The sequence below is a fragment of the Nicotiana tabacum genome, chromosome 19 (assembly GCF_000715075.1).
Source record: "Nicotiana tabacum cultivar K326 chromosome 19, ASM71507v2, whole genome shotgun sequence".
Taxonomy (NCBI): domain Eukaryota; kingdom Viridiplantae; phylum Streptophyta; class Magnoliopsida; order Solanales; family Solanaceae; genus Nicotiana; species Nicotiana tabacum.
Window position 1 is genome coordinate 30,281,502 of NC_134098.1, and position 144,179 is coordinate 30,425,680.

The window sequence follows — 144,179 nt, forward strand, 5'->3', positions numbered from 1 at the left end:
CAACAGAAAGGTGAAACCTCGGCAGTTCACACCGGGGCAGCTGGTTTTGAAAAAGATATTCCCTCATCAAGAAGAGGACAAAAGAAAATTCGTGCCAAACTGGACAGGTCTTTATGTGGTTTATCGAGTATTGTCAGGAGGAGAATTGACCCTAGCAGGAATGGATGGCAAAGTCAGCACGAAGCCCATCAAGATGCAGTCAAGAGATATTACATCTAAAGATAATAGAATTAGTTTTGTTGTAACAGAACTACGCCTCACCTGACTTCCCGCAGTGGGATACGTAGGCAACCCACATAGGGTTCGGTCTCCCTCCCCCTTTTGTAATAGAAAATCCAAATGTCATTTTGTATGTATTTATAACTATGCCACAACTTGATTTCCTTTGGCGGGAATACGTAGGGAATCCATATTGGACTCAGTCATCTATTGTAATTGAACTACATTTTGGCCTAATTCCATTTGGATACATAGGCAGTCTGAGTCAGACTCGGCCACTTCATTTCATTTTCTTACCATTTTGCATCTAGTGTAATCGAACTACATTTTAACTTGATTCTATTTGGATACGTAGGCTGCCTGAGTCAGGCTCGGTCATTCCATCATAATTCATTTATCATTTTATCATCCTCGAACTACGTTCAGACCTAATTCTGTTCAAATACGTAGGCAACCTAAAAAGGTTTGGTCATAACCTTAGGAAATCATTTATAATACATTTGTTTAGATCAGGACGTGATCGCGATGGCAAGAAGCTATGTCATCAGGGGCATCTCCAAAAATTGTCATCAACGGGACAAAATCATCCAAAAATGATACTCGCGTCGGAAGGAATTTCTAAACATGTCATAATCCGAAACAATGGCATTCGCCATTAAAGATAAACGATTTTCAAAATGTTTTCAAAAAATTCTACCTTTCCTCCTACCGAACTTCGTGGCATAACCCACCAGATCTGGGGCAAGTCCAAGTCTATGATCAACACAAATCAACACCCCCTATAAATAATTTTCTTTGAGCGCAAGATTGACAGGATACCAGAGCGCACTAGGAACAATGACAGACCCACTACCATCTCATGAACACATATCTCTCCCTTAATAGTCAATTCATTTTCTCATATAGTTAAGGACTAACTTCATATTCTTTGCAGGTATTTCGGAACCAAGTCTTAGATGCATTCAAAGTACCTTGCATATATCAATATGTTTGCTCAACCAATCGGAGCGCCTTGTACATATCGCACCTCCGGCTTCGCCAATCGGAGCCCAGTATATAGCAAACTATTCGCTTCGCCAATTGGAGCCCTATATATAGCAAATTGTTCGCTTCGCCAACTAGGGCATTTCGCACAGATCACACTGTCACTATGCCATATTAGAGATTCCAAGTAGATAGTCGCAAACTTCATCGTCGACCCCACCAATCGAAGGATGGACCGTCCAAATCCACCATATTTTCTGCCAATCGACGACCACAAATTAGTTCTGCAGTCGAGAGTATCTCTTGGGCATGCTCATTTATTTCTCTGCTTTATCTTGAATATTTTGACGTTTTATTTATGCAGCTTACATGCAATTTTACACTCAAAGTCATCTACTCCCATCGCGTGGAGATACTCCCATCGTGAGGAGATTTTACATTTAAATTCAACTGCTCCCATCGCGTGAAGGTACTCTCATCGCGTGGAGATTTAAATGGTCCAACAACTGCGGAATGGTACACAGCCTGACTAACAATCACATCAAATTCAAAGGCCTATCCTCGGCATCCCAAATAATGATCTAGAGCTGGGAGACTTCAGATTTAAACATCCCGTCGCCCTGAGATCACAAATAACGGTTTGCCGGCAGCCATGAATCATCATTCCTGCATTATTTACATCATATATTACCATTTATATTTTGATATATGGGTATGTGTGTATCTTCTTTTGCAGGTTGAAACACTGCGACGTGGAACTTCTTCTAAGCAACAAACCAAGTTACACCGCTATGAGAAACTCATAAGCGAGCCAAGGATCCAAACTCCAACTTAGTATGATCAGTAGAACTCCAAAATCGTCAAGTCCTTCAAGTCTCATAATCAAGCTACGATCTGTGGAGTCACTCTTGGTTCTAAGATCTTCCCGTCTTATAGTATAGTTATAACACGATACTGGGGCAACTCATGCAAGCACCCCCTCTCCAAATCGTCATTCCATAACTACATGAGGTCTGGTCTTCGTTAATCTCGAGCTATGTAGGCGATTCAAAACTAGAATTCGGCCTCTAATCTCACAACTATCTTTTCCAAATCCATATACCATTCATGCAATACATGCCTAGAGTAGGGACAAAATTGGTCTTGAATCAATTTCTTTGCCCGCAAACTCTTTCATCGTCTCCGGTCAAAGAGGGACAGCTATTGATGACCAATATTTACCCTCCCTTTTAAAATTAAATTATTTATGCTTAACAATTTGCAGTAAATGTGGTAAAATATTTTTAACCAATAATACCTATTTTTGTTAAAATATAATAGGAAATAATAATATTTTTATTAAAATATAATAGGAAATAATAATTAACAATTATTGAATTAATAATTTGTATTAAATATTTATGTATTATATTACTCATACTATTTTGGAATTATTAAAATGACCTTTCTATTTTAATAATCGAGTTTTACAATTAAATTAATAAATTAACCTTTGATTTTTAACTATATCGCTTTATTATTTTAATTAATCCGAAATTAGTTTCAGAATTTAATAAATGAAGTGTTTAAATAATTAGTCATGGTAATTTATAATATATTTGATGATTATATTTTATTATATTTAATTAGAATTAATTAAGTTTAATTAAGTTAATCTTTAAATGGGTTAAAAGATCAAAAGGCTAAAATTATAATTAATTAACTAAACTCGATGTGGCTATGAATTAAATTTTGTTTCAGTTGATTAAGCCTAAAATACAAGCCCAATCAAAAGGTACCACGTCACCCGTCTTCCTCACTCACGGAGAAAACACAAATAGATCTGGACCGTTGATTTAACTCATCAACGCTCCATGTTTAATCTCCATTTTCCTCCTTTATTTAATTTTGCTGAAACCTCATCTCCGCCATTGGATTATAGGGATCCAACGACCGTCTCTTTTTATAATAAAAATGTTTCATTAAATCCTTATGCCTTGAATTATCGGGGCCGTTGATCAAATGATCCAACAGCCCATATCCCGTCTCCCATTTATAACCGATATACGACCCCCTAAACCGTAATCACTTTCCCCCTATGGCCGCCCTCATTTCCCAATTCTCTCTCTTTTCTTTCATCCTCGCCAGCCATATTATTCTTAAAACAATGCATAAATTTGTGCAAGGTCACAAATCCGACCTCAAATAATCTTTTCTATCCTTGCTTAACCGCGAATCCCACCTGAACTTTCCCCCTTCGTTACCCTAATTTGAATCTCCAACCCAGAAGCCCTAAACTTATAGGTGAAACCTAAGATTTCATATGTCCTTCCTCTGTTCCGTTGAATCGAAGCATGCATGGCCATAATCTTCAACTTCATCATCATTATTTGATGTCCAGAGGTCAAACGCAATGACCTCTGGATATTAGGTTTTGACCGCTGGTCCAAAGGCTTCAACGGTTGACCTCCTCGAGCTCAGGTAAATTCTCCATTGATTTTCCCCTATGTAGTTCTCTAATTTAACTTGCTTACTATCGTCATCTACCATATCTTCACTCTTCACTATCTGTTCGAACTCAATCGAAATCCTAAGTGGCTTGAATGCCACTATAAATAGGACATTCAATGTCTCTACCTAACAGACATCAATACATTTAACATCACCGGCAAATATATTTAAAGAATTAAAAAGTTCAAGTTTTTCTAATAAGTATTATGTTCCAGTAGTTTCTCACTAATTTCTCTTTTCCTCTTTTCATTTCTGCTCGAGTTCAATCTCTGTGAGTGGATCGTTTTTGGTTTGGACTCCTAAATGACTAACAATCGACTCTTATTTGGTTTGCTGCTCTGTAGAAGGTCAGTGTATACTGACCCTGTCTCTATCTTTTAATTATGCAATTTTGTGATATTTTTCTTGTTAATCACCTTTCGCCTATGATATATATCAGTTGTACATGACTATATTTGTTATATTCTGTTTGTTGTATGCCATTTTTTCTGTTGAGTTGATAATTCCTGATAAATTGTGTTGTTATCTGATCTATGTTTCATTTCCCATAACTTAGCTAGATAAAATATTTTCATGATGTTGATACTCTTCTGAACAAATCCTGTTGAACCTTTTATGATTAGTTGAACTAAGCCTTAAGTTAATTCTATGTATGCTCTATCTCTACCGGTTAAATGATAGCTACACTACTATATTTAGTTGACTTAATTGAGCTATACTCTTAAACTTCTCCTAATGTCCTGTTAAGATTTCACATCCGATGCACTGTGTTATACTGATCCTCACACTTGTGATGTTATACCACATTGTTTTGGTTCAATAAAAATGATTCTCATCAAAGATCATGCCTTACATTTGACCTGTTTGCTTTGATGATCTTAACTGAATAGTTTGTTGTTAGAACCATGCTTGTTATATACATATAAGGATTCATGCAAGTCTATCATTGTAGTTTGAACTCATGTGAAGGACCTATCAATATAGCTATCACACAACCTGCTCACTTGTTGTGTCCAAAACTGTCATGTCTCTTTTGTTTTATGATGATGAACTCTGTAGTAGTGGCCATCTAGAACCTTATTGTATGTTGGTTGATTGACTCCTAATGACCTTTATGCATGTGCTTATATTCATCATACTTCTGTTAGTCCAGTAATGCCCATGAACCTTTACATGCTCTTTAGTTGAGAAAGTTTCATGTTTAAATTACTATGTTCTTTGCTGGAAACTTTTCTTGACAGATTGAATCTTGTTTGCCTTAATAACTTAGCAACTTGAGTGAATAATGTTGAACATAAGATCTAGAAATGGGAAGTTTACTCGTGTAACCTAGTTAGTAAGATCACTCACATTTTAAGTAAACTCACTAAGACATGTTTGCCATGTTCTCACCCACTAAGAATGAACATCCCTACCTACTGTCTCATATCTGGTTGATATTCTTGTCTATAAAACACTTAATTATAAATCTAGAGTTGTTTGGAAACTTGATAGACTACAACTAGATATCATGCTATTAAGTTTGAACTAGACTAAAACTAACCTTTCTACTTATATTGATATATCTACTGGTTGTTGTTATCTTTGGGAAGCCTGAACAAGGCTGTTAGTACATGTGTTTAGTGAAGTAAGGTCTCAGCCATGTATATGTTTGCCTTGGATTGTTCTGAAGATTAATAAAATGACTGTGGAAGTACTATGAATCTAGTTAAGAATCCTAAAATGTTGAACCCTCGGTAGAATTAATGAAACTAATGCATATGTCTTTCTTTGTTACATACTAATACTTAGATCATTTAATCAGGCACCTCCGAATATGAATTAGTTAAAGACAACACTTACCTACTGATAATATGCCACTAGTCCTCTTAGTTTATAACTGTATCTTAGTAATGATCATACATGTGTTCTAATGCATGCTAAGATCAACCTTAAGGTCTTTGATGTTATTGGAACCCTATAAATCTATCTACAGTGATTCATCTTTGTGCTCAGTGTTCTTATAAGGGGGTCCTAAGGTCTATATTGTGATTGATTCTGAAATGATCATGTCATGTACTCTAATAATAGTGAAATATCCTCTGTATTTGTTTGATTCAAGTTGTTAAATTGCTATGTGCTTGAGCCTCTGAAAAGCTTATAAATAGCCTCCTGTATTTACTGTCTGCATACTGGTTACTAAGTTGACACTTTATTTATGTATGAACCTTTGAGGAAGAGTGAAAGTGATTGAGTTAGGGTATTTGGGTGTAAAACTTGGTTTGTGGTTGAGGTACCCCTCTTTGACATTCAACCGCTACAAGGATCGTGAATTAAGGGAAGGGAAGAATGAGACCATAATTTGGAAGTCACCCCCGACCGATACCTAGATGGCAACCTAACCGAGTACGTCATAATTGAGAAAGGGAAGACCTACCCCCCCAGAGCCAGAACACAAGCGCCGACCTCTCCGCCACCAGCACAAGTGAATTGTTGGTTTAGTAAGCTAAGCATTTCCATCCTTTATGATTATGAAAAAGGAATGGGGCCAAATAACATAAAGAAAGGAGACTTATTTTAACCACAAGGGCCCGCCCCGCCAAGCCAAAGTGGGCTCAGCGGTCAGTCTCCATTCTAATTATGTTAGGGGGTCTTTCGCTTGTTATCTTTGGGCGTTTTACTCTCTTTCAAAGAGATGACTATTCAAACCTCAGAGTATTCGGATGCACGTGCTTTGTGTCGTTCTGGATTTTCTTTCAGTATGCTGGGGAAAGTACCTCACCCTCACTATTACTTTCCTTCATTCAGGTATGGGGGCATTCGAATGGTTGAATTAATGACTTCGCTTTGTTAGCTGTGATATACTCTATTAACAAAACTCATCTCTCCATTTTTTGTGAAAAGGGGGACAGGGAGCTGAGCCAGGGAGGAGAGGCGAAAGAGAGATTTTCGAGCCTGCAAGCAGTAAGTAAGACGAAGGTGGTAAGCAAAGCGAGGACGATAATTCTGGGATTTTTCGAATGGTAATGAAGCTTGCCATTCTGTTTATTTGGCCGAATCCGACTCTGGGCCTACCCTTTTGCTACTTTTTCATTATGCTGGTTCAACTATTGCTTATGCTTGAAATATCTAAACACCTAAAATCCACTCTCAATAGATGCTGCCCCTTAAATGAACGACCTTATCTTGTATCGAAATTTTTTTTGTGCTCTTCTACAGCTTATTCTGCATAGGCTTTGTAACTTCTGGAATTCAAAAAGGAAGTTTTTCCAAGCCTGAAGCTTGCATGAATATGGGTTGTGCTCGAGAGGCTATAAATCGATTGGACCTGCCAATCGAATGATCCAGAATGGCTGGTAATACCACTTAAGGGCGGATAGAGATGCTTTATTTATTTATGGATTCTATGCGAGATTCGGTTAGTGTGAAGTGCGATCCTGGCTCAGAAGGAAAAGCTATATACTTAACACATAGAGCAACTTCGCCGAGCCAACTAGCATCCCTTTGCACTGTGCATTTTTTCGAACAAAGAAGGCCCTACTTAGTTGACTGACAATGCTATCGATCGAACTATCTCGAAAGCACTAGGATCCGGATCTGTCCCAAGGGTTTGGTTGTTCGTTGATTCAAGTGGTATGTGAGTTGGGTTTAGAACGTCGTGAGATAAATTTTAGGAAAAGGATCTTTTTTTAGCTCTTTTCCCCCTTACTCTTTAATATCATCGTATTTTTTTTTGCTATCACTCTAAGCAAGTTCTAGTGGTGGGTTGTCTTCCTGGACCTTCCTCAAATAGATGGATCTGGGATTGATTGTGGAATCGAGCATAGTAGAAGTTCATACTCAGCGTGAAGGAAAGTGCTTCTACTCTCTCTGAGGGGGGACGATTGGGGCGTGGACATAGACACAATCAATAATTCGCTTCATTTTCAATTATGCCTTGCTCTAGCTTCTTTAGGGGTTATTACTTTTTTGGTAGCTCAACACATGTACTCTTTACCTGCTTATCTGCTCTGAGAGCTTGTTGATAATTTAGGGCATGTAGATACTAGTACAACGTCTCCTATTCATAGATCTGCGCCCGCCTTTATACAGTTGGATACAAAATTATCTATTTTTGAAACAAGAATTAAAGTAGTAGATCTTTTAGCCCATTATCGTCATGGAGGAAAAATCGGACTATTCGGGGGAGCTGGAGTGGGTAAAACAATACTTATTGATTCAGATAAAAAATTATATTACCTCATTTTGATTTCTGGTCTACTGGAAATTTAGTTGATAGTATAGCTTCAAAGTGGAATTGATGTGCACCCAATTCCACGGACATCATTAGCAAACCAAAAAGATAATTTTAAAAAATGTTATAGATATGATCTTTTAGCATATAAATCGATTAATTATGAAAATAAAAATGATTCTTTTATTTCTAGATTACCCTTTCAAGTAAATAAAAACCTCAAAATTTCTTCTAATTCCGGCGGGTTTTACCGGGTAGGTATAATTCAACCGACATCTGATTGGGTTACTTTAAATCAATCTTTATAGCACAGCTCTAATAGTACAGTTCAAGGTGTTGTCTTATGACACGGCATGGTAATTGATCGAGTGCGTTCCGGAGTTGCCGTAGTTCTGTTACCGCCTTGCCCTAAACTAAAGGAGCAGGTAATTTTGTTTAGCTTGAGGGATAAATTACATGGCTGACCTGCCAGTCCATCAAATATCGGTAGTGGGTATGCTTCCTACACTGAGACGGGGCCTTGGGCAACACACGTGCTACAATGGCCGGGACAAAGGGTCGCGATCCCGTGCCCCTTAAACAGTGTGAAAGTGTGGTAGGCATGCTCTACTATTTATCCCTCTATTTGTCTATCGCTTTCAGTTCCATGGTACACTTTAATTTTACTTGCCATTATTGTTGGATAATGTGAGGTCACGTCTACACCAACTTGAGCTTCCCTTTAAACGATCAAAAGAATCACAAAAATACTTTAAAACATCTTGAGCATTTCAAAAAGTTACAGTTATTTTGAAGAGGTTTTTACATGATAAATCTTTTTTAAAGAGTTATTAATATAAATGGTATTAATTTTACTTTATTCCAAAAATAGCAAAATCATTTACAATTGTGGTATATTTTAAAATCTCATACCTTTTATTGCCTACGTATTTTAAAAGATTCATTAATTAAAGAATCACTAATTAAGGGATGGATCATTAACTTATTCTCCTTTATCCCCCTCAAAACCTAATCTCGTTTTCTCTTCCCCTTCATACAGACGACTTCATTCACTCTCTTACTTCTCCTCTTCCATATACGTTTTTCAACTTGACCATAATGGCTCATTCATTATTTTATAAATATATTATGAATAATATGCTTTGTATTTTTATATATTCCATAAATATACCATAACATGCTCTAGCTAAAATAAATATGCGCAAACATATATAGATTATATCATTGTTGTATTATTTATATAATTAAATATTCTAATTAGATATGCTATATACCAGAAATTATTTCATAAATATATAATGAATATATTATATACTATATATATTTCTAGTATAATTAATAATATTTTTTAGATCTCGTTTGTTGTATAAATTATAGTTATAGCTCATATATATATATTTTTTAGATCTTGTTTGTTGTATAAATCATAATTATAGCTCATATATATACCACGTATTTTTTGTGAATTATAGGATTTGGTATTTTTAATTTATATTTATCTTGGTTCACACTTAAATACACATACCATAATCATACAGTGTATAACCATCAGAATATCGCTTTTGCTTGTGATAGTATAAGATTATTATAAAAAAAAATTGTAACACTAAGCAAGAGGCATATTTTTGGAAGGAAAAAAAAAACTGAAAGAAAAAATGGAGCTATTCACATGTGAAAGGGGAACTGAACAAATTTGAATAGCATTTGCTTATGTTTAGTAGCATAGTATCCCTAAAAATGTGCAAAATGAATGGAAAATGGTGATGATTAATGGGTAATTAATTAATATTAATGTGCGTGGATCCGTTTTTTGCTATAGAATCTGCTATCCATATAATTATGGATTTGCTGCTATAAATTTATAATCATTTCTTAAATCTTGTCTAGTAATAAAAGTTGCCCTATTTTGAAACCCACAATTGATGAATTTTGGAGAAGCTTGAATGTGGAAAGATAAATTTTTTGGGTGTTTATGGTTTCTGTTGGTTGATAGTTCGTAAATTCGATTTATTATTGTATTTGAAGCTCAAATCGTGATTAAGTTACATGTTTTGTAAGATTTATATGGTGAAAATTAGATTAGGAAAGTAACCTACCATTGTTGAACAAACATAAAGAAGTGAGTTTAAATTTCAAATCTGATTTTTATGAGAACTTTAGAGTCGGTGTTGTTTAATTTGTTGAAATAGTTAAAGGAGGTTGTCTACTAAATTTAAAACTATTTGGTGGAGATTTGGACTGGTTTTGAACAAGTATTGTAACTGAAAATCGTAAAAAGCGTTCGTAAGTATGGCTAGCGACGTTTATATACTTTTATACATTGTTATACACTTTTATATTAGGTTTACATACATTGTATATTACTATATATACATTTATACAAGGTAGAAGATTGGTTATATATGTATATAAGTACTATATAATACTGTATACATACAACTTCAAAAAATAAAATAAAAATAATGTTGGCTATGTGGTTTGTAAACGAAAAATGTGACTGTAGGTGTAAATTGTAATATGTTGTGTGCTGTAATTTGTGCAAAATTCCCAAAAATAAAACCCTTACCCGCCGCTTTTCTAACAAAAACAGAAAACGGATAAAGTTTCTCTCATCTCTGTCTCTCTAGCACTCAAAGTTTGTGCTGAAGTAGAAATGCTTGCCAACCCTAGCTTCCATGGACGACCTCTGCAATATGTACCAACAGTTCGTAACGAACTGTGCAGGCCCTACGCTTGCCCTCTACAGCTTCACAGCAGAAGCTATCAGTTCCTTGCTTCCTCATTGGGAGACAAGAGGAAGAGAATAAGAAGAAGAAGCATTAGCCGAATTTTTAAAACTCAATTCTCCGTAAGAGCTTCAGCGGAGCCTCAGGACTTGTCGGTTTTGGCTGTGGGTAGTGCTGGAGTTCAAGCCTCCCCATTCTCTGTTCGAATACCCGTTGGGGATAGACATGTAATGCTCGTCTTCTCTAAATGCGTCACTATTGTTTTCCATGTGCATTATTTTACTTGTTTTTTTTAACGAAGTCTATGTAATATTCCTCCGTCCAAATTCGTTTGGCTCTGGAGGAAGATAGTTAAATTTTACTTCCTAGTTTGGTTCTCCTGTAGCTAAATATGACAATAATAAGTAATGTTTCTTCTGTTCCATTTGTAGGTTGACTTGGTGGGCAATTGACCAAGTGTTAAAATAAATGGATAGTCTCTATTGAACCTAGCATTACTAAATATTGTAAGGAGGGGTTTAATCTTACTAGAGTAGGATAAATATACTATTGCATGACGTGTTTGGCATGCAGGAAAATTATTTTTCGTGAAAAGTGCTTCACCTAGAGAAATTAATTTTTGATGATTTTCTAGTGTTTGGTTGAGTATAAAAATAAGTGACATGTGATAATTGTATAAGATGGAGGATATGGTTTCATGATACTATTTTGGTGATATCTTTTGAATATTAAATACTCAAAACAATGTCCAAGTGTTGGTTGAAGCAAGTGGCAGGAGTAAGATTTCGGATAGTTGTGAAGGAAAATGACAAGTGACAGATATCATTTTTCCATTTTAGTTTCCACAATCTAAGTTAACGAAATGCTGGAATGGGGAAACATATACAATAATTTCTATAGTTAACTTGAGCTATTATGCTGTCTATGTTCTTAAATCTTAATTCATCCATTTTCCAAATTAATCTATTGAGTTATCTATTTTCTTGATCCATCCAACTTGAAACTAATACAATAAGCTTCCTGAGCTATCTATCTTCTGAATCAGTTTATTGCATATTTACAGATAACGGTTGAGACAGGTCTTATAGGGAGGCAGGCTAGTGGGGCAGTTACAGTTACAGATGGAGAAACTGTAAGTTGTTTTCTTCTATTCACAACCTTGTGTCTGATGGAGGATTGTTGCATCCAGCTTCCTATCCAATTGATGGTGTAATTTTTTTGTGAACACATTTGTGTTTTTGGTAAGTAGACAACTTTTTTGCAGATCCACCTCTCAAAATGTAATTGGAGAAGATTCTTGTATTTCTCTCTCTTAAATTTACCCAAATGAGCAGAACACCTCAAAATTCTCTGTCACTGCAATACCATGAAACTTAATGAAAGGCACTTTGTAAACACATCTTACTTCATTATAAACAACAAAAACAACTATGCCTCAATCACAAGCTAGTTGGCTCGGTTATATGAATCTTCACTATCCATTTTCCTGACATGTATTGTTAGATGAATTTTGGATGAAGACACAAGATATTGAAAATAAGTAAAAAAGAAGCAGAGATGGAAAGGCGCCAGGCTTTTCTTAATACATTATACATGCAATTGTTTGTACGTAACCTAGAACTGTTTAAGCTACATTTCTTCCAAGTATTAGAAACATATTAGGAAAAGAATATTCAATCGAATTCTATGGATTTTGAACATTACAATATAGGGCGAGTTTCATTTTATGGCACTATTTTGTGCTAATGGCACAAATATCCCTTGGCCATTGAAAATTTACGCAAACCTTCTAAAGGTTTTAGACTAAAGCGCAGTGGTGACCCTATATGCAAATCTTCTCAAGGGTATAGGCTAGAGTCAGTGGTTAGTTTTTCCTTCCAACTAACAGAGCTTGCTGTCATGTATTTATTTTGATTCTCCTCTTTCACTTTCCATTTTTACCTTCCTTTCAATTCTTCTCTTCTTGTTCTTCCCAGCCAATAATAACTTATATTTCTTTCAATATTTACCGTTTTCAACCTTATTTTGTCTTGGTCATATTCTAAATGAAAGAGGATTATTTTGGTTCAAGTGTGTGGTGTTTTTGGAGGGTAAACGGGCTTAGAACCAGACCAACGCTCAACTTAACTGAGAGTCATGTTTGGAAGGAAAAACTAAAGGTTTTGCTTTAGTCTATGACCTTGAGGACGTATTATTGTGGAATCGCGAAAATTGACTGCTATCATAAACCTCTGAATCAGCTAAGTTTACGACTTGAAGATTAGCGGACTTGATTAACAGATATATGCTGCAGGGTAAACCATGCCTCGGATCGTTGCTCTAGTCAATTTGATTTTGCAGTTTAGATTAGGACCCTTAGAAGAAGCCAGTAGCAAGAGATATGTAGTCAAGTCAGATTCATCAAAACAAGAGCCATACTCGAGTTGGTAATGTGATAGACTTATCTTGTTTAGTGCAAATCCAACTAAGAGACATAGGTTAACTTTGATCCCAACAACAAGAACAACAAACCAGTGTAATCCCACAAGTGGGGTTTGGGTAAGGTAATGTGTACGCAGACCTTACTCCTACCCTGAGCAGGCAGAGTGACTCTTTTCGATAGACCCTCGGCTCAAGGTGAGATGAAAAAAGAAGCAGTAGCAACAGGGAGTAATAATAGCAAAATAGCAAGAAAGCCGAAGCGAAAGACACAAGTAGTAATAGAAATCTAAAAATAAGAAAATACAAGACTAACACTAATACTACTGGCATGGACAAGGAAAACTCATGGCTACCGATTAACCTCCTACCCTAATTCTCGACCTCGACACCCTCCTATCAAGGGTCATGCCCTTGGTAAGATGAAGCAGCGCCATATCCTGCCTAATCACCTTTCCTTAATACTTCTTTGGCCGACCTCTACCTTTTCTCACACCCACCAAGGCCAATCTCTTACATCTCCTTACTGGGGCATCAATGTCTCTCCTCTTCACATGCCTGAACCATCTAAGCCTCGCTTCCTACATCTTGTCCTTCACTGAGGTCACACCTACCTTGTCCCGAGTATCTTCATTCCTAATCTTATCTATCCTGGTATGCCCGCACATCCATCTCAACATCCTTATTTCTGCCACCTTCATCTTCTATACATGAGAATTCTTGACTGGCCAACACTCTGCCCCATACAACATAGTTGGTCTAACCATCTCTCTGTAGAACTTATTCTTAAGTTTGGTGGCACATTCTTATCACATAAAACACTGGATGCGAGCCTCCATTTCATCCATCTCACTCCAATACGATGTGCAACATCTTCGTCGATCTTTCCATTTCCTTGGATTACCGGCCCAAGAGACTTGAAACTTCCTCTCTTGGGGATAACCTGTATATCAAGCCTCACGTCCACATCCGCTTCACGAGTCACGTCACTGAACTTGCACTCCAAGTATTCTGTTTTGGTCTTGCTCAACTTGAAACCTTTAGACTCCACGGTCTGTCTCCAAGCCTCTAACCTTGTGTTAACACCGCCTCGCGTCTCGTCAATCAGTACAACATCATCCGCAAATAACATGCACCATGACACCTCTACTTGAATGTGACGCGACAATGCATCCATTGCCAAGGCAAGTAAAAATGGACTAAGGGCTGATCCCTGATGCAACCCCATCACGACCCTCCCACTGTCCTCACCCTGGTCTTAGCTCCATCATACATGTCCTTAATCGCTCTAATGTAAGCCACAAGCACACCTCTAGCCTCCAAACATTTCCACAGGACCTCCATTGGGACTTTGCCGTATGCTTTTTTCTAGGTCAACGGACACCATATGCAAGTTCCTCTTTCTCTCCCTATACTGCTCCACCATTCTCCTAACAGGGTGAATGGCTTCCGTAGTTAGAACGCCACGGCATGAATCAGAACTCGGAAATAGACACACTCCTCCTCACGTTCACTTCCACCACCCTCCCAAACTTTCATAATATGGCTTAACAGTTTGATGCCCCCTATAGTTATTGCAATTTTGGATATCCCCCTTGTTCTTGTACAATGGGATCATCATACCCCACCTCCATTCCCTGCGTTCTTCCAAAATTCCACCGGAATTTCATCTGGCTTGGTTGCTCTACCCTTGTTTATCTTACGAATAATTCCCTCGACATCCGCAACTTTAATACGCCTACAATACCCAAAATCACAACGTCTCTCGGAGTGTTCCAAATCGCCAAATATAATGTTCCTGTCCCCTCTTCGTTCAAAAGTTTATGGAAGTATGTTTGCCATCTACGTCTAATATGTGCCTCTTCCATCAAAACTCTGTCATTCTCGTCTTTGATGCACTTCACTTGGTCCATATCACATGCCTTCCTTTCTCTTACCTTGGCTAGCCTGAACAACCTCTTGTCCCCAAGTTCTTCATACAGACGTCTGAGTGCTGCAGGCTTAGCTACCGTTACCGCTAACTTCGCCTCCTTCTTAGACTTCTTATACCACTCCCTATTAGTCCTTTTCTCCTCCTCGTCTATGCTCTCCACTGGCTTCAGATACGCCACTTTTTTAGCTTCCACTTTTCCTTGGACCTTTCCATTCCACTATCAGTCCCCTTTGTGACCACTAGGGTAAACCCTTCGAGACCCCTAATATCCTTCTAGCAGCTTTCCTAATGTAATTCGCTGTCGTGGTCCACATACCGCTCGTGTCCCCACTACTCCTCAAAGTCCCCATAGCCAACAACTTCTCCCCCAGCTCTTGAGCTTTGTCCGTAATGAAAGTTCCCCACTTGATCGTAGGTTGACCATATACCGCCCTCTTTTTCCTCTTCCTCATGATCTCTAAATCCATTACCAAGAGCCTTTGATCCCAAATTATTGATTTAAAAGTATCGGAAGAGGTGAATCTGCCCTTGATTTGAAAATCCAATTCTTTGTTTACTTTCTTGTCTAAGGTTAAAACTCAATTTGAATATACAACTTAATTAATTACATAAGTCCCTTCTCAGATGACGACATATTTTCCTTTTCTTTCTAAAAGAAAAACCCATTTTTTGTCTTTCTAAAATCATCAACGGTGAAATCAAAACTACTTATCAGTTTGCTTTTTGATGATAACTTTTAAAACAAAAAATGGGTTTTTCTTTTAGAAAGAAAAGGAAAATATGTCGTCATACTTTTAAAACATTTATTTGAAGATAAAAATAGCTGTGGTCTTGCTTTCAATATTTTGGAAGACCCTTGTTGCTTTGACTATTTCAAGATTCAATAACTTATGAGCATACGTATCAAGGTTTTGAAAATGTAGGAACTCTTTCTAAGTAACATTTGGCCCTTCAACTCTTGGTGATGGTAAAAGTTATTCTTAATTCGTTTCAATTATATACGTACTAAAGGTTACGGTGAAATATCATGTCTGTTAAATATCAAGCTTCTAACTTTTTCTCCACTTCGGCGACTGGTCTATGATCCGTAGTTTCATATGCTTCTAGCTGAGAATTGAGTACGTGCTCCATTGAACTTGTCATGAACTAAATATGATACTTATCTAATTTAATATTCTTCTTGCCAGAAAGAACACTAGTTTTCTTTTAATTATTTGGAACAGATTTAGGAATACAATATCCTTGATGGTGTTGGTGGATTCACGCTTATGTCATCAAGTTTTTTATTATTGAACCAAGAACTAAATACACTAGTCTAATTAATGAAAAGCGATCAAACCAACCGAATGCACACTTCCATTTGCACCAGTGTCTAATAACAAGTCCGGTTATAGACGCCATCTTCAAATTCTTGGTCTGCCTCTGAGCATAGATGGGACTTTAATAGTAATGACAATTTGTGCTGATTAAGACAAAATCTTTTCCTTTTAGTATGTCTAATAAAGAAAAGAACATTATTTTTGTAATAAATCTTATATAATTTTTTTTCTTACTTGTTATAAATATTATATGAAATCTTTGCTAAAAAAGTATTATATACAAAGCTTCCTGTTATTGTGTTCATGTCTAATGGAGGAACTAGTAAGCAGCAACAACAACAACAACAACAACAACCCAGTATAATCCCACTAGTGGGTCTGGGGAGGGTAGTGTGTACGCAGACCTTACCCCTACCTTGGGGTAGAGAGGCTGTTTCCGATAGACCCTCGGCTCCCTCCTTCCAAGAACTCCCCACCTTACTCTTGGAGTGACTCGAACTCAAAACCTCTTGGTTGGAAGTGGAGGGTGCTTACCACTAGAGCAACCCACTCTTGTCGGAGGAACTAGTAAGCATGGTGTCAAAACTTTAGACGAGAAAGTAAACACTAAACAGGACCTACATGAAGGACGTTTGGTTTTACCAATTCTATAGTGCATGCACCATGATTCCGAGAAGCTTTAACTATCAAATAATTGGGTCTTTGTGGTAATACGTATGGGATTTGGGTTGTTGCGCTAGTATATTTGGTTAGACTGCAGTGGTACAATTTCAGTTTATTTCAAAATACCATTATATGGGATAACACTATTTTCTTGTCTATTTGGTGGAAGGCTATAGACCTCTTTCTGGTGTTCATTTGACTGATTTTCCATGAAAATGGTGAGCTATTTAGGTGCTGTTTTGATAGGTATTCTGAAATACTTATTTAAGACTTATAAAATATAATTTTGTGTTTGGATGACTATTTATTCATAGCAATTTTAGGGCTAAAGTTTTGCTAATGGAGCGGTCATAAGTGTGAGAACAGTAGGAAGGAAATATATAGGAGTTTTTCATAATCGTGGCTGTACACCATGGATTTATCTTTAACCCATACTTGTTTACCCTCCCTAGGTATTACACATATGGGGCTCTACAAATTGATACTATTACAGATGATATTGTGCTAATTGTTGAAACGAATAATGGAGTCAACCAACAACTGGATCTATTGAGAAGAATGTAGGTAAATTGAAATTAGACGAGATTGTGGTGCCTATATGCGGACAACTAAGATATCTAGACGCAGTCATGATAAAGTAGATGAAAATGTAACTGAGAGAACTAGAACATAATGGTTGAAGAGGAGGAGTGCGACATGTGTACTATGTGATAGAAAGATAACTAACAAGGTGAAAGATAATTTTTATAAAATGGTAGTGAGAGAAACAAAAGTTATATAGGAGCAAAAGTGGGCCTTTGAGTTCTTGTATCCACAAGATGGATGGGTGTACCTTTATGTAAGATTGGACAAGATTAGAAGGATTATATTTGACAAAAGGGTGCAAGTAACACACTTAAAGGATAAATGAGAGAGGGTTTCTTTATATAGTTTGGCCGTGTATTACGTAGATCTCCACGTGCACTCTTCTAGTTGTGACATTATGATGATCAAATATGCTAATTGGGATGAGGTATATGTAAAAATCCTATGGAAGATAATTGTCTCAAAAGACTTACAATTCTCAAAATTATTATGAGTTCAGGTAACAATAGAAAACAACGTAAGTTAAAGATCCATAGATGTGATAACAATGGAATTAAGCTTACTTGTTGTTTTTACACTAAGATTAGGTCCGGCATTTGCCAAGTCTTTTTACTATGATTAGAGACTTGTCGGTGTAGGGATAAGTGTGATATTTAGAGAACCCCTAATCTTAAGTCAAATTGTCTATTACTCCCTCCGTCCCACTTTATGAGGCAATGGTTGACTCGGCACGGAGTATAAGAAAGAAAAGAAGACTTTTGAAACTTGTTGTCTAAAAGAAACCATAGATATTTGTGTGGCTGTAAATCAATTCATTAAGGGTAAAGTATAAATACTAAAGATAAATTATTTCTAAATAAGGAAAGGTGACATTCTTTTTGGGACTAACTAAAAAGGAAAGAGGGCCACATAAATTGGAATGGAGGGAGTAGCAAAGTAGTGGTGGAATGAGACAGCCGTATAAAGCATAATAGCTACAGAGGAACCCAACTTGCATCCAAATGAGGTGTAGTTGATTGATTAAACTCTCGGTTTTCTCTGCACATTGTTCACCCGTTCTTTCTCTGCTTTTATGCAATTGCACCATGAACTATGTTGATGGGCCATAGAGTTTCTTAACTTCTTATATGCTTCACTTGAAGAATGGAAGTTTTTATAGTTCTCCACCTGTTGAGGATCCATTCAAACATTGACGTGATCATGTTTCATCCCTTAACAGCTTATTTAATGGGTGGTAATTTTGTTTCAATCAGCATCAAGTTGTCCTTTCAGTATTACCTATCAAAAAAAAAAAGGTTGTCCTTTTAGTATTTAACTTAGATGGTGGAAATGTTGCTTGTAAGATCTATCCTTGGCAATATCCTGGATCAGTATGCTTATATTGAGATGTTTTTTTGTTTTTGTTTTGTAGATTATCTATACAACTGTTTGTTTAGCTGATGTCCCAAGCGAGCCTTCTGATTTTTTCCCTCTTTCTGTTCATTATCAAGAACGTTTTTCAGCAGCTGGTCGGACGAGGTGGGTCTAGTAAAACTTGCTTCTATTCATTCACTTCCGCTTAGCACCACTCCTTTGCCTTTTCCTTTTTAGTCTATACCATGTACTTGTTCTTACTAATTTTGCATTTTCCAGTGGGGGATTTTTTAAACGAGAAGGGAGGACAAAAGATCATGAGGTACTATGTGATTCTGGTCTTGAAATTTTGTATTTGCTCGTAAGCTTCTGCCTAGATTCCAGATAGAAGTACAATTTTTAATTGATAAAAGATGTGCTTTTGCACATATACTGCTGCTTGGGATTAACTTCTAGAGTAATTGCACTTGAATTCACAGTTGCATATACGTTTTTGAAACAGGTGGATATGAATCTCTAGGAAGTTGTGTTACCAATTGTTAGTTTACAGATATGTATAGTGTAGTCTTGTCCCACATTGGAAGAGGAGTAATATCTCCTTGTAGTGTATAGCTATAAATAGGGATCTCTTGTATTGTATTTATCATCCAATATCAATAACATATTTTCTCCCGTGCCTTCTCACATGGTATCAGAGCATTAGTGAGAAAAGATAGCTGTGCGTCATTCCAGCGTTAACCGGGAAGAAAGAACTTAGTCATCGTGCAATTTTTCCGGTGACCTAAGGCTTGTCTAAGTGAAAGTCACTTTCTGTCGGTGTTGTGCTAAAACCAACACCACCACGAGGTAGATCACCCTCCGACGACCAACCCCTGAAATTTTATCCGGCAGAAAAGCCGCCACGCGCCGGCAACAACTTTTCCGGCGAGGGTTCTGGCCACTTTCCGGCCATTTTTTCGCGAAGCTTCTTCAGGACAGTGTGCTCTCCTCAAAATTCCGAGCCTACCCGTCTAATTCAAATCAAATTCCGACTACTTTTATATTTTTCCGGCGTGAACAGTGACCTTTCCGGCCATTTTTTGAAAACATTTCTTCTAGACAGCTTGCTCGCAAAGGAATTCCGTGTCTATCCATCCTGGTTACGACAAATTCCGGCAACTTTGAAATTTTCCGGCGAGCTACAGTGTTTCCGGCACAAAACAGTATTCTGTTTTCCTGATGTAAATAGTGTTTTTCAAGCTATTTCTTCAGTTTTCTCACAGGAGTTACTTATTTTCACTATTTAAAGTTAACCCTACTACTACAAATTGTAGCAACATGGGAACCAATGCTTTGAATAGTCGGATGGTTTCTTTAGCAGAGTATATTGAGTTCCTTCAGTATAAAGCATGTAAGCAGACATCTTCTGAGATAACTTCTGTTGTTCAAACAGGTAATAGCGTGACTTGTTTCTCCCAATCTTCATCCTCGGAGTCTTGGGTCATTGATTCAGGTGCATCAGATCATATTTCTGGTAACAAATCTCTTTTCACTACTATTTCGTATTCTCAATCTCTTCCAAAAGTCACAATGGCCAATGGGTCTCAAACCATGGCAACTGCAATAGGTCAAGCAAGCCCACTTCCTTCCTTACCTTTAGATTCGGTCCTTTATGTTCCCAATAGTCCTTTTAATCTCATAGCTGTTAGTCGCTTAGCCAAATCACTTAAATGCGTTGTTTTATTTCTTGATGACCATGTTTTTATACAGGAACGCAATACGGGGCAGATCATTGGTACCAGGCGTGAATCAAACAGACTTTTTTACCTTATCCTTGCTAAATCACATGGACTTACATCTTGTCTTCCTTCTACAACTTGTCATGTTACTGATTCACCAGATTTATTACATAAACGGTTGGGACATCCCAGTTTGTCAAAACTTCAGAAAATGGTATCTGGTTTATCTCACTTGTCAGCTCTAGAGTGTGAGTCATGTCAGCTCGGTAAGCATACCCGCTCCCATTTCCCTCGACGTCTTGATAATCGAGCAGAGTCACCTTTTAATTTAATCCATTCAGATGTTTGGGGTCCTAGTCGGGTCAGTTTTACCTTGGGATTCCGCTACTTTGTCAGTTTCATTGATGATTATTCCAGGTGCACTTGGATATTTTTGATAAAAAATCGATCTGCGCTGTTTACTATTTTCCAGACCTTCTACGCTGAAATTCAAAATCAATTTGGGGTTTCTATTCACACATTTCGTAGTGATAATGCCCGAGAGTATTTGTCTTCCCCATTTCAGCAATTTATGAAATTTCATGGGATTATTCATCAAACGTCTTGTCCGTACACATCTCAACAAAATGGGGTAGCTGAAAGAAAGAATAGACATCTTATTGAAACTGCTCGTACCCTATTCATACAATCTCATGCTCCGTTGCGCTTTTGGGGGGATGCAGTTCTTACATCTTGCTATCTTATTAATCGTATGCCATCTTTAGCTATCCAGAACCAAGTTCCATTCTCTGTCATGTTTCCCCACTTACCTTTGTTCTCTCTTCCACCCCGTATCTTTGGAAGCACTTGTTTTGTCCATAACTTTACTCCAGGAACAGATAAGTTAGCTCTTCGTGCTCTTAAGTGCGTATTTCTGGGTTTCTCGAGAACACAAAAGGGGTATCGATGCTACTCTCCTGACCTCCAGCGTTACCTTATGTCCGCTGATGTTACATTCTTTAAAACCCAATCATACTTCACAGGTTCAGGTCATCACTTAGATATTTCTGAGGTACTACCAGTTTCATCTTTTGGAGATTTAGTCACTCCAGCTCCACCACCTACAGCTCCAGTTGTAGCTCCACCACCTATAGCTCCAGTTGTAGCTCCACCACCTATAGCTCCGGTTGTACCACCTACATCTCCGGTTGTAGCTCCAGTTCCTCCACATAATCCAGTTCAACCTTCTGCAGCTTCACCACTCTTGACTTATCATCGTCGTCCACATCCAGCATCAGGCCCAGGTAATTCACGCCCCGCATCAGATTCTGCACCTACTGCAGACTTGTCTCCTCTTAGTCAACCAATTGCACTCCGCAAAGGTGTACGATCCACACTTAATCCTAATCCCCACTATGTCGGTTTAAGTTATCATCGTCTGTCGTCACCTCATTATGCCTTTATATCTTCTTTGTCCACTGTTTCTATCCCTAAGTCTACAGGTGAGGCACTATCTCATCCAGGATGGCGACATGCTATGTTTGACGAGATGTCTGCTTTACATGCGAGTGACACTTGGGAGCTTGTTCCTCTTCCTGCAGGTAAGTCTACTGTTGGTTGTCGTTGGGTTTATGCAGTCAAAGTCGGCCCAGATGGCCAGGTTGATCGGCTTAAGGCTCGTCTTGTTGCAAAAGGATATACTCAGATTTTTGGGCTTGATTATAGTGATACTTTCTCTCCCGTGGCTAAAGTAGCATCTGTTCGTCTCTTTTTGTCCATGGCTGCTGTACGTCATTGGCCTCTTTATCAGTTAGACATTAAGAATGCTTTTCTCCACGGTGATCTTGAGGAAGAAGTTTATATGGAGCAACCACCTGGTTTTATTGCTCAGGGGGAGTTTAATGGTTGTGTGTGCAGATTGCGCATGTCACTATATGGTTTGAAACAGTCCCCTCGAGCTTGGTTTGGTAAGTTCAGCACAATTATTCAGGAGTTCGGCATGACTCGTAGTGAGGCTGATCACTCTGTGTTTTATCGGCATTCTGCTCCTAATCTGTGTATTTATCTAATGGTTTATGTTGATGATATTGTTATTACTGGTAATGATCAGGATGGTATTACTAATCTGAAGCAACATCTCTTTCAGCACTTCCAGACTAAGGATCTGGGAAGATTGAAGCATTTTCTAGGTATTGAGGTCGTTCAGTCTAGCTCAGGTATTGTTATTTCACAGCGGAAGTATGCCTTAGACATTCTTGAGGAGACTGGAATGATGGGTTGCAGACCTATTGACTCTCCTATGGATCCGAATGCTAAGCTTCTGCCTGGACAGGGGAGCCTCTTAGAGACCCAACGAGATATAGGAGGTTGGTTGGCAAATTGAATTACCTCACAGTGACTAGACCTGACATTTCTTTTCCGGTGAGTGTTGTAAGTCAGTTTATGGATTCTCCCTGTGATAGTCACTGGGATGCAGTTCGCATTCTTCGGCATATAAAGTCAGCTCAAGGCAAATGATTACTATTCGAGGATCGAGGCCACGATCAGATTGTTGGGTACACAGATGCTTGGGCAGGATCACCTTTTGATAGACGTTCTACGTCTGGATATTGTGTTCTAGTAGGAGGTAATTTGGTCTCGTGGAAGAGCAAGAAACAAAATGTAGTTGCTCGATCTAGCGCCGAAGCCGAATATCGGGCCATGGCTATGGCGACGTGTGAGTTAGTTTGGGTCAAGCAGTTGCTCAATGAGTTAAAGTTCGGAGAATTCAGCAAGATGGAGCTAGTGTGTGATAGTCAAGCTGCTCTTCATATTGCGTCAAATCTGGTGTTCCATGAGAGGACTAAACACATTGAGATCGACTCTCACTTTGTCAGAGAAAAAATACTTTCAGGAGATATTGTTACAAAGTTTGTAAAGTCGAATGATCAACTAGCAAATATTTTCACTAAGTCTCTTACTGGTTCTCGTATTAGTTACATGTGTAACAAGCTCGGTACATATGATGTGTATGCACCGGCTTGAGGGGGAGTGTTAGTTTAATATAGTGTAGTCTTGTCCCACATTGGAAGAGGAGTAATATCTCCTTGTAGTGTATAGCTATAAATAGGGACCTCTTGTATTGTATTTATCATCCAATATCAATAACATATTTTCTCCCGTGGCTTCTCACACCAATGATCTATACAAAATTATCCAACCATGCCATGTATGTAAAAGGAAATGAAGAATCTCGAATAGATGCTCTCTGGTAGTTGGCTGTTTTGTTATGGCAAAAATGCTTTATTAGTGTTAATTTCCACCAAGAGAGAGTTACTTTTCTCGTCAAAGTACATGAGATGTTGTTTGTGAATAATATGATTATGGGCTAAAATAAGTCTGGAATATGCAAAGACTAGCACCTGGTTTCTGATATTCAATTTAATAGATATTGCATACCTTTTGGTTACCAAAATAGATATTGTGTAAGTTTAACTGAGTAATGATTACCTTAATTACATATAATTAAGTTGGCTTTGATGCTGAATTCACTTTCAGGGATCAAAGAAATATACACAGTTTCTTGTCCTCCAGGTCCAAACTCTCATATGTTTCAGATTTTTGGATATTTATGAGAACATCTTTTCGAATGCAGAAATTTTATCATTGTTTTGCATGAATACCAATGATTGAATGTCGTTTAGAACAAGTTGATCTTATGTTTGAGGGCTCCTTTAGAAAATGTGATAATATCACTTGTTAAAATTGCAACAAAAGGCAAATGCAAGGGAACATCAAATCTCATATTTTTGGATACTGGGAGACTGCCAAATTTACATAATTTGCAGCTGTCAGCTCCTTTATAAAAACCTATAATGAGGTCCCAACCTCGATAACTGTGGGACCTCATTAAACTTAGATTAGCCTTTATAAATGGTCACTTCCATTGAAACAACCACAGCTGCGTCATGCAGCTTAGAATGAAGACATTTGATACTTTAATTCTAGTTCGTCTGATAAACAGGCCATCCTGCAAACGTCCCGTCTTTCCAATCACACGCTTACGTAGTCAACAAATAAGGATAGTAAGTTTTTTGAGGTTGCTAAATGGCAAGTCTTGTGAGATTCTTAGGTTTACTTCGCAAATCTTTTAATAGAGTAAATCACATGCTTCTTCTCTCAGGGATTTGGGTTTAGCAAATAAACTGGTTACAGTTTAAAAGGGTCTCCTGTGAATCTGGTACTTTAGGTCATCTAAATTTCCACTTTTAGCCTGTTCTGAAATGGACAGATGTGAGTATCCTGTGTAGATGTTCATTCTTTGTCTTACAGACATTTCTCTTGTTTCTGCTGCATTTGGTCCTTCCAAATGATTATACATGTGGATTGACTAGTTATTTATAACCAAGTAAGCTACAATTCATTTTCTTTTATCTTAGCCTGTTCTGAAATGGACAGATGTGAGTATCCTGTGTAGATGTTCATTCTTTGTCTTCAGACATTTCTCTTGTTTCTGCTGCATTTGGTCCTTCCAAATGATTATACATGTGGATTGACTAGTTATTTATAACCAAGTAAGCTACAATTCATTTTCTTTTATCTCGTCCTTGTGCTATGATATCATGATGGTCTGTCAGACATTTTGTGTGTTAAGAATCTTGGTTCTTGATACTCTATAGCATTTTGAGATAAAGCAATAGGCTTAACTACACTATGACGGTCCAGATTGTTCTGAAATGGTCAGTAGTGCAGATAGAGTGAGTGTTATTCTAGGCATTTTCAAGACCAAGGTATATGTTCTGTGGGATGGGTTAGTTCTCTTAGTTTTCTTTTGCGCAAAGCTATATTGCTTGTTGCACAACTTTCTGTTGTAGTTACCTTGTGTCTTATGAATTTCGGATGATTCTAAGCTTTGATTGGCATATCGGTCTGAGATGAGCTGAAATGGAGCAACATGATCAGTGAGGACTCATATAGCCATTCCTAACTTGCTTGGAATTTAGGCATAGTAGTAGTTCCCTATCGATCACATCTCAGTTACATTACAGTTCAAAACCTTTTCTTTCAACTTAGTTGGGTCTTGAAATAATCACTGAGTAATTTAAGCTTAGCATGCGGCGATGAGAAAGGTAATTGAATAAAAAACTTAGCTGCATTTCACTGATTCCCTTTTGACTATGGGTGGGAAATTTTATTCATAGTCAGAAAGAAAACTTTCGATGTAAACAAAGATGGGCCATCAAATTGATAGAGATGGATTGGAGGCAGAAAAACTTCATGACAATCATCCATATTAGTCAAAATATTCTGATGTGCATATGCCAGGTGATGAGATATGCTTTAGAAGGTGTAGGAGAGATTTGCAGGAAATGGTAGTACACCAGGCGTATGAATACTCAAGTGATAGAATTTGAACAGCAAAGGATGGTATATAAAGACAGCCGCTGTCAAGGAAAAAGAAAGAGTGACACATCAGATGGCAATAAGTACTACTTTGGTCGGGATTTTCCAAAACAACCACCCAATCAATAGCCTGAGATGCTACGACAAACGAGTCTCTTGTTGACGATGAGATCACCATGTGATAAGGTGGTGTAGCAGGAGGTGCAACAAGTCATGGTAAGCGAGGGAACAAGTCATCCACTGTTGGTATAATAAATTTAGCCAAGACTTAGTCATGCATGGAGTCAAAATCCAATTGAAGCTCAACAAGTGTAAGGACTAAAAACATCTTCTATCATTACTCCACTTGTCTGTGGAGATGGGCATCAACTCATTAAATTGCTCCATCATTGTTCAATACCATATAAAGAGACCACAATCATTCATCTACTACTGTGGGGTGCTTCACATAACCTTGGATCTAACTCAACCTGAAAGCTAGTTCATGATGTGAGGATTGCTCAGGAACATATAAGGAGACAAACAACCCATCCTCTACCAATGTGGGATCCTAAACACCCCCTTACGCCCAGGCTTGCCAACTGGAGCATGGACAATATAATATGGGGGCCCAACATAGAGAAAAAACAATAACAAGGATGAGCCTCACTCTGGTACCATGTTAAAAAATGGACCTTAGCTGCCTAAGTCAACTCAAAAGCTAGCTCATGGGGTGATAATTTCTCAAGACGATACCGAGTGCTTAGAGTGATTTTAGTTGGGGGAAAGGCGGGAAGAAAAAGTCCGAGGTTAAGAACGCATCCATCCACCAATATGGGTTTCTCAAAAACAAACACCTTGTCGTTTATACCATAACTGAACAGAAGAAAACTATGATAATTAGTTTGTGCTACCTATCAAGTTTCTGTGGTAATCATAAGACTCGAATTACTAGGTCCCCATTTTGGAACCGAAAACATCAACTACGAGTGACATTAGATGAGCTTGAGAGATGTCTTTAGTAAAGAGGCATAATAAGCTGGTTAGAGTATGTTAACCATTAGGAGCTATAAAAAAAAGTCGCTAGAAAGTTGACGTACTGAAAGCACTCAAAATCTTGTTGGAAATCAGAAGGATAGAGATACAGCCTTGTAAGCCTGCACTCTCTGCAGTCAGGATTCGGGTGCTTCTCTCGTTAGCCAGCTCGGCTATATGTTGACGATGTGAGCTACTAGGCTACTTCAGGTGCTTCCCGACAACAATGGGGTTTTCTCCAAATTCATCTCCATTGTACTTATGCAACTCATTAACACCCAAAATCAGTGTGAAACCAATAATTAAGCTAAGTTGGGCATATTCGACAGGAAATATAACCAAAGAGCTGTAACAATGCAAGTAAATTACTATCAAACATACATAAATATGCCCAACATCAGTGATGTAACCTATTCTTAAGTAGGAAAGAATATCAAGGTCACATAATTATACAAACAATAATCTCCCAAATTAATTTCTAGTGATGCTTTTTTTTATTTATTAAGTATTAATTCCTACTGATTCCAATTGATATATAACATATTTTCTAATAATATCACAATATTCTTACCAATAACAATATAATATTTAAAAGTTGGGCTGCAAAAATTTTTAGATGTCTTTTGACTGGTTTCTCCTCTGGCCTCTTCCAATTTATTAGTAAAAGATACCCTTATATCTATAAAGTATTGGATCTTACTGAGAAGGTCAGAGTATCTGAAAGGTCCGTGACAAAATCATATATCATGTCTTACAAACTAGACCGTGATTTACAACACATCTGATTTCAGTTGCAATGCTGACTGCTATAGGATGGATTTTGAGAAAACTTTGTCATTTTGTGAAAAAGGAGGAGAGATGGTGGAGGGTATGTACTATGTCCTTGCTGAAGAGAATATTAATGTGTGTGCAAGAGCCTTTGGAGTTGGTAATCCTGTCAATCTTTCTAAGATTGTGATAACCTGAAAGACGACATTTCTATCCATAGGAACTGAATGCTTTTTTCTTGGATGCCATTGCTAAACCACAGCTAATATTTTATGTTATACGAGGTCTCAATACTGTTGTCTGTATTGAAATGTCTTGCTTCTTGCAGGTTCTCATTTGTAGATTGATTGATAGGCCTTTACGTCCAACCATGCTTAAGGGATTCTACCATGAAACCCAAGTACTTTCTTGGGTAAGCTCATATGCTTTCTTGCAACCATCCTCTTAATATTTGTTGATGTTCCTTTGATAGTGTATCTGCTCGAATGTCTTGATGTGGCCTTTTAAGTTGCACTATCATTGTAACTTTGAAGGTATTAAGTTATGACGGTTTGCATCCACCAGATGCCTTGGCAGTTACGGCTGCTGGAATTGCTATGTAAGAAAATTCCCTTGATGCTCTTCCATTCCTACGCTAGTAAAGGCTGGTTTACTGATGGTAATTTGAGGCAATTTCTTTCAAGTTGTGCAACAGGGCTTTGTCAGAAGTACCAAGTTCAGAAGTTATAGCAGGAGTTCGAATTGGTCTTATTGGTGATAAGTTCATTGTGAATCCAACCATTCAGGAAATGGAAAACTCGAAGTTGGATTTGCTACTAGCAGGCACAAACAATGCAATATTGATGATTGAGGTAGATTTTCTATCTAGTAAAAGCTTCATGATAAATGAGAGAGCATAAAAATTGAATATTCTTCTACCCAAGGAGCGTAGAGTGGTACCAGTTACGATCCATTCTATCTAAGTGTTCAGTATGATGCGAGCCTAGACAGTGGTACAGGAGATGAGCAACCTGCTTTCCGTAGGTCATAAATGCACTTTCAAAATGTAATGCATAAAATCCAAAAATATTTGAATGGTTAACAAATAGCATACTATGAAATTGTCAGGCAGTTGCTGTGTGCATGAAATATTCTACTAACACTATGATCAGTTGTTTTTCTTTTTATGATATAGATGCCACTTGCCCATAGTAGTTAGTGTCATCAAATTCAGTACTAATTAATCTTGTTGTTACAGGGGTATTGTGATTTTCTTCCGGAGGACAAGTTGCTTGAAGCTGTAGAAGTTGGGCAGGTTTTTATCTTAAATTTATGTTACTCTTCTAAGTCCAATTTATAGTTATCCTAGTTTGGTCCAATCAAAGTTATTTTTAATCTACTCAGTTTCTAGTAAGAGGCGCTCAAGTAGTAGTTGCTTGGAATAAAATGTTTATTCGTGTCTATGCTCTTAATTATTTGTCACGCCTTACAGCATGCTGTAATTTCACATTACTGTGAGGGTCCTCTTTTCCTTTTTTGCTCCTGAAATCATTTTCAATCATCCCTGTTTGGACTAATGGAAGCATGGCTATGATTCGGGCCTATGATCTTTTAGTATGTTATTGTAGTTATAATCATCCTTGTAATCTGAAAAATCTTTAGCCGATGCTCTATCGGAAATAACCTCTTTGCCCTCCCAGGATGAAGGTAAGGTCTGCGTACACACTATCCTCCTCAGATTCCAGAATTGCTGCTGCTAAATCTGCTTGAAATCTGAAAAATCTTTAGCCGATGCTCTATCGGAAATAACCTCTTTGCCCTCAGGATGAGGGTAAGGTCTGCGTACACACTATACTCTTCAGATTCCAGAATTGCTGCTGCTAAATCTGCTTGAAAACACTTATTATTTTGGCAGTATTTGAGAAGTATTATTCATCCTGCCAGTTCTACATGTTACAAGACCCATTGTCTCTGATGCCATATGTACAAGATTTATTGATTCAGGATGTTTTAACACTTAGTGCAACTACTAAGTAAACAGAGAATAAATTGTAGTTGTTTCTTGCTTGTATGGGAGAAAATTAAACAGTTTGAACAGAGAATAAAATAGACTTCTATCTATTTTTACTCATTTACTGAAATGATGGGTGTTTTATGGCTGTTCACTGGCTTGACAGAATGTGGGAAAATGTAGAAACAGCAAGGAATGATCAGAGATTAAGAGAACTAACTAGGGAACAAGAATGGAAGGAGAGGAAATAAGGGGGCCGAGGGATCACTTGAACATACGTTTTATAAATTCAGCTTGGTCCCAAGTATAAAGATTAGTGCCTATATAGGGAAAAGTTGAAACAAAACCATATCTAAATTGGTAATCTTAGGAGCTCTTTGTCGATTTGTGAGTAATTTCAAGATTACATTTATTTTGACATTATCTTGATGCAGTAATGAACAAACTTGAATGCAAGATTTTCAGGTGACCATCCCTGCTGCTTGAAATAAAGAAACAATCCAAATAATGGACAACTGTTAGGACAACTCTAAAAACTCACAAACTACCCATATTACTTGAGCAACATGGTTTTTAACTCCATTTTAGGCTTTCCAAGGCCACATTTCTTTTCTGGCCAGCATATTCCCAGTGATACAGATATGTTATCATTGCCAAACTTTGTAATTCAGGAGGTGTAGTGGGTGGCACTTAACCTTGGCTGAAATATTCACTTGGAAACGGCTTTCTGAAACTCAATCATCCCAAGCCTTTTCATGCCTCATAGTGACTAGTCATTGCCTAGCCTACACTAAATCCTTCAGTAACATCTTTTGCTTTTAGTCTCCTAATTGCCTGTTATCAGCCCTTTAAGATGCTATGCAGTAATATCACTGGTCTACAACGAGAGAGGAAGGCTAATCTGTTTTTCAAGTGATGTTCTGAAAATCATGCCATGGACCCATTTTCATCGGTTCATTTGTAAATTATCCTTTTACTTCTCTCTCTTACAGTTGAAATTTTGCTTTGCTTCTAGTATAGATGATTTAGCAGTAAACAGTGATTTTTTTACATTTATATGATAAATACCAGTTAACAAAATGTAACTGAAGAAGTTGCAGCAAGTAAGCCATTTTCTTTTCAACTTTGTCTTATCAGGATGCTGTGCGGGGTATCTGCAAGGAGGTGGAAGCTTTAGTGCAAAAATGTGGAAAGCCAAAAATGCTTGATGCAATCAAATTACCTCCTAAAGAGCTGTATAAGCTAGTCGAAGTATGTATGATCTCTTTAATAATGAAACATACCACCTACTAAGTGTTGTTTATTTCTGTCCTACAACATCTAAAGTATATAAATAGGACAGTTATGCATCTCATCAACATTCTTGTCCAAACTGATGGGTTGGGGTCCTCTGCATTAAGCACACTCGAGAGAGTGCCTAACGTGTCTTCTCCATTATCTTTGTCAATTCTTCTGCCAGAAATAGGAGAAGGAATAAATATATTAGTCGTATGATGATAATGGAATACAAGGCACTCCTATTTGAAGGCATGAGATACAATGAGGGACTTACTTCATACTGGCATGATGACTTACTTCATACTAAGACTTAACACTATTCTAACCGATGAGGACTTATTTCAAACCAAAACTTACCACTATTCTGACATTAATTCTTTGCATTCTAACGTGCCCTGTCAAACCCAAAGTGAGGAAACCTGCTTAAGGTTGAAAATTTGGCTGAATAAACCCTGGTCATCAGAATCTTGTCAGAAAAGTTTGCTATTGGAAAATGGTGGGAAAGAGCCGTGTCGCTGCCCGAACAGTCACCAAAAATAGGCGTGGTGTGACTGGAACAGTGATGTGAAAAAGGTGCTGATCCATTGGAATGGATCGCAAAGAGACACGATACTGTCCAAAAGGTCGTTGAAGAGAGGCATTGGGTGAAGTGCGATGTCACTGAAGAAAGGAAGGTGCCAATCGCCTGAAAGACAAGAGGGGCATCTTTCGCCAAAAGAGCAGAGAAAATAAAGAAAAATATTACACGGGCAAACGACATAAGGCATGCCCTCCAGCATGCCAAAGCTACTTAATTCTCTACCTCTACTAAGATCATACAAGCTCTGATATCATGCTGAATTGTGTGATTTTCTCACCTAAAAGTTTAAACTATTAGAATCATTTATTTATTTATTAGGTCTACAGGTCTTCTCACGAGTGGGCCTGATTTTTTTCGCTGGCTAAGCACGTGAAAATATTTGTTGGTGATGGATGGCAATCGAACTCAAACTGAGGACAGTTGCGTGCTTTCATACTGTGTGAGATAAGAGAAGCAAAGAGATATTGATTACTTGATGATAATGGAATACGAGACACCTACTTAAAGATGTGAGATGCTATCCCTGTTTAATATCTAACCAGTGTCTGACTAACTTCGTACTAAACTAGTCTTATATTTAACCCAATGAGAGACTAACTTCATACTAACATTCTGGCAGCTTCACTACACTGTCCAACAAAATGGAACAGGATTCATGGATTATGACGACTATTCCTTATTTGTCTTCTTCAGAGATCTTACTGTGTACAACAAGTCTGACAGCTTTTCATAAGAATTGCAAAATTGTCAGTATACAGTATGAGTAGCTTGTTGACACTTGATAGTTTCTCTACCCACCTTTAGATAGCAATCAGTGAGTTATCCTACAAAACATCAATGTGATGCCTCGATAAAAAAAGCGGTGGTCGGAGGTCCATAACCTTGATGTCTCTTGTTTATAAAAGTACCATAATTATTCACACAGAAAATTTGAAAACACACACCAAGTAAACTCTTGTCCAAATGCTCTCTCTGCCTTGATGTGAAAATCCAGGTTCCACTCTCCATGGACGGATCATTTGCTTTTTGAAAGGTCTCCAAAGAAAAGGAAATTATCCACACAACTGTTAGAGAAAGAGGCTTACTGTGAGCTTTTCTAAGGACGTTCCTTATTTCAAGAGAAGTGCCTCCGGTGATAGTGGAGATGATGTAGGGGCATATTGCAGAGCCGGGCCAAGTTCCCAGTGTTCGCACTCGGCTTGGTTATTGTACTTTAAGCTTGAATATCATTGGAGCCATACTGGAAGCACTAGTTCGCGTTCACATTAATTTTTCTAAAGCTCGACTCGATTCTTTTAATAAACTAGTCAATCTTAAGCTTGACAAATGCCCGGTTGTGAGCTTTTTTATAAGTTCATCTTTTTTGTTCTCCTAATTTAATTTGTAAAAAGTGAGTCACTTTATGCCAGTGTTGTAAAAAGCGAGCGCTTCCTCGCTTAAAGCGAGAAGCGAAGCGAGGCGAGGCATCTGGCGCTTCTCTTAACTGAAGCGTAGCAGATTTACAAAAGCGTTCGCTTCTCCTAGAGAAGCGATGAAGCGATGCGAAGCGAGCGCTTCTCTTTATAATTAGGCTGCCAACGTATTTAATTAAAGAGGCTGTCTTTTTTTAAAAGGCCATCGAGCCAAGATCATCAAGTTTGGTCCCAGGTATGTGATTTTTTCTTGCTCCTTTTTCTTTTTCTTTCACTGTTTCAGTGTCCAAATAGCAGCAAAATGCTGGCGAAATTTCCCCTTCAGTTCTTCTTTCTCATTCTTCTCCTCTTCTTCTTCATTTTCTTGCACTGTTTCAGTGATAAAAATGCTGAAATGCTGCCCATTTCTTCGTTTCAGTTATACTGCTCTTTTTCGTAGTTGATGAAGAAGAAGTTGAAGAAGATGACGAGCAATATAATAATGATAGTGGAATACAAGAATTTGACAATCTTGTAGAAGAATAGGATGCTCATTTTGTGCTTTAATTGATGCTACTCTTTAGTTTTTACGTTGAAGTATTGAACATTTGCTTACAGTTACATGTGTTGTCCATGCAGTATTTATTTTAATATTTTTTTTAAAATTCCGCTTCACTTCAAAAAAGCGAGCGTTTTGTTTCTCGTTTCTCGCTTTAAGCGAAAAGGGGCTCGTCGCTTTTCCTCGCTTCACACTCTTCACAACACTGCTTTATGCATTTTTTGCATAGGAGATTTAATCCATTACGCTCACAATTCCATTTCATCTAATGTCATGTCTCAGTTTTGATAACCGTGAATATCTGCATTGGCAAAATATTTGTTCACTAATCTATTTGGATGTAGTTCTCGCAGTATGTCTGACTTGCTCTTTCCATTCTTCAGATTAGCTACGCTTGCTAATATATTTCCACTAGTTTATTTATTTATAAACGATTTGTTATTCGGTTATTTGAACACTCAAGTCATTGTGATTACAGTTATATATGTGTGCTAAATTCATTTCCAGGAAATTTCTGGCAATGAGTTGGTGGAAGTGCTACAAATTAAAAACAAGATTCCAAGAAGAAAGGCATTATCATCATTGGAAGAAAATGTTATAAGCATATTGTCTGAGAAGGGTTATATCAGTACAATGGAAGCTTTTGGGTCTACTGAAACATTACCAGATTTGCTAGAGGAGGACGAGGATGAAGAAGTGGTTGTTGATGGTGAAGTTGATGAGGGTGATGTTCACATAAAGCCAGTTGCAAGGAAGACTGTCCCATTGGTATTGTCTCGACTTAATCTTTATTAATTTCTGACCTTCATCCTTTTCAAAAACACTTTTTTTGTTGATGAGTCACTCCATCCAGTCATATCAGCCACCACAACTTTTGATTGGATGGATGTGTATCACTGCTCTAAAGTAGTTTTATGCATATGCAAAGATGTACCGTCACATATACATTGGGTGACTTGATAGCTCATAGACCTCCATAACAGTTTTAACACTGATACTGAAGTTTAAATTGAAGCGCTCTATGTTTCCTTCAATACAACAACAACAACAAACCCAGTAGTTTCCCACAAGTGGGGTCTGGGGAGGGTAAGGTGTACGCAGCCTTACCCCTACCCCTACCCCTGGAAGGGCAGAGAGGCTGTTTCCAATAGACGAGAACGACTGAAAAAGAACAAGTAATTGCAACAAGTAGGAATAACAACAAGATGAAATAAGATCGAATCCAAGAATGCAGTCAAACTCTAGGTAGTAATAGCCATCTATGAATAAAAGATATCATACTAACACTAATGCTAGCGAATTGAGTAAGACAAAGAGAAACGCTCGACTACCTACGAACCTTCTACCCTAATCTTTGACCTCCACACCCTCCTGTCTAGGGCCATGTCCCCAGTCAGCTCCAACCGCGCCATATTCCGCCTAATAACTTCTCCCCAAGACTTCTTAGGCCTACCTCTACCCCTCCTGCTGCCCACCGAGGCTAACCGCTCGCACCTTCTAACTGGGGCTTCTATACTTCTCTTCTTAACATGCCCGAACCATCTCAGCCTCGCCTCCCGCATCTTATCCTCCACAGGGGCCACTCTCACCTTTTCCTGAATAACTTCATTCCTAATCTTATCCAACTGGGTTTGCCCACACATCCACCTCAACATCCTCATCTCAGCTACTTTTAGCTTCTGGGTATGAGAGTTCTTGACCGGCCAACACTCTGCTCCATACAACAAAGTCGGTCTAACTACAACCTTGTAGAACTTGCCTTTAAGTCTCAGCGGCACATTCTTATCACACAAGACACAGGAAGCGAACCTCCACTTCATCCATCCTGCTCCAATACGATGCGTGACATCTTCATCAATCTCCCCGTTACCTTGTATTATAGATTCAAGATACTTGAAATTAGCTCTCTTGGGGACGACTTGCGTATCAAGCCTCACCTCAATATCCCCTTCCTGGGTACCGTTGCTGAACTTGCACTCCACGTATTCTGTCTTGGTCCTGCTCAACTTAAAACCCTTAGACTCTAGGGTGTGCCTCCAAACTTCCAGCCTCTCGTTAACACCACCCTGTGTCTCGTCAATTAAAACTATGTCATCCGCAAATAACCTACACCATGGCACCTTACCTCAGTGTTGTCAAAGGCGCGCTTAAAGCGCGCTTAAGCCCTGAAGTGAGGCTCAAAACACGTTTAGCGCTTCTCCTCACTTTGTGTGCGCTTTAGTGTCGCATCAAAGCTCTAAGGCACACTTTTCCTTGCCAATGAGTGTAATCATGAAAAGGCGACCTTAAACAATTGATATTTCACTTTATCGTGATTTTTATTTTCAATTTCTTTGTCCATATATTTGTTATTCATGCTTATAATGATTAGTCTTGGACTACATGCATATTTTTACTTTTTCTCCCGTTGCACCTTTCTTCATTAAAGCCCACGCTTTATATACGCTTTGCGCTTAAAGCCCCAACGGACCTTAGAGCTTTTTTGCGCTTTTCGCCTTTGATAACACTGCCTCACCTTGAATGTGTCTCGTCAAAGCGTCCATCGCCAAGGAAAATAGGAATGGACTAAGAGCTGATCCCTGGTGCAACCCCATCATAACCGGAAAGTGTTCCGAGTCTCTTATGTTTCTTCTAATAAAGTAACATAATCACACATGACTGAGTTGGGGGTTTGGAGCTGCTCTTTTTTTGATGCTTCATGGTTTTCAGTGTAAGGAGGACAAGAACAATGTATCAACGTAGGCAAAGGTTTAATAGTGGCTTGTAGGACAAAAAAGAAAAGGCGGAAAGGAGCTGCAGCCTGGATGGAATTTTGTGGTTGTGTGAAAAATTATTATTTTGGCTTTTGGGAAGGAAGAAACAAAAACGGAAATACTGTTTTCTTTATGCCCTGAGCAGCTCATTAGTCTAAGTCTCATCTCCACTCGCGCCTAAAAAAACCACCAGCTTCCTTCACAATAGAGTCAATAAAGGAACATTAAGTTAACTCTATTGGATTTATGGCGGACATACTATAAATCAGGAGGATTTAAGTAGTACCCCTAATTCCAAATATTCCAGAAAATTGTAAATCTGGAAAGAGAAATAGACGATATTGATCGGATTATGACTTAAAGGTGTAAAACAATTGAATTTCCTGGCTACAAATAAAGGAACCACATCTAAATTTGAACTTCCTTTGGATTTGCCTTCATTTTGCTTCATGGAGGCATGAATCCTTATAGGATGTTTGCCCTATTAATGAACTTTGGTAATTCTACTCAACTGTCAGTTAGATGGTGGAATCTACTTCTTTCGACCCTTTTTTTTATTAAGTTAGTAATAAATATTTGGACAGACCATTTTAACAGTAAATAAGATATCATATAAGTTAAAATGTTGAGAAGTTGACAAACTTTTTACAGATTCACTCTTTTGACAAGACTAGTAGAAAGCCCGGGCCCAACTTAAACAACCTATATGTAAAAATAGCACGGGCTAGCCAGTTTTCGGGCTGATAATTGAAAAATAGTCAGCGTTTGCAAAGTCATTGAAAAATAGCTATTATTTTGCTGCAACACGGACCGGTCCAGCATAATATACTGGAGATTGGTGCACCTGTGTATGAACTTCCAGCATATTATGCTGGAACTCCAACACGCGGAAAGTTGCAGCATAATATACTGGAGATTGGAGCACCTGTGTATGAACTTCCAGCATATTATGCTGGACCGGTATATTATACTGGAACTCCAGTATATTATGCTGGAGTTCCTGTATATTATACTGAAACTCCAGTATATTATGCTAGAATATTTTTCGGATTTTGAACAGTGTTTTCGTTCAGATTTATCTTTACATGAAAAGTGGGTAAATTTCGATTACTTTTGAAATTGTGGCTATTTTTCAATTATCACTTGTAAATCTGGCTATTTTTGAATTTCTCCCAACCTATATTGTTTCCTTATACATTCTGTTACTTCTGATTCTCACCGTAACATTTTGACTTTCTCTTGTGAGAGGTCTCACTAATTTTTCAAATTCTTTGTCATGATTTTTTGTAAGTACCAAATAGAAATATAAAAAATACTACTATTATAAACAAATGTACAGTGACAATATCTGCAAGGACCCAAAAGCAAATCGCACAAAGTGTTTTATCCTTTGACTTTTAAATTTCAGTTTTCAATATCATATAAGTTCGTCAAAAAGTAGATCGAGCTGAGCGTGTTGTGAACTAAATCATCAGAAAGGAAAGACCCTGTGTCCAGAAAGTGCGAGCCTAGTTGATCCGCACGGAGTTAAAAGGAGTATCCATGAAAATATTTATGATCATTTTTATTTCAAAAATGGGTTGATAACAGTATTGCTGAAGCAGAATCAAGTGAAACTTTATTAAAATATTAGTAGATGAATAGCATAACTTATGTAAATACAAGTATTGATAATGAGCGAAGGAGCATACCAATTTACATTTGATAACTTTAGTGAATTTGGTAAAACTATATCTCAAGAAGGCTGCCCAAGATTAAGTACATGCCACCTCTATTAATATTTGCAGATGTAAGCCATTTCTTCTCAGAAAAAGTATGTAATTGTATCTCGCAAAGAACTCGTCGTATAGAGAACACATACTAACAGGAAAACTCTATCAATATGAGAAGACTATCCATAAGTACGTTAGTCAACATATTCAAAGACACTTTTTTTTTTTCCTAAATCAAGTTACAATCAGAGGACTCTTAGTTTACTGGAAAATTATACTTTTAACTCCTTTGTTTCACCTTTCACCATTCCTTCTTATTTGTACAAGACCTTTTAGTTGGCGAGTTTGTATCTTTGTGTCAAAGGAATAAGCTTTACTAACTGAACTTTTTCAATGCAGTCAAATTCGTCCATAACTTGCACTAATCAAGTGACTTATCAAAAACTCTTCTTATGTGTCAAAACAACAGCAACAACTAGTTTGAGTGTGAACTCCTTGACGGTTTTATATGAGTGTGAACTTCAGCTAACAAATGGAGCAACTATAAAGTATCCTACATAACTGATATGTCTTACGCAGAAAATTTACTTGCCAAATGAAAACATCAAGGCCATTTAACAATTGTCGTCTAATGTTTTTTTACAATACAAATGGAAAGAATGCTGGTAAGAAATAACATCTTCTGTATCTTATGCCACCGCAACAGTATCTGAAAATAAAAACACCAACTAACTTTAGTTATGGCCACTAAGAACCACTAAGCTTGGAAAGTAGGTAAGGAACCCAAATTCGATGTTTCAAAATTTCGCTCTGCAATAATAGCTGCCACGATACTTTTTGCAGTCCTGCAAATAACCTATTTATACAAAATAGTTTACACAAGCTAGTTACCTAAGATACTATGAGAAGGAAATTCAAAACATTGTTAAGAAATGGAGAGTATGTTGTCCAGATAAGGCCACATGTGCTCAAGAAATTTATCGAGTCAGTCCAGCTTCAGCAACATCTAAAGATAATAATTATGTATACATAACTAAGCAACTCTAAAGATGCAGGTTAAACATGTAACTGAATACATACACGGTCATTATCCGGACAGTAAACCCAACCAGTAATTTCAGGAAGTAATTGCTGCAAGCTTTGAGAATCTTGCTCGACCAATGGATGAATAGCAGGTCCTGATAGAGTAAATGAAAACTATTAATTGTTTTCAAAGGTGTTGATTGTGTAAAATAGAAAATATTATCTCTTCCAATGATAAAAGTGCAGAAGTGAGACATGAAATATATCAATGAGCAAGAAGGAGACATAAGTTAAATATGAGCAAAGTTCTACCGTTTCAACAACATGGCTACTAACTGACATATATTAAAGTACTCAACCTTTCATACCTTTAAGATAGTAATTAGAAATAGTAGTTTGGTCCTGAGTGTTTATTTTAATTTGATCAATTCATAGACACTCTTGTTTATACCCAACCAGAAGGGCTAACTAAACAACTCAGATTATCCAAATCTTTACTTTTGGACAAATAATGAAAAAAAATCAAAGCTCTATAATTTACAGGTTATACATTAAAGACTACAGTCTAATTATCAGTTTATTGAAGTTCAGTGAAGTCAAACTTATAAACCTTCAAACAATAGAGCCGTAGTAAAAGATCCAACACGATAGATCAACAAACTAACTTTTTTAACTATGCGCTTACCTTGAAAGAGCAAAACGGAGCAGTGAAGAACATCATCAAAGTCGTGAAGATGAACAGACAGTTTTGATCTTTATGCTCTGTGTTTCATAGAAACCCAGCTTATAGAATCACAACAAAATACGTAAAAAGAACTTTTGAAACCAATGAGCTTGAGTTTTATACCATGCAAAGGATTATACGTTATTGGCACCTACTAAACCCAAACCAATAACAAGAAGAATAAGTTTTAGTCAAGATAAAAATGAACCATTAAATAGAGTGCTTATTTCATGACCAACTGGTTCTGGAATATATGAAAAAAACAATAAATTTAGCTAAATAAGAACTACAAGATTTATTCATATTAGGTTCCTATAACCATAAGTATGTATAGCTGCAATTAAACAAATTACAAGATGACATTGAAGCGGGTAAGCAGACATGTCCAATTGGTCCACTCTACTCTCAGTTGCTATCGTTCGTCAAGTAAGAAAAATTTAAGTTTATGTTCTTGTCTCCATTATAGGATGTGGAAAGGCATTCAAGAAGGAAACCTGCAGAGGGCTACCAAGATACAAAGTTCTATACTACATGGATTAATACATCCTTAGACACATGCAGCCAGCTTTAACCCAAACTTCAATCATATTCCAAGACGAAACTTTGTCAGGTTCTCAGTTTCGAGAAGTAACAAATCCAAAGAGTATTGGCATGTGCAAATTAATATTGTGTGTAAATTTATAATTAGTATCTCTAAAGCTAACACAATGAATATTACCTTTTTCAACTAAGAACACTTTCTGAATGATCTAGGACATGCCTTTGACACTTTTAAATAATGTTGCTTCATTACAATTTTGTATTGGCATCTCTAAAGCATTGAAAGAAGTACAAAATCACACTTAATCGCAATCTGAATGCCAAAATAATGAAAGTATAATTTCTTAAACTATTATTCTTGCCTAATATTCTCTCGGCGCAGCATATTTTTTCGATTGTGCTGTAATATCTTACCATTTTGTAAGCCTGAGCTAATATCAAAGTAACAGACACAACATAGCTGGGGAAAAACTTTTTAAACCCATGTAATTACCTTGACAGAGCAAAAGTGCAGCTGACGGATGATGGCGTTACCAGTGTTGCAAGGAGATGACCAAATCGCTCAGTTTTTCAAAGAAATCCAGTAACAGATGTAACATTCGATTAATCTTTTTTGATAATCTCAGTAGAAGTCAAAATTTAAATTTTGGCGAAAAAATGTGCGAAAATCAAAAAGAAGAAAGTAGCAAAACCCAAAGAAAAACATAGAGGAAACAAAGCAAATCAAAAGGATTTACTTTGGTAGAAGAAGCTTGAGCGGCGAAGAACTATGCGTCAAAAATTGAGGAGAGAGAAAATTGTTCTTCAAACTCGGTAACGGTGATTGCCACGGCCTAGGTAGAAAATGACCAACTGAGTCTACTTCTGATCTGAATAGTTAACAACAAATAAGGACATAATAGACAATTTAAAACAAATAGCACATCAAATGACCAGAATGTCCTCGTCATAAGCAGGCGTGTTGACGGAGAGCTCTCTGCTATTCCCTCTTATTATAAGTAGTAATACTCTTAGTTTAGCTATCTCTTTAATTTCTATCTTAAATGTTGAGAAGTGACAAACTCTTACGGATTCTCTCTTAAATGTTTGGCACACAAAAAGGTGTCATGAATATTTTGTTCTCTTTGGAGTCCCCCTAGTTTTAAAACGAGGTTTTGGAAATTCCCCCCCCCCCCCCCGGAATGCCTGGGTACATGAGAGATCTCTTAACGATTATTGTGAATGTATTTGCATAATAATTGGTAAGAGACAAATTTATCATTGTATGAAGGCCTCCGTGTTTCCTCAGTAGCTCATTCTATATCACTTTAAAGAGGAAGGCTAGGAGTTAAAAGCATCCATGAAAAAAGATTTCGTGGAAGCCTAATGAGTTTGGGGTATTAATCATATTTTAAAATTTAGCATCATGCTTTTTCTTAAAAAATATAATTATATTGTTCTCTTTATATTGGTGTTATTGTCTTATTGTGGAATATTATACCTTCGTTATCCCCACCCAGAAAAGTATGTAAAAATTACCTTTGTTATGATTAATAATTTCATATAATCGGGATTTGTTTTTTTTTAATCTTAAACAAAATATAATACGACTTGGTGCTAAAAAATGAAGTTCTTGACCAAGGATCTTGGTATTGGACATTGGTATGGAATTGCATTTTGATAAATATTACTCCCTCTCTCCCATTTTATGTGGCGCCTCTTTCTTTTTTAGTCTATCTCAAAAAGGATGACATCTATCTATATTTAGAAATAATTAACTTTAAACTTCCCATTTTACCCTTGATGAGATGATTTATAGCCACAAAAATGTCTATGGCTTGTTTTAGACCGAACTTTTTTTCTTTCTTAAACTCGTGCCAAGTCAAACACTATCACATAAAATGAGATAGAGGATGTACTAATCAGTCTATGTACTATTTAAAATGAAGATAGTAATATTAATTCATGGAGGCACAGTAAAGAGAAAAACAAAGAAAAGGAAAAGTAGTGAATAACATTATTTATATGGTTAAGCTTCTTATATGTTTTGGGGTTCATAGTATTTTTTTCTTTTTTTTTCTTCTTTTTAAGCAAACTAAAAAGTCCTCTCTTTGTTTCAGCTTTTACTTGTGCCAAGTTAATTCTAAGAAATTTGGAAATTCGAGACTTTAATAGCAATCATATGTATATAGTAAGAAATAGAATCACTACAGTTAAAGCCCATTTCTAATTTCAATTCTATTGGGATGTTCAGTTTTTATTATTAAGATCTCAACTAATATCATTCCTCAAATTTTCCCAAAAAAGGGGGAAAAAGGAGAGAAAAATTCTAAAAGTAATTTTGCCTCTAAGTATCAGTTTAGGTCTTGCATTTTATACAAGATATATCGTGATGAGTAATTGTGTCCAAAATGTTCCTATCCGAGAAATTCATCCCAATGTTCATCCTTGATAGGTGAAGCTACAACTTTCCAATCTGCTAGTGATTTTCTCTCCTCTTCCTACTTTTCCAAATGATTTTTTTTGTTTTGATGGATTGATTTTTGTTGTAATGGATACTGTGATGATAAATAAGAACAAAAAGTAAGGAGTTTAGATGATATGTATTTAGCTGGCACAAACTTTCCTCCTTTTGATGAATACAAGTCTTTTCAGAGTGACATTCTGATCATTATTCCTCAGTTGATGGCCTAATCCTAGAAAGTTATAAATTCTGATGTGTCTCCATTGGCACTGAGACCTGAGGGGTAGTGGAACTGCATACTTTCTTCGTAAATGTGGGACAGTGTAATTTGGTATTAACTTTTGCTGTTAATCTTAAAATCATGCTTTCTGCTTCTGTTTCAGCTGTTCTCTGAGGTAGATGTGAAGCTGGTATTCAAGGAAGTTACTTCCAAACTTTTGCGGAAACGAATTGTGGAGGTAAGAATTCTTTGAGACAATGTTATACAAGATCTTCTATAGATAGACTTTATACTGCTCTGTATGGCATTATTTGATTCAATTTTCATGTTACTAATCTTGGGGCGGGATAATTTCTTTGTTGCTCTATTTTCTATCTAGAATGGACCTGGACAGGTGATATAAGCTGTAAGATACATTATGATGAGGACTAAGAATACACTTGTGCTCCTTACAAAATGGTAGTTGTATTTTTGCCTTTTGAGTCGAACAACATCATAGTTGAGAAATTGTGAAATATTATCCTTTATATCATTCAATGCAATATTTGTAACTTGTAGTATTGCAGATTTGCGAAGAAGAAAGGCTTCTTTCATATATTAGTATGTTTCTACATCCCTAAGCAAAGGTACTTATACACAAGGTCCTATGACTATTTTAGGAAGGAAATAAATAACAATCAATTTACAATCAATTACAATCAATCAGAATAAAATCAAATCTTTCAGAATAATCAAGCCAGTAAATACTTCCCCTCAAGTTGGTGCAAAGATGTCGCACATGCCCAACTTGCAAACTAGTGTATAAGAAGTGTTTGTTGAGACTTTTGGTAAACACATCAACTGGCTGCTTTCTGATGACACATGAAACAAACTCAAGATACCACTCGTAACTTTTTCTTTGATGATGGATTGGATTATGTGCTATACTGATGACATGACAGCCTTGTTGTCACAGAATAAGAAAAGTTTTCCCTTTTTAGACAGTTTCAATTTCTCTAGTAACTTTAGTAACCAAAGAAGTTCATAGATACCCTGGTGCCATAACACTATATTCTGCTTCTATACTTGATCTAGCAACTACTCATTGCTTCGTATTCTCCAATTAACCAAGTTCCCTCCTACATGTGTATAATAACCGTGTATAATAACCGGATGTAGATCTTCTATCATTTAAAGATTCAGCCCAATCCGCGTCTCTATAGGCTTCTACCCGAAGGTGACCATGTTTGGAGAAAAGCAGACCTTTCTCCGGAGCAAATTTCAGATACCGCAAAATGTGAAAGAGAACTTGCATATGAGGATCACGGGGATCATGCATAAACTAACTCACCAAGTTGACTGGATAGGCTATGTCTAGTCTGGTATGAGAGAGATAAATAAGTCTTCCTACCTCTATTAACTCTCCTTATCAACTGGCTTTCCAACTCCTGTATGTAATTTGTGATCTCTTTCAATGGATGATTTTGTTGGTTTGCAACCTGTCATACCAGTTTCTTTCAAGAGATCCAGAATATACTTTTTTGAAAAATAAAGATTCCTCTTTTTGATCTAGCAACCTCAATTCCCAGGAAGTATTGCAATTTTTCTAGGTTCTTGATCTCAAATTCCTGTGCCAATAGCTTCTTCAATCGGGTCATCTTCTTTATGTCGTCTCCTGTCATTACTATGTCATCAACATAAACTATGAGAAGAGTAGTTTACCCTTTTGATGTCTTATGAAGAGGGTATGATCAGCATTGCTTTGTTAGTAGCCAAAGGAGATCATTGCTTTGCAGAATCTGTCAAATCATCTTGATTTTCTGATTTGAACTGCTATTTTCATCAAAACATCTAGAGTTCGTTTCTTTCCAAATTTTCCACCAAATACATGATAGAAGTATTACGTATTGAATTGTTAAACAATAAAACTATTAAGTATTGAATATGAGCATAGTGTTGGTCCCATGATGTTCTGTTAATTATGAGGTATTACTGAACTATATTTATAAATAAAACAGTTATATAAATATAGTAGTGTTAGCCCCTAGACGGGTCAGAACATGGGCACTTATTAAGCAGCATATTTAGGCCATAACCTATTAAATGGGTTGGGAGTGGCGGTTAGTGTTGTCATCTGCCCCATTGACAGGCCTAGGATGGGATTACTACCCGCATTTCCACAACCCCCCCCCCCCCCCCCGGGTAAGAAGGAAAAACAGGAAAGAAAAATCTGGAGCAAACACCTGTCTATGAACTCCGATACCATGCTCAGAGTTGAGTGTTTTTCATCAAACGCATTTTTCATATTCCTTTGAATTAGTTGATGTTATGCTTTGTCATTGTTTCTAACCAGAGGGACGGAGCAAAGCTGTCAAAAAAATTTCAGGAGTTAGAAATGTGTCTAGGATTTATAGGACCTGGTCTTTGCACCTGAGTATTAGTTTTTTCCATCTGAATATCTACTTGGTGTTAGGTTAGTTTATAGTTATGCTTCTCATTTTTTTCCCCTGTATTCAGAGAGGTAAGAGAAGTGATGGCAGGACCCCTCAGGAGATACGGGTAATTGACGCACGCTGTGGACTGCTTCCCAGGGCACATGGGAGTGCTCTCTTCACTCGAGGCGAAACACAGGTTTGTTCCCTCTATATTCTGTAAAATGCACAACTGAATTAGCCTATTTGCAAGCATCAGATTTGTCTTTCCTCTGAAAGTTTCTTCAGAATTTGCTCATATGATGAAAGAAAGTTCATTGACCTGATTTTTTTATGACTGATGTTCTTTTAAGCTTTAAAGTTTTTAATTTGTTTTTTGTCGGATTTACTTTTTCCTCTACTTGTTCTACTTAATTTTAGCTAAATAGTATGGTTGAGGAATTCAAACTAAAATCAGAAATATAAAGAGTTGAGATCCCAGATTTTGCAGAGGGGGAACCATTTTTTCCTTTCCCTTGTGGATCTTGTTTCTGAAAGTGTGAAGATGTAGTATCAAGCTGGTTTGAATTCTGATTTGTTAATTGTAGCTTACGCTTGATAGAAATATATTCTATTCAATAGCAGTTCTGTTGTGTACTTGATTGCTTCTTGGATTTTTGGTTTTGCAGTCATTGGCGGTGGTAACACTCGGTGATAAGCAAATGGCACAGAAGATAGACAACCTTGTGGATGATGATGAATACAAGAGATTTTATCTTCAGGTATGAGTACCTGTGATAAGTATGTCCAAGTCATTAGACAGTTTCCTATGCTGCCATAACTTACCCGCTTTGAAAACCTCATTTTCTACGGATTCTATCACAAGAGCATTTCCCATGGTTAGAGAATACACCTTTCCCACATCCATTCTGCAAGGGTGTTCAAAGGAGTTTATAGTGGAGCTAGACTACTTAAAATTTTGGGTTTAGATTCTCAAATTTTCAGAGCAGAACTTTGGTAACTGGTTCTCAAAACAGTTTTTTCTCTACCTATCTTATAGATCTAGGTTTGTCTTGCTCAATTGGTCAATCGAGCCGATTTGGGCCTCTCTCTTTTATTTCAAACCATTGAGCTACTGATTCTGCTCCAAACTAGCTCTTTAGCCTGTTGGACCAACTTATCTCTACTCCATGCCCACTCTTTAGCCTGTTGAGCCTACTTTCTCAGTATGTCAACTCTTTAGCTTGTAATGGCACTTCAATTTCTAAAACAAAAACTTAAGCAGTAAAAAAAAGGCCAGAAAACAAGCAAAGAAGAAAAAAAGAATCTTCATTCCAGATATACCCCTAAAATTGGGTTATGCATGTCGAAAGGTGTTAGAGAATATGTGTCTTGTGTCAGATCTATGAGGGTTTCCTTAGAAACTTGTAATGGTCCATAACAACTCCACCCATTACCTTAAAGTTTTTGAATCAATGCTCAGATTCTTTTAGACAAGCTTTTTCAACAAAATGCTTTATTTTTATTTTTATGTAGTAGTTCCATTACTGGCATCAAGTAGCAAAAGTTACAAGGATATGAATACATAGTTAAGATTATAGAAAACTGATTGTGTCGGTTGTAGAGACAAAATACTAGGCTATTACAAAGGAGCTGACAAAATCCAAAAAATGGTCAATGCTAGATACAGGGGTTAGCTTGAGCCAGGAAAAAAGATTACATTAAACATCTTTCCTGCCGGGAATGACTCGAAGTTGAGATTCCATCAAAACACCTCTGATTTCTTTTTATCCAGATGCACCAAAAGATACTTCCAGGCACCATTAGCCAGATATTCTTGATGGCTTTATTAATTTGTATGAGCTCCAGCTCATATATGCTTCCTTGATATTGTGTGGCATGGCCCAACTTACACCAAAATTAGATATTAACATATTCCATAACTCTGAAGCTACTGTACAATGTAAGAGTAGGTGGCTGACACTTTCTGCATTGGACTTGCACATATAGCATCTATTAGCCAATTGAATGCTCCTTTTTTCTGAGATTATCCTGGGTCAAACATGCATCATATAGAGCTGTCCAACTAAAGCATATGACTTTAGCAGGCAGCCTTGTTCTCCAAATTAACTTCCATGACCAAGAAGCAATCGTCATATTTTGTCATTTTTTTGTTTTCTCCTGCTTTATCGAAAATGTTGCCTACACCCAAAGGAGCTAGTCTATTAGTTTTAGGACGAAGAGATGGCTCGTCTTGTGCCATTTTTGTTTTCTCCTTTGCATATTCAACTTCAAGAGCAGCTTCTAAAACATAATGTTCTTCTCTTCTTTTAACCGAATGGACATGCATAGGATCTTTTTCTTCATGGGACTGGAGAAGATGCTTAATATGTTTAAGGTGGATCATTTTTAGCACTCATATTCTTTCGGAAACGTGGACATAATAGTAGTGATGATCGTCTTCTGTTAGGAAAGTGAAAAATTCTTTGGCTCTGCCATGCATGGAAACTATAATATGGTTTGAAATATGACATGTTTTTTGTTTAGCCACGGTAATATAAAGTGCATAAGAAATATTCATCTTCAAATTTTCATCTCTTTCTGAAACTAATTATTTTAACTTGCTTCATTCCTTTTATTGAAGAGAATTATGTGAATCGGGCTTGTTGTTTTTGGTATACAACGTCAGGCAGTTTCCCTTTCCCCTACTGAAATTGGTGCCTAGAAGTTGACTTTACTTTTCCGATTAATGGTTTGTCGTCTCTTATTTGGTGTTATAATTGAAACCTATACCTTCACCTTCTTAAACTATGTCGGGAATTGATTCCTACATTTAACTACAATAGACAGCTAAACAGATAAGGAAAGTCCTTTGTACTGGTTTGCTCTGCATGTAACTGATGGAATGGGCTACCTTCTCCCTTGTATTCTTCAACATGTCACTGTAAGATAATACGTTCATCCCAAAAGAATGAAATAAGATCAAGTGCTTTGCTGTAGTGCTTGAATTTAATGTCCAGTGTACTGGGGAATTGCTTATTACATCCTAAGTTAGTAAGGCCTCATTTTGTTTTTAAAGAGTAAGACATCTGAAGCTGAATACCATATCTGAATATCAAGATGCGTATTAAGATTAAGACATATGAATCTGAATACACATGTGAATTTTAAGATGTGTATTAAGATCTGAATATTTTCTTATGGTATCTGTTGGTGGTACTGATATTGTCTCTTTTCTTTTCTTTTCTTTTCGTGTTCTTGAGCCGAGGGTCTTTCGGAAACAACCCCTCTACTTCTCGGGGTAGGGGTAAGATCTGCGTACACACTACCCTCCCCAGACCCCACTAGTGGGATTTTACTGGGTCGTCGTCGTTGTCGTTGTTGTATTAAGATATGAATACTAAATGATTAAGACTGTTTTTTTAACATCTGAATATATAAAATTTGTCTTTATTTAAAAATTAATAAGCATAAAATTCAAATAAAATACTAATTAATCTAATATTCTATCAATAACATATATATTTTTTAAAACATGGTAGTTGGTGGTGGTGACGGCTAACAGAGGTGCTTGTGAATGCCGACTAGAGGCGGTGGTTGTGGTGGTTTTGGATGATGGTGGTGGTTCTGGGTAGCAACTAGTGGTGATTGGTAGCGATGGCGGTTATGGTGGTGGGTGGTGATAGTCAATAATGGTGGGTGGTGGTTGTGGTTGTGATGGAGGAAGGGGATGGTAGTAGTTTCTAATGGTGTGCGGTGCCGGCTATGGTTGTTGATGGTAATGGGGTTGTGGTAGTTGAGGTGGGTAACTGTGTGGTTGTGGTTTAAGATGATGGTGGTGGGGTGGTGGTAATGGTGGCGGCTATGGTTGAGGATGGTGGTGGTTGAATATGGTGGCAGTGGTAGCTGATCAATGGAGCTCCTGAAGGTTTTTTTCCTTTGGAAAGGGCTTGAGACAGGGCGATCCCTTATCCCCTTTCTTATTCATACTTGCCATGGAAGGGTTAAACAATATGTTAAGAACAACACGGGGTAATGGATGGATTAAGGGCTTCAATGTGGCAAGGAACCAAACTGACAGGTTGGAGGTTACTCATCTTCAATATGCAGATGATACCCCCATTTTCTGTGATGCTGATGAGATCCAAGTAAAGTATTTAAGAGTGATTCTTATAATTTTCGAAGCCATCTTTGGGCTTCATATCAACCGGAGGAAAAGTCAGATTTTTCCAGTTAATGAGGTATCTTGGATTCTGGGAGGTGAAATTGGTTCTATCCCAACCACTTATTTGGGGATGCCTTTGGGAGCTAAGAGCAAATCCAAGGACATCTGGAATGGAGTCCTAGAAAAATGTGAGAAACAGCTAGCAAGATGGAAATCAAACTACATTTCATTGGGTGGTAGATTGGTCCTCATTAACTCTGTGCTAGATGCTCTCCCTACATATATGTTGTCCCTATTTCCTATACCTACCAATGTAGAGAAAAGACTGGACACCTTGAGAAGAAACTTCCTCTGGCATGGAAACAGAGAAGAAGGGCTTTCATCTAGTCAAATGGAAAACTTTGACCCTCAGCAAAAAGATGGGAGGTCTGGGGTCTGGAACTTGAGAATGCAGAATAAAAGTCTTTTGATGAAGTGGCTTTGGAGGTTACCAGGGAGGAACAAGCTTTGTGGAACAAGGTTATAAAGGCTAAATATGGAAAGGAAGGATTCTAGATGACTAAGCAGGTAAACAATGCTTATGGTACCAGCTTGTGGAGAACTATAAGGAACCTGTGGCCAAATTTTGCTGACAAACTTCAATTCAAAGTAAGGAATGGTAGGAAAACTCTTTTTTGAGAAGATAACTGGTTAGGAATTGATTGTCTTATGAATCTTTTTCCAGACATTTATGCCCTGAATCAACAACATAGAGCTACAGTATATGAACTTTGGGGGCACGGGCATGGAATCTCACTTTCAGAAGACCTTTACATGATTGGGAGCTGCCCAGAATAACAGACTTCTTTAACACTCTGGAGCTATGTAACGGACTGCAGGAGGGAGAAGATACACTTACCTGGAGCCAAAACAGCAGTGGGATGTACAAAGTCAGTTCAACCTACAAGTATCTAAACCAAGATGGTGGACAAGTCAATCTATAGCCTTGGAAACACATCTGGAGGGTCAAGACACCATACAAAGTGGCATATTTTTCTTGGCTGGTAGTTAGAGAAGCTGTTTTAACACATGACAACTTGAGAAGAAGGGGAATACCATTCTGCTCGAGGTGTTACTTATGTGGCCAAGAGGTAGAGACAATCAACCATCTGTTTCTACATTGTAGAGTGACTAGTCAGTTGTGGGATTTATTCATCAACCTCAGGGGTATTAGATGGCCAATGCCAGGAAGAACATCTAAACTCTTGTCAAGCTGGAATGTAGGGGGGAAGTGCACTGCTTCAAACAAAGACAGATTGTCCCTGCAACTATTTGGTGGACAATATGGAAGGAGAGTAACTCAAGATGCTTTGAGGATACAATTAGCTCTATTCAGAAAATTAAGATGAATTGTATTCTTCGTTTTTGTTTTTGGTGTAAAGCAGAATATAGTGACGACTTAGAGTCAATTCTACAAGTCCTAGATTCCTTGTAAGAAGCGCAAGGATTGTAATAGGGAGCTTTGTAGGCTTTTGTAAACTCTTTCTTTTGGCTTCCAGCACAAAGCTGAAGATTGTTTAATATAAATATACATGTTACATTGTCAAAAAAAAATAATGGTAGGCGGTGACGGCAATTAGTAATGAATGTGGATGATAGCATCTTAATGAAATTAAGTCTTTGTTATAGATATTAATCATTGATTAAGATCTGAATGAGATACATACTTAAAAACAAACACACTTAATGTCTGAGATCTGAATAATTAAGATTCAGACCTCCATTAAGTGCAAACAAATGAGGCCTAAGTAACTATTGATGTGTTTATTCTAGATGTCTCTTGTTTTTCTTTTCCTTCTTTTGGTTTCTTCTAATCTCTAGAAATCACTGGAGATCATTAAGCTGATAATGTTTGTTTGTTTTCTGATTTCCCCTGAATGAAGTATGTTTATCTCCAAACCTCTGTTGGCTTTGTGTTACTTCACAGATTTATTTGTGAATTCTTGATTTTCCACTTGGTATCTCAAGGAAATACTTGATATTTTCTTTACCTGCTCGCTTGCTTATGCAGTATTCGTTTCCACCCTCATGCGTTGGTGAAGCTGGGCGTGTAGGGGCACCATCAAGAAGAGAAATTGGTCATGGAATGCTTGCAGAGAGAGCTCTTGGACCAATACTGCCTCCTGAAGATGACTTCCCTTACACTGTTCGTGTTGAGAGTACCATCACTGAAAGCAATGGCTCATCGAGGTAGAGCGCTTAAAATATGTTTAGAATGTGTCATGTATGTATCTGTAGCTTTTTTTGTTGCCCATCTTAACTATGTTCAAAGGGTTTTATTTCAATAACCTGAAAAAAGTTTGAGGGGATAGTCCCTTTCTCGTCTTTCCAGAGTTGGTCGCCATTTTCCTTTCTGTGACATCTATCTTCTCTATGTGGCAGTATGGCATCTGTATGTGGTGGGTGCTTAGCATTGCAAGATGCTGGTGTTCCTGTTAAGTGTTCTATCGCTGGTATTGCAATGGGTATGGTTCTGGACACAAAGGAATTTGGTGGAGATGGAACTCCACTCATCCTTTCAGACATATTGGGTTCTGAAGATGCATCAGGAGATATGGATTTCAAGGTACTACTTTTTAAATTGTTTCTATCATCTTCCTATCACGTGTTTCTTGAAAAAAGGTATCTTTACATATTTATGCCAATTCATCCGTGTTTGAAGGTCCTTGTAATTTATGATTTGTGATTGAATAAAATGATTTTAGAACTTTTGCAGTTCAATGATTATAGCTAAACTAGTACAGTGAGCAAATCAGATGAAGTATTGGAGCGGGTTTCATGTGCCTGCAACTCTGCCTTTACTGTAAAGGCTGTTTGGTTAGTTAGAGGATCTTTGGATATCTGGGAAAAGATAAACATTGAAAAAGTAACCACGTAAAGCAAACTGAGGAAAACTTTTATCTTATGCAGTCAATAGACTTAACTAATGTGGGATTCTAACACCTCTCTGCACGCCTAGGGCTGTACATATGGATGATCAATAATATAACATGGGTGCCAACCATCGGGTAACACAATAATAGCTATGTGTCTGGCTCATGTTATAAAAATATCTTGGATTTAACTCAACCCCAAAACCTAACTCATGAGATAAGGATTGTCGGAGACCGTATAAAGTGACTACAACTCATTGCTTCAACCAATCTAGGAACACTCTAGCAACCGGGGCTTTACTAATAGTCTTGGTAGCGCCCCTCTTAACTCTTTTGTGTTCTTCAAAGACATCTCAGTTTTCGACTTTTGTTAACTTCATTAAACACTCCTTTTTACTTTTGTAGCTATTTGCACCTTCTCATTCCACCACCTAAGTCTCGTGGTTGAGGTCCTAGGTCTTTGGACACACCTAAAACTTCCTGCTTTCGTAATGCAAGTTGCCATTTCATTGCACTACATCTGCTTCCAAGTCACAGTAGTCCTTCTTCAAAAGCTTGTCCTTAAATACTATTTGGTTTGTGTTGTCTGGTGCTCACCACCAAATTCTTGGTTGCATGCAACTGTTCTCCTTTCTTGTTCCACTCTTTCGCTTCGCATTCAGTTTCACCCGGCCATGTTGCGTGATCAGAGCTTCTCCTAGCATAACCGTCTGGTCTTTCCATATGGTCCTATACTTCTTCCGGTAAGAATGAAGTCTATTTGGCTGCAATTAGATATGTGTTAGCTAAAGATAAATAAAAAATTAAGGGAATCTCTAAGCAGTGTTTTGGAGAGCGCGAAGCGGAAAAAAGCGAGGAGGCCTCGCTTCACCGAAGCGAGAAGCGCGAAGCGAAGCGCGCGCTTTTTTCATGTGAAGCGCAATTTAACACATAAATAAAAAAAATTAAATAGGCATAGATAAATGACCAAGAACTCAATAAAAATAACATATTAAGCAAATGTTTCAATTCTTAAATCAAGAAGTAAATAATAGATACTAAAACTAGATAGTCAATAATCCTCAAAAGTCATAACATATTAAGCAGATGCAAAACAAAATCACAAAAGGAGCAACATCCTATTCTTTAACAAGATCTCCAAACTCTTGAAGTATCATCATGTTCGAGTTATTATATTGGTCATCTTCTTCTTCTTCTTGTTCATCGGGGGCTTCATCAATTAGGCTTCACAAAATGACTATTTTTTCATTTTTTGCTGTTCATTTATCCATCATAATGGAACAACCATAAGTTCTCCATTGCACCTTATGCTCCTCGACAATCTTGTTTGTCTTCTCCACCTCCTTTTTTAGACAAGGAACTCTTACTTCGTGATAGGTAAGGGGCTTCATTCCTAGGCCATATTGGCCTACAGCCTCAATGAATTCACCAAAACTATCAGTGTAATTTACACAATTAAAAGGGAGCCCCGCATCATACATCCACATGGCAAAAACATCTACAGCGCGCTCTCTTAAAGCGTAGAAGCAAGGCGAGGCGAGGGACCTGCGCCTTTCTGCCCTAAAGCGCGGCTCTGGTAAATAAGCGCACGCTTTACCCTAAAAAGCGAGAAGCGAGGCGATGAAAAAAGCGCTGAAAAGCTCGCTTAAGCGAGGTCCAACGGCAGCCTAGGGTTTTTAAAAAAAAAAATTGCAAATACACTTACGCACACTACTTCCAAAGATATGAATACCTTGATCCAAGAGATTCCAAATTACCAACAAAACTTTATTGGGATAGATTTGAATCGACATATGGGTAGATATAGTGTTGTTCCTACTTAACATATGAGGATATAGTGATGGTAAAAGAAATACAGAGTGAAAGGCTATTCTCATAACAACAAAATGGTTTTGTTGCGATGACTACTGCTGCAATAGCTACTGCATCGTCAAGCCGCACATCGCCGCACCGGCGATGGAACCGGCAGAAAAGCTCGAAATGTTTTCCGTCGTGGGCTTTAAGCGCTGACAACAAAAAATGTTCTTCTATCTGGCCACGCTCAATTTGCAGCGCTTTGTTAGTGAGGACATTTCGGTCTTGGTAGAAGGAACTCCTGACAATGAGAGATTTGTGGTCACAGAGGCATGGAAGCATTTTGACTTGTGCAAAAATTATATCTTGAGTTGTTTGGAAGATGGCCGGTACAATGTTTATAGTGTCATGAAAACTTTGAAAGAGTTCTGGAACGCTCTTGAAAAGAAGTACAAGATTGAAGATGCTGCACTTAAAAAGTTTGTTGCCGCGAAATTCTTGGACTTTAAAATGGTTGACAACAAGTATGTTATAACTCAAGTCCAAGAATTGCAAGTCATCGTTCATGACCTCCTTGCTGATGGTATAATTAGAATCAATAATTGTATTAAAGATATTGATTATGCTACTAATTATAAATTTATGATTGAAGGTATGGTCATAAATGAAGCGTTTTGAGTTGCAACCAGTGTTTTTAAGAGCGAGAAGCGCAAAAAAGCGACAAGGGCTCGCCTCGCTTCAAAAGCGAAGCGCAAAGCGAAGCGCACGCTTTATTAAAGTGAAGCGCAATTCTTAAAAAACATAATGTAAACCTTGCAAAGACACAATATAAAATTATAAATAATCAAAAAGTTCAAATTGTCAAAATCAAAGCTACTAAATTACTAGAATCAACCTCTTATTCTTCTACTCTTCTTGTTCTTCTTCAAGATTGTCAAAATCTTGAATTCCTCTATTATCTTCATATTGCTCGTCATCTTCCTCCTCCCCCTCCTCTTCCTCTTCATGATCACTTTCATCTTCATCAATTAGGGATAGGGATCGACTTGTGGTAGCCACACTTTTTCCCTTCCTAATCGAGCTTGAACTTGAAGTATTCCCCCTTAAACCATAAGGATTCTCCCCAACTCCACTAGCAACCGCAACATCACCCCAAGTGAAATTAGAATCGCCTTCAAATACTTCTTCATCTTCACAATTTTCGGGGACTCCGGTTAGCCACTCATTAGCCTCATCAATATTGTCCAAAAGAATTGGATCAATTAGATTGCGGTGGTTGTAGCGACGCCTCAATGCTCTATTGTATTTTATGAACACTAGATTATGGAGGCGCTTCAAGGTTAGTCGATTCCTCTTCTTTGTATGAATCTGCAAACAAGATGTGTCAACTAATTAGTAGGAGTTGGGACAATTGAGATATAATTTACTTTATCTCAAAACACGAAATAATTCTTTTTATTTCTCACGTGTTCAAAAACGCTCCAGTTCCTTTCACATCCGGATGAGCTACAAGTTAAACTTAGAACTCTGATGGCGAAAGTCTGTAAATTCGGAGTCTCTACACCATATTGGTCCCACCACTCAACTATAAGAAGTGAAAAAAAAATTCAAGAGTTAATAAGTATAAAAAATACATTAAAGTTAGAGCTATAAAATATAGAAGCACTTGGTCACCTGGCGATTTCGTCTTTCTTTGTTTAATAGCAAGTCGGAGCTTAAAAAGTCCCTCAGCTGCCTTGTAAATAGCAAGCTGATCTACTATCTTTTCTTGCATGTCTTCATCTGGGGTCAACTTGATAACAACCTCATGGAATCCTGTCCACACTTCTCTAGCCAATGAATTATTCTCATGCTGATCATAAAAGAGTGACGGGTTCAGAATAAGTCCAGCTGCATGCAAAGGTCTATGAAGTTGCTCACTCCATCTTGCATCAATGATCTGAAAGACCTTTGCATATTTCTGCTCATCAGTGAATGATGCTTGAATAGCCTCCTTGGCCCTATCCATAGCTTCATAGAGGTAGCCCATTGGTGGTTTTTGCTCCCCATCCACCAAACGGAGTACTTTAACCAAAGGGCCACCAATTTTAAGAGCATGAAGGACATTATTCCAAAAAGAATAAGAAAGAATAATGCGTGCAACATCTTTCCCTGCACTTTCCTTTGCAAATTTACTCTTGCTCCATTCCTCTGAAGTGAACAACTTTCTCAAATTGGATTTTTGCAAGTGGATACTATGTAAAGTCAAGAAAGCAGTGGCGAACCTTGTCTTGCCCGGTTTCACCAAATTTTTTTGTCCGGTGAATCTTTTCATCATATTCAATAACAAGGGCCGCTGAGAAATATAAGAATGTACCCTAACGCCCTGGCCAAAAACTGTAGAGAAGGGTTTTTCCTTGAAAATGTCCCCGAAGATTAAGTTGATACAATGAGCCGCACATGGAGTCCAATAGACATTCTTGTACGCTCCTTCCACCATGCCACCCGCTTTCACATTTTCACTCGCATTATCAGTGACCACTTGAACAACTTTGCTTGGGCCAATCTTTTCAATGGTGTTCTGAAACAAGGTGAACATTTTGATGTGGTCAGTGGATGAGTCGCTAGCATCAATGGACTCAAGAAACAAACTTCCCTTGGGAGAATTCACCAACACGTTAATAATCATTTTCCCAGTTCTTGCCGTCCACTTATCCATCATAATGGAGCAGCCATACTTGTTCCACGCAACTTTATGTTCCTCCACAATTTTATTAGTCTCCTCCACTTCCTTATTTAGATAAGGACCTCTGATTTCATGATAAGTGGGAGGCTTCATTCCAGGTCCGTATTGACCAACGGCCTCAATAAAGTCTCCAAAAGTGTCAGTATAGTTGACACAATTGAAGGGGAGCCCAGCATCATAGACCCATCGTGCAAAAGCTCTAACTGCACGATCCCTCAAAATGTCCTTAGCAATTTTTTGTACATCTTTTCCACCGCTCTTTCCTTCCGGCTTCTTTGGGAAATAGCAATCTATAGGACCTTTAGTCCTACTCGTACCCGTCGATCCATGGCTTGAAGAGATTGCATCTCTTCCCCGTTTTGTTGGAAGTGACAATTCTTCAATATCATCATCACCATCATCATCAAGATTGGTCACCAATGGTTGATGACTCATTTGATTTTTTTGCTCCTTCTTCTTCTCAACAAAATTCTTTATTTCATCCCTCACCTCCGGTGGACATTTCGGACAACTTGTGACGTTTCTATCGCCACCAATAAGATGGAATTTAAAGCGATAAATTCCACCCGTTGTAATCTTGTTACAAAACTTGCATACAATATTTGTATTCTTCTCATTAACTCTATCGCCATATCGCCAAGCCGGGTCTTTATCTTTCGATCTTTGAGACATTTTGAAATCCCTATTAAGATATAAGAAAATACATAATCAAATAAACTGAAAATACGTATAATATATATAATAATTAATTTTATAAACCGAAATACACATTAAAAAAATCAAATAAACTAAAATATAACATACATAATTTTCTAAAATGAAATACATATAAAATTAATCAAATAAACTGAAAACATAACATATATATAATAATTAATTTTATATACTGAAAAATACATTAAGAAAATCAAATAAACTGAAAAATATAACATATATAAATAATAATTAATTTTATATACTGAAATATACATTAAAAAAATCAAATAAACTAAAATATAACATATATATATATATAATAATTAATAATTAATTTTCTAAAGTGAAATACATATAAAATTAATCAAATAAACTGAAAAATATAACATATATAAATAATAATTAACTTTATATACTGAAATATACATTAAAAAATCAAATAAACTAAAATATAACATATATATAATAATTAATTTTCTAAAATGAAATACATATAAAATTAATCAAATAAACTGAAAAATATAACATATATAAATAATAATTAATTTTATATGCTGAAATATACATTAAAAAAATCAAATAAACTGAAAAATATAACATATACTAAAATACATATTAAAAGTAATAAATAAGAAGAATAAAAGGGGGAAAAAACAAAATGGGTTAGAGATAAAGGGAAGAAGAAGTCGCTGAAGTCTGAACAGTGCAAACTGGAGTACTGGACTGTCAGAGTCTCAGAGATAAACGAAAAAGAAGAAGGAAGAAAGAAGGAAAAAGAAAGAAAAAAAACAGATTCTGACGGGACCAAGAAGAAGAAAGAAAGAAGAAAGAAAAAAAAGAGAAGAAGAAAGGAGAAGAAGAAAATTACCTGGACTGGTCAGAAATGTTGATGAAGAACCCTAGGCTTTGGTCGACCTTGATCGTAGAAGAGAGAAGAAGAAATGACCAATTTTTCAATTTAGGGTCTGTTTTGTATAAAAAAAACAGACCCAAAGTTTTTTTCTTTTAAAAAAGGGCCCTCTTTTTAAAAAAGGGCCCTCTTTTTAAAAAAGGGCCATCTTTTTAAAAAAACAGACTCAGTGTCGCTTTTTTAACAGAAGCGATCGCTTCGTCGCTTTGCTCGCTTCGTCGCTTCGTCGCTTCCTCCGTTGAAGCGTGCGCTTCCCTCGGTCGAGTCGCCTCAGGCAGCTAGAAGCGACACTGAGTCGCGTCGCGTCGCTTCGCGCTTAAAGCGACGAAGCGATCGCTTTTCTAAACACTGGTTGCAACATTTATTGAAAAGTTGCCTCTTCTGTGTAAGGACTTTAAGAATTACTTGAAACATAAGGGCAAGGAGATGACACATGAAGGCCTTATTTTTCGTCTAAAGATTGAAGAGGACAACAAGGCTGCTTAAAAGAAGTTGTGAGAATGCACGGGAGAAAAATCTTTTATTGATGTTAATTGTAATTCAATGAACCCTATTTATAAGTACACATAATATTTAACCTACTCCTATTAGATACGGGACTAAGACTAATTACATATATATTCACATAGCTATTCTAACACTCCCCCTCTAGCTGGTTACATATATAACTAATAGGAGGACCAATGAGGGACTTGGTGAAAATATCTGCAAGCTGATCATTTGACTTCACAAACTTTGTAGTAGTTTTTTCTCTGACGAAGTGACAGTCAATCTCAATATTTTTAGTTCTCTCATGGAACACCAGATTCAATGCAATATGAAGGGCAGCTTGATTATCACACACTAGTTCCACTTGGCTGATCTCACCAAATTTCAACTCCTTGAGCAACTGTTTGATCCAAACTAGCTCACTTGTTGCCATAGCCATTGCTCGATATTCTGCTTCTGCGCTAGACCGAGCAACGACATTCTGTTTCTTGTTCTTCCAAGACACCAAGTTACCTCATACTAAAACACAATACCCAGACGTAGAAAGTCTATCAGAAGGTGATCCTGCCCAATCAGCATCTGAGTATCTAACGATCTGCTCATGGCCTCGATCCTCAAACAATAACCCATTGCCTGGAGCCGATTTTATATACCGAAGAATGCGGACAACTGCATCCCAATGACTATCACAAGGAGAATCCATAAACTGACTCACAGGAAACAGTAAAGGAAATGTCAGATGTGATAGTCATTGGGATGCAGTTGTCCGCATTCTTCGGTATATAAAATCGGCTCCAGGCAATGGGTTATTGTTTGAGGATCGAGGCCATGAGCAGATCGTTGGATACTCAGATGCTGATTGGGCAGGATCACCTTCTGATAGACTTTCTACGTCTGGGTATTGTGTTTTAGTATGAGGTAACTTGGTGTCTTGGAAGAACAAGAAACAGAATGTCGTTGTTCGGTCTAGCGCAGAAGCAGAATATCGAGCAATGGCTATGGCAACAAGTGAGCTAGTTTGGATCAAACAGTTGCTCAAGGAGTTGAAATTTGGTGAGATCAGCCAAGTGGAACTAGTGTGTGATAATCAAGCTGCCCTTCATATTGCATTGAATCTGGTGTTCCATGAGAGAACTAAAAATATTGAGATTGACTGTCACTTCGTCAGAGAAAAAATTACTACAAAGTTTGTGAAGTCGAATGATCAGCTTGCAGATATTTTCACCAAGTCCCTTATTGGTCCTCCTATTAGTTATATATGTAACAAGCTAGGTACATATGATTTGTATGCACCGGCTTGAGGGAGAGTGTTAGCTAAATAGTTATATGTAAATAATCCTAGTACCATATGTAGTAGGAGTAGGACATGTATTATATATAGGGCTCATTGTTAATATAATATTTCCCGTGTAATTCACAATGGCATTGGCCGCTGTGTACGGTTTTCAAATCCATCGTATAGATGTTAAAACAACCTTCTTAAATGGGGATTTGGAGAAAGAAATTTACATGAAACAACCTGAAGGGTTTGTAGTTCTTGGAAAAGAAAAGAAGGTATGCTGACTTGTAAAGTCACTCTACTGACTAAAACAAGCACTCAAACAATGACATGTGAAATTTGACCAAACAATGTTGTCAAATGGTTTCAAGATCAATGAGTGCGACAAATGTGTTTACATTAAGAACACTCCGAATCAAATAGTCATTGTTTGTTTATACGTGGATGATATGTTGATAATGAATAACGACATTGCTAAACTAAGCGCATGCTTACTATGTAAGACTTAGGAGTTGTCGATTTAATTTTGGGAATTAAGATCCATAAAACTACTCAAGGTCTAGCGCTGTCTCAATCTCATTATATTAAAATGGTACTTGAAAAATTCAAATATTTGGACTTTAAAGTTGCAAGAACGCCAATTGATTTAAACCATACTCTTGTAAAGAATAAAGGTCAAAGCATCAATTGGAATATGCTCGAGCTTTGGAAAGTTTGATGTACATCATGAATTGTACATGACCTGATATAGCTTGTGCGATAAGTAAGCTTAGTCGATACACAAATAATCCCGACCAAGCTCCTTGGATAGGGATGAAACGAGTTTTTGGGTATTTGAAATATACTCAAGACTATGCATTGCACTGTAATAATTATTTGGCAGTTATTGAGGGGTATAGTGATGCAAATTGGATCACCAGATCAACTGAACAAAATTCACAAGTGGATACGTTTTTACCATAGGTGGAGGAGCAGTATCTTGGAAGTCGTCCAAACAGACATGTATCACCCGCTCTATAATGGAGTCTGAGTTCATAACTTTAGACAAGGCCAGTGAAGAAGCTGAATAGCTCCGTAATTTCTTGGAAGATATTCCATTTCGACCCAAATTGTTGGCACCTATATGCATACATTGCGATAGTCAAGCGGCAATAGGAAAGGCTGGGGGCGTTATGTATAACGGAAAATCTCGTCACATACGACGAAGACATAATACCCTTAGACAATTACTTTCCGGTGGAATTATCACAATTGACTATATAAAGTCAAAAGATAATATGTCGGATCCGCTTATAAAAGTCCTAACTAGAGAGGCGATTGAGAAGTCATCAAAGGGAATGAGACTATAGCCGAAGACAAGTAATTGTGGCGGTAACTCTACCTAGAAGACCGGAGATTCCAAGATCTAGGTTCAAGGAGATCAAACAAAGTCATTAATAACGGTTCAACATTGCCAAATAAAACTTTAGTCCATTCTCGTGATGAAGACAATATTCCATACCAAGGATAAAGCAATAAGACTTTTTAATGGTTTCTAAGTTTCATACGGGGTATATCAAATAATGTAATCTATGGGATAACATGTTTAGGAATCACCTATTTAACTGTGAAGTATAAGCCGCCTCAAGGAGAATTCTGTGAGGTCAGTTCTGTACGCACTTATGAACCAAGCTGTGTTCATGGATGAAACGATACAACAATGAGAACCAAAGACGGTTAAATGGTTGATTGTGTGACTTATGGCTGCCTAGGTATACACCAAAGTTTGATGGTTCAAAGATATCGAATCTACTGATTGACCGAGTATATCCGACATAAGTTCACTACGGAAAGTTCAAAGGGAAACCTACTTATTCAGATGCGATTAATCCTTGCTTGTAAATCACACAATTCTTTCATGCATGGATATTTTTTTCAGATAGCCATCCCCCATTCATGTGGGGGATTGTTGGGTTTTATTTAATTAAATAAAAAGGTGTGAACGGAAAATGAAATTGTGAATTGGTTCCTTTTACAAAGGAACTTTGTTCCTCATTGGATAGGACGAGGACAATTCTTGTGCTTCTATACAGAAGCGCTTACTTCTAGCTCTTAAAGAGTTGAGAAGAGAGCAAGCTTCATGTCGTCGTCGCTCGGCTTCGGATTCGCATTTGGATTTAGTCAATTATATGATTGATTGATAAATTTTTTGGACCAAATTTATTTTCCTTTTCCGTTATTTAATTTTCCCGATATTTTTTCGTGAAAATTTAACTTGAAAATTTTGCGGCATTATTTTTTCCAACGGTCAAATTCTTGACCAAACAGTCCATTTAACAAAAATTTAAATAATTTCTGCCGAATAGACTCCTCAAACGAATAGGCATCTTTGCAATTGTTGGAACTCAACTTCGTTGGATATAAATGCAGAGGATTAGCCTCATTTTTCAGACACCGAAATCTGCAAACTCTCCCTTCTCTCTTCTGTATTTTTGCATTATTTTTCAAAGCAAAAAGTAAGCATCAAGTGTGATTTACTCCGCCATTTGAGTTCGTCGAAATTCTGGGATTGTAGTGCCGGTATCACATAATAGTTATTCCGTTCTATCCTGGGAGGAATTAATCTGACACCTTGGGCAACTGTGAGGGGATTAAATTCCTTAAGGACAAGCAAACAACTTGTGGGCTCGGAATTATTTTATGTTTCTGTTTATTGCACTAACATTTTGTTGCTTCTTTGGTTTTCTGGTTTTGAACACAGTTGATAACAAAAAGTTCCTATGTAGCACACTTAAATTGAGCAAGGTGGCAGAGTTATTTCTTTCTTTAACCTGCATTTCCTTGAGTTGTTTATTGGTTGCATCATTTTGTTTCCAATCTCTTAAGATATTCCAAAGCTCAGTTGCTGGTAAGAACTGAACGTTCCTTTGCCTGATGAAGGAGCTGCGTAGGGAGATCTTATGTATCAACAGGAGTTTCTCTAAAATTATATATTCCTCATGCCCGGGTGAATACTGGTGAAATTCAATATCTCAAATACTATCTGCACAGATAGTGAGTGCTAGGGGCTAGTACTGATTGTAATTTAGACACTTTGGATGATCGAGTTAACAGAAAAACACGCCAATGAAAAGTGCAAAACATTTAAGATGTTTGTGGTTTGATACCAAACAAAGTTGTGATCAACTATATGAATCCTTTGTAACCACTCTGTATTCCAGTACTACTTTGCTTATAAAGAGTGTATGTACATACAAAGAGTTCTAGTTCATTATTCAATATGTAGTGTATGGTGGCTTTTGAGGGTTATTTGGAAGGCAAGCCTCTTAAAGTGTATGATTTTGATTGCACAGGTTGCTGGAAGTGATGTTGGTATTACCGCATTTCAGATGGACATAAAGGTATACACAACATATTGGATGTTTATCAGCAGCAAGTAGTTAAACTAGTTCAAACGGCAGAAATGATTTTGGTTTTTTTTGTTTGATCTTGTTAGGATCGGGAACCCGGGTGGTGCGGAATATAGCCAAACAACGGTATAATGGCAATAACAAAGACAATGGAAGTTGATAACAACGACAATTAGAGTAGATAAAGAAGACACAAATTTAACGTGGTTCGGTCAAAGTGACCTACGTTCACAAGCGGAGAGGAGCAATTTACTATAACAATAAGAGTACAAAATTAGAGTAAACACTCTAATTAATCCCAAATACCCTAAGAGAATAACCTCACAAGATCACTCCAAAGAAAGGGTTCACACAAGTGCTTTCCAACACTAACTCTCATACAAAGTACTCTTAATAAAGGAAGAAAAGAAGAAACAAGAAATGAAGACTCAAGTCTTGTTGGTGTGTCTAAAATGAACTAATAGCCTTCCCTTTTATAGGCAAAAAATTCTTGGCCTTTTAGGTGTAAAAAAAGAGATACAACTTGTGCAAATGATGTCCAACACACAATGTAATATTTTTGGGTCCCAAAGAATATTGCCAACAAAGTTTACACTTTGCAAAGATGCTTATGCTTATGTGAGATGGACTCCATTAGCCAAAATATTGGCCATAATTACAAATCTCTACCTTGGCCTAATTTTGGCTGATATAGTAAATTTTCTCCACCTTCTCCGCAAAAGCCCCAATGGGCATATGTCAAAATTTAATACCATCAAAATCAGACAAGTTGTCTGATACCGAAATTGTAGTAAGGCCTATAACAGTGGATCCCAATAAAGTATACAACGAACCATATCTGTGTGCTTTCATGATCACAAGAGCACCATGAGAAACTTTCAGAACTATACCTTCACCTGTGTACTTGCACCCAAGAGATTCTAGAGTGCCCAAAGAGATGAGATTTTTCTTCAAGTCAGGAACATGTCTAACATCAGTGAGAGTTCTCACCACACCATCGTGCATTTTGATTCGAACTGTACCTTTTCCAAAAACTTTGCAGGCAACATTGTTGCCCATCAAGACAACTCCACCTCCAATAGATTCATATGTGGTAAATAAATACCGATTGTGACACATATGATAAGAACAACCCGAATCTAAAATCCACTCATTGTTAGATTTGAAACTATTATTAGTTGCTAAAAAAATATTTCCCTCAGTTTCATCAGCAGCTACACTTGTTTCGGCAGTGTCAGTATTTTTGTGCTCATTTTTCCTTTCCTTATGCTTTTCTTTATTTTTCAACTTATAGCATTCGGAGATATTGTGACCTTTCTAATGACAATAGCGACACTCTAAATTATTGTATCTGGATATGGAGTCGGATTTGCCCCTAACAAACAAGCCAACTTCCGCTTGAGTTCCACTAGCTTCCCCAGTAATATCACTATCTATCTGTTCTTTTGATTTTAAGATAGATTTAATATCCTTATAAGAGATATTATCCTTTGCATAAAGCATAGTATCTCTTATATGCTTAAAAGATGGGGTAGAGAACAAAGCAGTAACACGACTTGATCCTCATCTTTAATTTCAGCATCTATATTACTCAAATCCATAAGAATGGAATCAAAGGTGTCAAGATGAGAGAGAATAGAGGTACCTTCACCCATACGAATTGTATAAAGCTTCTGCTTCAGGTAAAGTCTATTTTCTACCGTCCTCTTCATATATAAGGTTTTCAATTTTTCCCACATGCCTTTAGCTGTGGTTTCTACAGAAACTTCACGTAAAACCTCATTTGAGAGATTTAAAATGATACCTGCTTTTGCCTTTTTGTCTATGATGGCAAACTCCTCGTCCGTCATTTTATCCGGTTTCTTCTCCTTTCCTTGCAACGCCAAGTCTAAGCCATCCTGAATTAGGATAGCTTCCATCTTTAATTGTCACATTCCGAAGTTTGCACATCGGTCAAATTTCTCAACGTAGGTCTTTGTTAGAGTCATTTTGGCTATTGAAACTAACCCGGTTAGATCCGGCTCTGATACCAATTTGTTAGGATCGGGAACCCGGGTGGTGCGGAATATAGTCAAACAACGGTATAATGGCAATAACAAAGACAATGGAAGTTGATAACAACGACAATTAAAGTAGATAAAGAAGACACAAATTTAACGTGGTTCGGTCAAAGTGACCTACGTCCACAAGCGGAGAGGAGCAATTTACTATAACAATAAGAGTACAAAATTAGAGTAAACACTCTAATTAATCCCAAATACCCTAAGAGAATAACCTCACGAGATCACTCCAAAGAAAGGGTTCACACAAGTGCTTTCCAACACTAACTCTCATACAAAATACTCTTAATAAAGGAAGAAAAGAAGAAACAAGAAATGAAGACTCAAGTCTTGTTGGTGTGTCTAAAATGAACTAATAGCCTTCCCTTTTATAGGCAAAAAAGTCTTGGCCTCTTAGGTGTAAAAGAAGAGATACAACTTGTGCAAATGATGTCCAACACACAATGCAATATTTTTGGGTCCCAAAGAATATTGCCAACAAAGTCTACACTTTGCAAAGATGCTTATGCTTATGTGAGATAGACTCCATTAGCCAAAATATTGGCCATAATTACAGTTCGAAACTTGCTTATGACACTTTTTGCTTATTTCGTGCCAGGTAGGAGGAATTACGTTGCCAATCATGAAACAAGCTCTCTTACAAGCAAAAGATGGACGAAAGCACATTCTTGGTAATGATAAACTGCATGTAGTATCACACTCCTAAAAAATAGTTTCGACAAGCAACCAGTTTGTTTCACGTCATGTGATTGTGGTGCAGCACACTATTTGAGGTACATATGAAGGGCTACTAAACGGGGAAATGAAGTCAGTGTGTTAGCCAAATCATCAAGCATCAATTGTTAGGAATAAGCTCAGTCTACTCTGCAACAGATAGCTCATAGCTAGCAGCTATTATTGAACCCATTAAGGAAAATCTTAAAATATATCCTAAATTTGTCATGTCTAGTGCCATTAAGTAAGTTATGGCTACGTTCCCGAAATTCCTTCTCAGAAGCGCTGGAGTCCCCTAATACTGCTACTGATGGGCTTGTTAAGAAGCTAAGGTGATAATCAAGGTCACCCGAAAACGGCCTATTTATCATAAATAATAAGATCCTTGTGCTGTTGAAATTTTTGGACGTAAAGTATGGCTACATTCCTTAAATTCCTTCCCAGAAGCACTGAAGTCTCCCAATACTGCTCCTTAATGTGTTCACTAAGAAGCTTAGGCAATAATCAAGGTCCCTAAAACTTCCTATTTTTCATAAATAATAAAACCATACTGTTGAAATTCTTGGATGTAAAAAACAGTTTAAACTCAATGAACTAAAAAATGAAAAATATCCTTCAAAGGCAACTTTGCTCTTTTTTTAGATTTATATGTTTGTTACCTTTTAATTACTCCAAAAAAATAATAACTTATTTAAAAAGAATATACATGTTGTCTTTTACATTCTATTGAAGAGAAAAGACTTCATTACATTGCAGGAGGGGCACCCGCATTTCCACTATAACTAGTCCCCTAGAACACCATAATCAGCATATTAGTGATATATTACATATACAAAGTCCTAAAGCTTCCTCTAGCTACTATACCCCTGTTCAGGCTACTTCTATCCCTAATCTGAAAGATGATGTTGTGCAGCAGAATCAGGCAACTCTCCGTTGTTTGACACTAGTAATCTGATTAGTTTAAATCACTGTTATTAAAAGCCAAAGGATGAAGCAATGCGAAGCAGGCGTTATCGCTTCACAGTTGAAGCAATGCACTTCAGTGCAGCGATGCGAAGCAAGGGGTTATTGCATCACAGTTGAAGCTATGCGCTTCGGTGAAGTGTGCACTTCAAATAATGACTCACATAAATGATCCAAACGAAAAGCGGTTGGTTCTTTGATCTCAACTTTTAGAGGTTGGATTAATATCGACATTATAGTAAAAAGATGTTGAAATTAGTTATTTTTGTTACAATTTGATTATTAGTACAACAACAACAACAACAAAGCAACAATAAATGTGATCCCACAAGTAGGGTTTGGGGAGGGTAGTCTGTTTTGCAGCTTTATCCCTACCTTGTGTAGGCAGAAAGATTGTTTCCGATAGACACTCCGCTCAGAAAAAGCATAGTCACAACATTATTGAAAAGAAATACAGAAGTGGAGAAACCATGAAAAGGAAGCAGTAACACGAAGCACTACAAAAAGCAACAAGATACTAAGAATACTGAAGCAAAAGAAACAACCGGTAATAATAAGGATCTAAGTATAAGAAAGTAGGAGAATACTATTGATGCTACAGGTAGGATAAGGATAAACGCGTGACTACCTGCTAGTGTTTTACCCTAGTTCTCGACCTCCACACATTCCTATCAAGTGCCATGTCCTCGGTAAGCTGCAGATGTGTCATGTCTTGCCTTATCATCTCTCTTCAATACTTTTTTGGTCTTCCTCTACCTCTCCTCAGATCCACCATGGCCAACCTCTCACACCTTCTCACTGGGACAAATGGGCCTCTCCTCTTAATATGCCCGAACCATCTCAGCCTTAGTTCGCGCATCTTGTCCACCACGGAGGCTATTACTACCTTGTCATGAATGTCTTCATTCTTAATCTTATCTCTTCTAGTAGGCCCACACATCCATTTCAGCATCCTCATTTCCGCTACTTTCAACTTCTGGACATTCGAGCTCTTGACTGGCCAACACTCCGTCCCATACAGCATAGTCGGCCTAACAACCACTCTATAGAACTTACCTTTAAGTCGTGGTGGCACATTCTTATCACACAAGACACCGGATGCGAGCCTCCATTTCATCCACCCCACCCCAATACGATGGATGACATCATCGTCAATCTCTCCATTACCTTGGATTATTGTCCCAAGATACTTGAAACTTCCTCTCTTGGGGATGACTTGTGTCCCAAGCCTTACTTTCACGTCCGCTTCATGAGTTACGTCCACTGTACTTACACTCCTGGTATTCTGTCTTAGTTCTGCTCAACCTAAAACCATTAGACTCCAGGTTTGGTTTCCAGATCCTAGCGTTTTATATATGTTTTGCATTTTAATTTGATTATTAGTACTAACTTTATATATATTTTGTATTTTTAATTATCTGTAATTATGCGTTTCACTTCAAAGAAGCGTGGGCTTCACTTCTCGCTTTTTGCTTCAAGCTCAAAGAACCTTGTCGCTTGCGATTTTCGTTTTGAAAAATCCTAGTCTCAGAAGATACTTATTTCAGCTTCTAGGCTTTTCCTGACGTGTTAGGATAGTGCTTGTAGATAACACTTCCGGTATGCGACAACATTCTCCCCATGAAAGAGAGTTGCAACAGCTAAAATTCTTTTCAATATATAGTTTCTCCTTTAGTTTCTTTCCCTCTTGAAGTTTCTACATATTCTGCATTACTCCCTTCATCCCCTTCTATGTCGGCGCTTTAGTTCAGTACGTTTGTTAACGACATTCTACGTATATAATATATAATAATGGTAATAGCACATAAAATATTGGAGCAGTTGAATAGTTGCTTCATCTGGAAAATATAAGTCTTGGTATAGAAATTTGAATTGTTAGGTGAGATTTCATGAAAGTTTGAAAGCTGTTACACTGTAAATTTCAAGAGATGCTTCAAAAGTGGATTTTATCAACTGTGGCAGAGGAAGTATAACATTTAGCATACATATTGATGTCTGTTGTATTAGCATGTTGTGCATTTTGACATTTATCAGAATAATGAATCTCAAAGTTTTTTCTTTCAGAATTTTCTTCTGTTGATGACTTTCTATACAACTTCTCGAATTGCATTCTTCTCCTGATGAACTTGTTTTGGCTCTTTTAATTTGTGCTCTTCAGCTGAGATGTCAAAATGCTCGCCACCCCCTTCAAGAAAGCTCTCTAAGCATGCTCCGCTAATCCATGTTATGAAGGTCTGTTGTCCATCTGATGCTCGCTTCATCTGTAGTGGTGATTAAATGAACAGATTTCAATCATGTTTGTCAATGATTTCATAGGTTAAACCAGAAAAAATAAACCTCATCATTGGCTCTGGGGGGAAGAAGGTGAAGAGTATTATTGAAGAAACTGGTGTTGAAGCTATTGACACACAAGATGATGGCGTGGTCAGTTAGGGAGAAAAACTAAGTTTCTAGTTTTTGATTAGCATGTCAATTTGAATATTATAACTTTCAAAATCTTAATGAGGTTATTGCAGGTAAAAATAACTGCAAAGGACTTGTCAAGCCTGGAAAAGTCAAAAGCCATCATAAGTAGTCTAACGATGGTTCCAGTTGTTGGTGACATATATAGGTCTCCTCTCAATCCTACTTATTAAAGAGAACTTTATCATTATACTATCCAGAGATCTTTTTTGTAGCTTTGAGATCTGCATTACAGTTACTCAACATGTGCAACTCCTGGGCATCATTCTCGTACTTCACATATTTCTTGTGCCATTGATGCCTAAATTTCTAATTTATCAAATCTTTAAAACTGCTGAATTGTTTCTGGTTTTGATTAATTGCGCTTTTGTATTTCCCGTTTTTGCCTAATCAGGAATTGTGAGATTAAATCTATTGCACCTTATGGAGTTTTTGTGGAGATTGCGCCTGGACGAGAGGTATAATGTTTTGTCTACTCAAACATGTAAACAATAAGATGCTATTCTTTCTTATGTTTCATCTACTAGAAGTAATTGTCATGCTGACTCATTCGTTTGACACTGTTATTTATCATGCTTATTTGTAAAGATGATTGTTTCTCCTGTCCAAAAATTTCAGCATCAGGGTGCTCTTCTAATTATTGCAATTATGTTTAATTCAGGGATTATGCCATATCAGTGAGCTGAGTGCAAATTGGCTAGCCAAGGCTGAAGATGTAAGCTCACAAGTCACTTATATGTTATTGCATTTAACAATTCGAATGGTCATGATAAAATAGTATAACCTGTTTCCTAATTACAGGCTTTCAAAGTAGGAGACCACCTGGATGTCAAGCTCATTGAGGTTGAGCTCTCTTTCCTTTACATCTAGAACACTGCTAATTATGGTTTTCCTTTGACAACTGTCTATGTGATGCTGCTTTTTTGTCACTTTTGCTTTGCACTAACTAATGCGTCTCTTACCTGTCTTGGGTGGAGAATGATTTTTGATGTGGATTCTTCAAATCATATGTAATCTTGCAAAGCAAGTATTACCTTAATATCTTTACTGTACCTTATATTTGGTAATACAGCACTGTATTCAGCCTTGAGATACCTGGTAAGGTAAATATATTCCCGCCGTTTCAGCTTATGTGACACATTTTCCTTATTAATCTGTTCCAAAAAGAATGACACATTCTATATTTGTAAACAATTCAACTTTAAACTTTACATTTTACACATTTTACCCTTAACGAGAAGCTTTTATAGCCACACAAATGTTATGGAATGTCTAAGACCACAAGTTTCAAATGGCTTATAGCCACACAAATATTATGGTATGTTTAAGGCCACAAGCTTCAAAAGTCTTCATATTTTGTAACTCCATGCCGAGTCAAATATTAATTAACCTCTTCAGTTGTAAAACTTTGGATTTAGAAAGCTTCGATGGTTTCTCCGCTTCTTTCTTGTGCTGGTCCTTTTCCATCTTTTAGTTGGTAGCCCCTGCAATGATGATTTGAATTGTCCGTTTAAGATAGGTTAAATTAAACATGTAGGAGTCATGCTCAAACTTATTCTCGTATGGTTGCACTGTGCTCATAAGAATGTAGTGTTACAAATCGTTTATGGTCTTTGAAGAATGTTGTGTCATACTTATGACTGTTGATTAACATAGCAAACTTGAGGGCTGCAGAAATGCTCAGGAGTCTTCGAAGACTGTTAAGTTTTCCATTATTACGTAATGGTATCAAATCTTTATGAATGACATTTGTTGTTTCCTTGGCTTCCTTCACGTAAAACTAAGGTTTTTAGTCATTTGGCACTTCAAGATACAAAATAAATTTGATGGCTTGCACTTCCAACTTCTTGCTTAAATATAACTGATGCAAGACATCTTGTCCTCATATGTTACGTGACTTGCTTCACGATTTTCCAAATGTATCTTTCTATCCCTTAGGGTTTCGGAGATGTCCTCATTTAATACTTATATTTTTTTTCCTGGCAATTGGTTGCCTAGAAATTGATGAAGTTTTCTCTTCGCCCTGCCTACAGTTCTCATTTAAATTGTAGACCTTTAGAATAGGGAAAGCTCAAGGAGATGAAATCCTTTCTTTTCTCATCTCCTCCGCTCACAAGCTTCACCATATTTTCTTTGTTCTCCTTGATTGAGAAGGACAAGATCCCATCTGAATCTATGTATACATTCTGGCACGGTCTACTAAAGCTTTGATATAAAAAACCTTTATATAGATGCAGATGCCTGAGCTAATTTTTTCTTCACTGGTGCATTATGTCTTGAAATTGTAGTGAACTTTTCTCATTTTCTTACATTTTCCCTTGGATAAAGCGAGATCTATGGATTCTTCTTCTGGAGTCAAGGCTAATTCATTAAGTTATTTTGGATACTGATATACTACTCCAATGACTGAATTATCTATTGTTTACCAAGTTTTGGTACTTCGCATAAGGAAAGGTAAGCTTCTGTGCAAGGATGTTCGCAAAAGCATAGGTATCTAGTTTGGTAGACCATAAGAATGGAAACTTTGGGTGGTTGTCTGCTCCCCATATTCTGTAGGACCTAGTGGCTTGTCCCCCATTCTCTCTATCTATCTATATATCTATCTATCTTTGTTTAAAACTTGGGGGGGGGGGGGGGGGGCTCTACTGCATTGTGATTCTCAGCTTTGCTCAATACTTACTAGCTCCAGTGTCATTTGTCATTTCTGTTATAGTATTCAGAAGAGTACATGTCCTTGCATTATGATTATTAATCCACACAGATGGATATGGAACTTGTTTCTTATGGACCCTATTACTACGATCTGCTGGGGTGTTGGTCGGTTACTAACTTTGAGACTGACAGTTCCCTAAATAAGTTCAACCAAATGTTATGGCTTCTTATGTTGCAAAGTCATGCTTTTATTTTCTTGCAGATAGTGGTGAAAATTTAAACTGTTGTGAAGTCTGAATTTTTCGAATTAGTTGTTTAGCCTGTTAACTTGGTATTAATGGATTTAATCTGTTAAAGGTGCAAGCAGTCAGTAGTTTCAGGTTTTATGTGTTTTTCATAGATGTTTCTAAATGCTCGACAGAAAAAGATAAAGTGAAAGTGTCTGGGGAGGAGAATTTGTATCTCTTCCTCTGTTCCTGGCTTTAGATTTGTATTCTTCTAAGTTATGATTGAGTTTTAGAAATTTGAATTTGGCCTACTAAACGATCTCTCTTCTGGTTGAAGTTGTGGTTTTACTAAATCAGCCAACCTTAATATTCAAATTAGTTTGTTGTGAGGTTGTTTCTTGCTAGTATTTCTTTCCAGAATGCAAGTAAGAGCACATGTATTTAGCATCTTTTAGCGAGTGCATATGAAACCTTTAACAATTGATTACTTATAATAAAAAATGGAAATCAGAAGCAGTTGACATTTTGAGATCTTGTCTCATTACAGATCAATGACAAGGGGCAACTTCGTTTGAGCCGGCGTGCATTACTCCCTGATCCAGAGCCAGAGAAGCAAAGTACAAAGCCACGCAATGCTAGCCTTTCAAATGACAATGTAGTTTCACCAAAAGCTTCAGATAAGGGTAAACCTAAGAAAGCTGTGACTGTATCAAATGATGGTTCAGCATCAAAAAGTGCGGAATCTCTCAAGGACAAAACAGTTACTATGAAGTTATCAAGCCCAGGGAAAGAAGCAGCCAAGAGATTAGTAAGTCCAGAAAAGGATGGACCAGACAAGCCCCAAATGAAGAAAAGTGGCGGCAACATCTCCAGCAAAAGTGGAAATGCAGTAGTCAATGGAGAGGCAAAAGTTGTATAATAAACCTATACGATGGGAGAGTGATTCAGAACCATTTTTGAAAATGTCGCAGGTGTCTGCTGTCCTCTCAGATGGAAATAAAAGGTGCCTGTATTCTTCATGATCAATGTCCTTTCATTTGCTAATCCCCAGAAATATGAATTATTCTTTTTTTGTCCATTTGAATGTAAATAAGCTAATATACCTGTTTAGATCTAAGCTATAAATGTTATATCGTTTCAAGTATATCAGTTGCATAAAGGGTAGCACTTGCTGGATGCTGTCAGGTTAGACTAGTATATAGTAAATAGAAATTTAAATTCTCTTTGGTGATTTTGGCCTTTCAGAAGTTGTCTTCATGCTGTGAAGAACCTGATATGGATATTGTTTTCATGCCTGGATCTCTTTCCATACATTTAGCCATTGTAAGAAAGCATGGCATCGTTGGTACTAGCTTTGCTTATGTGACATCTTTTTATGTGCAGAGAATAGGGACTTCAGAAGAGTTGAGTGATTGGTTTGGCTGAAGTTCAAACATAGTTCTTTTTGCTCCGTGAAACTGAGAGGGGTTATGATTCAAGCTTTGGCGTGAGATTTAGCAGGTTTTGTTCTGACGGGTTTAACAGTGGAAGAAAATCTAAATGGAGTAATTTTCTTGGCATGCATCCCGTGATCGAGATACATGGTTCTGAGAGATCAGTACGATCAGTCTCTATACATCAATGAAGTATTTTTTTTTTCTTCTCTGCTGTAACTGCTATGCATGATTGAAGTTAGGAACTGCAAGCTGCCAGAGCCCAGCAAATTAAACTTGAAGCCAAGTACTAAGATTTAGGTGCCATTGTCCTGGAAATCTTCGGTTTCTACCAGAAATTCCAGGTTCACAGCCGTAGTATTGGATGTAATACCTTGAAGCTACCAACAGATGGTCGATGCTACTAAAGTCCACTTCATTTGATATACATAAATATATACATATATGTATGTTGGGCAGTGTTCTTTATGCTTGTACAAATATCAGATATGATAATTACAGGAGTACCGACTTGTGCGGGACCTACAGAGACTGTCTGTTAGTGTGCTAATGTCGCTGCTCCCAGATATCTTTATCTTCGTCTGCGTATAGCAAATTTCCAAAGTCGGTACGTCTAGTTTTTTATGTCAAAATGTTGCAGACCTCATTTCACATTGGAAACCAAAAAAGGAAAAACAACACGAAATTAAGCTAAGAGAAACCTACGCTATTCTAGTGATTAGGCTAACTGATTCATTGATAATCTGAATATCGTGAAAAAGATACATTTATACTCTAGCTAGCTGATGACTCACGCAGGAATTATTGGATTTATAATTCTCCCAACAGAATCTGACAAGCTTTGATTGCAAGATTAGTAGAATTTAAATGTCCTTGGCCTCTTTATAAGATAACACAGTTTATACACATTCCATTTCCTGCGATTACATCATGTAAATGCCGTGCCAAATTAAAATGACCCACTATGTTTATGGGAGCCTAAGATGAACAAAGCAGGACAAATATAATTGACTTTTATCGAACAAGAGGTAAAGCTCATCAGATGACAGAGAGGAAGTTGACGTCCTACCTTGCACGTTCGCCACCCCTATACCTGTATTTGCTAAAATAGTAACATAAAAGAAGCTTGAGTACAGTGTGCTTGGTACGTGACATTGTTTACCCTTAAAATGAGTAACAACTAAATTTATACGGGGTTTAAATGATACATAATTTAATTTAACACGAATGATCAAAGAAACAACAAATAATCGAATTGAAAGAAAGCAAAATGATCAAACCAAATGTGATAAAATAACTAAGCGTGGCGTTAGGTTCGAATGCTAGAAACTGGTTCCAATCGAGCCCTCGGGAGGGCGCTCGATTTCAGTTGAATGAGATAATAGTTGAAGAACACTTGAACAATTGCTAAAATACAAAAGTAAAATTTATTGCTTTGATATGCGCGCCAACAATGGTGAAAAAATAAAAAGGTTCTCCCATTTATATAGTAGGGGAGTTTAAACCTCAGTACAAGTCTAAATAAGGTAAAAATCATTTTCTTCCTTTTTTCCCAGTAAAACATGATCCACAGTTAAAATCAGGCGTGATCTGCGCCGTAATATCGGTTGATGGCGGATATTTCGACTCCTCGTTTGTCCTCTTTAACCGTCTTCCCTTTAACCTCGATTCTTTGTTTCGCTCGAGCTTGATTCTTCCCATGTTTGGCAATGCCAGATTTCCGACATATCATTCGTCCCCCGGGATCCGATCTGTGGGCACCCTCGGCCTTACCCGAGCCAACGTCGAATCACGCTGTTCCTCGTTTCTTCATCGGAAAATTAGGGGTAGCTTTATCCCCGATTTTACCCGTGCACAGTGCATCGACCTCTTAATTCTGATCTCGGGACACATGTTGTAGTGTCCATTCCTTGAACTGATGTAACGTCACTTGTAATTTATCCAAGTTTCTCCGCATCCGGTCTTCTTTTACTTCAAATGTTCCATTAACTTGGTTAACAACGAGGAGGGAATCGCACTTGGCTTCGATCACCTCAGCCCCCAGGCTCTTAGCCAGTTTTAGACCTGCAATCATAGCCTCATATTCGGCTTCATTGTAAGTCAATTTTACAGTTCTAATAGATTTCCTTATTACATTACCCGTGGGTGCTTTTAGTACAATTCCCAACCCGGACCCTTTCGCGTTGGACGCACCATCCATGAATAGGGTCCATACTCCCGAGCTAGTCCCCGAGGCAAATAATAATTCTTTCTCGACCTCGGGGATCAAGGCCGGTGTGAAATCGGTCACGAAATCTGCCAAAATCTGAGACTTTATAGTTGTTGGAGGTTTGTACTCAATATCGTACACGCTAACCTCTATGGCCTATTTTGCTAGCTAACCTGAAAGCTCGGGTTTATGCATAACATTTCTTAGCGGATACGAGGTCACGACACATATAAGGTGACATTGAAAGTATGATTTTAGTTTCCTAGATGCGCTTAACAAGGCAAATGCCAATTTCTCTAGGTTTAGGTGCCTCGTTTCGGCAGCACCTAGGTTTCTACTAACATAATAGATAGGAAGTTGCGTACCTTCTTCTTTCCGGACCAGGACACCACTTACCGCTACCTCGGGGACTGCCAAGTAAAGGTACAGTCGCTCGTTCGCCTTCGGGGTGCGCAGCAAAGGAGGACTTGATAAGTATCGTTTGAGTTCTTCAAAAGCCTTTTGGAATTACGGGGTCTAGTAGAAGCCGTTCTTTTTCTTTAGTAGCGAGAAAAATTGGTGGCTGTTATCTGATGACCTAAAAATAAATCGGCCCAATGCGGCTATTATCCCGGTCAGCCTCTGTACCGCCTTTATGCTTGTACAAATATCAGATTGATAATTACAGGAGTACCGACTTGTGCGGGACCTACAGAGACTGTCTGTTAGTGTGCTAATGTCGCTGCTCCCAGATATCTTTATCTTCCTCTACGTATAGCAAATTTCCAAAGTCGGTACGTCTAGTTTTTTATGTCAAAATGTTGCAGACCTCATTTCACATTGGAAACCAAAAAAGGAAAAACAACACGAAATTAAGCTAAGAGAAACCTACGCTATTCTAGTGATTAGGCTAATTGATTCATTGATAATCTGAAAATGGTGAAAAAGATACATTTATACCCTAGCTAGCAGATGACTCACGCAGGAATTATTGGATTTGTAATTCTCCCAACAGAATCTGACAAGCTTTGATTGCAAGATTAGTAGAATTTAAATGTCCTTGGCCTCTTTATAAGATAACACAGTTTATACATATTCCATTTCCTGCGATTACATCATGTAAATGCCGTGCCAAAATAAAATGACCCACTATGTTTATGGGAGCCTCTTTGAATAAGATGAACAAAGCAGGACAAATATAATTGACTTTTATCGAACAAGAGGTAAAGCTCATCAGATGACTGAGAGGAAGTTGACGTCCTACCTTGCACGTTCTCCACCCCTATACCTGTATTTGCTAAAATAGTAACATAAAAGAAGCTTGAGTACAGGGTGCTTGGCACGTGACATTGTTTTCCGAGTAAAAATTAAATTTGTACGCGGTTTAAAGGATACATGATTTAATTTAACACGAATGATCAAAAAATAGCAAATAATCGAATTAAAAGAAAGCAAAACGATCAAACCAAATGTGATTAAATAACTAAGCCTGGCGTTAGGTTCGAATGTAGAAACTGGTTCCAATCGAGCCCTCGGGAGGGGCCTCGGTTTAAGTTGAATGAGATAATAGCTGAAGAACACTTGAATAATTGCTAAAAAATAAAAGTAAACTTTATTGCTTTGATATGCGTGCTAACAGTGGTAAAAAATTGAAAAGGTTCTCCCATTTATATAGTAGGGGAGTTTAAACCCTAGTACAACTCTAAATAAGGTAAAAATCCTTTTCTTCCTTTTTTTCCCAGTAAAACACGATCCGCAGTTAATATCGGGCGTGATTCGCGCCGTAATATCCGGTTGATGGCGGATATTTCGACTCCTCGTTCGTCCTCTTTAACCGTCTTCCCTTTAACCTTGATTCTTTGTTTCGCTCGAGCTTGATTCTTCCCATGTTTGGCAATGCCCGATTTTCAACGTATCATTCGTCCCCCGGGCTCCGATTTGTGGGCACCCTCGGCCTTACCCGAGCCAACGTCGAATCACGCTGTCCCTCGTTTCTTCATCGGAAAATTGGGGGTAACTTTATCCCCGATTTTACCTGTACACAGTACATCGACCTCGTTATTCTGATCTCGGGACACATGTTGTAGTGTCCATTCCTTGAACTGATGTAACGACACTTGTAATTTATCCAAGTATCTCCGTATCCGGTCTTCTTTTACTTCAAATGTTCTGTTAACTTGGTTAACAACGAGGAGGGAATCATACTTGGCTTCGATCACCTCAGCCCCCAGGCTCTTAGCCAGTTCTAGACCTGCAATCATAGCCTCATATTCGGCTTCATTGTGAGTCAATTTTACAGTTCTAATAGATTTCCTTATTACATTACCCGTGGGTGCTTTTAGTACGATTCCCAACCCGGACCCTTTCGCGTTGGATGCAACGTCCATGATTAGGGTCCATACCCCCGAGCTAGTCCCCGAGGCAAATAATAATTCTTTCTCGACCTCGGGGATCAAGGCCGGTGTGAAATCGGCCACGAAGTCTGCCAAAATCTGAGACTTTATAGTTGTTGGAAGTTTATACTCAATATCATACATGCTAACCTCTATGGTCCATTTTGCTAACCGACCTGAAAGCTCGGGTTTATGCATAACATTCCTTAGCGGATACGAGGTCATGACACATATAAGGTGACATTGAAAATATGGTTTTAGTTTCCTAGATGCGCTTAACAAGGCAAATGCTAATTTCTCTAGGTTTGGGTACCTCGTTTCGGCAGCACCTAGGTTTCTACTAACATAATAAATAGGAAGCTGCGTACATTCTTCTTCCCTGACTAGGACACCACTTACCGCTACCTCGGAGACTGCCAAGTAAAGGTACAACTGCTCGTTCTCCTTCGGGGTGCGCAGCAAAAGAGTACTTGATAAGTATCGTTTGAGTTCTTCAAAAGCCTTTTGGAATTACGGGATCCAATAGAAACCGTTATTTTTCTTTAGTAGTGAGAAAAATTGGTGGCTCTTATCCGATGACCTAGAAATAAATCGGCCCAATACGGCTATTATCCTGGTTAGCCTCTGTACCGCCTTGATGTTGTCAACCTCGGTGATATCTTCTATGGCCTTTATTTTATCCGGTTTGATCTCTATTCCTTGGTTAGATACCATAAAATCGAGGAACTTGCCTGAGCCGACTCCGAAGACACACTTCTCCGGGTTCAGCTTCATGTTGTATTCCCATAGTATGTCGAAGGTTTCCTGCAAATGTTTCAAATGGTCCTCTGCTCGCAGGGACTTAAATAACATATCGTCAATATAAATCTCTGTTGATTTCCCTATCTGTTCCTCGAACATTCGTTTAACTAGGCGTTGATATGTGGCACCTGCATTTTTTAACCCAAATGGAATCATGTTATAACAATAAGTGCCGAACTTAGTTATGAAAGAAGTCTTCTCTTGGTCGCCCGAGTCCATCCGTATTTGGTTGTACCCGGAATAGGCATCGAGAAAGCTCAGCGTCTCGTTCCCAGCCGTTGCATCCATCATTCGGCCGATGTTAGGCAAAGGAAACAAATCCTTCGGCCATGCCTTATTCAAGTCCTTATAATCTACACACATTCTAAGCTTATTTCCTTTTCTAGGTACGACGACTACGTAGCTAGCCAATCCAAGTCTTTAACCTCCCGAATGGAACCTATTTTTAAGAGCTTAGATACCTCGTCTTTGATGAATGTGTGCTTGATTTCGGACTGTGGCCTCCTTTTCCGTTTGACCTGGTGGAATTTTGAATCCAAGCTCAATTTGTGAGTTGTTATCTCTGGCGGGATTCCTGTCATATCTAAGTGGGACCAGGAAAAACAATCGGCATTAGCTTTAAGGAAATCAATGAGTTTTTTCCTCAGCTCAGGGGTTAATTCCGTGCCCAGGTATACCTTTCTATCCGTCAGGAGCTCGATCAATATGACTTGTTCCAGTTCCTCGATTGTGGACTTGGAGGCATCAATATCATCAGGTGCTATAAAGGATCTCGGGACCCCGAAGTCATCTTCCTCGTCCGTTGGGCATTCCTTCTATTTTTCCGGCTCGGTCGGGGTCGGGCCCAGTGATTGCTATTCAGTGCCTTTCTCTTCGACTAGTCCCTCACTTTTTGATGTCATGATTGCGGGCACTAGGCTCACTTCCTCGACAACGAACATCTCATTTGCGTCCGGTTGTTCCACATAGACCGTTTTGATTCCACTTGGGGTTGGAAACTTCAACGCTTGATGCAAGGTCGAAGGCGATGCCCTCATGTTGTGTACCCATGGTCTCCTAAACAAGGCGTTGTATCTCATATCCCTCTCAATTACATAGAAATTTGTCTCCTGGGCGGTTCCGACTGTGTTGACCGGTAGAGTGATTTCACCCTTCATTGTCTCGCACGCCATATGGAACCCGTTCAATACTCGAACTGCTGGTATGATTTAATCCAAGAACCCCAGTTGTTCCACGACTCTCCATTGGATGATGTTGGCCGAGCTACTTGGATCAATTAACACCCGCTCAACTCGGGATTTATTAATAAGTACCAGTACATCGTTGTAAGGTTGAATGACGCCCTCGGCATCCTCGTCGCTGAATGAGATGGATCCCTCCGGAACGTAGTCTCGAGTTTGTTTTTCTCTTGTGATAGAAACTTTGGTGTATTTTATCATTGGCCCGTGTGGAACATCCACTCCTCCAATGATCATGTTAATCATATGTTGAGGTTCTTCCTACTCGATTTGTTTGTTGGTGTCCCTATTTTTGAAATGGTTTTTGGCCCACTCACTTAGGAATTTCCCGAATATGCCTATTGTTGAATAGATGAGCCACTTCTTCCTTTAATTGTCTGCAATCCTCAGTTCTGTGACCATGAGTACCGTGATATTTACATATCAAGTTGCGATCCCTCTGTGCGGGATCGGACTGGAGCGGCCTTAGCCATTTGGTCTCCTTGATGCGACCGATGGCTGACACTATACTCGTTGTATCCACGTTGAAGTTATATTCTGATAGTCTCGGGGTATCTATGCCCCTGGTTGATCTGTCAAAACCGTTTCTATTCACCAAACTTCCATTGCTCGGACCCTGGTCATTTCTCCTATCATTCTTGGTCGGGTAGAGGTTGGGTCTTGATAGAATGTATGAGTCCACCAAACTGTATAGAGACCTGGTCCTATACCAGTTCCCACAGAAATAGCTAATGAACCGGTAAGTAAATGACACGAGAGATTTTTACGTGGAAAAATCCCTGCTCAAGGGGATAAAAATAAAACCACGACCTATACTGGTAGGATTTTAACTTCACTACTGAGCAATCTTTAGATTACAACCTAGGAATTAAACTCTTAATCCCTCAATAATTTGCATTACACCTATTACAAAGACTTCAACTCATGACTAACTCTAGTCATGACACAAACACTAAGGGTTTATGGTTTTCCAAGGTTCCTAATTAAAGCTTCTAAATAAGCAAAGTAGGAATTACAATAAAGAACAAATACAAAGTTACAACTCAACTAAGAACATATAAAAGACTTGTTGTAGGAACTGGTCCGTAGTAGTGTTGTACTTTGTTCTTGATGCACTTATGACTTCAATACTTGATTATCAGATCTGGAGTGCTTGAATCAATTCAATAAGTGTTCAAGTGATGTTTTGTTATAATGCTTCTTGTTAATATCCTTTGAATGACATCACTTGGATGATGTAAACACTTGGTTGGTAAAAAGCCCTTCCCAATGGGAAGTGACTGCTGCACTGTTTCTGCACTGTAGCATGTACAGTGTAGGCAGTCACTTTCCAGTTGTAGAGTTGACTTCGTACTGCTGTCAGGGAAGCTCCAAGGGATCAGTTCTTAGGGGGAACTAGAGAAGGAAGGCTTGTAGGAGGCAACAAGAGTGTTGAGAATAAGGCAATCCGAGCATTTGCGGACATTTGCTCTGCGAGCAGTTTCTCTCTCAGGTTCTCCACCTGTTGCCTGAGCTCAACTTTTTTTTAGACAGACGAGCAACTTCTTCACTTGATGAACTGGAGGGTCCTGGTGCTGCTATAGCCTGACTAAGCTGAGTCTAAATAATGACGTTCCTTGCCTTCAGCTTCCTGATCTCCTTTGTGGCACTATTCTGGGCGTTGATTAGCTGTGAGATCGTCGAAGTGCTTCCCATTCCTCCAACCTTTTCAATACATTCACATTCATCCAGTGTAGTTTTTAAGAAGGTTTGTTTCCTGGTCCCCATCTTGGGATTTCCTAAGGGTACATCAAAGAACTTGAAGACACGCGTGAGAAGAAAGCCATACGAAAGTCCATGGTTCCCATATTTGAAAGCTGCCACTTTTTGTATATGTTCAATCATAATGGCAGGCAAGTTGATAGAACAGAACTCATCTAATGCTTCCATTAAGTATAAATCAGACCTGGAAGTAATGGACCTTCTTTCAGCACGAGGGAGCAGAACCTTGTTAACCAACTCGAACAACAGTTGGTACACAGGAAGTAGAGCCTTCTCGTGTACCCGTTCCCCATGCTGAATAGCTTTTTCTTTCACAATGACGCGCCTAAAATTAGAGCCACAAGCACCTCTCACAGATGACAACCCTTCAGATGGAACCTTGAGAATGTCCCCCAACACAGTAGCGTCCAATACCATATCCACTCCATTCACTAAAACATAGATGTGGTCATCTTCAATAGTGAAGAGGTCGGCATAGAAGCTTTTGACCTCATCCTCATATACTTTGGCCACATCCTCTTTGAACAGATGCCCCCACTGCTGAAATTTCACCATCTCAAGAATTTGTCTCATACCCGCCATTTCAGAAATCTCTGGGTCAAAAGTGCGACCCCACAATACCTTTTGATGTCTCAACCTTTCTTGCCCTAGTACACTTACACTTTTCACCTTTTTTACAGAACTTGATTCCCCAACAGCTTCCAACTTCCTTTTGCCAGACCTGCCAATGGACTTGCCCTTATCACTTGATTTTACCAGAATATCATCATTAGACACAGATTCTTCCTCCCCAACTTGCTTAGACTTGACACTTCCTTTCACAGACTTTTTACTTGGTTTTTCAACAACTTCCTTTGAAGCACTCTCAACAGATTATTTTTTTTTTCTGAGATCTCTTAACCAGGGAACTTGGTTCCTCTTGAGCATCCTCATCCACCTCTACTACTGGAATATTTTTGTCACACATAATTTTCCCTTCTTTCATCAGCCTCTTCTTCTTCTTCTTGCTACTCCTTCTGCTTTTCTTTAGGGCAGACTTAAAAGCCTCCTTCTGTTGCAACCTTATGGTAGGTCACTTAGAAGGGGGCTCATGAGTGACCACGGGCTTTCTAATCTTGAAGCGAGCACTGAGAACCACATCATCCTGAGCATTCTTATCACTAGGTCTCACAACAGGAGGGATAGACTCCAACGGCTCAGTGTCAAAGTGAGGAGAAGGATCAGGGTCAAAGCTGACCTGGGAAGATAATTCCTGACCTGTTTCCTCAGGGATGGGATTAGGTTCATCAGCAGGGTTCCCAATAGCTTCTTCAGGTGCAGGTGGTTCAAAGAGCACCATTGTTCCTTTTTCTCCTAAGAGCGGAGTCCCTTCCCCCTGAGACTCAGACATGGTAGAAGGTCCTTCATCCACCAGTCCCTCAGCAGCAATAGCCAATATGTTTTCAGCGGCCTCTTTTTCCTGAGACTCCATGGGAGCAACAGTGTCCAAGACTGGAGAACTTATGTACTGATCAATATCTTCCTCAAAACCCCCTTTTTCTTGTTGAGTTTCACCCTCTTTTTCATCCTTGTTCTGGTTTTTGAGAATATCAGGCAACAGAGAAGAAACAGTGTCGACTTTTGAGGCTTCTGAGTCCTCAACAGTTAACGAAGGAATAGGGTCAGATGGTGTGGTGAGAGAGATAAGAGGTGAAAGGGAATCAGGTTTGGATATATCGGTGTCAGTAATAGTTGAAGAGGGGATTTTTTGTGGTGTTTCGAATGTGGCAGATGAGTCAAAGATGTTACCTTCTAAGGTGGGTAGGGTATCTTGCTCTTCAGCCATAGTAGATAGTTAGGTTGAAGATTCTGGAAGGATGGAGAGAGAGAGAGAGGGATGATCGCTCAAGGTTAGGAATGAAGGGGTTTTAAGGAAGGAAAGGATAATTATGAGGGAAGAGAGAAACGGGTTCTGAAACGACGGTAGGTTTGTGGGAAGATGCACTGTTGCAGAGGGAAGTGAAAAGATTTGAAAAAAAAGACGTGATATACAAGGTCTGAAAAGGTGGATGACGTGGCAGTTAATTTTGTTTCTTTTGAGATACGCATGAGAAAAACACAAGACTACTAACATGTGGTACAAGAACTAGGTTCTTGAACGGTCTTTTTAAAAAGATTTTCAACTCTCTTTTGCTGCTCATACATTGTTCCTTTAGCTTCTATAATCATCATGCATGTTTACCTGCAACGATATAGAAGTGAGTTAAGCTTGGCCAGAAAACACTTTAGCTAGATTTACATGAACGTAATTTTCATAGCCATAAGGAAGGGAATCAGGTTCTCAATTTGGCTTGATTAACCCCAGTGCCATCCTATTTCTCTCAAAATGTTCCCTGCTTAGAGCTTTGGTGAAGATATCTGCAATTTGATCTTCTGTACTATAGAACTTCATGCAAATAAGCCCCTTCTCCGCGTTGTCTCTGAGAAAATGATGTCTCACATCAATGTGCTTGGTTCTCTTGTGTTGGACCGAGTTCTTTGCTGTGTTGAGTGCCCTGGTGTTGTCATATAACAGAGGTACACAGTCAGCGTATACCCCAAAATCCTCTAATTGTTGTTTGATCAACAAGAGCTGAGCACAGCAGGACGCTGCAGCAACATATTCTGCTTCAACTGTTGAGAGAGCTACTGAATTTTGCTTCCTTGTACCCCATGAAATCAGACAAGATCCTAGGAAATGATCTATTCCAGATGTGCTCTTCCCGTCCACAAGGTAACCTGCATAGTCAGCGTTAGCATAACCAACAAGAGTAAAGTTGTCACCTGAAGGGTAATACAGAACCAGGTCCTGTGTTCCCTTAAGATATCTCAGAATTCTTTTAGCAGCTTTTAGATGAGATTCCTTGGGATTTGATTGAAACCTTGCACATAAACCCACACTGAATACAATATCTGGCCTGCTGGCAGTGAGGTAGAGGAGTGATCCAATAATGCCTCGATACATTATTTGATTTACAGGAGATCCAGATTCATCCATGTCTAGCTTGGCGCCAGTGGCAATGGGGGTGTCAATCACCTTTTATGCTTTCATATCAAACCTCTTCAAAAGTTCCTTGATATATTTCTGCTGACTAATACAAGTTCCCTTCGTGGACTGCTTTACTTGAAGACCCAAGAAAAAGTTCAGCTCCCCCATCATGCTCATCTCAAACTTACTTCCCATAAGTTTTGCAAATTCCTCACAAAGTGAGTCAGCTGTCGCCCCAAAGATAATATCAACATATATCTGAACAATGAGCAGGTTCCTTCCTCATTTCTTCAGAAACAGAGTGTTGTCAATTTTTCCTCTTGTAAAGCTATTTTTTAAGAGAAACCTTGACAACCTTTCATACCAAGCTCGAGGAACCTGTTTCAAACCGTACAGTGCCTTGTCCAATTTGAACACATATTCAGGATGTTTATGACATTCAAAACCTGGAGGTTTCTTTACATAGGCTTCTTCCTTTAGAAAACCATTCAGAAATGCACTTTTGACATCCATTTGGAACAAGGTGAATTCTATATGTGATGCAAAGGCAATAAGAATTCTGATGGCTTCCATACGAGCAACTGGAGCGAAAGTCTCATTATAATTAATCCCTTCCTCCTGATTGTAACCTTGGACAATCAGCCTTGCCTTGTTCCTTGTAGTTTTTCCATGCTTATCAAGCTTATTCCTAAATACCCACCTGGTTCCTATGATGGTTCTATCTGAGGGTCTAGGTACCAGGTGCCATACTTTGTTCCTTTCAAATTGATGCAGCTCCTCCTGCATAGCTGTGATCTCGTTTGCATCCTTCAAGACTTCCTTAATATTTTTGGGTTCTATTTGGGAGCGGAAGGCTGAGAAGGCAAGTGAATTTCTGGCTTTTGATATAGTTTGGACTCCAGAATCAAGGGGGGTTACTATATTATCGAGAGGATGAGAGCTTTTGTGTTTTCAATTTGGAACCTGAATCTCATTAGTGAAGGAACTAGGTATCCTGAATGATTCCCTTGAATTCCTCTTTCTGCTTCCTGTGGGGTACTTTGAACTGCATCAGCTACTCTTTCTTCAGCTTAAGTGGTTGTGATGTGTGTACCTGGTTCCTCTTGAGTTTGAGAGGAAGAGGTTGCATTGTCTTCATTTGTCTCCTTCATTTGACTCATCATATCTGTCTTTCCATTTGCCATGTCAGTGATCTCTCCTGGAACCAGCAGTGGCTCACTGTCTTGATCATCCTTGTTGCTCTTCTCACCAGATGGAAGTGTCTCGTTGAAGATTACATGAACACTTTCTTCCACACACTGAGTCCTTTTATTGTAAACCTTGTAAGCTTTGCTTTGAGAGGAAAACCCCAGAAAAATTCCTTCATCACTTTTGGCGTCAAATTTTCCAAGCTGATCCTTTCCATTGTTGAGAACATAGCATTTGCACCCAAACGTTCTTAGGTGAGTCAGCTTGGGCTTCCTTCCATTGAGCAGTTCATATGGAGTTTTGTTCAGGAAGGATCTGATCATGCACCTGTTCACCAAGTAGCAGGCTGTATTTATGGCTTCTGCCTAGAAGTTTTTGGCTATCCCACTATCAATAAGCATTGTTCTAGCCATATCTTCAAGGGTTCTGTTCTTCCTTTATACAACTCCATTCTGCTGTGGAGTTCTTGGAGCTGAGAAGTTGTGGGTGATGCCATTTTCACTGCAAAATTCATCAAACTTGGCATTGTCAAATTCTGTTCTATGATCGGATCTGATGCAAGCCACTTTTGATTCCATCTTCACTTGGATTTTCTTGACAAAGGCTACAAACATTTCGAAGGTCTCATCCTTGGTTCTGAGAAACAGTGTCCAAGTGAATCTTGAGTAGTCATCTACTATCACAAAAATATATCTTTTTCCTCCTTTGCTTGGCACTCTCATAGGGCCACATAGATCCATATGAATGGGTTCAAGTGGCTTTGATGTGCTGACATCCTTCTTTGGCTTGAATGAGTATTTCACATGCTTTTCTCTAGCACATGCATCACACACTCTGTGCTCCTTGAATTTTGAATTTGGAAATCCACGAACTAGGTTCTTCTGTATCAGATTGTTCAGAAGAGAAAAGCTTGCATGTCCCAGCCTTCTATGCCATAACTCTGCATTATCATCAACTGCTTTCAAGCAGCTCATATCACCACTTTGTAGATACTCGAAATCAGCAACGTAGATGTTCTTGTATCTTTTGGCTACTAGTACCACTTCACCAGTTACCAAATTAGTAACTGTGCACACCTCTGACAAGAACTCCACCTTGTTTCCTTTATCACAGATTTGAGAAACACTCAAGAGACTATACTTCAGACCATTTACATAGAACACGTTCTCAATTGAGTGTGAGAGAGACTTTCCAACTTTTCCAACACCAAGAATGTACCCCTTTTCCTATTTCCAAAGGATACATTCCCTCCTTGCAGGGTTTTTAGTGAAAGGAAGTCCATGGTAATCTCAGTCATATGCTTAGAGCATCCACTGTCCATAATCCATTATTGACTGCTTCCTTTCACTGTTCCTTACACAAATAAATCAAGGGTTAGATTTAGGAACTCAAACAAGTTTGGGTCCCTTGTAATGAGAAAAAGGATGAATGAGAGCTTTTCTAGTCCATGCAGGCAACATACATTTTTATGAGTAGCACCTGGTCCTCTTCCAGTAGTTACTTTTTCAGCAAAAACTTTATTTTTCTAAACAGACTGGACTCTGGCTTGGCAATTTTCCTTGAAATGCCCATTGTTCCCACAGTGGGTACAAAGCCAATTATCAGGTACAGTGACGTACTTGCTATGAGGGTTATAGGGAACTTTATCCCTTTGGAACCCTATTCCCTGCCTGTTTCCACCATTATTAAAGTACATGGCAGTAATAGCATCTGAGGACCGGGTCCACTTAAGAGATTTCTCAAGATCATTTTTTACTTTCTCCAATTCTGCTTGAAGCTGCCTATTTTTCTCAAGCTCAGCACACATACTAGTTTTCACATTATTCAACTCATTTTCAAGTTTAATATGTGCCTCACTAGCTACTTCCTTCCCCTTTTCAGAATTTCCAGGCCTACATTCTGCTTTAAGTCCCTCAATTGTTTCCTCTAGGTCTACGATTACCACTAAGAGATCATCTCTTTCTTGCTCAGTAATGACAACTTTCTCCACTAAGGCACTCTTTTCTCTACTAAAGTTCTCTATGGTTTCTTTCAAGTCAACTACAATTACCATTAAATTATCCCTTTCATGTTCTACACTAGCAATTTTTTCTGTTAGAACCTCCTTCTCATTTTGTAAATTTTCTATAGTTTCCTTCAGGTCAACTACACAAACCACCAAGTCATCTCTAGTCTGCTCAGCATCTCCTAATTCTATGGTCAAGGTATCCTTATCACTCACAAGGCTATGATATGCATCAATCAAGACATTAGCTAATGACATAAGTTTCTTGGGAGAGTAGGATTTCAGATTCCTCTGAACATCCCTAAAGTTTACCTCATCATTGTCATCATCTTCATCATCGTCTGACTGAGCCATCAAAGCAAATATTGAGTCATATTTATTTGCTTCATTTTCAACTGCCATCATTTTCTTCTTCTGATTTACTGGAGGAGTCTCCCCATGTTGTAAGAGCTTGCTTTACAATATTGTCAGCTACGATTTTTCTTTTGAAGCGTTTGTCAGGAACCGGGTTCCTCTTGGCTGCTTTATCAAAGTTGTGCTTGAAATGTTCTTGCTTCAGAAGAGGACAGTCCTTGATGAAGTTCCCTCGCTTTCCACACTTATGACAAATGTCATAATTCTTTGGTTTGCTGGAACTGCCTCTCTTTGGTATGCCTCCATTCCATCAAACCATTTTCTAAAATCTTCTGGTAAGGTATGCCATATCGCTATCCTCCTCACTCGAATCATTATTTTCAGCTTTGAGTACCAGGTTCTTCTCCTTCTTTGGTTATCTTCTTTCACTGTCCTTCTTTCTCTTCATCTCATAGGTCTTCAGATTTCCAACCAGCTCGTCCATAGTCAGTGTTTGCAGATCCTTGGCTTTAGTAATGGCATTCACTTTGCTCTCCCAGGAGCTGGGCAGAACGCTAAGAATTTTCCTCACAAGCTTGTTCCTTGGGATGATTTCACAAAGTGAGTGTAACTCATTTATGATAGACGTGAATCGTGTGTGCATATCTTGAATAGATTCATCATCGTTCATTCTAAAAGGCTCATACTCAGTTGTGAGCATGTCAATCTTTGACTGCTTTACTTGAGTGGTTCCTTCATGTGCTGTTTGTAAAGCTTCCCATATCTCCTTGGCGGATTGACAGGCTGAGATCCTGTTATATTCATCAGGTCCTATGCCACATACCAAAATCTTCTTGGCGCGAAAGTTTTTCTCCACTGCTTTCCTGTCTGCGTCGTTGTATTCTTTCCTATTTTTTGGCATTGTTACAGCAGGGTCTTCGACCTTCTTTGTTGGGACATATGGACCATCACAAATAACATCCCACAACTCGGAATCTTCTGCCATTATAAAGTCGTGCATTCTAGTTTTCCACAAGCCATAGTATTGGCCGTTGAATTCGGGGGTCTATAGGTTGATTGTCCTTCCTCGAAGTTTGGTGGAGCAGCCATGATGAGGATCCTTTCTAGGTGTTAACCTTTAAGAAAGAACCCGCTCTGATACCAAATGATAGAATGTATGCGTCCACTAAACTGTATAGAGACCTGGTCCTATACCAGTTCCCACAGAAATAGCTAATGAACCAGTAAGTAAATGACACGAGAGATTTTTACGTGGAAAAATCCCTGCTCAAGGGGATAAAAAAATCACGACCTACACCGGTAGGATTTCAAATTCACTACTGAGCAATTTTTAGATTACAACCTATTACAATCTAGGAATTAAACTCTTAATCCCTCACTAACTTGCAATATACCTATTACAAGCCACTTTGCAATACACCTATTACAAAGACTTCAACTCATTACTAACTCTAGTCATGACACAAACACTAAGGGTTTATGGTTTTCCAAGGTTCTTAATTAAAGCTTCTAAATAAGCAAAGTAGGAATTACAATGAAGAACAAATACAAAGTTACAACTCAACTAAGGACATACAAAAGACTTGTTGTAGGAACTGGTCCGTAGTAGTGTTGTACTTTGTTCTTGATGCACTTGTGACTTCAATACTTGATTATCAGATCTGGAGTGCTTGAATCAATTCACAAAGTGTTCAAGTGATGTTTTGTTGTAATGCTTCTTGTTAATATCCTTTGAATGACATCACTTGGTTGGAAAAAAGCCCTTCCCAATGGGAAGTGACTGCTGCACTGTTTATGCACTGTAGCATGTACAGTGCAGGCAGTCACTTTCCAACTATAGAGTTGACTTCGTACTGCTGTCAGGGAAGCTCCAAGGGATCAGGTCCCTGAGTTGGTTCTTTTCTATCTGAACTCATACAACTCACATTAGCTTAAGTCCATTAATGGATAAATATACCAAGTGTGCATCAGGTCCTTTATCTAGATCTTGACAATAAGTTTGTTAGATCATCAAAACATAAATCTAAGATACTTTAAACCCATCAGGTCTATTTTCCTTTCTATCTGAGCTGTATTCCCGATATCTATCTCGTGGGGGCCTCGGTTCTTGATCCACAATTCTTTAGACTTATCATTTATTCTATTAGGATAAACCAACCTGATGAAGCTCCTAGTTGGTCGTCCTCGACTCTGATCTTTGACTGGTATTTGTTTTGGACATCGGCCCAGGTAACCGCAGGGTACTCTACCAAGTTTTGCTTCAATTGTTGGGAAACAACCGAACTTCGTGGGGTGAGTCCTTTAGTAAATACCTGAACGGCCAATCGTCTGCAACCGGGGACAGGTCCATCCGTTCCATCTAGAACCTCGACACGAATTCCCTAAGCATCTCGTTGTCCCTTTTCTTGACTTTGAACATGTCTGATTTCCTTGTTTCGACTTTGATAACGCCAGCATGGGCTTTAACGAAGGCATCTGCAAGTATAGCAAATGAATCAATAGAATTTAGAGGTAAGTTATGGTACCATATCATTGCTCCCTTGGACAAGGTTTTTCCAAAAATTTTCTGCAATACCGACTCGATCTCGTCATCCTCGAGGCCGTTGCCTTTTATTGTACACGTGTAGGAGGTCACATGCTCGTTTAGATCCATGGTCCCATTGTATTTGGGAATATCGGGCATGCAGATCCGTTTCGGAATTGGTTTTGGTGTCGCACTTGGTGGAAAAGGTTTCTAGATAAACTTTTTGGAATCCGGTCCCTTCAATATCGGAGGCGCTCTCGGGATCTGATCGACCCTCGAATTATAAGTTTCCACCTTCTTGTCGTTCACCTCTATCTTCTTCTCACCGGATTCCACTAGTTTTATTAGTGCTTCGAGAATTTTCATTACCTCAGAAGTTTCCCTGGGTCCGGATCCATCGGTTCCTATGACAATCTGTTCCTTTCTCTGAGTATGCTCTCCAACCCGCTCGGGTTCGGCCGCGTTGCGTGCAAGATTTTGACTTTGCGGTTGTGCTATTGCAACCTGATGAGCTTGTACCATTTCAAAAATCAAACGTAAGCTAACTCCATCATCTCTCTCTTCGGGTGCTTTGCGAGCCGGCGACCGAGATGCCCCGTGAATGTTATTTTCGGGATCAGTAGGTAGGTTGATGTTGATAGCAACTTGTGAATTGGCATCGACCGGGTCAGCGATTGGAATGCCATAAGATTCGACAGGGGGCACGCCTTTGCTTGGTACCACGTTATTATTTTCACCGTGGTGGCCTGACTCGGCGTCAACATTCAAGTGAGCATATTGAGAATTTGACATTTTGAATAATCCTGAAATCGAACTTTAAAGAGCAAGTGTAAAGTAGGGTGTGTTATAAAGATTCGTATTAAACTACCACTATTATCCTTAGCCCTACGGTGGACGCCAGACTGTTTACCCTTAAAATGAGTAACAATTAAATTTGTACGCGGTTTTAAGGATACGTAATTTAATTTAACACGAATGATCAAAGAAACAATAAATAATCGAATTAAAAGAAAGCAAAATGATCAAACCAAATGTGATGAAATAACTAAGCACGACGTTAGGTCCAAATGCTAGAAACTGGTTCCAATCGAGCCCTCGGGAGGGCGCTCGATTTCAGTTGAATGAGATAATAGCTAAAGAACACTTGAACAATTGCTAAAAGACAAAAGTAAACTTTATTGCTTTGATATGCATGCCAATAGTGGTGAAAAAATAAAAAGGTTCTCCTCTTTATATAGTAGGGGAGTTTAAACCCTAGTACAAGTCTAAATAAGGTAGAAATCCTTTTCTTGCTGTGTTTCCAGTAAAACACGATCCACAGTTAATATCGGGCGTGATCCGTGCCGTAATATCTGGTTGATGGCGGATATTTCGGCTCCTCGTTCGTCCTCTTTAACCGTCTTCCCTTTAACCTCGATTATTTGTTTTGCTCGAGCTTGATTCTTCCCATGTTTGGCCATGCCCGATTCCCGACGTATTATTCGTCCCCTCGGGCTCCGACCTATGGGCACCCTCGGCCTTACCCGAGCCTGCGTCGAATCACGCTGGCCCTCGTTTCTTCATCGAGAAATCGGGGGTAACTTTATCCCCGATTTTACCCGTACACAAACATAATCTACCTATACATGACTTAAAAAAATCAACATGTGATAACTAATGCAACTTCATTCAAGAAAAGCATCTCATAAACCATAAAGCTTTTGAAGCACTTCTTGAAATTGAACAGGTGACCTTAACCCTTGTTCATAACATATGTAAAATGTTTCTTTATCAAGGAGCACCTATAAGCATATACAAACCACCATGTGGGGAGATGGTACCCAATCAGGGGTATCGACTCGATTGGTGATCCGTCACCATAGTGCCACATGCATCTGTCATGAATCCAATCTTGGGATATTGACTCGATCGCTTGAGCCGTCTTACCAATCGTATGAATTTGACATGGGGGTTGCTAACAACATAGGTATAATCTCTATACTGGGATGTATAATCTTAAATCTTTGGGTCCCATACATACTTATGTGACTTAAGAATATTCCCAAAAATCATTTCAAAATATTATTTCACTTTTGACCCTTAAATATAATCTTTAAAATTAGCCTTGAAAGCCCATCTTTCTATTAATCTCATAGAAACATTTCTTTTGGCTCACTTGAAACTCATACAAGAATCATATAACATTATACTTTGGCTCAGGTAACGGTCTTATACTTCTAAAAATGAAATTATCTTTGCGATAAAACCTTTATAATGCATGGCATGCCATTTCATAGTCAAATGAGCCATAAACATCATTTTGACATCACAAAGTACCAAAAACATCATTTGAAGTTCTTTTAAGAACCTAAACATTTTACACGAAGTCCAAAACTTACCATTTAATGCATAAATGACTTTTAACATTTAAACATGGAGCGACTCACACGGTCGCCCCCATGCACGTGAATCCTTATTCAAAACCTTACTTGAAAATATGGAATTCGGAAATTCTATAAGAGAATTAGGCTAAACATACTTCAATTTTCATCTCCACTCACAAACGTAAGCTCCAATCAGTATAATCGCTTCAAACGATTTCAAATAACTTCAATCTGCATCCAACAACTCATTTTCATCAATATTAACTCACAACAACTCAATTGCCAACATTTTTTGCATTTTTCATTCAACCTCATTTCCTCCAACAATTCATATTGTTCAGTTGGGGTAAATTCTTGGTTATTCACCTCAAATTTAGCTAATAAATGATTCAATAGGTTCAGTAGGCTCTTGTAATTTATAATTAAATTTTCATTATTTATATTATGAACTAGGATTTCCAAATTAAACCTTCCAACTAATACAACTCGAAATAAATGCTACTCCATAATTAATCTCAACAACTCCGGATAGATGAGTTTAAAGCATTAGATTTACCTTTTGGAAGTGAAATCCTAATAATTCTCTTTGGTGTTCTTGGCTGATCTTGATGAATCTAGCAATTTTAAGGTGTAATGATACTAGAATTAGTATTAATTAAGTTTAATTAGTGCATAACTTGGATATGAACTCACCTTAGATGACCCATAAGTTCTCTTGCTCGAAACCCCCCTCAAAAGAGCTCCTAAAATTGACCAAAACAAATGAGAGAAGGCTGCCCCACACTGCCTTTAGTAAAGTTTCGTAGCCGTCGCCTTGACAGCGCCTCACGGTGGCAAGATGCTACCATGGTTCCACAACATGAGCGCGGTGCCTTCGACCTTGCATCATACGTTGAAATTTCCCATCCCAAGCAGAATCAAAATAGTCTACACGAAATAACTGGCCGCAAAGGAGATATTCGTTGTCGAGGAGGTGATCCCGAAGCCCGCGATCACAACATCGAAAAGTGAGGAAGTAGCCGAAGAGAAAGGCACCAAATAGCAATCATCGGTCCCGACCCCGATCGGGACGGAAAAACATAGGGAACACTCAATGAACGGGGAAGATGATTACGGGGTCCCGAGATCCTTCATAGCACCCGATGATACCGATGCCACCAAATCAACGATCGAGGAATTGGAGCAGGTCATACTGATCGAGTATCTACAGGACATAAAAGTATACCTGGGCATGAGGTTAACCCCCAAGCTCAAGAAAAAACTTATTTATATCCTAAAAGCTAACACCGATTATTTTTCCTGGTCCCACTTAGATATGACAGGGATTCCACCAGAGGTGGCAACTCATTAATTAAGCTTGGATCCAAAATTCTACCCGGTCAAACAGAAGTGGAAGCCACAGTCCGAAATCAAACATGTATTCATCAAAGATGAGGTATCTAAACTTCTCAAAATAGGTTCCATTCGGGAAGTTAAATATCCGGATTGGCTAGCTAACATAGTGATCGTACCTAAAAAAGGAAACAAACTTAGAATATGTGTAGATTATAAGGACTTGAACAAGGCACATCCGAAGGATTCATTTCCTTTGCCTAACATCGACTAAATGATCGATGCAATGGCCGGGCACGAGACACTGAGTTTTCTCGATACCTATTCCGGGTACAACTAAATACGGATGGACCCAGATAATCAAGAGAAAACTTCTTTTATAACTGAATTCGACACCTATTGTTATAACGTAATGCCGCTTGGGTTAAAATATTCCGGTGCCACGTATCAACGCCTAGTTAACCGAATGTTCGAGGAACAAATAGAAAAATCAATGAAGGTTTATATTGATGATATGTTAGTTAAATCCCTGCGAGCAGAGGACCATTTGAATCATTTGCAGAAACCTTCGACATACTGATAAAATACAATATGAAGTTGAACCCGAAAAAGTGTGCCTTCGGAGTCGGCTCAGGAAAGTTTCTCGGTTTCATGATTGTTTAACCGGGGAATAGAGATCAACCCGGACAAGAAAAAAGCCATAGAAGATATCACCGTAGTTGACAACATCAAGGCAGTAAGAAGACTAACCGGGCTAATAGCTGCATTGGTCCGGTCTATTTCGAGGTCATCCAACAAAAGCCACCAATTTTTCTCATTACTAAAGAAGAAGAACAACTTCTCTTGGACCCCAGAAAGTCAATAGGCTTTGGAAGAACTCAAACGCTACCTATCAAGCCATACTTTGCTGCACACCTTGAAGGCGAACGAGCAGTTATATATCTACTTGGCGGTCTCCGAGGTAGCGGTAAGTGGTGTCCTAGTCCGAGAAGAAGAAGATACGTAGTTTTCTATCTATTATGTTAGTAGAACCCTAGACGATGCCGAAACGCGATATCCGCACTTAGAGAAATTAGCGCTCTCCTTATTAAGCGCATCTAGGAAACTAAAACCGTACTTTCAATGTCACTCTATATGTGTTATGACCTCTTATCTGCTAAGAAATGTTATGCATAAACCCGAGCTTTCAGGTCGGCTAGCAAAATGGGCCGTAGAGGTTAGCGTGTACGATATTGAGTACAAACCCCCAACAACTATAAAGTCTCATATTTTGGTAGACTTTGTGGCCGATTTCACATCGGCCTTGATCCTCGAGGTCGAGAAAGAATTATTACTTTCCTCGGGGACTAGCTCGGGGGTCTGGACCCTATTCATCGATGGTGCATCCAACGCGAAAGGGCCCGGGTTAGGAATCGTACTAAAGCCATCCACGGGTAATGTAATAAGGCAATCTATTAAAACTGTGAAATTGACTAACAACGAAGCCGAATATGAGGCTATGATTGCAGATCTAGCACTGGCTAAGAGCCTGTGGGCTAAGGTGATCGAAGCCAAGTTCGACTCCCTCCTCGTGTTTAACCAAGTCAACGGGACATTTGAAGTAAAAGATGACCGAATGCGGAGATATTTGGATAAGTTACAAGTGACATTACACCAGTTCAAGGAATGGACATTACATCATGTATCCTAAGATCAAACTAATGAGGCCGATGCCTTGGCTAATCTAGTGTCGTCAGTCGACTCCAATGAATTCAATTCCGGAACGGTGGTACTATTGATGAACTCAGTGATAGAGGAAGGTCACGCCGAGGTAAACTCAACAAGCTTAACCTGGTATTGGAGAAACAAATACATAGACTACCTTCAGAAAGGGAAATTGCCTTCGGATCCCAAAGAATTTAGGCCCTACGTACTAAGGCTGCCAGGTTTAGCTCTATTGGAGGAAAATTATACTGAAGTTCATTTGTTGGATCGTTAGCAAGGTGCTTGGGTTCCGGGGAGACCGACTACGTGATGAGGGAAGTACACGAGGGTACTTGTAGAAATCATTCGGTAGCAGAATCCTTGGTTCGAAAATTGATCAGAGCCGGTTATTACTGGAACGAGATGGAAAAGGATGCGAAAGACTTCGTTCAAAAGTGTAACGAATGTCAGAGGCACGCCCCAATGATCTACCAACTAGGGGAGATGCTTCACCTTGTCCTTTCCCCTTAGTCGTTTATGAAATGAGGAATGTACATCATCAGTCCCTTGCCGTGGGCACCCAGCAATGCCCGATACATCTTACTTATGACCGATTACTTCTCCAAGTGGGTCGAAGCACAGGCGTTCGAGAAAGTTAGGGAAAAGGAAGTCATTGACTTCATTTGGGATCATATAATATGCAAGTTTGGGATACCGGCCGAGATCACGTGCGACAACGGGAGGCAGTTCATCGGCAGCAAGATTAATAAATTTTTTGAAGATCACAAAATCAAAAAGATTTTATCGACACCCTACCACCCAAGTGGGAACGGTCTAATAGATTCAACAAACAAAACTATACTGCAGAACCCGAAGAAGAGGTTGACCGACTCGAAATGAAAATGGAATTTATTTTTGCCCGAGGTCCTATGGGCATATCGAACAACTTCGAAGTCAAGCACCGGTGAAACACTATTCTCTGTAGTCTACGACGCAGAAGCTTTGATTCCGATAGAGGTAGGAGAACCAAAACTAAGGTTCCAATATGCTATGGATACATCAAATGATGAGGCCATGGCCACGAGTATAGATTTAGCAAACTAAAGGCGAGAAGCCGCCCTAGTCCGGTTAGTGGCCGAAAAGCAACGAATGAGGAGATATTACAACCGAAGGGTAAACCTTCGACACTTCCAAGTCGGGGACTTGGTGCTAAGGATGGTTACACTGCATACTAAGAACCCGAATGATGGGAAACTAGGCCCGAACTGGGGAGGACCTTACAATGTCATCGGTATAACTGGGAAAGGCTCATAGCAGCTCGAGTCCGGAAATGGGTACAACTACCCAACAATTGGAATGTGGCACATTTAGAGCGATACTACTGCTAACGTATGAACACAATCTTCTTTGTGGTTTATTACGCTTTGAACTAACCCGTGCAGGTATTCAGTCGAAGTCAAATCTAAGGATTAAGTCTGAAAGCACACGTTGCACTCTTTTTCCCTTGCACCAGATTTTTTTCGAAGTGGGTTTTACGACAAGGTTTTTAACGAGACAACAGTAAAGCGTGCTACCCTAGTTTGGAAGACCGGTCTAAGACTAGGAAATTTGGGCTACTAAATCCCGGAGGCACTAAGCCTAGTAGGCAGGGCCCAATCACGAAAGGCCCCGGCCAACTTAAACGACTCGGAGACGCCTGAGTCCGTACTTGAAAAGTAAGGTCCTTACATATTTTTAATACACAAAAGACTACTTCAGACCCATTCAAGTTCCTCGGTCTTGAATTACAGCCATGAAAAGAGCCATCTTCGGCAAAGAATAATTTTGTCTGGTTAAAACGTTTAAAATTTTTAACAAAGACTTTGTTTTTTATTGGGTCCTCCGAATTCAAAGCAATTCAGAGTTATTACTTAATACAAGCCTCATCCTGGCTTTAGGAGAACGAACAATTAAAGTGATGCTAAGGCATCGACGACATATTATAAGTCTTTGACATAAACAAATACAGAAATATAAAAGACACAATACATAGCCGAAGAATTTTTTTGTATATACACAATACACATGTACCAAAAGGTATTTACAGAGGCACTGTGAAACGGCCTCAAAATACAAAATACAAAAGGAAACAAAAAATAAACTAAGACATTTTCTGCCTAGTCTTCATCGGTGTCCGACTCGCTGCCCGAACAATCGGGTTGATATCTCGCTTTGGCCTCAGTATCAAGCCTCTTCGCCCCATCGATCTCGGCCTCTAGTTCAATCCCCCAAGCATGGATCTCCTCAATGATCTCTCTACGAGACAGCCACTTCACATAATCGGCCTTCGTTATTACACGAGCCTCGTCTACCTCCACATCATTCTTGTACTGGGCCAACATGTCCTAAACTTCGGAGGACTCGTTCGAGGTCGCCTCCAATTTGGACTTCAACACGGTATATTCTTGTTTAAGAGTATCCCGTTCTGTAACAGCCGAGTCGAGTTGTGCCCGGAGCTCCTCATTTAGCCGAGACCACTTGTTGGCATTTTCCCTCATTACCCGAAGCTATACTTTGGTCGACGCCAAATTATCTTTGGTGGCATCCTGCTTCGAGGCCAGGAGATCTATTTTACTCCTCAACTCCTCGACTGAGGCTTTGAGCTCGTCCATCTTGGCCCTAAGCTGGTCGATCAGGTCTATCTTCTCTTAGACCTGTGAGGTTGCAGCGTTAGCATTTGCGCTTAGCCTCTCGTTATGAATCTCAAACACTCTTACCTTTTCGACCAGAAGGGCGTGTTCCCGTTTCACCTTCGAGGCCTCCTTTTGAGCTATTTCAAGCTCGGCTTAGAGGACGGAGTGGTCCTTGAGGACTACATCTTTCTCTTTACAAAAAGCTTTGTACATGTACTTTTGCTGGACCTACTCCTTGAGCTCGAACTCGAGGTGATTCACCTCCATTTAAGACCAATGGAAGCTTTCATGATGAAGCACCGAGGCCTGAAGCATAGAAAAGGAAAAATCGTTAAAATCCGCTAAGGCAAAATGAACTCTTTGAAGATGTGAGGGTATGAAAGTATACTTTGTTCAGCGCCTGCTGTGCCTCATTAAAGAGGCTCGACGCATCCACCTTGTTCATCTTCACTTGGTCCTCTTCGGTTACCGAGGAACGAAGGTAGATGGCCACACCGACCATCCAAGATAACATCCTCGTATCCGTCGGTACTGTGAACATGACTGTCTTTTTCAAGTTAGGGTCCACACTCAGGGTGGGGAACTGCTTCCCGAGCTTTGGGCTAGAACTCGGCCCAACTGACCCCCGTGGCACATCCCTTTTCGGGATCTCTAGGTGGCAAGAACCGGAGTAGTCTTCTAGCATGCCGACGTCTACACCTTCAGAAAACAAATTAAGGGCTTCATCCGCGGCCCGAGCCTCATTGAAAAGAGGCTCCATGTGAGACGGTGACTCCGAGACATCAATGACGTCGGCAACTTCTCTCGGAACTGGAGTAGTTTCTCGAGAGGCAGTAGCCACTAGCTCTTCCTCGGCCCCCCGAGCTGAAGAGGGTTTAGACTTACAGTCACCCCCCTCCGGTGCTGCCAGCTCTTGTGCAGGGTCGGCCGGCTCGTGGATGACAAACTCTATGTCATCATCTTCGGGGTAGTCCTAGAGTCGGTAGAGAGAATCATGGTCCGGTACCCTGGCCCAAGTACTTTTCTTGGTACTCTTTCTGACCCTGGCCACGATCCTCTTCTACTTGGCCTCGTCGGGAGCGTCCGAGGGGTCAGGGGACCTTTTCTTCTTTCATGTCTTCTCCTCCTTCTTCATAGTAGCCTCGGAAGTGGGTTGCACTGAGGCTGAGGGTATTTCAGATGGGGACGAGGCCACGACTTCGGTAATTTCCCGAAGCTCGATAGTCTTTGATGAGCATAAAACACATACTTAAATTTTAGTCAAATATAGTATAGTATAATATCGTATCCACATGGATTGGATTTAAACAATATTATTGTGTTTCTAGCTTACTTGATATCCAAGATGATCAACAATTGAGATGTATATGATTTCTAACTAAAATTAACTAAGAGTCTAAAAGGATTGACTAATGACAATCGGCACAAGTAACAAGCAAGAAAGTTATCAGTGGGAGAAAATAGGGATGATAGGATAGGTGCAAGATAATTGTTTAGGATCTAACTCTAGATACTTCACTTCTAATGTTTAAGTGCGTCTCTCGAATTCACTCAATTATTGGTTCAAACGTTCACCAAAAATTTCTCTCTCGATAAAGTCTTAACCTCACAAGATGAACCAATTTAAGCACGTGAAGTTATGCAAGAATGCATAGTGAATTGGTCTTTAGGAAAACCTCTTTCAATTATTCTCCTAACTAGGTTTAATCAATAACTCAACTAGCCCCTTTCGATTACTAAGAAGAATTAATGAACTCAACAAACAATATAATGTAAAGATATCACAAGTTATGCCTCTCTCGATTACATAAACAAGCGAATATAGATGCAACAGTTAAATCATCCAAAATGCTTCAATACATAAAACTAGAGTTATAATTTACAAACAATCATCAATACACCAAATCCATCAAAACCCTAAAAGGGAACTACTCCATAGATATGGAGAAATTCATCACAAATAAATGTAAAGTATAGAAAAATATAAATTCAATCCAAACTCGGGTCTTAAGTGAGGAAGGAATGATGAAATCCTTGTGCTTTTGCTCTTCCAACTCCTCCTTAGGTTCCTTAGGTCGAATATATATCAAAAGTCCATAAAATAACGTTTTCCCATGTATTTATACCAAGTAGGGTCGGGCACAGACGAAATCACCTTTTTCTAGCCGAAATAGCTATATTTATTCTGTAAAAAATACACAGGCGCATGGGGCGACGCGCCATGCGGAGCATTAGTGGGGAAATCCAGAGAGTTAATTTTTTCACTTTCGGGAATTTTGCACTAGCGCCCCGCGCCCCGCTACGCATGGTGCGGGGAGGTAGTGCAATTTTCTCAGAGTAATTTTGTTTTCTCATTTTTTGACATCCAGACTTAGTCCTCAACCCCAGAACGTGATTCCGACTTAATTTCTTGGGCTTTTACTCAGACTTCAATATCCAAATAGCTCAAATTCACTCCATAACATCTATATAGCTCGGAATCACTCTTATAAGGCATAAAACACACAATAAGTGCAAAAACACTATCAATTAAAGCTTAAACACAAGTAAAGTGCAGTGAATTAAAGTGCAATAAGCAACTAAAATACAAGATTATAGCCTACCATCAACACCTCATACATAAACCATTGCTCATCCTCGAGCAAGCAAACTACACTTCACATAGACACGACCTTTTTAAACAACTCTCATAACTCATCACACCAAGAATAATTAAAACAGATCAAGTACAATACCGTGACATCCTAGCCTCAAGATTTGACTCAAAAGCACCACATATTTTTCACAACCCACTCACTTACTCTAACACAGAGGTCAACCATTACCTTTCCTTCATGAATCAAGTGCTCTCACACAACAATAGAGAGTAGTTCCACACACAATAAAATTTAAGAATAATTAGGAACTCCAGATAGAAAGAATTCACTCACTCTCAGAAACAACATCCATATACCACAAAAGACGTACCATATGCTTGCCTGTAGTGTACTACTCTACTAATCGAGCTCATTCAGTCAAGGATCAAGTAGGACTTTAACTGGTTGTAATGTAGGCTGCAGAATGGGTAGGATACATTTAGATATAATAGTGACTACATCTCCCTAAGCACTTTAATACATACATTTCATTGTTCAAAACCCCATACTTATGTTAAACCATAACTCCACCTTCACATCAATATACATTAACTCCCTACTTCTTTAAGAACAATTACATCAAGAGTCACCACTATCACATAATATTTTGCACAATAATACAACTATTTTTTTTCTTTTTCAATTCAAGTTGCTCTTACTTTTTCAATATAGTGCACCTTTCTTCTTATTTCATTAGTTCCACTCAAAAGCTAACCCAACCACCCTACACTTCAACTTTTACAAAGTTCATACCAAATTCAAGTGCTCACGAGAGATACAAGGTTCGAATAGATGGTCAATTTAAGCAAATGGGTACGACTTGTAATGTGGTTTCCAAAGAAATAGGATTACAGGCTCAAAGGGGTTAACTACGATACATTACAATTAGGTGGGTAAAAGTATATAACTGGCTCACTTCCAAGACTGGATACAACTACTATTTCGCTTTGCAAACACACGAGGCAAGTTCTAGACATCAAATGCAATGCACTGAATAACACAAAACCGCGCACACACGTGGCATATAACTCACTCAAGATTGGACTATCATGACACTCTAGTCGAAATAGTTAAAAAAAAGTTAAGATCATACAGTTTAAGGTACTTATACAGAGTCAAAAACTGATCCTAAGGGACACAACTAAAGCACTCACTATTCTCAACGTATAATAGAGTCAAGAGCTATTGCCTTCCATTCAAATCATAGCACAAGGTTTCCTACTCCTAACAAAAATAAAAACTAGCAACACCTGGTTCAAAAACCCTTGGAAAAGAACCGCGACACAAAAGAAAAACCAAGGGGGAATTAATACACTACCTAACAAAAGAAAATCTTTTTGTTTTTTCTTTCAACTTTAATCCCTCAAGAAACTCGTCGAATGATATCCATTGTCGGGAAAAATCAATTTTTTTTCAATTTTTATGTTTTGTTTTCCAATTTTCCAACTACTACAATTAATCAAACCTAACACATATACATACAACATACAATTATCCCCCACCCCACACTTTAAGTTGTGCCATGTCCCCATGACACACAATTAAAAAGCATAAGGTAAAGGAAACTTCCCCGAGTATCTAGTCAGTGTCTGAGTCGAAGTGGGGCTCCATTATTCGTTCCCGAACTAATGGAAACATCCATGCAGACAACCTCTTCTCAGCCTTTTTGGGGTACACCTCACACTTATCTTTCTCGCTATGTGCAGCCTTCTCTTTCGAGCCCTTCACTTTCCACTCAACACTAGCAGCTAATTTTTACTTCTGTGCTCCCTTTTCTTCATTCATCTTGAAAGTTACAATTTCCTCACCCACTCTAAGCATGAGTTTCCTCTCTTATATATCTAATATTGCTCTTCCTGTTGCTAAGAATAGTCTTCCTAGGATGATGAGGACCTTATTTTTCTCCTCCATATTCACCACTATAAAATCTACAAGAAATACAAACTTATCCACCCGAACTAACGTATCTTCCACTGTCCCCTCGGGTATTAGAGTCATTTGGTCTGCCAGCTGCAACCATATTGGTATCGACCTTATCTCTCCGATCTCCTTCTCTAGTTTCCTGTAAATAGATAGAGGCATTAAATTAATTGAGGCACCAGAATTACATAAAAACTTATCAAAATTAATAGTTCCTTAAGAGAATGGTATAGTAAAACTCCCTGGACACTTTCGTGGGAGTTTATTTTGCAATATCGCACTACAATACTCTGTGAGCTTGACCACTGAAGCCTCCTATATTTTCCTCTTCTTTGTAAGGATCTCTTTCAAGAACTTATCATAAGCCGGCATTTGTGAGAGCACTTCTGTGTATGAAAAATTTACATGCACCTGTTTCAGCACATCCAGAAATCTCCCAAACTGCTTGTCCAGCTTTTTTCTACTTTGCTTTTGAGGGAAAGGTAGAGCAGGCATATGTTCGCTCTCCTCATGTTCCTCCCTTCTTGATTTTTCTTCATTCTTCTTCTTCTCTATTTTCATCAGGCCTTTCTTCTTCTTGTCATCATTACTCTTCAGCTGCCCCTTACTTTTTTTTAAGTATCTCATCTTTTTGGATCGGGGTGGGATCTTTCAACACTTACCCATTTCTCAAGGTTACATCATTCACCGTTTCTTTAGGATTCTTTTCTGTATCAGCGGGAAGAGTTCCTGGAACCCTCTCAGATAATATTGTTGTAATCTGTCCCATATGCTTCTCCAAATTTTGAATTGCTGCCCTTTGTATCTAAAGTCGTTCATCAGTTTTCACAATGAAGGCCTTCATAAGAACTTCTAAACCAGGCTGATTGGGATGTTGAGGCTGAATCTGCTGCCTCTAATGATTCATAAAACCAGGAGCTCCTTGTCCCTGTAATCTGGGGTTGTTTTGTTGCCATGCATTTGCAGTACCCCCAGATGAACTCCATGAAAATACGGGGTACTTCTGACCTATTGCATTAAAGTTATACTTTCCCACAACATTCACTTCCTCAGTTGAGGCTTGACACTCATGAGTAGGGTATCCTCTTCCACATATATCACAAGCTGCATGAGGCTTATTTTCTATCGAGGCTAAGGTCAACTTTCGTATTTCTTTAGCCATAACATCAAGCTGCACCTGCACAGATGTGTTAACATCAACCTAGTGAACACCAGTCGATCTTCTTCTTTCAGCACTCTCAGAGGGCCACTAATTTTTATCTTCAGATAACTCATCAAGAATTGTAACTATCTCCTCTGGAGTATTCTTCATCAATGGGCCTCCAACTGCATTACTCAATGTTCTACCCGAGGTTGGTGTCAATTCATCCCAAAATTCCTAGAGTTGCATCCAGAGTTCAATTCCATTATGTTGACACTTTCGAACTATCTCCTTAAACCTCTCCCATGCTTTAAAAACAATTTCATTATCTTTCTGGCAGAAGTTATGAATTTCTCTTCTAAACTTGCCCGTCTTAGCTGAGGAGAAATATTTATCAAGGAATATTTTGGTCATCTCCTCCCATGTCCTGATCAATCCCGTGGGCAAATTTCGAAGCCACTTCTTTGCATCATCTTTGAGTGAAAAAGGGAATGCCCTTAAGTACAAAACATCTTGTGACACCCCATTGTATTGAAAGGTGTTCATAATCTCCTCGAAGTCCATTTGATGTGTGTTTGGATCTTCGTTTGGCTTCCCTCTGAAGATATAACAATTCTGAAGTGTTTGAAGCAACCCTTGCTTCAACTCGAAATTGTTTGCTGCAATTGGAGGTGGTCTAACACTTGATAATACTTGATTGTAGACCGGTCTAGCATAATCGCCAAGTGGTCTCCTAGGCACGAGAGCTATATTTTCGAACTGGTCTGCAGCCAAGGGTTGATTTTGAGCAATTATCCGACACCTCTCTTCTTCATAGATAATATGTGCATCTCTAATAGCTGCTTCGCAGTATCCGTGCAGCTTGTTCTCGTCGTGGAGCTGCTTCTCTCACAGCCAAATCTACATTATCCTCACCGTTTCCAGCCATAAGTTCTTTGGTTGAGGATTGCCCAACCTTTTCTGATGTCTCGGCGAGATTTATTTCCTTCCTCAGATGTCACAGTTATTTTTTAATTTCTGGCTCATATGATAGCACTTCCTTCATAAAAGTCTGAGTCATGCACCAATCTTAACCTGTAACCTGCGCTCAGTCCAGGAATACCAACCATAAAAAGAGAAAAATAAACTAAGAAAAAAACAATTCATGAATTAGCACTACAAAAAATTCAAACACTATTGATTGCCAATCCCCGGCAATGACGCCATTAATTGACAAGCGCAAAACACACACTTAAATTCTGCTCGCTAGTCAAATATAGTATAGTATAATATTGTATCCACAGGGATTGGATTTAAACAATATTATTATAGTTTCTAGCTTGCTTGCTATCCAAGATGATCAATAATGAGATGCATATGATTTCTAACTAAAATTAACAAAGAGTCTAAAATTATTGACTAATGACAACCGACACAAGGAACAAGCAAGAAAGTTATCAGTGGGAGAAAATAGGGGTTGATAGGATATGTGCAAGATAATTGTTTAGGATCTAACTCTAGATAATTCACTTCTAATGTTTAAGTTAGTCTCTCGAATTCACTCAATTATTGGTTCAAATATTCAGCAAAAACTCCTCTCTCGATTAATTCTTAACCTCACGAGATGAACCAATTTAAGCACGTGAAGATATGCAAGAATGCGTAGTGGATTAGTCTTTAGAAAAATCTCTTTCGATTATTCTCCTAACTAGGTTTAATCAATGATTCAACTAGCCTTTTTCGATTACTAAGAAGAATTATTGAACTCAACCAACAATATAATGCAAAGATATTACAAGTTATGCCTCTCTTGATTACATGAACAAGTGAATATAGATGCAACAGTTAAATCATCCAAAATGCTTCAATACATAAAACTAGAGTTATAATCTACAAACAATCATCAATGCACCAAATCCATCAAACCCTAAAAGGGAACTACTCCATAGATATGGAAAAATTCATCACAAATAAATTTAAAGTATAGGAAAATATAAATTCAATCCAAACTCGGGTCTTGAGTGCGGAAGGAATGATGAAATCCTTGTGCTTTTGCTCTTCCAACTCTTCCTTAGTTTCCTTAGGTCGAATATGTGTCAAAAGTCCAGAAAATAATATTTTTCCACGTATTTATACCAAGTAGGGTCGGGCCCAGACGAAATCACCTTTTCCTAGCCGAAATAGGATATTTACTTTGTAAAAAATACACAGGCGCGCCGCATGGGGTGACGCACCATGAGGGGCATTAGTGGGAAAATCTTGAGAGCTGGTTTTTTCACTTTCGGGAATTTTGCACTAGCGCCCGCTATGCATGGCGCGAGGCGGTATGATACCGACTTTTGACATCCAGACTTGGTCCTCGACTCCCGAACGTGATACCGACTTAATTTCTTGGGCTTTTACTCAGACTTCAAAGCTCCAAATAGCTTGAATTCATTTCATAACATCTACATAGCTCAGAATCACTCCTACAAGACATAAAACACATAATAAGTGCAAAACACTATCAATTAAAGTTCAAACACAAGTAAAGTGCAGTGAATTAGAGTGCAATAAGTGACTAAAATACAAGATTATAGCCTACCATCAGTCTTGGGCAAAACTGTGAAAAGGAAGGACTTAGTCAAAATTACAATAAAATAAGAATAACTTAGGAGAAAATTCAATTAGGAGAAGAAGGACACTCACCGTGGGAACGAGCCTCCCATTTTCCTTTAGAAAGTTTGCACCACTCACGCTCGGAGTATGTCAATTGTTTGCAAATGCCCTCGACCCACTCCCTAAAATGGGGGACTACGTTGGGGACTCGAGTGACGGATGCATATCAGGAAAGACAGGTAATGAGAAAGAGGAGTAAATTCAAAGGGTCATTTTGACAACTTAAAAGGGGATGAACTTACATGTTGAGTTCCACTTCTCAAGGAATAGCAAGAACTCGGAGGGAATGAGATCTTCAATTTTTATCCGAAAAATCTCCCCTGCCAGCCTCGGTCCCTGTCCTCGTAGATGCTCGAGAAGGGAGCCTTCTTTGCCCCGTCGGTAAAGCTTGATTAATCCCCCTCGAAAGATTCGAGGGCTGTAGACACAGAGCAGATGGTTGATCGTGAACCGTTGCTCCTCCGTGTTGTTGGCAAAATTGCGGAGGAGAGTCACGATCCTCCAAAATAATGGATAGATCTTCCCGAGGCAGACCTCGTACCTCTTACAAAAGTCGAGGACCACCGTGTCCATCAGGCCAAGCGTGAAGGGGTACGTATAAATGCTTAAGTGCCCCTCCACGTGCGTTGTGATGTCCTCATCTGGATCGGGGATGACTACTTCCTTTCCTTCCCACTTGCAATCCTCCCGGACAACTGGGAGCATGTCTTCGGTGATGGAGCATATATACGTCCATGCCTTCTCATCTCGATCTCCTTGTTTGGACGCTTTTTTCGACCTTAAAGTCATTATATATGGAGCAGCCTCCGAGGATAAAATCTTTAAGAGTGGGTTCCGGAGCTACTACCAGAAGGATCGCTTCGGTATCAGCAATAGGGTTAGAGGTTGAAGGAGTAGTGTTTTGAGGCACCGATTTTGAGGTTTTTGCCATCTTTATTTGTGAATATGAAGGTTTGAAGGCTGATATGAAGATTTGAAGATGGGTATGAAGCTTTGAAGGTCTAACTTGAATATTTTAAGGCAAAGTATGAAGATTTGAAGATTGAAGATGTGAAGAACAATTTGTGAAGATTTGAGGGAATGATGAGCAAGTAAAAAATTTGAGGGTAACTGAAGAAGATTCAAAATTGCAAAGTGAAAAAGTGAAAAAAAGGAAACATGAGCTTTTATAGGAGGGAAATAATAAATGCGTGATGCTTCACATTTGATGCCCACCGAGGATGGTCGACCGGCGGCTAACACGTGTCTGAAGTCAGAACGACGTGACTGATGGGACGTTTCACTGACTTGTCAACTCGCTTGCGGCGTACAGAGAAAGGAACCGGGGTCAGTTAATCACTTCTCGTCGTTCCTATAAATTTACTCTCCCAAAGTGAGGGGACTATCTGTGTACGGGTAAAATCGGGGACAAAGCTACCCCTGATTTTCCAGTAAAGAAACGAGAGAACAACGCGATCCGCTATGACCTCGGGTAAAGCCGAGGGCTCCCATAGATTAGAGCCCGGGGAGGATGAATGATGCGTCGAGAACCGAACACGGCCAAATATGGAAAGAATTGAGTTCAAGCAAAATAAAGAACCGAGACTAAAAGAAAGACGGTTGGGAAGGACAAATGAGGGGCCGAAATATCCGCCCTTAACCGGATATTACAACGTAAATCCCCGCCCGGTATCAACGGCGTATCACGCTTTATCAGAAGAAAAAGATTTTTACCTTATTTATACTTGTACTAGGATTGAAATTCCTTTACTATATAAATGAGAGAACCCTTTTATTTTTGAGACCATTGTTAGCACCCATATCAAAGCAATAAAGTCAAATTGTTCTCTAATTACTGTTCAAAGTATTCTTCAGCTGCTTATTTGTTTAGTTACAACCGGGCCTGTTTCGAGGGCTTAATCGGAACCAACATTTAGTGCTCATCATAAAGCCAGGCTTAATCATCCATTGTGTTTGGTTTGATTGTTTTGTTTTTCTTTAATTCAATCATTTACTGTTCTTAGATCATTTGTATTAAATTAAATTACATATCTTTTAAATCGTGTATAAATTCAATTGTTACTCATTTTATAAACAAAGACAATAAAGTACAAAGAGTGAGAGCATGTGTGTTTATGAGAATTAGTAATATTTTCAATAAAAGTTGGAAGGGAATTTAAGATTGGATGTATTACTATTATCATACCTCTTAGAGCATAAATATTTTTTTACTATCACGCGTTATATAAAAATATTCTAATTTTGATAAGTCATATGATGATCTAATTTTTCTCTTTTAAGGATTTTAATATGAAATTTAGCTTTGATTTTTTAAGTCTATTTTGTTAAAGATCATTTTCTATTTTGAATGTTCAATTTATGAGTTCGTGAAGTATATCGGTGAATAAATTTTAGAATTGGTGATATCGCGAGTTTTGGAGCTAACGGAAGAAAATATTTATACATGAATATAATTTATAACTGTATCTCTTCTATCTCGATTAAGTTGATAATAAGATTATATGGTATATTCAATATTTTTTTTGCATGACTGCGCGAAACACGAATAACTTGACTAGTTTGAATATATTTCTAGTCTCCACCAAAGTATATGAAATAAGGTTACACCCATTATTCTTGGTTTCCAACATTGGTCCCTCATTAATTTGCTAGTGTCGGATAGGACACCGTGCGATGGATCAAGCACGTACTTTGTAGCGTTGATACACGAAGCTAAGAACATTCCTCGTAGTAGCCTAACCCGTGGGTGTCACTTTACCAAACTATCTTTTCAATTCCCTAAGTACCATTAAATCTAGGCCTTTTTTACCAATCTGTATCACGTGTCTTGAATTAGTTTCACTTCTCTTAAGTCTTAAGTACAAATATGTATGTCTTTCACAAAATATAAAAAGTTCAAATTTCTCTCTTCCAACGAGAGTTGCTTGTTAAAATCGGAGGGTTTGAATCCTCGGAGACTTTCATACCCGTGTTATAAGGCATTCTGCTTTGACTTCTATCTTTGTGCCCTATGTAATTCTTGGAAGCCAAGGTTCTATCATATTTCTAAAAGCAACATTACGTATTTCGTTTCCCAATTTCAAACCTACTTATCCCACCTCATATGTGGGGATCTCTTAGTGAGTTAATCTCTTTTAATGATCATTCTCACCCAAAAAGGGGATCACATAAATTGATTTGTGTGCGTATTTCTGTGTCGTTGACACATGCAAAAAAAGTAACCCAAGAGTTAATCAAAGGTAGAGCCATTCTTGTATAACTCTCATTTCTATCCAAATGATCTTATAATATCTTACCAATAGGAGTTAAGGCATCAATTTATCTTCCTTTTCTTGGACTATGTAACAATCCAATCGGTTGTTTTGAGTTCTAGGAATTCATTTCTCTATTTGTGACTTTCCGTAGATTTATTTGGTTCTTATGACATGTGCATGTAACGATCCAGCCGGTCATTTTGAATATTTTAGCCCGTTTTCCCTATTTGATGCTTTACATATGTGTATTTATGATTACAGGACTTGCCGGGGTGGTTGGTTTAGTTTCAGAAAAGTTTTGGTTTGAGTTGGACACTTAGTCCCTTGGTTGAAGGCTTAAGTTGTAAGAGTTGATCAAAGTTTGACTTTTATGTAGACGACTCCGAAATGACATTTTAATGGTTTCAATAGTTTCATATGGTAATTTTGGACTTAGGCGTATTTCTGAATTTGGAGGTTACTACGTCATTTTGGCTTGAATTGGCGAAAGTTGGAAGGTTGAATGTTTGGAAGGTTGATAGGTTTGACCGAGGGTTGACTTTGATGGTATCGGGTTCGGATTGTGGTTCTGGGAGTTCGAATAGGTCTGTTGTGTCATTTAGGATTTGCATGCAAAATTCGAGGTCATTTCGAGTTGTTTAGGCTTGTTCGACGTAAGTTTTGAATTTGAAAATTTGGATTAGTTCCTTAGGCTTGAGTTGAGGTACAATTCATGGTTTTGATGTTGTTTGGTGTGATTCGAGACCTCGAGTAGGTCTGTGTTATGTTCTGAGATTGCTTGGGCTGATTTAATAGGGTCCCGGGAGCCGAGAGTGTTTCGGATGGGTTTCAGACCATTTCACCATGTTTTGGATAGCTGGTTTTTGATGTCTGGTTTCCTTCTTCGCGAACGCGACACGTTCACAGAGGGAAATTTGATAGCAGATGTGTTTGTTCATCGCGTTCGCGGAGGGAAGATCATATTCGTGGAGCTTGGGGAGGTAGTGGCCTTCACGGTCGTGAGCTGGGGGACACATTCGCGTAGAAGGGAAGGCCGGTTGGGGCGTCAGGCTTTTAGCCTTCGCGATCGCGAGTAGAGGACCGCGTTCGCAGAGGGTCAGCGGGGTTTTACATAGCGTTTGCGATCAGGAACTCGCGTTTCTGAGGCAGTGTTTGGATGTGCTTTGTTATCGTGAAGTTGGTCCCGCGATCGCAAAGTGTGTGCCTGCGCAGACCTTAAGTACTCAATTTTTTTGAGGGTTTTAGTCATTTTAACATATTTTAAGATATAGAGCTCGGATTTGGATGATTTTGGAGGGGATTTTCATGAGTTGGATTAGGGTAAGTATTTTTTATCCAGATTTGTTCATTATTCATGATTCCAAACTTGAATTTTTTGATTGATTGATGAATCCAAGTAAAATAATTGGGGATTTTAGTAAAATCTTTTCTAAAGTGTAAAAAGATGATTTGAGGGTCGATTTGAGATCGAATTTGGATGAAACACATATATTTGGACTACTATTAGAATGGGAGCTCGGAATTTATGAGTTTTGTTGTGTTTCGTGGTGCGGTCCCGGGGTTGACCGTTTGGGTTGATTTCACCGGGGTTGACTTTTTGGGTTGATTTAACATAGTTGAGCCAAGATCTTAGCTTTATTATTCGAGCTTGTTTCCTATGGCTTCTATTGATATTATTAAGTTATTTTGGCTAGATTCGAGTTGTCCGGAGGTTGATTCACGCGGAAAGGGCTTCTTAGAGTACTGATTTGGTTTGCTCGAGGTAAGTATCTTACCTAGACTTAGTTGAGGCACTAGTTACCCGAGTTATTTGTGATAGCTACGTGCTATGGGTGGTGCACATGTGTGGGGTTGATCCCATATGCATGCACCGGGGTATTTTTCATGCTCGGAATAGTGTTTAGGATATGATATGCCTTAGATTGACTGCTAACCTTCATGCTGTGATGAGTCTTATATTTGTACCCTTGTTGTGAGTTATTTGAACTATGTTTGAGGTCACATAGAGGTTAATCTCCTGATTGAACTTGATAATTGCTACCTTCGTGATGTATTTGCCTGATTGATCTATAATAGCACACTTTGCACATGCATACACCTTAGCATGTCACTTATACTGTTACACCTCATGTTTTCATACGTAAGAGTACGTCGTAAGTTAATTGATGTAAGCTCAGAAATGAAATCATCTTTGAAAAGTTTACTAAGTTAGTTAATCATATTAACGTGAAGGTTACAAATATTTAAGATCATGAATACCAAGTACCAAGAGGGTTCGAACGCTTAGAAGCTAAACGAATTGAAGAAAATAAGTTTCGTCGAAAGTCGACAAGTTGGGAATGTTATAACATGTACTTTTGGGGTGAGACTAAGGTATTTAACATTATAAGGAGATTATGTTATGAGTTATTTTAGTCGTATCATAGTCGTGTATTATGTTTTGAAGTCAAGCGAGTTGTGGAACAAAAGTTAGAAAAGGTCATCACAAGTTACATTCATAAATTTGTTGAAACTTAGGTCAAATGTAGATGAGCTTTTCGCCAAATATACTTGGAATTAGGGGATGATCTACCTACCAAATTGCAGATATGTGAGTCTAGTTTCTAACTCATTTAACCGTTCATCAATACAACATTGGAGTAGAGAGATATTCCCATTTTTGCGAGACTGCGCAAGCAGCTCCCATGGGACCCACAAATTCGGTGTAAAACTCTAGTTTGTATTTAAGTCAATTCTAAATTGTTTTCACTCATTTTTCTCGTCCAAAGCAGTTCCTAAAACCTCCTAAATTCTCTCAAAGGGTTCCTCCATGATTCTAGGATGAAAACCTAAGATAAAAACATGAATCCAATGCTAGAAACCCCGTGGTGTTTGCTAGATCGTAGTTCTTCATCTTATGGCTGTTTTGGAGGGTTCTTCAAAGTGAAGTAACCTCAGATTTCGTGTTGTTCTTGTTGATCAATTTAATAATCAGTACCTCCTTCATATATATTAGACTAGTTAATTTATCTGCGCTTCGCGCGATCGAACATAATCTTTTGATATATTTAATTGATAAAGAAAATTTATAAAAAATTTATAACATTAAAAATTAGATACAGTTATATAATGTAAGAAATAAATGTGAAAAAAATTAAAATGACACATATATGAGAAAAAATACATATAAAAATAAAATATTAAACTGATCAAATAAAGATTCTTTTGCAGATTTATATTGACAAATTCTCATACATAAATAAACACGTCTTAACAAAAATAAATATGTCTTAACAAAAAATCAGCTTCGCTTTTTCCTTCATAGTAGTATCTTTCAAATCCAATCATCCTTGCTACTATCCACTATGTAGTTCTTGTGAGAACACACACATTCGTATGTTGGACCTACCAATAACCTGTTAAAATGCAGTCATCACCAGCAAATCTGAAGTAACATCAAATTTCAAGAAATCTACTTCTTCAAACTCCATTAATCATTCTTTTGTTCATTATTAGAAAAGCCACATTGTTCGAGGGCTACGACATGATCCCTTCGTATGTTAAGGTTAAAAATAAAAATACATCAAGAAGAGAGACATATTGCCTAACAACCTCCACAAAAGTTATATGCAGATTGGACTATCCAAACCCTTACAATATTTGAAGGATCCTATCTGCTGTCTTTTTTCTTTTTCAAAAAAAAAAAAGATCCAAAAATATGGTTACTGAATGGAGGACTACTCGCATGTACAATTTTGCTGCTATGATTAGGTAAGGCATTAAAGAGGAGCATATGAATTATGATATATTTATACAAAGATATCAACATGTAAAATTACTTTTAACCTTCTTAATTCTGAATGCCAGAATTTCCAACTTCTCCATTTTGATTTTAGCTCTAACTTCTCTTGGAAGCTCTTCAAAAGTATATACAATAGCGAGTCAGGTGCTTCAACTTATAAGCTCCAGTTAGCAATGTAATCTAAAGGAGAATTTGCTTCTCCGAAAAATGGAATACAGATACAGTAGCTTCTTCAAAATATTATAGCTTTCTCCTCTTAATGTCTTTTACCTGTGTGAATGTGTGATAAAATTCCTAGGAGGAGAAAGCACCAACACACAAGCCTCATGTTAGATTCCTCAATCACTTGTTTGTCCCGCTTCTCCAAGCCTACAACAAAAGGCAAGGCTCAATATTTGCTTCAACTCTATATATACTGCATATAAATATATTTAAAGATAATGAAGAGACATAAACATTATCACGCACCAATCATCCGGTTTAAATAGAGAATACAAATTAAATTGTTAGGTTTATGAATAGAACCAAGCCAACATTATAAATTAATTACACCTAATAATATTCTAATAAATTTTAAGCAAATAGGAAAATAGAAAAAAGATCAAACAATAAGATAAATAAACTGATAATTAAAGAAATAAATCAAAATAAAAAGAAAACAAGCCGCTAGAAATTGATGAAAAATGATGAAAAATAAAACTAAAACTACAATAAAAATCATAACTTCGTTGCTACATCCCACAGTCCAGTCTTACTGGAAGCACTAAGCTTTAACCCTTGCAAAGAAAAATAAAGAGTACAACATCGAGGATCCATCGAAATTTTCACAATCTTTATTGCGAACTTCTGTATTCTTCAAAAGGGAAAATACCCATATCCTTCGACTTTTTCCTTTACAACGTTAGGCCAAACATACGGAAAATCATTTGGTCAACATCTAATTTAGTGAAATCTAAATTAGAAGCTAGCAACTCAGCAAACACTTCACAAATGCCTTTTACGATCACTCATCTTCTTTAGAAGTAAGGCATATAATAATATGAACTCATTTCAAAAGAGGTTTAAAACAAAGGAAAGAACAAAGATAAGAAGATCACAAATTTGGACTAACAGATGCCAATCTTATGTTAAACAACTTTGGAATAATAAAACTATCTTATCAGTAGCGTTTAAACTTACCATCAGAATGTACATCTCCATTTAGTGGGAAAGTAACTCTACTTGCCCGTGTATAGATATTGACCACATCAACACAACACGTACCGACAAACTCCCCTGAGCTTCACACAATTCTCAAACGAAATAAAAATATGGATAAATAGTTATTCTTAAAATTCTTATACTAAAATATATCAAATTTATCTTGTCTCTATTCTCTGACCATAACACTATTAATTGTTCTAATTACATTTTCAAGGTTGATATCAAATGAGAAAAGAAAATCCAGCTCAATAAATTAAACATTGAACAAATAAGAGATAATGCATTCTTAAGCAATAAGCCTTATTATACGTTCCAACCGGTTCTCATATTTCAAAAAGTCAAAGAGACCTAACAAATAAAAAAGAAAAAGAAATAAAAAACAAATAAATCAATACCTTTTCGCCATTCGGTTCTCTAATACACCTGTTCAAATTTTAAATAATCAATCCGCATTTTGTGATTTCTTTGTTACTAAAGTAATCAATACAAAGTGACTCCTTGAATAGCTCATTAGCCTATTCTAACAACAAAAGTAACCTTCAAATTTTTATTTTCTTTATTCTTCTCCAACTTCTTAATTATAAGGATAGGCAACACAAAGAAAGGTGTCACACAATCTCTACATACCAGAAGTATGCATATGCGTGTATGTAAATAAATGATTTCCTCGGGTGACATTAATATTTGAAATAAACTCTCAGGAAAAATCAAAGATGTTATCTTCTAGCCAAGATTAGCAAAACTTGAATTGTATGAATTATTTCCAAGACCAAGCCAGCCCCATTCATCAATTACTTGCTAACTACGTTCGAATTCCTTTAGTTTAGAATTCTCCCTTTAATTATTAAAAAGGAAATTTTCCTTCAAACTGAATAGTCCCTGTTAGTCACATTTACTTAAATCTGTGAACTATTCCCTAGTCAACCCTATCTATCCATCGATTAGTTGCAACTATATTCGCAATTTTGCAGTTTAGAATTCTCCCTTTAGTTATTAAAAAGGGAATTTTACTTCAAATAACTTAGTCCCTTTTAGTGACATACTGAAAACCAAAAGAACAAAATATCAGAAATGCCGAAGCAATAGAACCAAAATACAACATCCATATATAAAAGAGGATACAATGTTGGCGGGTCTCTTTGTATGTGTTGTCCGGAAAGAGGAAATAAATTTAGGAAAAAAAATATTAAGCAGAATACAATTTTGCAGAGAATGGGATAATGATAAACTCTAAGGAAAAAAAGAAAAACATTATCTTCTAGTTGAGATTAGCAGAACAAATTGTAGAGAATAGGATAATGATAAAGAAAGTTAGTGCAAGTTTGAAGTTTAGTTTTTTATAGTTTTTGCCGAGAAAATTTCCGGCGAAAAGGTTGTCGATGAGCCAGTAGTAGCACCAACGGCAGTATTCGTATTGTCGAGTTCGGCGGCAAGCCTATAAGATAATCGGAGGCTTGAGAATGTTAGCTTTCCATGAGGACTGTTCAGACAGTCTTTTCTTCCTCAGCGTGAAAGATATAAGAGGAAGAGAAAAAGACGTGACGTTCGGAGGTAGAGTGAGAAATAGGCGTTCCTTTTGAAGAAAGAGAAACAACACATAGATAAAGGAATAACAAAAGGCAAAAATCTGAGAAAATTGCAAAATAGATTTACTGGCAAGTGAGAACCGCCACGTCACTCCCAAGGTCCCTCCTTTATAGATTTATATAGATTTTTAAGGCAAACTACAAGTGTTTACACACCTAACTTGAACACTAAAAGTTGATTCAAGAAGAGAAAACAATACCTATAGTGTTGTGGTGTCATTGAGGATAATTGTGAGCTGTGTTTGGCTGAAATTTCAAGTTGTTGCTACTGTATAAGGTGAGTATAACAGCCTACTAATTGTGCTTAAGCTTTCTTGTATGTTGGTTAAGTTGTTAGGATGATAAACTACAAGATAATGCTTGGATTAGCTTGAGATGTTGTTGTTCTTGATGGATTGATTTGAAAGTTGCTCTTATGAAGTTAAAGTATCTGGAAATTATGAAAAATAAGTTGGCTATGATATTGTTAGTATAATTATCTTGGTTTACATGTCAATCTTATTGAGAAAATTGGTAACTAGAAAAGGAAATTGCTATAAAGCACTTAGAAGTTGTCGACAATGATATTATCTTGTGTTAGCTATTTCGGGTAACTTTAAAATTGAGTACAAGGTTGGAAATCCTTTAAACAGTATTGGTTATTATACTGAATATATTATTAAGTTCAAGAATGAATGATAATAGGGTGGAAGGGTGCTAAAGGGATTCAATCCGAGCTTGCCGCTCGTCGTGATATGTTGATGACTTGTTAATGAGATATTTTATACCCAATTGTTAATGTTGTTCTTATTGTATTGCTCCGGTTGTTGTTTTTGGTATATGGTATTGGAGAAGGCCCTTGTTACAGGGGAGATGCTGCCCAAATTTACATAAACGAGCTACTAGCTTAAGTTACAGACTTAGCCTTTACTCAACACCAATTTTGAATCTCCTTATACTATGGTAGACTGAGTTGAGTTGTTTGAAGAGTTACTTGGAAGCTATTAAGGACTCAAAGAGGTTAAGGTATGTTAAGGCTAAACCTTTCCTTCATTTTGGCATGATGTAGTAACTACATGTGTTTGATAACGAGACATAAAGAGAAGTTCATATTCCTGAATTTATGTACATTGTCCTAGTCTCATAAGTAACAGCATTCTCCCTTATTGGGACTTCATATTCAGTTTAGTTTCGTCTTCTTTCAGCCAAGAGAGCAGAGAGTCTATATATATACAGTATTACTATATTTTCACCACCATCGAGCTATAATCGATAGGCAGGCCCCTATTGGGTAACCTCTGATAGATGATAAGCTATATACCGAGCCTACTATGGCCGAGCGCCTATGAGCGAGCCTAGAATGGTCGAGATATAGAGCCTAGTATGGCTGAGCGCCTATGAGCGAGCCTACTATGGAAGAGCAGTTATACATACCGAGCCTTATAGGGTTGGAAAGCTATTTTACTTACTATATTGAGAGAGTCGAGTCAGTATCAACAGGTAAGCATATCTTCAGTTTATCTTTGACTCCCAGTTACTTTAAGTTATTATATTATCAATTCAGTTCAGCTTTCAGTTATTCTATTATCTTACATACTCGGTACATTATTTCGTACTGACGTCTCTTTTGCCGGGGATGCAGCATTTCATGCCTGCAGGTCCTGATAGACAGATGTACAGCCCCTCCCAACAGACAGAGTCAAACATCAACTTGGTTGGTAAGCTCCACTTCCTTGGAGTTACCAGGTCTAGACCTCAGAGTCCATTTAATATATATAGGTTTGATGGGTAGGTCGAGACCCTGTCCCGACCATGATAAAATTCAGTTATCTCTAGAGGCTTATAGACGAGTCCTGTGTATTTTGTATGTTAGTATTGTGGCCTTGCCAGCCCTATGTACATGTTAGTTTGGTATTGCTGGTTGTAGACATTCATGGTGGCCTCGTCGGCCTTGATTTGTAAGGTAGGCCTCGTCGGCCTAAGTTGAGGGTTACCCCTCTAGAGTTCATGGTTATAGAGTGGTACGCTCGGGCCAAATATGGCACCGAGTGCCAGCCATGCCTCCCCAGGTTTGGGTCCCCAAGTTTTGGGCATGACAAATTTAGTATCAGAGTAGTTCTATCATAGGGAGTCTACAAGCCGTGTCTAGTAGAGCCTTATTTATAGATGTGTTGTGCGCCACATTATTTAAACATGAAGCTACAAGGCATTTAGGAGTCTGTTACCCTTCTTTCAAATCCACATCGTGCTATTGGGCTGAGTCATAAGAGTTCGAGCTAAGACTTATGTTTTCTAATTATATAGATGCTTGCAATTAGAAATATTACAGCTAGCTAGAGGGCTAATACAACAACAGGTAAGGGTATTAGTATAGAGAGAGTTCTTAACGACGTGGCCCTACTTGAGGCCCTATTAGATCATGCATACCAGATGGTGCACTCTAGAATAGTACAGTCAGATATGAATACTAGAACGTTTAAATATATCAAAAGACATGTAGTGGCATACTAGAAGGGATAAATATTTACTCTAGTATGACTCCCGCCCCTAGTAAAAAGAGAATAGTAGGTGACCCGAAGAGCCAGTGAGATGGAGCAAGGGAAGATAAAAGTGAAAGAATGTTTTGTTAAAGTTTTCAGAATAAGGTAATAAACAGAGATATTAGCAGGAGAATAAGAAGAGAGTAAATGAAGCATTACGAGTAAGATGCGATAAAAGGGTGGTAACGGTAAATCATAATATGACAGGATGACATAGTCTATAGTCAAGTAAAGGAAAAGACAAGAGGTCACAGGCCTTGAGACTATAAAAGAGTATAAACCATAAAGTCATATCCTCATTTCGAGAAAATGAGTTGGTGACTCCAACGTAATTACCAGAAGGCTAAGTTAGACCCCCCTCCCCCAGAGTAATAGAAATCAACATAGGCTAGTAAATAAGAAAAAATAATTGAACATGATTTAGGGACCGAAGGATTCGATAATAGTCGGCATTGTAAGAATTTCAGAAATCGTGTTCCGGAAATGATAGAATGGATAACGGAAGAATAACCTTTAAAGGTCATTCAGGAAGACGCTTCCCTAAAGCAAGCAATGTGAGCAGAGTTATGCTTAAGGGTCTAAGTGTGCCAGTTACACTAGGTGTCACCCTCGCGCGTAAGAAATTCAGTTATCCCTGATATAGAAGGGTTACCGCAAGGTGAGTAAGAGTCAATAAAGATGTGAAAAGATGCCAAAGATGAAGAGGTAACTATGGACTAATAAAGGAAGAATGCGGTAAAAAGGCAAAAGGGGTGAGATTGCATTTATTCAGATCCTACAGATATGTTATGACTCCAGAACATTATACAAGCACGATGGCGGGGAGATGCAGTAAGGGTTCCCTCCCAGGATGTTATTGATAAATAAGTGAGAATGAACACTAGATACATAAGGAGCCACTGTGAGAGGTAAGTTAAGACAAAGGAAACAACCCAAGAGAGATTACGTGGAATATAGATATGAGAATGGACCAAAGAGTAGTTAGTAGTTGATTCAGGAAGAGCCTAGTTATGGCTAGACAAGAGGATACAGATAAATCAGCAGATCGTGCAAGATAAACCTAGTGAACCCCGGCATAGGGAATTTAGTCTCGCATATACGACATTATAATCCTTGAGAAATATTCAAATAGGAGTTGAGGTAGTTATAGTTGCCGTAAAAGTGTTGCGAAAATATAAGAGAGTTCCACGGGGGAGACAAAAATAAATTTGAGTTCAGAAGTAACCCTATGAGAACAAGGGCACAAAGGTATGTAACTAAGGAGATTTATAAGTGAGTAAGAACATCAAAAATTCCGTCGGGTATATGATGTGATAAGCTCACAGCTTTACAAGAGTCAGAGAGTCTTCCTTAAGTGCTACAACGAAAGACTAGTTGAGGAAATAAGGAAGAAGGCTTCAACCTAAGCATAGTGACCTAAATAAATAATGTTCTTGTAACAACAGTCTCACTACAACATCGTATGCACTCTATAAGAAAGTGGCACCTATCGTGACTAAGGAACGGGAAGTAAAATCCAAAGTAATATTCGAGATCATATGAGTTGCACAAAATTCCAATATATGTAGGTACTAATATAAGCCAAGTATTCATGCAACAAGTGGCAGAACAACCAAGAAAAGTAATTTCTTACTTTTAACGAAAGCTGAGAAGGCACGAAAGGAATTATTCGATCAATGACCCAAAGTTAGTTAAATTATTAACGCACTTACGATTTCAGAGTGTTATCCATGCAGCATATATGTTGACAATGATACAGTTATAGGAGACTCCAATATAAGTTAAAAAAAAGAATTGAGTCCACGTTACAGGGTCACGACCCGAACTCGGGGAGCGCGACCGACGCTCAATCGAGTAAACCCGGTCAAACAAGCCTGTTAGATGCTTTTGACCCAAACTCACTTATGAATAAAGAGAATACATAATTTCATTAATTAGACAATAAAGAGATCATGTATACAATACCAATACATTACCATTAATTACTTCATTTTAAAGTCTCAAATTACACACATTTTCATGGTATGAAGTGGAACAAGTAATTCAAACACAACATAACTTGTTTGACTTCCCCAACACTAATATACAACCCACATTATGTCTATAGAGCCTATAATAGATACAAAAGAGTACTATGATAGTGCCGGTAATAAGTCCCCGGCTATACCTCAAACACAATACACAAAGAATAAAAGATACATGACCCCGAAATGAAGTGGGGCTCACCAAGTCAGCTGGGAAGAGGGTGTACCGCTATCACTGATCAATGTCTCCTGCTGTGGAACCACCTGCATCTATTGAAGATGCAGCGCCCCCAGCAAAAGGGATGTTAGTACATATAGAATAGTACTAGAATGAATGACAAAACACCCTCTCAATAGAACGATTAATAATACAAGCAAGAACAATCATAATATCAGTGGAAGCCTCAAACAACATCGAACCTCAAGTTAGGACCAAGACAGTGTTCAAATAAATTTCCATATCTTAAGTTGGGAGATCATTAGTACCAATATGCCACCGTTCACAATACCACCGTACTTTTAGCATGGAGTCTGATCACGACCCGATCGGCTAGGCCGTCTCATTCAAGACATCAACCACGATCATAATTTCAATTATAATTTCCAGCACAATCACCACCATGTGTGCGGCATGGCGTCCGATCACGACCCGATCGTCTAGGCCGTCTCACCACAATGATGTGTGGATCGACATCATCCTTTTCTACCAATCATCTTGTTTCATACTTCTTTCACATCATTTCATTTCATTGGCACTAGTGACCATAATTATAAAATCAATCTTGGCACGTCGGCCGTATTTAGTATTTCATGCTCACCTTTTTCACTTTCAAACATCATCATCAACAACAAGGCGTTTCAAATCAATATTTTTAGTACACATGTGAGCAATTAAGATTCTTAGACACATAGAGATGTTTCACAAAATTTTGCATAATAGCCTTCGTTTGAACTTGACTTGAAGTCGAAACATTTTTAATGCACAACCCATACTTTGAACACATGATAAAAGCATTTGGGATACATATTGAACATATATCTTTCAGCACAAGCTTATTCGGAATAGCCAATTTTATAATTAACAACTCGGGACTTATATAAATTACATGAATACCATGGGATTCAATTCTAAGAGAGGAGTTTAGCCAACATACCTTACTTGGGCTTCCCTTAGATTACCACAACGTCCCAACACTTCTAGCAATTCCAGTAAACTAGAGATATAATAAAATTGAACAGTAATTAGGGAGAGATTCATGGTTTCAGCTCATTTGAGCATTTTATCAAACACTAGATGTGCAAATTGGTTACAAGGTTCTTGCACAAGATTTCTTTCACTTCACAACCCAATCTTCACCCATTTGGGCTCAATAATCTTCCCACAAACCTTATTGGTACATGCATGTATACATAATACTCTCACACCCAAGAATCATACTCCCAATCACCCATCATTTACCCCAAACTAATTGAAGACTAGGGTTAGAACCTTACCTCTTGAGTTAAGATCTTGTGAGATTTCCTTATTGGATTTCAAAACTTGGACAAGATATTGATGAACAAAGCACTTGAGCTTCTTCCTCTCTCTAGAACACTCTCACTTCTCTCTAAAAATATCAGATTTTTTCCTTCAAAACGAGCCCCAAAGGCTATTTATCAAAATGGGGTCGGGTTATAAAAATCAGAAATGGACCCTCCGATTCCAAGTCTGCGATCGCAGAGTTGATGTGCGGCCCAAACAATTGACCGCATAATTTATTTTTTTAAAAACAGGGTTGTTTCGGGTTGGGTCTGCGGCCCGCAGACCTGTTCTGCGATTGCATAATGCACCGCAGAACTTCCCTCCAAAAATCTCCATGATTATTCTGCGATGAATTGTGCGGTCCACAAAATGATTATGCGGTCGCATATTGGACCGCATAAAGGTCCTACAATTAACTCAAGTTTTTGCTTCACTATGCGATGCTTATGCGGCTCGCGAAACAGTTCTGTGATCGCGAAACGGACATCAGAATTGCCTTCTTCTACTAGAATCATCAATGCATACGTCTACCTCGGCATCACGAAACCACGAATTTTAGGTGAAATTTTACGGGGCCTTACATCCTCCCCCACTTAGGATCATTCGTCCTTGAATGCGGGTCAAAATTCACCATTAGCACCCAATGTGACTCAGTTTCTATAACACACACCAGCAGTTCCAATTTTTTGACTAACTCCCAAAATTTCCAAAACTTTTGCGAGAGTCTCCCTTGTAATTGGGGCCTATCCACCTGCTAGAGAATCCCAAAACCAGTCCTAACAACATAACCATAACACAATGATGTAAAACAACAGGGAAACAATACCGACCACAATGTCATTAAACATTACGTTACTAAGGAGGAGCAACCTCAACATGAGCTGTACAGGGGAAACATAATTTATAGAAGGTTAGCTTTTAACATCATGGACACAATTACATATCTATTCTAATAAATTATGATACTTCTTATTCATCTCTTCCTCAGCCTCCTAGGTGGCCTCTTAGACTTGTTGGTTTCGCTAAAACACTTTCACAGAGGCAATCTCTTTATTCCTCAACTTTCAAACTTGCCTATCAATAACTGCAACTGGAATTTCTTCATAAGTCAATTCTTCATTAACCTCAATTGTATCAACTGGAATGATGAGTGATGGGTCTCCAACCACCTTCTTTAACATGGATATGTGGAACACCGGGTGCATTAAAGACACCTCTGGAGGTAGTTCAAGCCTGCTCGCCACCTGGCCAATCCTCTGAATGATTCTGTACGGTGTGACATACCTCGGACTCAGTTGTCCTTTCTTACCAAACCGCATTACGCCCTTCATGGGGGAAACCTTTAAGAATACCCAATCATCCTCTTTAAACCCCAAGTCCCAGCGACACACATCTGAATAGGACTTTTGACGACTCTGATAAGTTTTCAACCATTTTGTAATGATCTTAACCTTCTCCATAACCTGATGCACGAGGTCCGGTCCTATCAACTCTGCTTCCCTAATCTCGAGCCACCCAATAGGAGATTTACATCTCATACCATATAAAGCCTCAAACGGTGCTATCTGAATGATAGCATGATAACTGTTGTTGTAAGAAAATTCTATGAGCGATTAATGATCATCCCAGCTACCCTTAAAGTCAAGAATACAAGAGCGCAACATATCCTCAAGCGTCTGAATAGTCCGCTCTGCATGCCCGTCAGTCTGTGGATGAAAGGCTATACTAAGATTCACATGATTACCCAAACCTTGCTAAAATGTCTTCCAAAAACTAGCCGTGAACTGTTCCCCTCGATCAGAAATGATAGAAACTGGAGTGCCATGCAACCTGAGTATTTCTTTGATATGCAACTAAGCATACTATTCCGCTGTGTCGGTAGCCTTAACTGGCAGGAAGTAAGCTGATTTCGTAAGTCGATCCACAATCACCCAAATCGAGTCAAACTTACGAGGAGTGTGAGGTAGTCCTACCACAAAGTCTATATTAATCATTTCCCACTTCCACATTGGAATTTCTATGTTCTGTGCCAACCCACCGGGCCTTTGGTTTCGGCCTTCACTTGTTGACAATTTGGATATCTCGCCATAAAGTCTGCTACATTCCTCTTCATATCATTCCACCAATAGACTTTCTTAAGATCATGATACATTTTTGTAGAACCCGGGTGCACGGAATACTTAGAAGTATGAGCTTCGGTCATGATTCTTTCCCGGAGACCATCCACATTTGGAACACATAGTCGCCCTTGGTACCTTAGTGTACCATCATCTATACCAGGAGAAAAGGCAATGGTCTCAGGTTTATGAATCCCTTCCTTCAATTGTACCAACAATGGGTCGTTGTATTGCTTTTCCTTGACTTCCACAACAAGCGATGATTCAAGAAGAGAATACAACACCTAAAGTGTTGTGGTGTCATTGAGGATAATTGTGGGCTATTTTTGGCTGAATTTCACGTTGTTGCTACTGTATAAGGTGAGTATAACAGCCTACTAATTGTGCTTAAGCTTGCTTGTATGTTGGTTAAGTTGTTAGGATGATAAACTACAAGATAATACTTGGATTAGCTTGAGATGTTGTTGTTCTTGATGGATTGATTTGAAAGTTGCTCTTATGAACTTTAAGTAGCTGGAAATTATGCAAAATAAGTTATCTATGATATTTTTAGTATGATTATGTTGGTTTACATATCAATCTTGTTGAGGAAATTGGTAACTAGGAAAGGGAATTGCTATAAAGCACTTGGAAGTTGTCGACAGTGATATTATCTTGTGTTGGGCTATTTCGGGTAACTTTAAAATTGAGTACAAGGTTGGAAATCCTTTAAAAGGTAGTGGTTATTATACTGAATATATTACTAAGTTCAAGAATGATTGATAATGAGGTTGAAGGGTGCTAAAGGGATTCAATCTGAGCTTGCCGCTCGTCGTGATATGTTGATGACTTGTTAATGAAATATTTTTTTCCCTATTGTTGATGTTGTTCTTATTGTATTGCTCTGGTTGTTGTTGTTGGTATATGGTATTGGCGAAGGCCATTGTCATAGGGGATATGCTGCCCAAACTTACATAAACGAGCTACTAGCTTAAGTTGCAGACTTAGCCTTTACTCTGCACCGATTTTGAATCTCCTTATGCTATGGTAACTAAGTTGAGTTGTTTGAAGAGTTGCTTGGAAGCTATTAAGGACTCAAAGAGGTTAAGGTATGATAAGGCTAAACCTTTCCTTCATTTTGGCATGATCCAGTAACTACATGTGTTTGATAACGATACATAAAGAGAAGTTCATATTCCTGAATTTATGTACATTGTCCTAGTCTCATAAGTTACAGCATTCTCCCTTATCGAAACTTCATATTCAGTTTAGTTTTGTCTTCTTTCAGCCAAGAGAGCAAAGAGTCTATTTATATACAGTATTACAGTATTTTCACCACCATCGAGCTATAATCAATGGGCAGGCCACTATTGGGCAACCTCTGATCAGATGGTAAGTTATATACCGAGCCTACTATGGCCGAGCGCCTATGAGTAAGCCCAGAATGGTCGAGATACAGAGCCTAGTGTGGCCGAGCACCTATGAGCGAGCCTACTACGGCAGATCAGTTATACATACCGAGCCTTATAGGGCTGGAAAGCTATTTTACTTACTATATTGAGAGAGTCGAGTCAGTATCAATAGGTAAGCATATCTTCAGTTTATCTTTGACTCCCAGTTATTTTCAGTTATTATATTATCAGTTCAGTTCAGCTTTCATTTATTCTATTGTCTTACATACTCGGTATATTATTTTGTACTGACATCCCTTTTACCGGGGACGCTGCATTTCATGCCTGCAGGTCCTGATAGATAGTTGGACAGACCCTCCCAACAGACAGAGTCTAATATCTGGTTGGTTGGTAAGCTCCACTTCCTCAGATTTACCAGGTCTAGACCTTGGAGTCCATTTTATATATACAGGTTTGATGGGTAGGTGAGGTCCTGTCCCGACCATGGTACAATTCAGTTATCTCTAGAGGCTTGTAGACGAGTCCTGTATATTTTGTATATCAGTGTTGTGGCCTTGCCATCCCCGTGTACATGTTAGTTTGGTATTGTCAGTTGTAGACATTCATGGTGGCCTCGTCGACCATGATTTGTAAGGTAGGCCTCGTCGGCCTAAGTGGAGGGTTACCCCTCTAGAGTTCACAATTATAGAGTGGTACGCTCGAGCCAAATATGGCACTGGGTGCCGGCCACGCCTCTCCAGGTTTGGGGCGTGACATATACCAGTCCAAGAGTATGATATTTGATGTTCGTTGATTATGCACATATATTCTTGTATATATGCTTTCTGTGTGATACATATTGGACTAGTAGCACGTGATCACACCGTGTGGATTGTGATATTGAGCACGTGGTCACGCCGGGAAGATTATGATATTGAGCCTGTGACCATGCCGGGCGAATTATGATATTGAGCCTGTGACCACGCCGGACGGATTGTGATTTTGATCCTGTGACCACATCGGGCGGATTGTAATATTGAGCCTTTGACCACGCCGAACGGATTATGATTATTAGCATGTGACTATGTAGTTAAACATGTGGATATGGATCCATACCCCTAGGGTTACCTTCTCATGTTTCTTCTTGATGGTGCACACGCGGTTTGAGGAAAACGGATATGTGGTTTGGTTCGGTTATTGAAATTATGAGTAAAATCTGGCCAATGTTTGATTTGGTTATTGCATTTCTTCTTTACTTGCAATTTCCTTGGTTGTTTACCTGATATATTTGCATATCTTCTTTGTATGCTAGATTATTGACTGAGCAAAATACGTTAAGTAATTGTGTGCACAAAAGTAGTTCTTTCTGTGATTCATGACTTGATCATATTATTGTTTTGTACTTGCTGGAATTATGAACTGTACAGGTGATTAGCGAGTATCATTTATAATTCTTGCTTCTATTACCTAAGCCGAGATTTGTTATGATACTTGCTGAGTACATGAGGGTCGGTTGTACTCATATTACACTCCGTACTTAATTGTGTAGATCTAAGTGTTGGACCTAGCCACCAGTAGCCGAGGGTTGTTGCTGAATTATCTTTGCAAAGATGAGGTAGAGCTGCATCTTGACCGTAGTCTTGGCGTCTCTTTTCACTTTTGTACTGTTATCTATCATTCAGACATTATTGTTATTTGGTATTTCAAACTTGTATTTCCGTTTTAGAGCTCATGGCTCTGTATTTACTAGTCCCGAGGGATTTATTATGTATCGACACTATTATGTTATGTTGATGGCTTTAGACTTGTATTATATTTGTCATTTCTGTTATTATGATTTGTCATTGTTATGTTCGGTTTGCCTAGCAAGTGCATCCATCATGACTGGTAGGTGGTTTTGGGTCGTAACAAGTGCATATGGGTGGTTTCAGTCCTAAGAGATTCAGGAGTAATTTGGAACACTTAGTTCCTAAGTAGAGGCATAAAGTTAAGAGAGTTGAACAAATTCTATGGGTTAACGAGCTCATATTGGTAATTTGAAGGTTCCAATAGGTTTGTATGATAATTTCAGACCTATAGGTATGTTTGGTTTAGTACCCGAAGGGTTTGGGCGTGATTCAGATGTATCTTGTGAAAGTTGCAACTTGAAGAACTTAAGAAAGTTTATATTTTGGTTTGGATCTTGATATAGCTTGTTACCATGCCGGGTTGATAACACATTCAATTTGTCCATGCTGCATGTGGATAAGGATCCATCCCCCTATGGTCACCCTCTCATGTTTCTCTCTTGATGGTGTACATGCAAATTGAGGAAGGATGATTCGTGGTTTGGTACTATATTGCAAATTCCATTTCATCTATTCTTGCAATTTACATGATTATTTACCTGATTTAGTTGCATATCATCTTTATATGCTGGATCATTGACTGAGCGGAGTACTTGAGTAATTGTGGGCACCAAGGTGGTTTTATCCGCGATTTCGTAATTTAATCATATAACTGTTTGTTCTTGTTATATTTATGAACTGTACAGGTCATAGCAAGTATCATTTTTAATTCTTGTTGCTTTTACCTCACCGAGTTTAGTTATGATACTTGCTGAGTACATGGGGTCGGTTGTACTTATGATACACTCTACACTTAATTGTGCAGATCCAGGTATCAGACCAGTCATCAGTAGCGGAGTTGCTTGTTGAGCTGATAATCGAGAGACGAGGAAACACTGCATTCTCGAACGCAGTCTTGGCGTCTCTTTTCCTATGTTATGTTGTCTTTATTTAAGACAGTATTGTATATTTTCGTATTAGAGCTCATGACTCTGTATTTACCAGTTCTGGGGGATTTATCATGTATTGGAACTGTTATGCTATATTAAGGATTTATACTTACGTTATTTCTGTCATTTCTGCTATTATGGTTCATTATTATTATGTCCCGCTTTCTTAGCAAGTGTGTTAGGCGCCACCACGACTGTTATGGTTTTGGGGTCGTGACAAAGGGTGTGATGAGATTCGGGAAGAAGGGCAAGTTGATCCCTAGGTATATTGGTCTTTTTGAGGTGTACGAGAGAGTTGGAGAGGTCGCCTATAGACTTGCCATGCCACCTAGTCTATGGGGAGTTCACCCAGTGTTTCATGTTTCCATGCTCCGGAAGTATTATGGTGATCCGTCACAAGTTTTGGATTTCAGAACAGTGCAGTGGATGAGGACTTGACTTATGATGTGGAGCCGATAGCCATTTTGGACCGGCAAGTTCGAAAGTTATGGTCGAATAATATAACATCGGTGAAGGTTTAGAGTTGTCAGCCGATCGAGGAGGCTAATTGGGAGACCGAGCAGGAGATGCAGAGCAGATATCCTCACCTTTCTAAGACCCCCAGGTATGATTCTAGACTCGTTCAAGGATGAATGTTTGTTTAAGAGAGGGAGAATGTAATGACCTGGCTGGTCGTTTTGAGTATTTTAGCTCGTTTTCCCTATTTTATGCTTTACATATGTGTATTTGTGATTACAGGACTTTCTATGGTGGTTGGTTTGAGTTGGGACACTTAGTCCTTTGGTTGAAGGCTTAAGTTGTAAGAGTTGATCAGAGTTTGACCTTTGTGTAGATGTCTCCGGAATGGTGTGTTGATGGTTTCAATAGCTTCGTATGGTGAATTTGGACTTAGGCGTATGTCTAGATTTGGAGATTCCTAGGTTATTTTGGCTTGGATTGGCAAAATTTGGAAGGTTGATAGGTTTGACCGAGGGTTGACTTTGGTGGTATCGGATTTAGATTGTGGTTCTGGGAGTTAGAATAGGTCTGTTGTGTGGGACTTGCATGCAAAATTTGAGGTCATTTTGAGTTGTTTAGGCTTGTCGGTGTATGTTTTGAATTTGGAAATTTGGATTAGTTCCTTAGGCTTGAATTGAGGTGCAATTCGTGATTTTGATATTGTTTGGTGTGATTTGAGGCCTCAAATAGGTGCGTGTTATGTTCTGGGATTAGTTGGGGTGATTGGACGGGTTCCCGAGGAGCATCAGGTATGTTTCAGATGGGTTTCGGATCATTTCACCAGGTTTTGGATTGCTGGTTTTTGATGTATGGTTTCCTTCTTCGCGATCGCGACAAGGAAGTCGCATTCGCGGATGCAAATTTGATGGCAGGTGTGTTTGTTAATCGCATTTGCGAAGGGGAGATTGCGTTCTCAGAGCTTGGGGAGGTAGTGGACTTTCTGATCGCGAGCTGTGCGACGCGTTCGCATAGAAGAGGAGGCCGGTTAGGGCATCAGGCATTTAGCCTTTGCGATCGAGAGTGGAGGACCGCATTCGCATAGGCTTAGCGGGGTTGTGCATCGCGTTTGCGAACAAGAACTCACGTTCGCATAAGGCTTTTCTAAGGCAATGTTTGGATGTGATTCGCGATTACAAGGTTGGTCCCGTGTTCGCGAAGGGTGTGCCTGGCCAGATCTTAAGTACTCTATTTTTAGAGGAGTTTAGTCATATTAACATATTTGAGATAAAGAGCTCGGATTTGGGCGATTTTGGAAGGGATTTTCATGTGTCAGATTGGGGTAATTATTTTTTATTTGGATTTGTTCATTATTCATGATTCTAACTTTGATTTTTGTGATTGATTGATGAATCTAAGTGAAGAAATTGGGAATTTTAGTAAAAACTTTTCTAAAGTAAAAATTAATTATTTGAGGGTCGATTTGAGGTCGGATTTGGATGAAACACATATATTTGGACTTGTATTGGAATGGGTGTTCAGAATTTGTGAGTTTAGTTAGATTCTGAGATGCGGGCCCGTGGTTGAAATTTTGGGTTGACTTCGCATAATTGAGCCAAGATCTTAGTTTTATTGTTTGAGTTGTTTTCTATGGCTTCTATTGATATTATTTAGTTATTTTGGCTAGATTCGAGTCGTCCGAAGGTTGATTCATGTGAGAAGGGCTTCTTAGAGTATTGATTTACCTTGCTTGAGGTAAGTATTTTACCTAAACTTGGTTAAGGCACTAGTTGCCTGAGTTATTTGTGATATCAACGTGCTATGGGTGACCCACATGTGTGGGGTTGAGCCCATATGCATGCACCGAGGTATTTTTCATACTCGGGGCAGTGTTTAGGCTATGATATGCCTTAGATTGACTGCTAAGCTTCATGCTGTGATGGTTCGTATATTTGTAACCATGTTGTGTGCTATTTGAGCCATGTTTGAGGTTACATAGAGGTTAATCTCCTGGTTGAACTTGATAATTGCTACCTTCGTGATGTATTTGCCTGATTTGAGCTATGATAGCACACTTTGCACATGCATACACCTTAGTATGTCACATAACCAGTCCACGAATATGAAATTTTATGTTCATTGATCATGTACATGTATTCTTGTACATCTGCTTTCTATGTGATATGAATTGGACTGGTAGCACGTGATCACTATGTGCGGATTGTGATATTGAGCATGTGACCAAGCCGGGCGGATTGTGATATGAGCCTGTGACCATACCAGACAAATTGTGATATTGAGCATGTGACCATGCCAGACGGATTGTGAAATTGAGCATGTGACCACACCGAACGAATTATGATTATTAGCACGTTACTACGTCGTGCATCGTATGGATATGGATCCATCCCCCGAGGGTCACCCTCTCATGTTCCTTCTTGATGGTGTACACGCTGTTTGAGGAAAACTTGGTTTGGTTCAGTTATTGAAATTCTAAGTAAAAGCTGGCAAGTGTTTGATTTGTTTATTGCATTTCATATTTACTAGTAATTTCCTTGGTTTTTTACCTGATTTATTTGCATATCTTCTTTATATGCTGAATTGTTAACTGAGAAGAGTACGTTAAGCAATTGTGTTCACCAAGGTGGTTCTTTCTGTGATTCATGACTTGATCATTTTGTTGTTTTTTACTTGTTGTATTTATGAACTGTACAGGTCATTACCGAGTATCATTTATTTCTTTGCCGAAGACATGGGGTCGATTGTGCTCATACTACACTTTGCACTTAATTTTGCAGATCCAAGTATTGGACCGAGCCACATGTAGTTGAGGCTTGTTGGTGAGTTATCTTTGGAGAGACGAGGTAGAGCTGCATCTCAACCTCAGTCTTGGCGTCTTTTTTCACTTTTGTACTATTGTCTTTCATTCAAACAGTATTGTTATTTTGTATTTCAAACTTGTATATCCGTTTTAGAGCTCATGACTATGTATTTACAACTCATAGGGGATTTATTATGTATCGACGCTATTATGTTATGTTGATGGACTTAGACTTGTATTATGTTCATCATTTCTGTTATTATGATTCGTTATTGCTATGTTCCGCTTGTCTATCAAGTGTGTTAGGTACTATCATGACCAGTAGATGGATTTGGGTCGTGACAGTGCATATGGGTGGTTTCGGTCCTGAGAGATTCAGGAGTAATTTGGAACACTTAGTTCCTAACTAGAGGCATAAAGTTAAGAGAGTTGAACAAATTCTATAGGTTAATGAGCTCATATTGGTAATTTGAAAGTTCCAATAGGTTTGTATGATAATTTTAGACCTATAGGTATGTTCGGTCTAGTGCCCGAAGGGTTTGGGCATGATTCAGATGTATCTTGTGAAAGTTGCAACTTGAAGAACTTAAGAAAGTTTATATTTTGGTTTGGATCTTGATTCGTAAATGTGTTATTTATGGATGTATTTGAGCCCTTGGATAAGTTCGTGTAAGGTTTATGGACTAGTTGGAATGATTGGATAGGGTCCCGGGGGATCCAATAAGTTTAAGAGTATTCCGGGTAGTTTTGGAATGGCAAAACTGCCGAAAATTGCAATAGTTGTGGAAGCTGGGATGGACTCTTTGAGTCCACCTTTGGTTACAGAAAGTCACGCAAATGACAAGGGGGAGGCAACGCGCCAACTCAGGTGCTAATGTATGGGCAGAATGCTGAAAGCCAGCTTTTGTTATAGATGGTCATTTCGGACCTAGAATTTGTTTTATCATTTTGGGAGTTACACAGTATGGTTTTGCGAGATTTTGAAGGAGATTTCATCTATATCCTTGGGATAATTGATTCTAGCCTAGATCTACGATTATAATTTGAATCTATCATTGACTTTAACTCTAAATCAAGGAATCTAAAAGTGGAAAAAAGGGGTTTTGAAATGTAAGATAAGAAAGTATATTTTGAGGTTTTGGACACTGATTTAGACTCGGAATTTGAAGCTAATCACATATTTGGACTAATAAGGTTATGGGTCAACGAGATCCGACTTTGTTATGAGTTTTGACCATGTGGATCCGGATTAACTTTATGTTGACTTTTGAGATATTGCTAAAAATTGAAGCCTTTTCATTTGGAGTTGATTCCTATAGCTTTATTTGACCTCATTGAGTATTATTTGGCTATATTTTAGACGGTTGGAGATCGAAAATAAAGGAACACACATTTTAAAAGGTTGAAGCCTACTTCGGATAAGGTAAGTATCCTAAATAACCTCGATTTAAGGAAACCTTTCCTAAAATGGAAACATATACAAAATACTACGTGTTAGGGGTGATGTATATGCGAGGTTACGAGTGTATATGCAAGCGCCAAGATTATACCATAATTTTAGATAGAGTTTAGGCTTTTTCTAAGTCTAATTTTGGCCACAAGGTCCCTTTTATTAAATAATGAAAGTCATAAAACTAAAGGCAAAAAGGAAAGAGCGACCTAATCTAGAATGGGAAAGTGCAGAAGAAGAAAAAAATTATAATCTTGAAAGTAGAAATTTCAAGCTTAGAATCAAGAAATGAAGTCCAATCTTTAGATCAAAGGCCGTGTGCGGGATGATAATCGTGTATCTGCAGCTGAAGGTCGTGAATCACTGGTGTAGCATCCAAATTTGTATTGCATAAGCTCGATCATCTGGTATATTCTTTGTCGCATTTCCCATTGATTTTCTATTCTATATTGAGTGATGAATCATGATAACACTTATTTGTGGTGCATGTTGCTGATGTTTTCCTTTTTCGTCCATGGTATCTGTTGTTGCATGCAATCGATTCTATTGTCTCTTCAACAATTTGAGTTCTTCCTAGTTAAATTTTTTGCTTTTTTCATTGTTTGACTATTCTCAATATCGTGTATGGACATTGTAACTTATCACTGTTGATCATCTTTCTTCCTTTAATTTCTAGCTACTTGTAATGACTCAACCGTTCATTTTGTGTATTTGAGACTCGTTTCCCCATTTGATGTTTCCCTTATGTTTGTTTGTTATTTTGTGACTTATTGGGTTGATTAGTTTGGTTTCGGAAAGGTTTTGGGAACACTTAGTCTCCTTTTGGAAGCTTAAGTAGCTAGAGTTAACCAAGGTTTGACTTTTGAGTAAACTCACTCGGATTGGTGATTTGATGATTCCAATAAATTCGTATGGTGATTTTGGATTTGGAGGTTCCTAGAAGGTTTTGTCTCTATTTGCCGAAAGTTGGCAATTTGAAGGTTTGGAGAGTTCATAGGTGTGATTGGGAGTTGATTTTGATATTATCGGGTTCCAATTGGTGTTCAGGGCCTTTGGATAGGTTTATTTAGTTGGTTGGAACTTGTGCAAAGCTTGGTTGTGATGTGGAATGTCTAAGTGTGATTCAGATGTTATTTGTGGTGTTTCGAGCCCTAGGAAAAGTTTGGATTAGGCATATGGACTTGTTGGTGTGATTGGATGGGGCCGCCGGAGGGGGGGGGGATGTTATTCGAGGTGGTTTCTGACAATTTTCTCATGTTTTGGAGTTACTGGTTTTCTAATACATGATAATGCTTCGCATTTGCAGAGCTTGTCTCACAATCGTGGAGAAGAGGAGTTGGCAGGCAAACTTTTGCTCTTCGCATTCGCATGAGTGGTGTCGAGTTCACGTAGGGTTGAGGGAAGGAGCATCATTTTCTCGTGCAAAGTTCACGATGGCGTGGTGTCAGACAGAAGAATTGTCGTCGTGTTCGCGTAGGATGGGCTCTTGGGAATCGCGTTCGCGAGAGGGACTTCACGTTCGCGAAGTGTAGCAGCAACATGAGGTACTTTTTTGTTCTTCGCGATCGCGATTCACATTGATGAGCAGACTATTTTAAGTTGGACTTTTGGGATTTTACCCATTCTCTCTCATATTTTGAACTTTAGACTTTGAGAGCTAGAGATTTTGAAGAGTACTTTAACTACTACGTTGGAGGTAAGGAATTTTTAATTAGATTTGATTTTATATCTTGATTTCTCAAAGATTTCTACACCTAAAATATGAATTTTTAAAGTGAAATTTGATATTTTTGTCTAAAACTTAAGAGGGTGTATTTTGGATATTTGAGGGTCTATTTGGACTTGGTTATGAAATTTAATCATATATGGACTCGTGGGGTTGTGGGTTGTCGGGATCTACCCCTTGACTCGGGTTTTGACCATGTGGATCCACGTTCATTTTGGGGAATTTGATTAAATATTGAAGCTTTATTGTTTGGAATTGATTGCTATGTCTTTGTTTGACGTTATTGAGTTGTATTTGACTAGATTCGAGTCGTTTGAAGTTGGATTTTGATGGTTTGATGATTGTTAATTGATTTGTGCTTACCGAGTGGAGGTAAGTCTCTTGTCTATCCTTATAATAGGGAATTTCCCCCATAGATGATTTATTTGATACTTTCTAGTTGAGTTAGGTACTTCATATATGCAAGGAGACGAGCGTATATGCATGGCCAGATTATGACTATAACCAGATAGAGTTTAGTCTTATATTATGCCTTGTTGAGACTATATGAGTTGTTATTCATGTTTCATTGATTCTATGACTACGTGATGAACTTTAATCACGCTTAGAGATTATATTAGAGTTATGACTTGATTATTTGAACGTGACAAACTTCTTTTACTATGTTGGGCTTTCTACTTCAGCCTTACTCATGCAATTGTCATACTTGATTTATGATTTCCTGATTATTGATTCTTGTTGCTCATGTTTGATATCATGATCGGACTTACGAATAATAAATGAGTATATTGAACTAATATAGAAAGTTGAATTACATGGTTAGCAATAACTATCTCTTATTCATGTCTATATTTATCCGCATTCTATTATTTTGCCCTGGTGTGCCTTTATTACATCATTTCATATGCATATACATGAGTTGGAGAACTAGATATTAAGGAAAGTTGAGGATTTGCACAAAGAACATTATTAGGGAATATTGATTATGGATTTCAGTATTATTAGTGGATTGGGTTGCACACTGCAACGATGTTTGGATATGGATCCTTGCCTCTAGAGTTACGTGATTACTCATATTACTTTGGGCCCCGTGAGCACAAATACTCAGATTAGTATTAGTTTGGACACTTGGCCAGTGTCGGACATGTGGATTGGTACCGCGAGGTATTGAGATTTCATCATGAGCACGCATTTTCATTGGTTTATTTGGTGACTTTGGAAGTAATTAAGATATTGACTTGTCTAAATTGAAGATATTACTATTCCTTTGCCTTTGTATCCATTTTATGAAATCATGCCTTATCTACTGCTTTATTTTATGGTTTTACTTGCTTATCAAACAGCTAGTGAGTATTAGTGACGACCCCTTGCCACTACTTATAACGACCAAATTGGTCGTTTTGAGCATTTGCATTCCGTTCAGCTGTTTGAAGTCTTGAGTAGCTCCGTATGATGTATTATGAATTGTGTGTATCATCGGTTTGGATTTTCAGGTGATTCAAAATTAGTTTGGTAGAATGCATTTCATGTTTGAAGCTTTAAGCTGGAAGAGTTGACCAAGTTTGACTTTCGTGTTCTTGTCCTGGAGCATTTGGGTGTGTCTAGAAGGTTTTGGTAATATTTGGCGAAAGTTAAAAATTTGAAGGTTTGAAATATTCATAAGTTTGACTGGGAGTTGACTTCGATATTATCGGGTTCAGATTGTTGTTCTTGGAGATGGAATAGGTTCGTTATGTCATTTGGAACTTGTACGCAAAATTTGGATTCATTCCGAATTGGTTAGGCTTGAATTGGATGCTTGGTTAAAAGTTTAAAGTTTATGAACTTAAGAGATTGATCTTGATTGACGATTCATAATTTTGATGTTAATATGTATGATTTGAGGCCTCGAGTAGGTCCGTAATAAGTTTTGAGACTTATTGGTATGTTCGGACAGGGTCCCGAGAGGCTCGGGTGAGTTTCGGGGTGGTTTCACACCATTTCTAGGCCATTTTTAGTTGCTGGGTTTTGGCTACAAGGGTGTGCATCGCGATCGCGGAGTTTGGGTCGCGTTCACGAAGCGCAAATTGCTATTTTGGGCACTGTGAAACGCGATCGGGGAAGCCATTTCGCGATTGCGTAGAAGAAAATTCTACTGTCACTGACCCGATTTTGGAAGCTTATATCTTGCAATCTATAAAGAATTTGGAGATGATCTAAAAACAAAAGTTGTAACCCTTTGTGTCTAGTTTACACAAAAGCAAACCGTTTGTCATTTGAAGTTTTGTACAAAAGGTTATGGCTGATATACAACAAGCTGTCTGAGAAGAGTGTGGGAAGGGTAATGGAAATTTGTTCATCGCGATCGCAGGGAAATCGCCACGATCGCGAAGGGTAAAATGTGTGCCAAAAGTTTTTTGAATCGTGATCATGAGTTTGGTGACCACGATCACGAAGGGTACCTCTGGAACAATGTATAAAGTACTCTATTTCGATAGTCTGGGTCATTTTATCATATTTTGAGCAATGGAGCTCGGACTTGGGCGATTTTGGAGGCGATTTTCACCACATGGATTGGGGTAATTATTTTTTACTCGGTTTTGATTGTATTTCATGAATATATCTTATCTTCGATTTTGGCATTTGGATTATGAATTTTAAAGAGAAATTGAGGGTTTTTATCTAAACTCTCCTTAAGCAAATGTTTGAGGTTTGAATGTCGATTTGGAATCGGATTTGAGTAAATTTAGTATGGTTGGACTCGTAATTGAATGGGTTGTTGGATTTTGTGAGTTTTATAGGATTCCAAGGTACAGGCTCGGGTTTGAATTTTTGCTTGACTTTGAGTAAATGTGTAAAGATTCGTATCATTTGGGATTATCATTTGATGTATTTGAGTTTCTTTTGACTAGTTTAGAGCCGTTCGAGGTTGTTACGTGCGGGATGACATTTCTTGAGTATTGTTTGTGCTCGGTATTGGATTTGGCTTCTTCGAGGTAAGTAACATATCTAAACTTTGATTTGAGGGTATTTAACCCTGGGAACTATGTTATAACAGATGTATTGAGGTGACACACATGCTAGGTGATGAGCGTGTAGGCGTGCACCGGAGAATTCATGATTTTAGTTGACTATTAGACTATGACCGGACTTGTTTGGTTGTTATATCTTATTACATCCATGTTCTCCTTACTTGTTTGATAATATGAGTTGTGAATTATGTTACAAATCAGGTTTAGGCTATATGCTTATTCTGTTGGGACCCACTGAGGTCATCTCTAATGTTGAGTTATTTGCTTAAATTGCTATCATATACTCAGTCATATTCATTCATTTGCATATCATATCTCAATCTCTGTTATCATTTGTTGTTGCATCATGTTAGCATTGTTTGGGTTGATTGGCATGAGATTTGTGAGCCCGAGAGACTGGAGAGATTGATGAATGAGTTAGGGCGTGAGGGCCGAATTATGAGTGACGTTTATGGGATCGGGCTGCACGCCACATCAGCTGTTTATAGGATCGGGTTGCATGCCGCATCAAGCTTTATTAATTCATTATAGATCGGGCAGCACGTCCAAGCATGCCATGTTGGCTTATATTATCTCTTGGGCAGGATACGCCCCTCCGGAATCTGGCATACTAGTAGTGAGCGCATGTACCGTACAGTGCTGAATGATTGAGTGTGCCGAGTGATTAAGTGTGCTGGGTGATTGAGTGTGCTGAGTGATTGAGTGTGCTGAGTGGAAGTGGTAGACAGTGAGATTGAGTACTCTGAGAGTGTGAGTACATGGGTTTATCACTGTGATGCATTACATTTGACATACATTCTTGGCATGTAGGCATATAAATGCATTTCCTCATGCTATAAGGTATTGTGACATTCATGACTTGACATGCATATTGACACATAGGCACAGAGATGTACTATTATCATGATATCTGATAATAGAATATCTTATCGGTTATTGAAAGGTTTTGGGAAACATCACAATTTCCTGATAAACTCATATTTTGGTGATTTCGGCGAAAGATTTGGGTTGTACTGTTATACCTCAAAAGCATGCCTGTTTTATGTAACTGTGAACGAGCTGAACATAATATCTTTTAGTTATTACTTGCACTATTTTTATTATATTGTTACGAGTTGTTCTTGGCCTTTGGTGTTGGACTCTGACCTTCTCCCGAGCTCGTCACTACTTTTAACCTAAGGTTTTATTTGTTACTTATTGGGTACATGGGGTCAGTTGTACTCATACTACACTTCTGCACCTTGCGTGCAGATTTCAGAGCTGATGTTGCTATGTATGGCGGGAGTTGGCATTGAAGATGTACCTATGTTCCGGCTATAGCTGCCTTTTGTTCTTGGTAGTTTTGGATTTATAAATATGTTCATGTATATTTCGAACAGATGATGTATTTATTTCATACTAGCTTTGTAAACTCTAAATCATAGAAGCTCATGATTTATACTACTAATCCTTGGGAAGTTGAATAAAATTTAGTTATTTTATTTTTGACTCTTATAATTATCATTATATTATGGTTTATTGTTATTTGGCTTATCTAGCAGGTTGGGTTAGGTACTATCACGACTAGTGGATTTCGGGTCGTGATAAGTTGGTGTCAGAGCTCTAGGTTCATAGGTTCTACGAGTTATGAGCAAGTGTTCTAGTAGACTCTTGCGGATCGGTATTATGACGTCCATACCTATCTTCGAGAGGCTACAGAGAATTTAGGATATACTTCCCATCTTTCTTTCCTTATCGTGCGACATAAGTCAGCTTGAAGCGTATCTCTTTGAATTTCTCCCACTCACTCGTATGCGTATGTCACTCGATATCAGTTGTGCATCGACGACTTATGGATTTCATGGATGAGATGCGAGATTTGTTGCTATATTTTGGAGTTGGTCCAGTCTAGAGGACTCGAGGTCGGGTTTTGACCGCAGCTTGGGCTCGGTGGTTTTAGTTGCGTGAGTATGTGCTTTGAATTCATATGTCCGGTTGTGCCCCTAGTAGCGGGATTGCCGGCTCAGTGGGTTGTTGGATGGCTATATGATGATTGTGTTGTGACTGCGGGATGTATTCAAATGGCTTGATGTGACGAGGAGGGTTACTTGGGATCTGAAAAGCACTATTGGATGTTTGATTTCTATCTTGCTCTGTTGCACAGTCTCGAGTTATGATCGTGTTGAGGCATTTTTCATGTTATCCAGTTATGAGATGAAGTAGATTCTTATGTCTTGTTGACGAGCTTAGACTCGGGAAGGTTAAGTGATTGCATGATGGTTGTGGCCATGGTAGGGCGTAGTGAAATTCCAATTTGAGGCTAAGCAGGTGGGTTATCTCCTGCAGGGTGGTCTACAAATGTGTGATCCTTATGATGTTTTGTGGAGAGTTCCTTTCTACCAGTGAGTTATATGTGTTGCGATTTGAGTTTAGATCGGTTGTGAAAGTTGACCTGACTGTTACGAGGATGAATGCGAGCTTAGCGGATGATTTGATGTATTTTATGGGTTGTGTTGCAGGAGCTTATGAAGGATTTAATTGAATCTCACTGCGGGATTATGGCAGTAATAGAGTATGGGTATTGTGAGTTATCGAGTGTTTTGTTCCATGGATTTGAGCCATGTGGGGGAGTTTGCCATCGGCGATTTGATTGCATGGCTACGTGTTGTACTGGTTTCATTTTGGGGCATACTTATGAATCAGTTATGACTTTTAGAGGTTGAGATCGAGGATGACTTGAATAAGGAAAGTTTTTGGATACGGGTTATATTACACTTTATGGGTATATGGAAATCATGGAATGATTTGAGTTGTTATTTGTGACGGATATAGTGCGTATGGAGTAGGAATTCACTCGGTTGCTTAGAGGTATGGATTACTTTTTTGGGTGTTGTTGTGCTAATGGGGCACAAGTCGTTCGACTTGTTTGGGCGGTGCATTTGAGATTATAATAGGATGGATGACTCTCGAGAAGGTTTTAATGGATTCAAGGTTCATATGTAGTGTCTGGGACTGTTGTTTCTGGATTTGTATGGATAGAATCTGAGATTTGCATTGGATGGTGTCGAGACTCGTGTTATTTCTGTATCAATATAAATTTTGCATTTCAGTATCAAAAAGGTTAAGGAAACAACTTCAGATTCACAGAAGGTCTCCTATAAGTGGGTATCTGGGTTGCGGTGTATTGAGTGCTTAAAAAAGGGAATCAATGGCTTTTGGGCTTTATGGAAATGTGGTTTTATGCTTGGATCTCTCGTGGTGAGCGTGAGTTAAGGGTTGTAGTTTTGTTAGCAAAGCGAAGTGTTAACTTGAAGGCAATTCCGAAGAAACTCGGAGGAAATAGGACAACTTGGTAGTAGGTTGGATCAGTATGGTAATGGTATGCTCGGTTCTTTTGTTTCTTACGATGTGATGAGGCTTTACAGGTGTTTTGGGGCAATACTCTTGAGTTTGGTGACCTGCGTGACTTGGTTGAGTTCGAGGGATTCAGTTCTAATGGCTTGGTTATGTGCAAATGGGTTTCAAATTGTTCTCAATAATTTCTACCACAATTTGAGATAGATATTATCTACAGGTATGAGGGGTATGTTGCGTGCTGTGATTTTCTCCTGGACTGGATCAAGCGGAAGGTTTCTAGCTAATTGAGTATGAATTCTTCTTGCAACTCAGAGGTGATAATGAGGTTCTCGTATTTTTATATGATGGCCTGATAGAGGCGATGTGTGATGTGAGATTGGAATTTGCATGTGCAAGTACACGGTTCAGTTTGAAAGGAAGGTCATGAATTCTTAGACAGCATGGACGATTTCAGATGATCAGATGAATGGTATTACTACTTGGTATTTTCTAAGAAGGGTGTGCATTTCAGAAGGCACAATATGTTTTGACTTACTGATGCTTTATTGGTATTGTGGTACTCGCTTGGTTGATCGACTGCTGATGTTCAGATTTTGCTATATGGCACGAAAGAATTATAGAAGTATTCCTCGTGGGATGATCGTGTATGAGAGATGTATTAGACATTTAGGTGGTGGAGTTGGGATTAGCTATGGTGATTCGTGTGTTCTATGGATTTGGAGACTGGGAGTTCTCAGAAGTAGATTATTTTATGGTTGTGGACTGTGAAGATGTGGGCAAAGTTAGCCAGATGGTAGTATGTGTTATGGTTAGGTCATTGTGGACTTTTGGAGGGTATTTGTCCATTTGGGGATGACCGGAGTTGATTTCGGGGCCCATTGGTAGGCCCAATGAGGACGTGTATTCTACACCTGGTTGGATTTGCTGACTCATAACTGTTAGTATTGAGGGGTGGGTTATTCGGTTAGAGTTGCGCTTGTTCGTGTTCTGAGATGTTCTACCTGTTACTCTTCTATGCTATGAGGGGTTGTGATTTGTTGGTTATATGCACATATGATGCGATTCTGTTTGGGACTTGTAGAGGAATTCGAGCGAGATGGTTATTGGGGTGTTGAATGGTTGATTACACCTTGGTTAGGTCTTTCCTGTTTGTGGTATATGGTGCTA

At 38.4% G+C, this 144,179-nt stretch overlaps 3 protein-coding genes, 1 long non-coding RNA gene and 1 other non-coding gene across 6 annotated transcripts; 2 read left to right on the plus strand and 3 right to left on the minus strand.

The window, feature by feature from the left end:
* Positions 1-10,472: 10,472 nt before the first annotated feature.
* On the plus strand, positions 10,473-74,687 carry LOC107782252 (putative polyribonucleotide nucleotidyltransferase 1, chloroplastic). Of its 2 annotated transcripts, XM_075239809.1 has the most exons (25): positions 10,473-10,859; positions 11,696-11,764; positions 18,962-19,068; positions 19,183-19,225; positions 28,093-28,176; positions 28,298-28,362; positions 28,459-28,615; positions 29,002-29,058; positions 30,892-31,005; positions 34,070-34,330; positions 43,141-43,215; positions 45,474-45,587; positions 46,057-46,149; positions 51,583-51,761; positions 51,954-52,137; positions 63,670-63,717; positions 66,385-66,457; positions 69,622-69,695; positions 69,780-69,887; positions 69,980-70,074; positions 70,321-70,384; positions 70,588-70,641; positions 70,728-70,769; positions 73,353-73,808; positions 74,189-74,687. In XM_075239809.1, exons 1-24 carry the CDS (start codon positions 10,560-10,562, stop codon positions 73,722-73,724), a joined length of 2,832 nt encoding a protein of 943 aa, XP_075095910.1. In that variant the 5' UTR covers positions 10,473-10,559; the 3' UTR covers positions 73,725-73,808; positions 74,189-74,687. The 2 variants fall into 2 exon arrangements, with proteins under 2 accessions (XP_075095910.1, XP_075095911.1); XM_075239810.1 differs by lacking the exon at positions 63,670-63,717.
* LOC142173892 (uncharacterized) lies at positions 55,046-58,654 on the minus strand. Its single transcript, XM_075239811.1, has 4 exons — positions 58,528-58,654; positions 55,913-57,645; positions 55,705-55,823; positions 55,046-55,606 (listed from the first exon to the last, which is right to left on the minus strand). The coding sequence occupies exons 2-4, from the start codon at positions 57,633-57,635 to the stop codon at positions 55,145-55,147; spliced, it is 2,304 nt and encodes a 767-aa protein (XP_075095912.1). The 5' UTR covers positions 57,636-57,645; positions 58,528-58,654; the 3' UTR covers positions 55,046-55,144.
* A 10,252-nt stretch (positions 74,688-84,939) lies between the features above and the next one.
* On the minus strand, positions 84,940-85,635 carry LOC142173426 (secreted RxLR effector protein 161-like). The gene has a single exon (XM_075239013.1). The coding sequence runs from the start codon at positions 85,633-85,635 to the stop codon at positions 84,940-84,942; it is 696 nt and encodes a 231-aa protein (XP_075095114.1).
* Positions 85,636-105,703: 20,068 nt separating this feature from the next.
* LOC142174074 (small nucleolar RNA R71) lies at positions 105,704-105,810 on the plus strand. The gene has a single exon (XR_012703425.1). It is a non-coding gene; the product is annotated as a small nucleolar RNA R71 (small nucleolar RNA).
* An 8,713-nt stretch (positions 105,811-114,523) lies between these two features.
* LOC142173337 (uncharacterized) lies at positions 114,524-116,276 on the minus strand. Its single transcript, XR_012703098.1, has 2 exons — positions 115,387-116,276; positions 114,524-114,730 (listed from the first exon to the last, which is right to left on the minus strand). It is a non-coding gene; the product is annotated as an uncharacterized LOC142173337 (long non-coding RNA).
* Positions 116,277-144,179: the final 27,903 nt, after the last annotated feature.

Excerpts from the sequence above, each read along its gene's own strand:
- LOC107782252 (XM_075239809.1), top strand. The coding sequence starts at position 10,560 with ATGCTTGCCAACCCTAGCTTCCATGGACGACCTCTGCAATATGTACCA. Across the intron at positions 28,363-28,458 it reads ACGGCTGCTGGAATTGCTAT|GGCTTTGTCAGAAGTACCAA; the intron begins GTAAGAAAATTC and ends GTTGTGCAACAG. Across the intron at positions 69,696-69,779 it reads CGCTAATCCATGTTATGAAG|GTTAAACCAGAAAAAATAAA; the intron begins GTCTGTTGTCCA and ends ATGATTTCATAG.
- LOC142173426 (XM_075239013.1), bottom strand. The coding sequence starts at position 85,635 with ATGGATGAATCTGGATCTCCTGTAAATCAAATAATGTATCGAGGCATT.
- LOC142173892 (XM_075239811.1), bottom strand. The coding sequence starts at position 57,635 with ATGTCTCAAAGATCGAAAGATAAAGACCCGGCTTGGCGATATGGCGAT. Across the intron at positions 55,824-55,912 it reads AAGAAAGACGAAATCGCCAG|TTGAGTGGTGGGACCAATAT; the intron begins GTGACCAAGTGC and ends CACTTCTTATAG. Across the intron at positions 55,607-55,704 it reads ACTGGAGCGTTTTTGAACAC|ATTCATACAAAGAAGAGGAA; the intron begins GTGAGAAATAAA and ends TCTTGTTTGCAG.